General features: G+C 45.5%; 5 protein-coding genes, 1 long non-coding RNA gene and 1 pseudogene across 8 annotated transcripts; 4 read left to right on the forward strand and 3 right to left on the reverse strand.

Moving 5' to 3' along the window:
* Window positions 1–36,989: 36,989 nt before the first annotated feature.
* LOC127326634 (uncharacterized) lies at window positions 36,990–37,961 on the forward strand. The gene has a single exon (XM_051353437.2). The coding sequence runs from the start codon at window positions 36,990–36,992 to the stop codon at window positions 37,959–37,961; it is 972 nt and encodes a 323-aa protein (XP_051209397.1).
* A 622-nt stretch (window positions 37,962–38,583) lies between these two features.
* LOC127326632 (protein PECTIC ARABINOGALACTAN SYNTHESIS-RELATED) lies at window positions 38,584–43,485 on the reverse strand. The gene is made up of 11 exons (XM_051353435.2): window positions 43,106–43,485; window positions 42,948–42,998; window positions 42,756–42,846; window positions 42,029–42,105; window positions 41,722–41,810; window positions 41,507–41,626; window positions 40,132–40,248; window positions 39,792–39,935; window positions 39,579–39,702; window positions 39,271–39,462; window positions 38,584–39,074 (listed from the first exon to the last, which is right to left on the reverse strand). The coding sequence occupies exons 1-11, from the start codon at window positions 43,430–43,432 to the stop codon at window positions 38,712–38,714; spliced, it is 1,695 nt and encodes a 564-aa protein (XP_051209395.1). The 5' UTR covers window positions 43,433–43,485; the 3' UTR covers window positions 38,584–38,711.
* Window positions 43,486–43,690: 205 nt separating this feature from the next.
* LOC127326681 (probable methyltransferase PMT9) lies at window positions 43,691–47,944 on the reverse strand. Its single transcript, XM_051353473.2, has 7 exons — window positions 47,567–47,944; window positions 47,308–47,472; window positions 47,007–47,189; window positions 46,329–46,923; window positions 45,478–45,590; window positions 45,167–45,387; window positions 43,691–44,391 (listed from the first exon to the last, which is right to left on the reverse strand). Exons 1-7 carry the CDS (start codon window positions 47,804–47,806, stop codon window positions 44,073–44,075), a joined length of 1,836 nt encoding a protein of 611 aa, XP_051209433.1. The 5' UTR covers window positions 47,807–47,944; the 3' UTR covers window positions 43,691–44,072.
* A 2,397-nt stretch (window positions 47,945–50,341) lies between these two features.
* On the reverse strand, window positions 50,342–55,332 carry LOC127326678 (uncharacterized). Of its 3 annotated transcripts, XR_007868060.2 has the most exons (4): window positions 54,992–55,332; window positions 54,235–54,379; window positions 51,080–51,698; window positions 50,342–50,827 (listed from the first exon to the last, which is right to left on the reverse strand). It is a non-coding gene; the product is annotated as an uncharacterized lncRNA (long non-coding RNA). The 3 variants fall into 3 exon arrangements; XR_007868061.2 differs by having other exon boundaries at window positions 50,342–51,698; window positions 54,246–54,379; XR_007868059.2 differs by having other exon boundaries at window positions 50,342–51,698.
* A 1,212-nt stretch (window positions 55,333–56,544) lies between these two features.
* LOC127326679 (uncharacterized) lies at window positions 56,545–61,446 on the forward strand. The gene is made up of 10 exons (XM_051353471.2): window positions 56,545–57,025; window positions 57,186–57,248; window positions 57,421–57,505; window positions 57,604–57,663; window positions 57,989–58,064; window positions 58,225–58,261; window positions 59,294–59,400; window positions 59,473–59,542; window positions 60,397–60,479; window positions 60,983–61,446. The coding sequence occupies exons 1-10, from the start codon at window positions 56,729–56,731 to the stop codon at window positions 61,020–61,022; spliced, it is 918 nt and encodes a 305-aa protein (XP_051209431.1). The 5' UTR covers window positions 56,545–56,728; the 3' UTR covers window positions 61,023–61,446.
* A 5,275-nt stretch (window positions 61,447–66,721) lies between these two features.
* LOC127326683 (UDP-arabinopyranose mutase 1) lies at window positions 66,722–68,503 on the forward strand. Its single transcript, XM_051353474.2, has 4 exons — window positions 66,722–67,157; window positions 67,272–67,522; window positions 67,624–67,792; window positions 67,917–68,503. Exons 1-4 carry the CDS (start codon window positions 66,816–66,818, stop codon window positions 68,256–68,258), a joined length of 1,104 nt encoding a protein of 367 aa, XP_051209434.1. The 5' UTR covers window positions 66,722–66,815; the 3' UTR covers window positions 68,259–68,503.
* Window positions 68,504–77,424: 8,921 nt separating this feature from the next.
* LOC139833967 (protein PECTIC ARABINOGALACTAN SYNTHESIS-RELATED-like) lies at window positions 77,425–105,675 on the forward strand (annotated as a pseudogene).
* The last annotated feature ends 16,221 nt before the right edge of the window (window positions 105,676–121,896 follow it).

Consider the following 121,896-nt stretch of genomic DNA (forward strand, 5'->3'; position numbering starts at 1 on the left):
AATGTTCTTCTCTAACAATATGCATGCTTAACCATAAGGTGGTAGATCGCTCTTACTTCAGACAAGACGAACATGCATAGCAACTCACATGAAATTTAACAATGAATAGTTGATGGCGTCCCCAGTGAACATGGTTATCGCGCAACAAGCAACTTAATAAGAGATAAAGTGCATAATTACATATTCAATACCACAATAGTTTTTAAGCTATTTGTCCCATGAGCTATATATTGCAAAGGTGAATGATGGAATTTTAAAGGTAGCACTCAAGCAATATACTTTGGAATGGCGGAAAATACCATGTAGTAGGTAGGTATGGTGGACACAAATGGCATAGTGGTTGGCTCAAATATTTTGGATGCATGAGAAGTATTCCCTCTCGATACAAGGTTTAGGCTAGCAAGGTTTATTTGAAACAAACACAAGGATGAACCGGTGCAGCAAAACTCACATAAAAGACATATTGAAAACATTATAAGACTCTACACCGTCTTCCTTGTTGTTCAAACTCAATACTAGAAATTATCTAGACCTTAGAGAAACCAAATATGCAAACCAAATTTAAGCATGCTCTATGTATTTCTTCATTAATGGGTGCAAAGCATATGATGCAAGAGCTTAATCATGAGCACAACAATTGCCAAGTATCACATTACCCAAGACATTTATAGCAATTACTACATGTATCATTTTCAAATTCCAACCATATAACAATTTAACGAAGGAGAAACTTCGCCATGAATACTATGAGTAGAAACCAAGGACATACTTGTCAATATGCTACAGCGGAGCGTGTCTCTCTCCCATAAAGTGAATGCTAGGATCCATTTTATTTAAACAAAACAAAAACAAAAACAAACCGACGCTCCAAGAAAAAGCACATAAGATGTGATGGAATAAAAATATAGTTTCAGGGGAGGAACCTGATAATGTTGTCGATGAAGAAGGGGATGCCTTGGGCATCCCCAAGCTTAGACGCTTGAGTCTTCTTGATATATGCAGGGGTGAACCACCGGGGCATCCCCAAGCTTAGAGCTTTCACTCTCCTTGATCATGTTGCATCATACTCCTCTCTTGATCCTTGAAAACTTCCTCCACACCAAACTCGAAACAACTCATTAGAGGGTTAGTGCACAATATAAATTGACATATTCAGAGGTGACACAATCATTCTTAACACTTCTGGACATTGCATAATGCTACTGGACATTAGTGGATCAAAGAAATTCATCCAACATAGCAAAAGAGGCAATGCGAAATAAAAGGCAGAATCTGTCAAAACAGAACAGTTCGTATTGACGAATTTTAAAATGGCACCAGACTTGCTCAGATGAAAATGCTCAAATTGAATGAAAGTTGCGTACATATCTGAGGATCTCTCACGTAAATTGGCATAATTTTCTGAGTTACCTACAGAGGGATTTTGCCCAGATTCGTGACAGTAAAGAAATCTGGAACTGCGCAGTAATCCAAATCTAGTACTTACTTTTCTATCAACGGCTTAACTTGGCACAACAAAACACAAAACTAAGATAAGGAGAGGTTGCTACAGTAGTAAACAACTTCCAAGACACAAAATAAAAACAAAGTACTGTAGGTAAAAACATGGGTTGTCTCCCATAAGCGCTTTTCTTTAACGCCTTTCAGCTAGGCGCAGAAAGTGTGTATCAAGTATTATCGAGAGATGAAGTGTTGTTATCATGAGCTCCCCCATCCATAGTGGTACTAAGGGCTTTGTCAATTTTAGGCCTATAATAATACTTCTTTGGTCTAGGCACTTTAGAGACATACATAAACTTTTGCTCCTTACCCACATAAGCTTTCTCCTTATATTTAAGAGAAGAAAATGTTGAACCCAAGGTTCCCATAGCCTTTTCAAGTTCATCAATCCTCTTAATTTGATCATCATGGACAACACAAGTTCCTAGGGCACTAATTCTTTCATCAATTCCTACTAAGGATTTATCAAGTTCATCAGTTTTATCAAGTAACACTTCCACTTTAGCTTCAATACTTGGAAATTTTTTCTCTATGGTTTCCAATTTTTTCATAACATCTTCAAGAGAGATTTCAGTTTTAACTTTATCAACAGGGGGTATTCCAAATAGACTCTCAATAATGCAGCTAGCTTCTAATGCAGGGGTACTTAAGAAGTTACCTCCTACGAGACAATCAAGAACATGCCTATTCCAGCTAGAGATACCAACATAAAAATTCCTGAGTAAAATAGTGGTGGAGTGTTTCTTAGTGCACCTATTATGGGCATTAATAATTCTATACCAAGCATCTCTTAAACATTCTCCCCCTTGTTGCTTAAACGAACGAACTTCAACTTCAGGATTACCCATTTTAGCAGTAGTAAATAAAGCAAACTAGATAAAGTAAATGCAAGTAAACTAATTTTTTGTGTTTTTGATATAGCAAACAAGATAGCAAATAAAGTAAAACTAGCAACTAATTTTTTTGTATTTTGATTTAGTGCAGCAAACAAAGTAGTAAATAAAAATAAGCAAGACAAAAACAAAGTAAAGAGATTGAGAAGTGGAGACTCCCCTTACAGCGTGTCTTGATCTCCCGACAACGGCGCCGTAAAAAGAGCTTGATGGCGTGTAACTCACACGTTCGTTGGGAACCCCAAGAGGAAGGTATGATGCGCACAGCAGCAAGTTTTCCCTCAGAAAGAAACCAAGGTTTATCGAACCAGGAGGAGCCAAGAAGCACGTTGAAGGTTGATGGCGGCGGGATGTAGTGCGGCGCAACACCAGGGATTCCGGCGCCAACGTGGAACCTGCACAACACAACCAAAGTACTTTGCCCCAACGAAACAGTGAGGTTGTCAATCTCACCGGCTTGCTGTAACAAAGGATTAACCGTATTGTGTGGAAGATGATTGTTTGCAGAAAACAGTAGAACAAGTATTGCAGTAGATTGTATTTCAGTAAAGAGAATTGGACCGGGGTCCACAGTTCACTAGAGGTGTCTCTCCCATAAGATAAACAGCATGTTGGGTGAACAAATTACAGTTGGGCAATTGACAAATAAAGAGGGCATGACCATGCACATACATATCATGATGAGTATAGTGAGATTTAATTGGGCATTACGACAAAGTACATAGACCGCCATCCAACTGCATCTATGCCTAAAAATTCCACCTTCAGGTTATCATCCGAACCCCCTCCAGTATTAAGTTGCAAAGCAACAGACAATTGCATTAAGTATGGTGCGTAATGTAATCAACAACTACATCCTTAGACATAGCATCAATGTTTTATCCCTAGTGGCAACAGCACACCACAACCTTAGAACTTTCATCACTGTCCCTGTGTCAATGCAGGCATGAACCCACTATCGAGCATAAGTACTCCCTCTTGGAGTTACAAGCATCTACTTGGCCAGAGCATCTACTAGTAACGGAAAGCATGCAGGATCATAAACAACACGTAGATATAACTTTGATAATCAACATAACAAGTATTCTCTATTCATCGGATCCCAACAAACGCAACATATAGAATTACAGATAGATGATCTTGATCATGTTAGGCAGCTCACAAGATCCGACAATGATAGCACAATGGGGAGAAGACAACCATCTAGCTACAGCTATGGACCCATAGTCCAGGGGTAGACTACTCACTCATCACTCCGGAGGCGACCATGGCGGTGTAGAGTCCTCCGGGAGATGATTCCCCTCTCCGGCAGGGTGCTGGAGGCGATCTCCTGGATCCCCCGAGATGGGATCGGCGGCGGCGGCGTCTCAGTAATGTTTTCCGTATCGTGGCTCTCGGTACTGGGGGTTTCGTCACGGAGGCTATTTGTAGGCGGAAGGGCAGGTCAGGAGGGGGCACAGGGGCCCCACACCATAGGTCGGCGTGGCCAGGGGGTGGGCCGCGCCGCCCTAGGGTTTGGCCCCCTCGTGGCCCCTCTTCGTCTCTCCTTCGGACTTCTGGAAGCTTCGTGGAAAAATAGGCCCCTGGGCTTTGATTTCGTCCAATTCCGAGAATATTTCGTTACTAGGATTTCTGAAACCAAAAACAGCAGAAAACAGCAACTGGCACTTCGGCATCTTGTTAATAGGTTAGTTCCAGAAAATGCACGAATATGACATAAAGTGTGCATAAAACATGTAGATAATATCAATAATGTGGCATGGATCATAAGAAATTATCGATACGTCGGAGACGTATCAACGCCAAAATGAGTTCATGGCTGCAAGAAATAACCATGTTCCTCCTCCTGGACCTGAGATGGAGCCTGTGGTTGCACCAACTTGGGAGATGCCTCCCATTGATGACGAGATGCTCCAAAACTTTGATCTCTCCATGTATGCTCATGGTGGTCTTCCCCCCTAGATCTGCTCAGGATCCTGATACTGCTAGATATGGAGAAGATGATGATGATGAAGACAATGAAGAGTATGATGATGATGATGGTGACGATGATGATGAGGATGGTGATGGCGGCTCTCCACCCGCTGGGACAGAGTTCTACTAATGAGAGCGCTAGCATCCCTACTCTTTTCTTCGCCTTTTTGGTGTTCTGATGCCAAAGGGGGAGAAGAGAGTAGAGTCTAGGATCACGGGGTTCCTTGGTTGCACAAGCCATGCTGATACTTTATTTGCTTCTTATTTGGCTTGTGCTTATTTGCTTGATTTTCATTTCAAGAACCATTTGCTACTTTGAATAATTCGTGTATGGACAAGAATTTGTATGCTTAATCTCTCTGTTAGGATGATTATGCTTTATGATTATATATCTTGATATATACATGTCCATACCATGTTTGTTTCCTAAAGATATTGGGGGAGCTTCTCATATTCCACAAATGGTGCACTTTGCATTCAAACGCAAATTCTCCAAGTGCACACATTATGGGGGAGTTGTCTTAATATCTTATATGGAATCAAGATTTAAGCTTATCATAATATCTATATGTGACTCTAGCTCGGTTTATCATCATATACCAAAAAGGGGGAGATTGTAAGGGTATTTTACCCTTATCCATTATTTTGGTAACAATGACACCGTTGCTAGAGTATTTGGTCTAATACATGTCTATGAGATTATTCCCATGTATTAGCCAAATAGGTATAATGGTGTATCAATGGAACAAGAAGGTAAAGGGAGACCCCCACTTCGACAAAAATAAAGAAGGACTGCTCAGCACCTGCTCGGTCACAGGCCCGGTCAGACCGGCTGTGGCACCAGGTGGCCCGGTGCCGACCGGCCCCAGGACCGGTGCACACTGGGCACATTCCAGTAAGCTTTTCCCTTCGCCCAGTGACGGCCCGGCCTGAGGTTCGGTCTGGACCAGCCTGGCCCGGTGGACCGGATGCCCCGGCGCCAACCGGCTCCTGCTCTGGTGGTGTCCGGAGGCGATGTACTGCGCGACAAGACCTACTCCGGTCAAGGCCCGGTCCCAGCTCCGGTTTGGACCGGACGATCCGGCCCCTGGCCCGGTCTGACCGGCTCCTGTGCCAGACGACTCGGTCCTAGGCCCGGTTGACCGGGTTGCTCGAACAAATGCTTAGGTGGACAAGTCACAACGGCCAGATTTCAAGTGATACTATAAATACCCCTTCTCCTACCTCTGAACAGTTAGGCACTACACTACAAGTTGTTCTTGAGCTCTCTCTCTCTCTCCTACTCCATTGATAGAAACACCAAAAGCCTCAAATCTCCCTCCTCCTCCACCCAAAGTCAAATCCCTTCGGGGAAAAGATAGAGGAGGGCCTGATCTACCGTTCTACCGAGCCAAATTTGTTTCCCCCTTGTATTCATCAAGATACTTGCTCTCTAGGGTTCGTTGGAAACCCTAGGTGGGTAAAAGAGGTTCGGAAGCATCCGGGCTGTGGATTTGCTCCTGACAAAATTGTGAAGGTTCAGAGGCTACCTCAAAGTCTACCACAAGTGAGTGAGGTATTCCTTCGTGGGATAGGCTCCGGAGAATAGGGTGAGCCTTCGTGGTGTTGGGGAATCCGCCGTGGGACCTCCACTCCTTAAACATGACGTACCTTCTTGCAAAGGAAGGGAACACGGGAATAAACCCTCGTCTCCGCGTGCTATCAGTTATCTCTAACCGAATTCCTTACTTGTGATATAATTGTCTATGAGAGTCTTCGTGCTTGAGTTACTTGTATCATCGTATAGGTTGCCTCACCTAGTTTGCATTAGACTCACCTTTATATTCCGCAAAGCCTAATATTGCAAAGAAAGAATTAAAATTTGTAGAAACCTATTCACCCCCTCTAGGTTTACCATCTCTGACTTTCAGCAGCGCTGCAACGATGGCGCGCTCGATAGCAATCAGACCATTGCCGTTGCGGCTGCCACTTGCTATTTAAGCACCCTCAATCGTATTCGCTTGAGCATCTAAGGATAATGCCGCCGTCGTCGTCACTAGAGAATCTGCTGCCTTCGTCGTCACTTGAGCACGCGAGGCTTCTTCCACCGTCGTCTGGATTGCGAAAAAAAAACAGGAAATCCGTATGCGTAGCACCAGATGGATCTGATCGCTTGTCGAACGCTGTTAACATTTAAGAGGGGTAAATACTGCAAAATTTTCACTAAATGGGTAATTTAGATGAAAAATCGTTAAACGGGGTAATTAGTGTCAAGAATGAAAAATTAGAGGGTAAAAAGTGGAATTCACTCTTTTTAATATCACTGATATTTGTCCAATCATTATGTGAACGTATCCCAGTTCAGTGTGTTTCAAGATGTATAATTAGTGTCTTAATAAATTGATACACATTTCAGGGTTCAGGCCAATATACAGCATTACCTAATTCTTTGCAGTTTGTAGCCAACACAAAACGCTAGTTTCGTAGCTGTTTTGAAAGGTTTGCCCGCCCGATAATTCTTTTAACTATTTTCTGTAGTAGTACTGTATTCGAGATAGTAAATGCAGCATCGTTTTGTTCAGCACAGCACCCACCCACCCCAAGCTGACATACTGACAGACCTCAAGCTCCAATTCATGAAGCGACGGGTGAGTGAAGACTGAGGAGGGTCACGGATCCATTTCCATCGCGCACAGACAAACGTCGTCTCACTGCAAAACTCAAGCTAGCTAGTCGCCATGGCCCCTGTTCGCCGCGGCCGAGAGGAGGAGGAGGAGGAGGCCAAGGCCGCCGCGCTGCGTGCCGCCGCGCTGCGGCTGCTCGCCATCGCCAGGGGGGAAGACCCTGGGGATGCTGAGCTGGACACCAGGGTGGATTGCAGAATACTGGTGGTGAAGCCCGACAAGCATCCCTCGCCGGCGCAGCCGCAGGACGAGGGGGGCGAAGAACGGCACACGCCGTTCCACCAGGAGCAGGAACTGGCCATGGACGCGGTGGACGAGCAGTTCGCCCAACTCTGCCGCAACGGGCCGCCGCGTAGGGGCCTCGACGAGGAGACCCAGCAAATCCTCGCCGAGCTGGGCCTGCGCGGCCCGGAAGGATACCATCCCTCGCTGCCGCCGCCGTCGCGCATGGAGCTGCACACCATGGCCCTCTGGGAGGCGATGACGGAGATGAGAGCGCACCCGGACCCGCGGTATGACCTCTACTCTTGGGAGTTCTTCAAGGCCTACCTCCTGTCTCCCAGGCCTGTAGACCCGTCGGCGACGGCGACAGACGCCCCCTTGCCGGAGCTGGCGGCCCGCTATCCTTACCTGGCGGACGAGGTGGCGAGGCTGACGAGGCTGAAGACGGCGGAGCAGCGTGAAGCGGTGGGCAGAGGTTTGCTGCAGGCGGATGCAGCGAAGCTGGCCTCCTTGGAAGAAAGGTTCAGAGAAGCCGTGTGGGCGGGAAAGAACGCCATGGTCGGCAAGCTCTCGGCGGAGGTGCGCTACGCCAAGGCCAGGCTTCAGGCGGAGGCCATGGCCGAGAAGATCAAAGCTGCTTCTTCCAATGGGCATGATTAAGGCCGCGATTGATTCCAGCGACTAATCACTAGTACTACTACCGTACTACGTACTGTACTAGTTCCATATCTGGCTTATTTCGCTACTGTTTGTTTGTTAGTCCTGCATGTCACTGCTGATTAATTAGGAGGTTAAAGCTCATTTTGGTTCATGGCTCTTTCTTATCTGTAAGCTCCTAATTAGACGTATTGATCGAACTCGCCGTAATGTGAACCTTGGATCTGTACTAGTATTGCCTGCTTCTGTGATGGCCAGTTGGTTCCCAGGCCACAAGGTGCCTCGCTATCTACCTGCAAGGCTGCAAGAGACCCAGTGACTTCCCACTAGAAGTTCTGCCTTTTTTGCAATTGCAATGTTATAGTGGCTGAAGATGATAATTTTGCTACAGATTCATGATCAATTGAGTGCTGCGTTGGACTATCCAAATCAATGTCGATTCTTAACATCTTTGAACAACAAACACTTTTTACTCCCTAAAATTCTTGTGACACTACATACTCCTTTTCAATTTATTTAACACCTACCCCATCTTGAATTCTTGATATTCTCCCCCAAATTTGGTCTTACGAAACGGCGAAATATGTTGCTGACTTGGCAGAATACGTGTTCCGTTTGGTCCTGGCATTGCAGTGTGGAAAATAATTTGGAGAAAATGTTGAAAAGGATTGTAGTGCCACATATGTGAAGGGGGTAAATGGATATCACGTAACCAATGTCACCACAAGAGAATCTGGAAAATGATAGTTGTGGACAAAATTATATGATTGCTGAGATACTGCAAACTGAGTGATCTATATATCTTGCTTTCCAGTACATGGCACATCACCGTGTTCTTGCACTCTGCGATCGGTGAGCTCCATGTTGCCAGCCAGCATGAGCTCCACCTCCATGTTCATGCAGTGCCCAACTGGCGGCTCAAACTGAAAGTTGATAGTGCTTCTTCAAGAACAGAAAGCTACAAGAGCATAGAGCATAACATGTGACATCTAAAAATATGCCAACCGAGAGCTGCATGCGGTTGGATTCCATAACTAGAATCAAGTTCACATTGATGCAAATAGGCAAATAGCTTAAACATTGCTAGACATTACCCATGAAGCAGAGTCCTAATCAGCATTTCTTACATCCAACCGAAATAAGCATACGATAACTGTAGATAAGGCAGCAGTTCTACAGGCTGGGAGCTAATTAATTACTACTACTTGATATGACGAGATTACACTGCAATTTGGCACTAAACAGATCAAGAGGACGCTTTGCCACCATGGAGCATCTCGATCATGGCCTCCGCGTCGATCCTGGCCTTGGCGTACTGCACCTCCGACTCGAGCTTGGCCAGCATCGCCTTCTTCCCTTCCCACGTCGCCTCATGGAACTCACCATCCAAGGCGGCCAGCGCGGCGGCGTCCACCTGCTCCAGCAGACCCCTGCTGAGCATCTCGCGCTGCTCCGCCGTGCCGTCGGCGACCCTGGCCACCTCGCTGGCGAGGTAAGAATAGCGCTCCTTGACCGGCCCCAGCCCCGTGGTGGCGGGCTCGGGCAGCCACGACGGGTCGAGCGGCCTGGGCGCCTGGATGTAAGCCTTGAAGAAGTCGTGGAGGTAGGAGCCGTACCGCTCGTCGTAGTCGGGAAGCGCTGCCATGTCCAGCATTGCCTTCAGGACGGCCTTGATGTGCTTGGAAATGTCCGACTCCGCCTCCACTTCAGCTTCTTGCGGCGGCGGCGGCGGCGAGGAGTGCTTGGAGGGATCGGGCTCCACCTCCATCTCAACTTCTTGCGGCGGCGGCGAGGGGAGCTTGGGGATCTCCGGCTCCATGTCCACCTCAACTTCTTGCGGCGGCGGCGGCGGCGGCGAGGGGAGCTTGGAGGTTCCCGGCTCCGCCTCCATCTCAACTTCTTGAAGCAGCGGCGATGGTGGAGGCGGAGGCGGCGTGGTGGCCTCGCCGGCAGGCCCATTCCCCTTTCCGGAGATATCGAGCAGACGCAGCGCGTCTAGACACGTCAGGCTCTGGTCGGCGGCGTCCTTTTTCCGGCGGCGGATGGGAGCCATCTCCTCGACACAAGACCAGGATACTGGACTCGGTAGTGAAGACTGGCCGGTGTGAAGAAAGAGAGAGTGGTGTATTAATTGTGTACTAGCCGGTGTGAAGAAAGAGGGTCGTCACCAATCCTGACTTTGGGCGCTGGGACACGCTCCCTTCACAAGTCACATCCATCTGAGGCCTGTGCTGTGCCTAGTGCTGAGCTAGTGGGTGACCCGAAATATGGGAACCGGCTCCTCTAGCATGCTCAAACATGGGCACTCAGCTACAGTACTAAGAGCATCTCCAGCCGCGTCCCCAAACCGCGCCGGATTAAGCGTTTGGGGGACGTGTTTCGTTTGTGCCGCGTTTGGGGACGTCGCTCCCCAATCACGTCCCCCAAACAAAATTTCGGAAATTTTAAACTTAACGAGATTCGATTAGATTCGTCCAAACTTACATAGATTCAAACAAAATTTGACTAAATTTAAACTAAACCTAATCTAGAACCACTTGCGGCGGCTGAGGCGTCGTAGTACTGCTGGAAGTTGTACATGTCGTCGGTGACGACCTCCTACTTGACGCGCTCGTCGACGGGCTCGTCCTTCACCAAGCCGTTTGGTCCTGCCTCGCCGTCGTCGGTGAGGTCCACCAGCGGCTTGCCGACGTCGCGGATGGACATGGCGATCGCCGCGTCCAGATCGCCCCTCCAGGCGTCCTTGTCGTTCATGGACGCCAAGAACGCCGCCCGCAGCCCTGGGCAGTCCTCGGGGTCGTTGCTGCTGGCGATGAGCCGCTGCTGCCGCTCGTACTCCGCCAGCAGCGCCGCCTGCGACGCTTCCTCCGGCTCCTCCTTCACCTCCGGCTTCGGGATGAGGAGGGCGCCGCCGCGCCTCCCTTGCTGCCGTCGGCTGCCGCTGCCGCCACGCCTCGTGTTGACGGGCGTCGCCGGCTCCTCCTTGACCTCCCGTTTGGGGACGGTGTAGGGCGCCGACCGGTACGACGAGGACGGCGTCGATCGCGCCGGTCCCAAGGAAGAAGAGTGCGAGGAGGACGAGTACGTCGTCCTCCTCGGCTGCCATTGAGGAGACGGCGGCAGCGACGACGGCATCTCCAACCTTGGAGCGCCGTTGCGGATGCCGCGGATGACGTTGTCGAGGGTGCGCCCCGGAACGCCCCAGAACAGGGCGCGGTCGTCCTTGTTCCAGCTGTTGGGGCCGCCGACGAGGTTGTCGGTGCTGTGCATCTCGACGTCGTACTTCACCTTGAAGTACGTCGTCCACCAGGCGTCGTTGTTGTTGACCGCCCACGTTGGATCCAACCGCTCCTCGGCGGTGAGTTGAGCCCGCCGGGCCTTGATGGCGTCCCTCCATTGATCCGTGCCCGGCTTCGGCGGCGGCGGGACGCCAATGCCGTTCACGGCCATCTTCCAGCCGCCGCTGCTTGGCAGCCGCATGTCCGGCGGGACAGGATACCGGGCGTGGTACAGCGCCCACGCCTCCGGCACGGTGAGGCTGCCGCGGCCGAAGCCGTTCGCCGCGGCGTTCTTGCGGGAGGACGAGCTCGACATTTTTGGAGCGGCGAGGAGAAGATCTGGGAGGGGGAGGCGGCGGCGACGAGAAGGATTGTGAGCGGCGAGAACTGCAGGGCGTCTTAAAACAGCGGCGACAGCGGGTGGTTGCACGCAATAACTCCGACGCGGACGGCCACGCGGCCATGCACGACGAGACGCGTCCCTGCGTCGCCTGGGAAAACAGGGACACCATTAACGTCGCTTGACCAAAGGTAGGCGACGGGGTTTTAGCCTTCCATGCCGCTGACGGGTCGTCCCCGCCACTCCTCGCCTCGCTTTTCGTTGTGTCCGGCGTCCCCGGTGCGTCCCCTGTGGGACGGGGACGGGCTCGGGGCGCCGGACACCGTATCGGGCCGCGCCGGACAAAAATGGGCTTTGGGGGACGCGGCTGGAACGCTTTTTTTGTCCGGCGCACCCCAAATCCCTTTGGGGGACGCTTTGGGGGACGCGGCTGGAGATGCTCTAAGGGCATCTCCAGCGGCACGACGCATTTCGGACGTCCAAACGAACGCGTCCATTTGCGTCGGCCCAAATGGTCGAAATCGTCCGGGCATCCGGGGGTGGCTCCAGCGGCACGACGCATAATTTTTTTCCATTCATGAAGCCATAATTTACATTTTAATAAAAAATATAAAAAATTCATAAAAGCGTGGTAAAAGTAGGTGCTGCCTACTGCTCATCGTCGCTGACGAGGTCAATGAACTCCGGCGTCGGCCATGGAAGCTCGTACGCTGGCGGTGGAGGAGGTACCGCCGCATGGGCCGGAGGCTGTGGCCATGGATCCCACGTCGGAGCAGCAGGCGGAGCGCGGTCATTGGGAACGCGTCGGCGTGGCTGGAGGAGTCGCCGGCCTCCCCTGCGCGAGCGCTGACTCGCAGAGCTGGATTGCGAGCCCGTCCCACAAAGCGAGGTCGTTGAGCTCGTCCTGCTCGCTGTTGGTCAGTGCCATGGCAATGGCCTCCTCCTCGGAAATGTCCGGCGGCTGGGTCTCTGTCAACACCCGGATTTTTAAGTCCAGATGCCTATTATGCCATACATCGCAATCCCAGGAATATTGTTGTTGCGAGACATAATAGTTGAATATCATAGAGTCATCATTTATTACAACACATAATCGTCTTACAAAGGTAGATCACATGATCCAATATTACAATAGTAGTTGATCTATCGATCAACGAACATCACAAATAGCGGAAGCGAAGTAGTAGTGGCTATCTAATCCACAGGCCAACGCTTGACGTCAGGAGCGGTCCTAGTTGTCGTAGACGTCCTGCTGTCCATCTTCCTCATCTTCTTGTTCACCTTCATAGTCTGGCCATTTGAATAGCCAGGGACAAAGCCATGAGTACTTTTAAAGTACTCGCAAACTAATACTAGTGTAAGCACTATCAATTTTAGTAAGGGGATACTAAGCTCTAGGTTTATTTGCATAAAGCCAAGTTTATTTCATAAACATTTAGTAAAGACTCTTCATTTGCTAAACTAACTCAAGTGGGAACATTAGTGTCATTCCCACAACTCTGTTGTGATTCAATTCAAAATCACCATTCACCCTTCAAATTTAAGTCACAAGTCATATGTCGCCTTTTTGAAAATGGTCTGATGACGGAACAGTATGGCCTTTCCAACCGTCCATAACCGTGGACACGGCTATTCGAATAGTTCTACACTCTGCAGAGGTCGTACACTTGTGCCACAACATTTGCAATAATCCGTCAGGGTTAACTGGCCCTGATTTATCATACTCCGTATGCGGACTACCAACCATAACCTTTCACTTACATACTCTAGTATGAGCACCTCTCCCCATGAGCTTGGCCTCCCGGTGAAAACCGCATGATCCAACCCGGAATCGCACAGGCTTGGGCCGGACATTCACCTCATATTAACATCATTTCTCATCCGTTCTTTTTGTTGTAGAGGCAGCCTCCAGCCTAACCCCGATGACGCTTGTTTAGAGGGAACCCATACTAAAGCACATAAATTTCTAGTTAAGCCCTTACCCATATTGGGTATTGTGGGGGTACTTTCAAATTGGAATGGTATCGCATCCGAACCCAACCATCAGTTTTCGTAAAATTCACCAAGTCATTCACCAGTCATATTCACCTTCAAAATCTTTCAATAGAATGACTCATCATTCCAAGGTTTTCAAAGTCATTGGTTTTCACAAGTTCCCATCTCTAGTAGTCAATTTTAGTTTAGCACTAGCAACTACTTATGAGGGATGCTAAGTATCTTGGATTGCTCTAGGCTAAGTTTGATACTCTTGCACTACTCCATAACTAGACTAAGTGAGTCAGGAATCAAAAAGATACTTTGATAAACAAAATTTAGTAAAGCTTGTAAAGTAAAAACTTGGGATAGGAGCAATAAGCATAAAATAAAAATAGTGGTGCCTTAATCTTGTAGAGCTTTGCACAAGGGAACCTTGCAAGAGTGTTAGCTTGCCTTGATTGGTGAGGTGATCAAAGTTTTCTGGCTCTTCCTCCTGGTAGAATACCTCCTCCTCTTGATAGTCTCCGGTACTAGTGTCTATAAACGAATACGAGGATACAATCACCAAACAACACTTAGGCAGTCTTTAACTAGCCTTAATGACTCACACAATTGATCTAGCATCATTACTTAACATTTATCCAAAAATTATTCTAGGGTTTATTTAATATTAGGAAAATAATTTCCTCTCATTAAAAATTGGAATTAGGGTTTTTCTTTGGTTTGGGAGAAATAATTTCCTCTCATTGAATCTTCTTAAAATTTAATCTTCTCTAATAACCAGGGATGATCCCATGTTGACCAAGGTCAACACTTCACACTTAGTATTTGAGAAAAGTGATTTAAATGAGATTCATCATCTCATGTGATTTAAATAACTAGTGCAATTTAAATACTATGTTGATTTAAATTCTACAAGTGAGCAAGTATGAGCCTAAGCATTTAAAGGTCAACACCTTACTTCATATCACTTGTGAGAATGATTTAAATGAGGTGCTACACCTCATAGATTTAAATTCCTAAAATTTGAAAATAGTTTAAATGGGCTAGTATTGACTACATAGCCAATATTCTGCTTCTAGCCCATGATCACATACAAAACATATATCATATTTTTACATAATAAATTATAGTTTGTTAAATGTGAATTATTGCAATTGGATTCACTTCAAAATTCAAATTGGTTGATTTTCTAGATTTATTTGAATACTGAAAAGTTTCTGTTTTGTTATTTTTACTATTCAAAACTACACAAGGTATGAGTTTGAATCCAGTAAGGTTTGCTAGATAATTTCATAAGCTTTCTATAGCATTTTGAATCACCAGATTTGGATTGGTAGATTTGAAGCTATTCAAATTTGAAGTGTGCAGCAGTATTGGATTTGAACTAAATGGATTAAACCAAAATTGAATTACTGGGCCACGCGGGAAAACCTAACGGGCCTAAATGAAATAACCAGGGTAGCACGGCCCAGCAACACAGCCCGTGTGCGCGGGCCGCCTGACGAGGTGGGGCCTGCCCGTCAGCGACTAATAACTGCCGAAGCGGTATGCTCTGACCTGGACCGTCGGATTAAGAGATGATCGTGCGGTCGACCGTCGTCGTCGTCGACGGGAGAGGAGGACGTGCTGCGACGGCGAGGTAGGGGGTCGGCGGCGTGACGGAGCTCCGGCGATGGTCGGCGACGATGCAGGAGGGGGTTGTCGAGGATGGGGAGTGCTCTGGTACAGACGGCGGCTCCAGAGGTGGCGGCAATCGTTGGCTTCGTCTGCAGCACCGCCGCGAGCTGCAGCTGTCGATTGGCGGTCTACTGGTGACGATGTGGAGGGGAGAGAGGTCGAGGAGGATCAGAAGGAAGAGTGGAGCGAGTTTGGTGTGGAAGGAGGAGGCTGAGGGGGTCTCTATTTATAGTATGATGGGGTGGCTGTGGCGGAGCGGTTAGTCGTCAATGGCGTCGGCGATTCAGGACGCGAAGGGGCAAGGCGATGGGGGCGTCGTGTAGGCGACGGCTAGGCGATGCTCAAGGCGTAGCTGTTGCGTCCAGGGCGCGATAGGATCGCTAGGGCGCGTGTGGGTTCTGCCACGGCGTGCGCGGCCAAAAGCGGAGGAGGACGGTGATGATGGTGCCTGCGCGGGCTAGGGAGCTTGTCTACGGGGTAGAGGCGAGGGAGGTGGTGCTCGATACAGACGTAGGGATGCAGGAGGAGGACGAGGGCGACGGGTCGCGTGGTTGTACTGCGGCGTCCAGAACGTCGTCTGGGCGCGGTCACCGCGTGCGCTGGCATGCCACGGCATGGTACTGGGCGTGCGCGTTCTGGACCGTAGCGTGTGTCTCCTGGCTTAGGGCTCGTATCAGCAGGTTCATTGAGGAGCAGGCTACCTAGTCGACATGGTACAAGGGGCCAGAGAGGAAAGATAACCATGAGTGGCATGGTGAGGTTCTCATGGCCGGCATGGTGTAAAGGTGATCATGCCAAAGCTTTAATCGACCAAACTGGTACCAGGCTTGATGCAGGGGAGGTACAGGAGCATCAATGATCAAAGAGTAAAGGGGTTTAGGCTTTGGACCAGAGGATAATAGGGTGTGTGCAATTTCTGAAATGATGCCTGCCAAGTGTTTGTATAAATGGCCGCATGAAAATTCTTTTCAAAATTTGAAATTCTTTTTGGTGCACATCATTCATATAAATAAAGAAGTAGAAAGGTGGTGGTGGTGGTCAATTTGGTGAAGATTTGCAAAGTTTCAAAAAGTGGATCATCTTCTCTTTATTTCAAAGTCCTCACTTGTCCATCTTATTCTGGTCAACCTGGTCAACTTCAGCAGAGATGGTCAACATGAAAGTTGTTGACCTTGACATGGTCTTGGATGACATGGCTTTGGTTGACCAAGTTTGGTTGAAGAAAAGTCAAATGCAGGGGTGTAAAGTAGTGAAGATTTTATAAATGGGTCATATGACCATTATCATATGTATGTCGAATTTGAAATCTACCTTGATTTGAATCTGGTTTCTTTTATGCATTTGTGTTTGTTTTTGTTATATAAGAGTTTTAGAAACCATAGATGGAGCTATGGTGGCCTTTGGTGAAGATTTGCAATTTTGGCCTAAGTGTATGTGAGTGAAAATGGGATTTTCTCCCTATTTAATTTCTCCCCATTGAATTTGACTTTTGTTGACTCTAATGTGGTTCTTATTAGTTTAGAAACATTTTCCAACCATTGAAACCAATTTAAAAGGTCTTGGTCAAAGATTTGCAAAAATGGCCATAACACATAAGAGGTGATGTGTCATATTTCATTAAACTTGTAAAATGTTCATCTTGCTTCACTTGGGCATGGGTTAGGGTCAATTTAGTATTATATTAGGTTGAGAGATGGTTTCCCAACATTTGGTCAAGGTTTAAAGTCATAGGGCAAAATTTGGATATTATGGCTATGTGTCACATATGCCTCTATGCATATGTTGCATTTGTGTTTTACTTTGACTTGGCTTGACTCAATTGGTGTTGTTGAGTGTTGAAATGGTATATGGAAGTGATCCAACCATTCACAACAAGTCCTAGGGTCAAGATTCTTAAATTCACAAATTTGCACTTTTCTCTCATATGCCTCTATGGCATTTTTAGTTTCTTTTTATTTTCTTTGGAAACCACTTGGATTTGGTTTGATGAGCCTTAGTTAAGGTGTATGAAGGTTTTCCAAACCTCTAAGCAAAGTAGAAAATCTTAGGGTAAGGTTTTATGAATATAGCCATAGGCACATATGCCTTTTTCTTATTTAACTTCCTTTTATTTTATTTTAACTAGGATGGTGATAAGAGGGGTGAGGTTTAGGGTTTAAGATTATTTCAAACTATTATAACAAGCAATCATGGCAATAGCACAAGGATTAAGCAAGATCACTATGTATCATACTCTATTTAATAAAAGTTTTTGTTGGTTCCAAAATTTGGAACTAGGGAAATTCATTTGTTTTGTTTTGAAATTTTTGGGATGTTACAGTCTCCGGATCCCACGCCGGCCCGTCGTGGTCGTGGTCGTAGTCTGTCATGTCCATGTCCTCGTCCGTGTCCTCGTCCTCGTCCGCGTCCTCCTGGTCGTTCTCTTCTTCTTCTGCGGCGATCTCGCGGTCGAAGTAATCTACGTCGCCGAGGTAGCCAGCGCGGCGGCGCGCGTCGAACTCCCACATCCCGAATGAAATCCAGTTGTAGGAGTTCAGCGCGTACGCCTGATCCTCCTGCAGATCCGGCGGCAAGATCGCTCGGCGGCGGCGCACCTCGTCCCGCCGCTCTCGGCCCTCGCGCGGCACGGGGGGACCGGCAAGCGTCTCGAGTTGAGGTACCAGCCCCTTCCCGGCAAGTTCGCGTCCGGCCATGGTACCGGCCGGTTTTCCTCCCATTGCTGTCGCGTGAAGTCGACGCGGACGTACCGGCCGACCCGTGCCTTCTTGCCGGACAGCGAGCCGCTAGCCTCGTGGTCGTTCTTCGTCTTGCGGAACGGCCAACATTTCTTCCCCATGGCGTCGGTGGGGTGGATACTGTGGGATCTGGCAATGGTTTGGTCGGGGAAATGCCCACCGGTAGCGTCCCTTTAAGAGGCTCGGACGCCATCTCGCCTTCAATGGCCTGCCACTTCAACGCCGCCTAGCTGCGCACGCTCGCGGAAGCCGAGGCGCGCCATTAACGCGACCCTGCAAAGGCTGCAGCGCGCCGCTGATACGTCTCCAACGTATCTATAATTTCTTATGTTCCATGCTAGTTTTATGATATTACCTACATATTTTGTTCACACTTTATATTGTTTTGATGCATTTTCCGGAACTAACCTATTAACGAGATGCCGAAGTGCCAGTTCCTGTTTTGTGCTGTTTTTGGTTTCAGAAATCCTACAAAGGAAATATTCTCGGAATTGGACGAAATCAACGCCCAGTATCTTATTTTTCCCGAAAGCTTCCAGAGCACCGAAGAGGGGCCAGAGGGGAGCCAGGGGGCCCCACCCCACAAGGCGGCGCGACCAAGGGGGGGCGCGCCCCCCTATGGTGTGGCCCCACCAGGACTCCTCCGAGGCTGCCCTTCCGCCTACTTAAAGCCTCCGTCGCGAAAACCCTAAGAGAATAAGCCACGATACGAGAAAAGTTCCAGAGCCGCCGCCATCGTGAAGCCAAGATTCGGGGGACAGAAGTCTCTGTTCCGGCACGCCGCCGGGACGGGGAATTGCCCCCAGAAGGCATCTCCATCGACATCACCGCCATCTTCATCGCCGCTGCTGTCTCCTATGATGAGGAGGGAGTATTTCTCCATCGAGGCTAAGGGCTCTTCCGGTAGCTATGTGGTTAATCTCTCTCTCATGTACCTCAATACAATGATCTCATGAGCTTTGTATCACTATTAATCTATGTGCTACTCTAGTGATGTTATTAAAGTAGTCTATTCCTCCTTCATGATGTAAAGGTGACGGTGTGTGTGCATCATGTAGTACTTGGCGTAGGTTATGATTGTAATCTCTTGTAGATTATGGAGTTAACTATTACTATGATAGTATTGATGTGATCTATTCCCCCTTTCATAGCTTAAAGGTGCTAGTGTGTAGGCTATGTTAGTACTCGGTCTAAATTGCAATGATCTATTATGCTCTAAAGGTTACTTAAATATGAATGCCGAATGTTGTGGAGCTTGTTAACTCCGGCTTGAGGGAGCACAATGAATGGTGTTTGTTATCTAACAAAAGAATGTATGTAGCACAAAGGAAGAGAAGTTATTTATTTATGTGATCATTGTTGAGAGTGTCCACTAGTGAAAGTAGGATCCCTAGGCCTTGTTTCCGAATAGAAAAGTTACACCACGGAGAATTGCCTCCCACGCCAGCAAGCTATTTTCTGGCATTGTTTCCAAATACTGCAAACATCGCTTGTTTACTGTTTTACTGCATCTTTACTTCCTACAATATTACCACCATCTATACCACCTGTGTTTTACTATCTCTTCGCCGAACTAGTGCACCTATACATCTGACAAGTGTATTAGGTGTGTTGGGGACACAAGAGACTTCTTGTATCTTAATTGCAGGGTTGCTTGAGAGGGATATCTTTGTCCTCTACCTCCCTGAGTTCGATAAACCTTGGGTGATTCACTTAAGGGAAACTTGCTGCTGTTCTACAAACCTCTGCTCTTGGAGGCCCAACACTGTCTACAGGAATAGAAGCGTGCGTAGACATCAAGCTATTTTCTGGCGCCGTTGCCGAGGAGGCATAGCTCTACTCATAAGTTCACCTGGGGAGTACACTCCACCTCTCTCTCTGTTTTATTTTATTTTGTTTTACTTAGTTTATTTCTGTCTAGTATTATTTTGCCTAGTTTACATTTGTTTAGTTTGTTTTTGTTTTGTTTTACTTTTCTCATATACCCAAAAATCCATAAAAATTTGAAAAACCTAAAAATTAAAAATTGTTGTTATGGAAGAAGCCACAACCTATTTGGAGCTTATAGAATTATATAATAATTATAGAGAATCAAGAACGGGTAAAGTTATGAGTGCTGTGATAGAAAAATTGAATACAATTGCTAAAATCTTGCTTAAACGCCATGATATAAACTGTTGCTCTAAACAGGATACTAAACATCTGAAATTCCAATGTGGTTTTAGTGAAGAAGTTTTAATTAAGAACTATAATTGGAATAACTATATTCATTTTGGGTTCGAAGAAGTAGAACAATTTGTTTTGTTTATGGGAGCCTCTGAGATAGAATCCTTCATGTCTAAAAATTATGAAACTTGTGCTGTTTGTAAGGACCTTAAAGATTATGTCTCTTCTATCCTTAATTTTTGCATAGAAAGTTACAGCAATAATCCTTATATCATTGATTATAAAGAGAGACTCATTAATGCACAAGAATGCACTCACAATTTGCAGGAACCAGTGGAAGAGGAAATTGATGAACCTGAAAGCTCATTGGATGAAAAAGAAGAGGAGAGTGATGAACAAAAGGAGGAAGAATGGATTAGCTACCCATGCCAACCTTCTAATGAGAGTAACTCTTTATCTCTTACACTATTTGATTGTCCTCCATGCTTACCAAAGGAGGATGAATGTTATGTTCCTGTGGATTCTCTTGAAATATTCCCTATGAGTAAAACTTGTGAGAATAATTATGCTACTGTTATCTATGATAATCCATGCTACTTTGATAAATTTTATGATAATGCTTTGTTTGTGCCTGATGTCGAAATGCATGGTACTAAAGAGTTCTGCTTGGCAAATGTTTATGATAAATCTCTAGATGATGGTCCTATGTTACTTGATAATATTAATTGTACTACTAATGAAAATGGGATTGGAGAGTTCTTGACTTTATCTATGAGTCCCATATCTTTTGAGATTGATCAATCATCTTGTTATATTATTGATAAAAGTGGGTTTGAAAGTTTTGATCCTATTATTTTTGAACTTGATAAAAATTATGTGTTTGTGGATCATGAAAAGCATGCTTTATGTGATAGTTATATTGTTGAGTTTATCCATGAAGCTACTGAAAATTATTATGAAAGAGGAAAATATGGTTGTAGAAATTTTCATGGTACTAAAACACCTCTCTACATGCTGAAAATTTTGAAGTTACTCTTGTTTTATCTTTCTATGATTGTCACTTTGTTCTTCATGAATTTATTTGTGTACAAGATTCCTATGCATAGGAAGTGGGTTAGACTTAAATGTGTTTTGAATTTGCTTCTTGATGCTCTCTTTTGCTTCAACTCTTATTTCTTGCGAGTGCATCATTAAAATTGCTCAGCCCATCTTAATGGCTATAAAGAAAGCACTTCTTGGGAGATAACCCATGTCTTTATTTTGCTACTGTTTTGTTGTGTCTTGGAAATTGTTACTACTGTAGCAACCTCTCCTTATCTTTATTTTATTGCATTGTTGTGCCAAGTAAATTCTCTAATAGGAAGTTGATGCTAGATTTGGATTTCTGCGCAGAAACAGATTTCTATCTGTCACGAATTGATACGTCCAAAACGTATCTACTTTCCCGAACACTTTTGCTATTGTTTTGCCTCTAATTTGTGTATTTTGGATGCAACTAACACGGACTAACGCTGTTTTCAGCAGAACTGTTCTGGTGTCTCGTTTTTGTGCAGAAATCCAACTTTCAGGAAAATCCTCGGAATTTATGCGAAAGGTCCTATCTTCCCAGAATACTGACGGAGCCAGAAGGGCAAGCCAGGTGGGGGCCCGAGGGCCCCACACACTAGGCCGGCGCGGCCCAGGAGGGGCCCGCGCGGCCCTAGTGTGTGGCGGCCTCGGCTGGCCCCCGACGCCCTCTTTCGGACTACTTATTGCCTTCGACCTAAAAACGCACGGAAGGAAGTCGAAATCGCGAGAAGACATCCAGTACGCCGCCACCGTCGCGAAACTCCGTCTCGGGACCAGAAACTCCGTTCTGGCACCTCGCCGGGACGGGGAATTGGAGGAGATCATCGCCATCATCATCACCGACGCCTCTCCATCAACCAGCCATGTTTCCCCCATCCATGCGTGAGTAATTCCCCCGCTGTAGGCTGAAGGGGATGGTAGGGATTGGATGAGATTGGTCATGTAATAGTATAAGATTGTTAGGGCATAGTGCCTAGTGTCCGTAATTGGTACTTTGATGATATTGTTGCAACTTGTTATGCTTAATGCTTGTCACTAGGGCCCGAGTGCCATGATCTCAGATCTGAACATGTTATTATTTCATCATGATATTCATTGTTTATGGTCTTACCTGCAAGTTGTATACACATGTCGCTGTCCGGAACCAATGGCCCCGAAGTGACAGAAATCGGGACAACTGGAGGGGATGGTAGTGATGTGAGGATCACATGTGTTCACGGAGTGTTAATGCTTTGCTCCGGTACTCTATTAAAAGGAGTACCTTAATATCCAGTAAAAAATAATTGGAACACATGCCTATTGATTGCTTTGTACTTAGACACCGTTTTATTATTATCTGCAAATGCCCTGCTTGATTGTTACATGAGTTTCTCTCATCCATGCAACGCCCGTTATCCGTCCCCGTGTCTACAGTATTTTAATCCTGCTGTTTACTATAATCACTACTGCTGTCTCTGTTACTCAGCTGCTGTTATTTCACTACTGCTACTGCTATAAAACTGTTACTACTGATAAACTCTTGCGAGTAAGTCTGTTTCCAGGTGCAGCTGAATTGACAACTCCGTTGTTAAGGCTTTCAAGTATTCTTTGTCTCCCCTTGTGTCGAATCAATAAATTGGGTTTACTACCCACGAAGACTGTTGCGATCCCCTATACTTGTGGGTTATCACGAATTTAGGCAGGGCTCTCTGTAGGTAACTCAGAAAAATCTGCCAATTTACATGCGTGTTCCTCAGATATGTACGCAACTTTCATTAGTTTTGAGTTTTCTGATTTGAGCAACGGAAGTACCTCTTAAAAATTCGTCTTTACTGGCTGTTCTGTTTTGACAGATTCTGTCTCTGTTTTTTGCATTGTCTCTTGTGGACTTTAAGCAAGGCTTTCTAGACGTGGAGATTTGTAGCTAATGTTTTATTGAGTTCTTGCAATATGTCACTACAGGACCAAAGTGGATTAAAGTTTTTGAGTACTAACCCCTCTAATGAAGTTTATGAGAAGTTTGGTGTGAAGGAAGTTTTCAAGGGTCAAGAGAGGAGGATGATATAATGTGATCAAGAAGAGTGAAAAGTCTAAGCTTGGGGATGCCCCCGTGGTTCATCCCTGCATATTTCAAGAAGACCCAAGCGTCTAAGCTTGGGGATGCCCAAGGCATCCCCTTCTTCATCGACAACTTATCAGGTCACCTCTAGTGTTTTTTTATTCCGTCACATCTTATGTGCTTTACTTGGAGCGTCTATTTGCTTTTGTTTTTGTTCTTGTTTGAATAAACTCGGATCCTAGAATTCTTTGTGTGGGAGATAGATACGCTCCGCTGTTTCATATGAACACTGGTGTTCTTAGCTTTACTTTTAATGTTCATGGTGAAGGTTGAAACTGCTTCGTTCATTGTTATTTGGTTGGAAACAGAAAATGCTTCATGTGGTAATTGGTATAATGTCTTGAATAATTTGATACTTGTCAATTGTTGTGCTCATATAGATCATGTTTAAGCTCTTGCATCATGTACTTTGCACCTATTAATGAAGAACTACATAGAGCTTGTTAAAATTTGGTTTGCATGGTTGGTCTCTCTGAGTCTAGATATTTTCTGGTTAAGGTGTTTGAACAACAAGGAAGACCGTGTAGAGTCTTATAATGCTTGCAATATGTTCTTATATAAGTTTTGCTGTACCGGTTTATACTTGAGTTTGCTTCAAACAACCTTGCTAGCCTAAGCCTTGTATTGAGAGGGATTACTTCTCGTGCATCCAAATCCTTGAGCCAAAAACTATGCCATTTGTGTCCACCATACCTACCTACTACATGGTATTTCTCTGCCATTCCAAAGTACATTAATTGAGTGCTACCTTTAAAATTTCATTCCTTGTCTTTGCAATACATAGCTCATGGGAAAATAGCCTTAAAAACTATTGTGGTAAAGAATATGTAGCTTATATATCTTATTTCTTATAAGTTGCTTGTTGAGCGGTAACCATGTTTCTGGGGACGCCATCAACTTTTACACCTTTGTTGAATATCATGTGAGTTGCTATGCATGTTCGTCTTGTCTGAAGTAAGGGCGATTTTCATGATCAAATGGTTTGAGTATGCATATTGTTAGAGAAGAACATTGGGTTGCTAACTAAAGCCATGAATCATGGTGGAAGTTTCAGTTTGGACATCAATCCTCAATCTCTTATGAGAATATTATCTATTGTTGAATGCTTAAGCATTAAAAGAGGAGTCCATTATCTGTTGTCTATGTTGTCCCGGTATGGATGTCCTTGTTGAGATCTATCAAAAACGAGAAATCAAATGCGATCTATCTCCTTCGAGCACTCACACACCGGCAACAGTGCTAGGAAATAGCTTAGTAGTCGGAGGATGTGAATACCTTTTACCTTACCTCCCCGGCAACGGCGCCAGAAAATAGCTTGATGTCTACGCACGCTTCTATTCTTGTAGACAGTGTTGGGCCTCCAAGAGCAGAGGTTTGTAGAACAGCAGCAAGTTTCCCTTAAGTGAATCACCCAAGGTTTATCGAACTCAGGGAGGTAGAGGTCAGAGATATCCCTCTCAAGCAACCCTGCAATTACGATACAAGAAGTCTCTTGTGTCCCCAACACACCTAATACACTTGTCAGATGTATAGGTGCACTAGTTCGGTGAAGAGATAGTGAAATACAAGTAATATGGATGATTGTAAGTAGCAATTGCAATCTTAAATAAAGATGGCAGCAGGCAAACATGTAACAGAACTTGTTGGAAACGGTGTTTCAATGGTTAGAAACAAGGCCTAAGGATCATACTTTCACTAGTGGACACTCTCAACATTGATCACATAACTGAATAAATAAATGCTACTTTCTACACTCTCTTGTTGGATAACAAACACAATTCATTGTGTAGGGCTACAAAAGCACACCTCAAGCCGGAGTAAACAAGCTCCAAAACATCCGGAGTTCATATTAGAGTAACCTCTAGAGTGCATAATAGACCGTTGCAATTTAGACCGAGTACTAACATAGCATACACACTGTCAACAATAGCTATGAAAGGGGGAATAGATCGCATCAATACTATCATAGTAATAGTTAACTTCATAATCTACAAGAGATTACAATCATAACCTATGCCAAGTACTACATGATGCACACACTGTCAACATTACATCATGGAGGAGGAATAAACTACTTTAATAAAATCACTAGAGTAGCACATAGATTAATAGTGATACAAAGCTCATGATCACATAAAGATCACACCATGGGAGAGAGAGATGAACCACATAGCTACCGGTAGAGCCCTTAGCCTCGGGGGAGAACTACTCCCTCCTCATCATGGGAGACAGCAACGGCGATGAAGATGGCGGTGGTGTCGATGGAGATGACTCCGGGGGCAATTCCCCGTCCCGGCGGCGTGCCGGAACAGAGACTTCTATCCCCCGAAACGGAGTTTCGCGATGGCGGCGGCGTCCCTGGAGTCTTTCTGGAGTTTCGTCAATTGTTGTAGGGTTTTCACGTCACGAGAGATTACATAGGCGAAGAGGCGGCGCAAGGGGGTGCCTGGGGGGCCCACCCCATAGGGGGCACGCCCCCCTCCTAGGCCTCGCCCCAGTGTGGTGTGGGGGCCCTGGGCCTCCTCTCCGGCTCCCCTTCGATGTTCTGGTCCATCTCGGTGAATAAGATGTTTGGCTTTTGTTTCGTCGAATTCCGAGAATATTGCCCGAACAGCCTTTCTGGAACCAAAAACAGCAGAAAACATGAACTGGCACCTCGGCATCTTCTTAATAGGTTAGTTCCGGAAAATGCATAAAATCATTATAAAGTGTGAGCAAAACATGTAGGTATTGTCATAAAACTAGCATGGAACATAAGAAATTATAGATACGTTGGAGACGTATCACCAGGCGGACCGTGCGAGGACCGAGCGGACACTTTGCGCGTCCGCGCAGCGTCCGCAGAGACGCAAACCTGGCGCATATTTGGGCCAGGTTTGCGTCTCCGCGGACGGCCCGGTCACTTTGCGTCGCGATGCTGGAGGTGGTGGCACGTCCATTTGCGTCGCGTACCTAGAGCTGCCCTAAGGGCATGGCATCTCCAGCGGGGCGATGCAAACGGACGATGTGCGACCGTTTGCGTCCACGCGGACCGGAAATACGTCTGCACCCAGCTCCAGCGGGGCGACGCATCATATCCGGGGCGTCCGCAGCGACGCAAACGCGGCGCAAATATGCAGGACGTTTGCGTCTCCGCGGACGCTGAGCGGTCGCGCCGAGCGTCCGCTCGCTTCCCCCACGGGCCCGCCTGGCAGTGACCCTGTATCAAGTGCATCGCTTCCACGGCCAGTGCTTCCGCGGTCAGCGCTTCCTCGTCTGCGCTACAGCCTTCGCCTTCAATGTCGCGGCTGCCTGTTCTGCGCGCGCACTGGCGGGCGGCGGCATGGCTTCTGCGCCGCCTTCAATGGCATAGTATCCCGCGCGTGACCGTCCTTAAAAGTCGACTGACACAGTTCTTGCCCTCGCCTACACCTCCACTCCCACCTCCAGCGCCGCGCCACCGCAGCACCATGGGAAAGAAGAATCACGACTTCGAGGCGTCCGGCAACGGCACCAAGAAGAGGGAGAGGACGCAGAGGGTGCCGCTGCCCGTCACGGTGGGGAGGCTGATGCATGGGAACTGGACGCTGTGCGACGCCTGGTCGGACGTGCAATTTCCTGGCGGCTGGCGGCTCAGCTACCGCCGGGTTCCCGTCCCTCCCGTGCCTGCGCGCGAGCCAGATAGGAGCAACGAGATCCGGCGAAGGAGGCGATACCTGCCGCCGGACCTCCGCCTCGATCTAGCGTACGCCATCGACTCCGACAGCTGGCGCATGTATCTCGTGTCCGAGAGGGATCGGAGGAGGAGGGCGGGCTTCATGGGCGACAGGGACTTTCCCTTCGACCGTCCACCGCCGCCTTGTCCTCGAAGACAGCAGGCGCCGACGCTCGCGCAGTACGACGACGACGACGATGATGACGAATACGACGACGATGACGACTACATCGAGGCACTGGCATACCACAACGAGGAGGTCAAGGACGACATCGACGACTACGTCGCGGTCGTCTTCCAGGAATGGCAGCTAGCCATGGCGGAGGGCCGCGAGTTCGAGTTCCCGGACAACATGACGGACGACGAGATGGCGAAGCTCGGCCTCCTCGTCTCCGAGAATGACCGCCCTGTGAAGCCGCAGCTGCCTCGGTATGCCACCGGCTTCATGCTGCCGGGCCCGTCGGAGGATGAAGCCCTACGACTGGCGCTGCAGGACTCGGCCGCGCCACAACCGCTGCCGTACAACCCCTAGGCTCGTCCTCCTCCGCCACATCCCTGGGCGCCTCGACCGCCGCCACAGCCACAACCCTGGGTACCTCCACCGCCGCCACAGCCACAGCACTGTCCGCCTCCACCTCCGCCACAGCCCTGGGCGGCTCCACCTCCAGCATCGCTGGCTCGCCCGGCGTACGTTCCGCCGGTTTCCAACTGGTCGTGGCCGGTACCGGAGCTCATCGTGCTCGACAGCGACGAGGAGAAGCAGTAGGAGCAGGCGTTTAGGGTTTATTTTCTATGTAAATTATGTTTTTATGCTATAAAAAAATGATTCTCGCAAAAATGCGTCGTGCCGCTGGAGCCACCCCCGACGCAAACGGACGCGCGGTCGATTTCGACCATTTCGCCCGACGGAAACGGACGCGCGGGGACATTTTCGGACGTTGAAATGCGTCGCGCCGCTGGAGATGCCCTAAGGGCATATGCTCGCCGAGGTCCAGCCGGCAGCGGGATGACCCATTCGACCCTCTGGCTAGTTAGCCTGCGCACACGAAACAAATAGAAATGCATGAATTGAAAAAGGGCACGCGAAAACTTGATTGAAATTTCATTGATTCAAACATAATTTACATAGTTTTAAAGTAAAACCTAAACTAAAATCATGAGCCGCCGTCTTCTTCGTCGACGGAGACGAGGTCGACGAAGGGCGGGGGCGCCTAGAGCTGTTGCGCCCAAGCTGGCAGTTCCGCTGGTTGCGCGTACTGGGGAGGCGGCGTCGCGTACTGGAGGAGGAGCAAAGTACGGTGGTGGCGGTGGCGGCCGCACTGAAACCTCCTGGCCGTCCCACGCTGCCTGTGGTGGCTCGTGCAACGGCAATGTTGGTGGCGGTGGCAGGGAGGCTACGTGCTCCACCACCATTTGCGAGAGCTAGACGATGTCCTTTGGCCCTGGCCATGACCACTTGGCCTCCTCGTCGGCCAATGATGCGACCATGGCGGCGGCCGTGACCGCATCCTCACCGTAGTTATCCGGGAGGACCGCCTCCAGCTTAACAACGTCTTTCCTACCGCATGTTCTTGCTCTCCGGACGCTCGTGCTCGTTCTCTGGATGCACGTGCCCCTTGCCAACGGAGTCGCTCTCCGTCCGCTCAGCCTCCTCGTCCCTCGGTGTCTCGGAGTTGGGCAGAGGTCGTGTGCCACTCGTCACCGGCTGCAACATCGCCGCTAAGGCCCTCTCTAAGGTGTTGCGAGGAGTTCAAGGTCAACGATAGTTTTGACTCTAACCTGCACTATCAATTTGTCTTGTTGTGCATGGAGCTCGCTCAGTTAGTTAGTTGATTGCTGACCGTGTCGAGGAGGTAACTCACCCCCTTCGCGAAGAGGTGGCAAGTCTCAAGCTCTTGTTGGCACGCGTTAGTGATTCTTTGGAGCTGACGGAGACATGTTCTTCTGGTGGGCAGAAGCTCGCCAGCATGCAAGATTCATTCCCGCTTGGCTCCGCTGAGCAGAATTCATCAGTGGTTGATGAAGGACAACTCTATAGTTGTTTCTCTACCCGTGGTAGTGCCTGCCAGTCGCCGCAACATGTTGGGTCGACATTCTTTCAGATCGAGACATAGACGGGATACTGGTTCCGATAATGCACGTCACGCTAGAGCTACATGCGTTATGTGGGGATTCGTCTGTGGTGCCTGAACTCCTGGAGTTGTGTGTTCGTGTGGTTATGCCTCCTTCCATCGAGGAAGTGAGGTCCGACTCGCACGAGATCTCTGTTGTGGCTTCTCCGCCGAGTCAGTCACATGGCGTTGTAGCTTCGCTCTCGCCTGAATCCGACATACATGTGGTTTCTTTTAGTGATGACGTTGCTAAGTCAGGATTGTTTGCAACGGTATCCGGAGCTGTAGTCGCGAGAGAGGATTGCGATTTTTTTGCCACCTTGACTGCTTCGTATCGTGGATCCGCAGTTGATTGATGGCGCCCCTAATGGAATGGCTTGCCTTTGTTAGTGTGGTGTTAGAGTGTCGGTTCGTTTGTGTCGCTTGTGGTCTCTTTTGTTTGCTAGAGTGGGTGCAACCATGTTGTTTCGGTCTATGTTAGGCGCGGCGTGAGTGTTTGTGGGTGTGCTGTTTGTGTGGGCTTGACACTGTTGTTGTAGGTTTTCTCCAAAAACTAGACACTCTCTCTTCTTAATTAATAGATGATGCAAAGTTTTTTTTCCTCCATTTCAAAAAAAAAAGACTTAGATCATATATCTTTAAAGAAAAAGAAGGAAAGTGAGAGAATTGCTCTTCGCCGGCTTTATTTCACCACGTTAGAGGAGGTGGTTCACGAAATATGACAGGCAACTCAAGGAGAGAGAGCCGAAAGGTAAAATATCCAGTACACACAAAACAAGTGTGTTTGTTTTATCTATATATCCGCATCTAGAAAAGTTAAAATAATTAAAGCCTGAGATAGGTTGCTCGTAGACACTCCTTGCATTTTTGGAGATTTGCACGAGTGAAGAATTGAAGTAGGTGGGAAGCGATTTGAATTTTTGTCAAAAAAGACCACCTGCCCCAGTGAAATGGCAAAAATGACCACCTCTCAGTGTAAATGGCAAAAGTACCACGGCGGCACGATAGCCAGGCGACACGTGGCGGGTGCCGCCGCCGGCTGTGGCGGCAGGCCCTGCCGCCGTCGCGTGTGGCGGCACGTCCGTCCCCAGGTCACCGTCCGTCGCGCCATTAGCGCCGTCGAAGCAAGGTGGGCCCTGCCGCCACAGGGTGGGGCGGCATGCTGGCGTGGTGCCTGCCTCCACCAGCCATGGCGGCAAGCACCCAGGCCGGGAGACACGGCCGGCAGGCCTGCACCTCGTTTTGCGTGCAACTGATTTCCACGCGCACTCATTCCCACGCTTCGCTTTTTGATGATTGCTTCGCTTTTTGCTGATTGCAGTAATTTCTCGCCTAATTCTCCCGCTCGATCTGTCCAGTTCTCTATAAAAACAGCCATCGATGTTATTTGGTACACAAGTGATAAGTCGTTATACCTTAGCCAGCATGAGTGTGCCTTGCTCCGACCAGGATTTTAGGCCGATGAAGGGGAAGAATGCAAGCTTGCCACCGGGGGTTACAGCAGAGAGGTGTTGGTGCGGCCGCCTTGCGAAGGTGAAGGAGGTGGTGGATTTTTCTGATAAGTTCGGCATGAAATATTTCATGTGCGCTTATTACGATCATGATCCACCCGCACGAACAAGTTCATCGTCCTCGAGGCCTGCGGTATGTTCTAAAAGCATGATTAAAAATCCTCGAGGCCTGCGGTATGTTTCATTAAATTTTGTTTATTAACCGTCTTATTGTTGTTGCAGTCTCCCCCGCCCATTTGCAACTGGTTTCGCTGGATAGACCAGGAGCAGCCGGATTGGGCGCGCCGTGAGGTGGAGGAAAAACAGAGGCGTGCATGGGCAATGTTCTATGAGGAGGAGCGTTTCGAAAAGGCTATTGCTAATGATAAAGCAGAAAGAGAGAGAGAGAGATACAAAAATTAAGGGCAGAGCAAGCTCGAAATCGCGAGGTAAATCAGAAGCGGATGGATGATGAGGCTGCACGTAGGTATGCGGAGGAAGAGGTGCGCAGGGAGGCCCGTGAAGCGGAAAGAAAGAGATTAAGAGAAAGGGCTGCTGAGGCGCATGCAGCAGAAGAACGCGGCGACAAGACTGGAAAATGGCCACGCTGGACGCAGGGCAAATAGAGTGATCTGTTTGAGTAACTACGTATTTTAATTTCTATTTTACTTTCTCGTTGTATCTTAAATTCCGTCGTAGCGTTTATTTTAAGTTGTGGTGTTGGCAGTGCCGATGTATCTTCATTTCGGTAGTAACTTAATTTTATGTTGAATTTTTTGCATGTTGATGTATCTTATTTTGAAGTACTTGTTGAATTATTATGCGAAATTATAGAAATATGTCTCATACTTTGGTCATACATAGATAGAAATAATAATAATAATATGTAGCAGTTCTCAACATATCACGCTTGTCGACGACGGTGTGGTGGTCTCTGCTTAGCACCAGAAGGCGACAAACGATGTGGTGGTCGATGTTGGCGCAAACCTCGGCCGTACTCTTCATCCCCATCATCGGTGCTGGCATCATTGTTCTGTGGTGGAGTTTGTAGTACGTGCTGAGATTGTGTCGCTGGAGGAATTAAACTCTCTTGTCCGCTCATAATGTCAGCAACAAAGAATTGATTAAATATCCCTTGATTATCAGGTTGACTATAAGATCCGGCATAATATTCTTGCTGCATATGCTCACGACCCTGTGGTGGGGCCATATTGTGGCCAAAACCAGCTATCATGTTGGGCCAAGCAGGATCAAAAGATTGCTGCGTAAAATTATGAGTTGTCAGTAATAGGCATCAATATTTTTTTATTGGAGAAATTATATATTAAATTTGAAGGAACCTGTGGAGGAGGCATATTGTAGCCGAGTCCAGCTTCCATCTCTGACCAGTTAGTTTCAACAGATTGTTGCGTACGAAAAGGTTCGTAAATAATAGGCGTATTTTTATGTTGTGTAAGTGAATATTTGTAAAATATAAACATACGCGAGTGGTGTTCTCGATGTTTGAAGTCTCCCCTTGGGTGTATGAAAATCTTTCCCAGAACGGATTAGTAGAGAAAATATTCTCCTCCTATTTGTAGTGCATAGAAGATGATATATTTGTAAATTTTGTTCAAGAACATACGACCATTCATAATTTTAGATGTATCTGATAATACCTGTGTGCCACCTTGTGATGGAAAAATGTGAGCTGATTGTAAGCGATCAAGTAGAGATGAGTCGACGCGTGCATATGATGGATTCCGTGTAGGAGGTTGGCTCGTACGCGCCATGCTGCTCGTACGCGCCATACTGCTCGTACGCGCGATACTGGTCGTCCGCGCCATACTTGGTCTGGACGATGGTGCCTCCGGCATGTCGTAAGCTCGTGTAACAACATCATCATCTCGAGCGCAACCAAATCTTTTAAGCCCGCTCATGGCCGTATCAAATATACGCCTAATCAGGGATTTTCCTTCAGGGTCATTCACGTTTCGCAGCCGCAAAGCATCCGATGCAGACCGGACGATCTCCCTATATTCGCGTATCTGAAAATAATAACAAATTGTTGTGAATATTTATTTTAATTGCAATAAAGTAATATTTGTAAACAAATGTAAGTACCGAGGTTTCGCGATGGTATACTGCTGTCCGTTCAGGCCCAAGATCCAGCTGCTCGACCTGTGTGTAATCTTCTGGTGGAGGGCCGGTGAGCAAAGTCCTTGTGCTACTGCGATACCACTGATTGTAGTGGTCATATGTGGCATCATTATACCGATAACATGCATGCAGCTCAGGAGAGAAGAGAGAGTCAGCTTACCTTCATGTACTAATCAAAAGCATGCATGCACTTAACCATCAAGCATGCAGCTTTATCTACACATGGAGGATGCTGGTTCTTTTCTTCTTCTAGTCAGCTCACGAGAGGCGCTGCTCGTCTGGGAAGAGAGGATGCTGGTTTAAAGCATGCAGGTATGTGAGCTCGTCTGCGAAGAGAGGTTGCTGCTTTATAGCATGCTGAGACACAAGCTGAGTGAGCAGCTACTGCTTTAAAGCATGCACAGACCGAAGCTCTTTCGTTGCTGTACTTCCTGTATCAGCGGCGGACGTCGCTTCATGTCTCAGAATCACACTATGCAGGACTAATAATTACGCAAAATTCCTGGGAATCAGCCCAGTTACACCCATACTGATACTGGCAGCTCCATTCACGGGCAAAAGCCAAAAACATAGGGAATCATCACACGTCAAAGCAAAATATTCGTGGGAATCAGTCGCACGCAAAATGAGGTGCAGGCCTGCCGACCGTGTCTCCCGGCCTGGGTGCTTGCCGCCACGGCTGGTGGAGGCAGGCACCACGCCAGCGTGCCGCCGCACGCTGTGGCGGCAGGGCCCACCTGGCTTCGACGGCGCTAACGGCGGGACTGACGGCGACCATGGGGACGGACATGCCGCCACACGCGACGGCGGCAGGGCCTGCCGCCACAGCCGGCGGCGGCACCTGCCATCTGTCGCCTGGCTAGCGGGTTACACTGAGAGGTGGTCTTTTTTGCCATTTCACTGGGGCAGGTGGTCCTTTTTGACAAAAATTCAAGCGATTTGGGCCTGCTTATGCACTTCAATTGGTTCCTAACAAAGTTACATGCAACACTGTGGGAAATATTTACACCGGGCCTGGTTACGTGCAAGTTGGAGAGTGTTGTGATTAAATAAACTAGTTCTATCTTAATCTCCTCCAATCTGTCTAACCATGCATCGATTTGAGAAAAGGTCTACATGAAAAAGATGTGCTGAAGCTGAAAGGCCTCCTTGATGGCACCATGGTTTGGAAGTCGTAGAAGCACCGTTGTTGACAAGAACACCTAAGAACCAGAAATGATGTTGCTAGCAAACTGGATGGGAGTAGTCGACGAGAGAAACCAAGCTGCCACCGATAGAGAGCTCCCAAAAGAATCTTCCGCCCCCCCCCCCCCCCCCCCGCCGAACTAGATCTATCTTTAGCAACTGCCCACGCCTTCTCCCTTCTTCCACCAACTCCTCAACGGCGAGATGGTGGAGATGTCCCCCCCCCCCCCACGTACATATGGTGCTTTGAGGTGATGGAGTGGCTAAAGGACATCGTTCCAAAGTTATGCGATGTCGAGCCATCCATGTTTTCGACGGCACTGATCGACCATCAGCTTATCTTCAAGAGAGGACAAAAGGTCTGCATTAGTTCAAATTGTAAGGTCGACTGCACTGGTCTACCTTTGGAGGGAAAAGGGAGGAGCTAGATTCTGAAGATGGACAAGCAAAAAAGAACCGAAGATATGTTGATTGTATTTCTAGGTGTTCTGTTTTATCCATAAGCGTGCCCTAAGTTCCCATGTAGTTCATTCAACAAGAACCTACAGTGCAACATTATTTTAACTCGCCTTTGATCCAAACCTAGCTTAGTCTCTATTGCATTGTTGTCTAAATCGGTGCGGTGGTGAATGGGTACGATTATACATAGTATGGTCCAGAACGCAATCAGCCTGTCTATGAACACACCAAATTTATAGGCAAATGTATCTACCGGTGTCACATCTACCGTCCATTCTTTGCTTTGAGATTGGTGAGGATTTTGACATTTATCTAATATAAAACTAATAATTAAAACACAAGTGTAACTTTTATGAAACTAAAGTGATACATGAAAAACATTGTGAAGCAGTGTGACAAAAAGTGAAACTGATGACATCATTAATGATGTCACTATGGTTTGTTTCATAAAAATATTCGTATTTCAGTTATGTTTCATAATTTTGTGAAAAAATTGATCAGCACATGGCTGACGTTGCTGGCGTTACTCATGTAGGTGTTGTTGTTGCCTGTAAAAAGAAGTTTTCGGCCTATCTCGCTATTTGGCATGCTCATAGCGTGCACACCGCAACATGCATGGGCCAGGATCGTGGTAGACTTTGTGGATTGTTTTTCCGTCGTTGCTGACGGAGCAAAGTGGTGGGACCCGATGTCGGGAAAACAAACAAATATATTTATCTTCTCTCCAACAGGGATAAAGGGGATGCCCCACATGTAAGAGAAAAAAGTAAAATAGACTTCACGTTGGTCAGACCTAACGGTAGCTAGCGTCAAGTGGGTTGCTGAACTTAGTATCGTCTCGGGAATTCAAGGAAAACTAGTAACACAGTCCGAGTTTTGGCAAGAATTGTGTTGAAACCCAATATGTAAGACCATAATGAATCATTTGAGTACATGTACGTATACAATTCAAAAAGAAATCATAGTACTGTACATGTATATATGCAAGAATAGGGATGAAAGTGGAGGGAAAGTTTCCAATTTTTTCGCAGAAAAATGGAAATGGAATGAAAATATGAAAACGGAAATGGAATTTTACAAAACAGTAGAAGAAATGGGATTGTTCTGGCGGAAATGGAAACAAAAATGGAACAACGTTTTTCCCGCTGAACAAGCGCAGAAATGGAAGTTCCGTTTCCAGCTAATATGGAATTTCCGTCTTAGGGCTTGTTGTGCATCACCCATTCCAACATGCTCATATCATGACCTTGCCAATCCAAACTTCCAAAGCGTCTCTTCCTAAAATCAGCGTTCAAGGTTTGGCCTTCCCTTATTTCATAGTAAATCAAGGACCATGCTAATATTACGGAACAACTTTGCTAGCTTGTTCGAATGCTTTAGATATTATTTTTTTGCATGATTCAAGGGTTTTCTTGGTTCCGGCCAATATCTGGTTTCGTCTTTGTTTTCAGGGTTTCGGTATTAATTTTTTCCTTCCGCAAAAAAAAGGGAAAATAAATGTGGCACCACGTACTCAACTTCGTCCGTATCCGGTTCGTTTTCATCCCTATGCAAGAATGCACGCATAACTTGTGCAAACATATACGGTTTTGCTAGAAATTAGGCGCCTGATTTTTGTTAAGTCTAAGTCGATTTTTTAGCGATCTAATTTGTCTCGTGATCCGTGCTGATATGGGAAGTGCAAGTGGATTTCAACTGGTATTTCTTAGTTGCGCACGAGTTGCAACTCATATTTTCTCAATTACACACGGGTTGCAACTAATAATTTTTTAGTTGCATATAGGTTGCAACTGATATTTTGTCAGTTGCGCATGGGTTGCAACTGATATTTTCCTAGTTGCGCATATATTGCAACTTGTATTTTTTTCGATTGCGCATGGGCTGCAATTGGTATTTTCTCACTTGCGTACTAGTTGCAACTGATATTTTCTCAGTTACGCGTAAGTTGTAACTAATATTTTTGAGTTGTGCATAAGTTGTAAGTAATATTTTTCTCAGTTACATATGCGTTCATATTTTCTCAGTTGCGTATGGGTTGCAACTTGTATTTTCTTAGTTACATATGCAAATTAAATAGCTATGAAATCAACTTAGACTTAATAAAAATCAGTCGCCTGATATCTAGACGCTCCCAAACATATAACGCACAGGTGCGCCGTAACCAGCATCAAATGTAATAATGGGCCACACAGTTCCTAAGAAAAGTAACAAAGCAACCAGCTTCCAACGGAAAATGGAAGTGGCAACTGGCAGTACAACAAGTTTCAACTCAATACGGTAGCACACAAAGTTGCAATCACAATGACAAGCTGTGGATCCATACTTCTCCAGTTTGTGGACCGCGACATTGCGTGTGCATTACTTTATCCAAGCACGTCGGTGGCCGATCGATCGAGTCCGACTCTCAACCCGGCTGGCTGTGTCAGCAACTTCAACTGGGAATCGATTTGGAGTCCGAATGTGTAAGCACTTCACTCTCACACGGCGATATAAGCACAACACCCATGCATGCATGAATCCCTCCCTGTGATAGCAATTAGCAAACGCACCAAACCCTAGCCATCTCCCTCTCTAGCTGCCACACGAGCGCAGGAGAAGATCGACAAGGGGATCCATCGAGCATATCTACAGCGGAGAGGCCCGTCGCGCCGGCGCGCTCCATGGACGACGACGACGGTTTGCGGCTGGAACGGGAGCTTCAGGCAATATGGGACCTGCTGGCGTACCAGGACCAGCACGGACAAGATCAGCATGCGCTTCTTCTTCACGACGACCATGCCGGAGACGCGCCCGGTTATTCGGAAGAGGAAAGCGACGGCGAGTTTGATGAGCTCTGGATGTTACTCCCGCGGTTTCTTCCCCGAGGTTCGGCCCAGCAGCACTTCGTCGCCGCAGGGAGGACGGCCGGCTTCATGCGGGTCGCCGCCGCGGACGCTCCGCACCAAGAAGGAGGCGAGAGGCAGATCCTGGTACACTACCGCTACACCCGCTTCTCGGCCGCATCGTCTTCAGACGGCAGCGTGAAAGCGCGCGGCAGCACGAGGGAGCACCAGCTCCGGTTCATCGCCGCCGCCGGCCACGGGTCCAGGTCGCTGGACTGGGCCGGCGCGTCGCTGGCGCACCTCATATACCCGGACGGCTCCAGCAAGCGGCTCCGGGAGCTGTGGACGAGCCTGACGTCGCAGGTCAGCCTCCCGCCGGGCGCCGCGCGCGTCCAGGTGTTCGTCGACGTCGGCATCCTCCGTAAGGCGGACAGCACGCAGGCGAGCATGGACCAGATGCGCGCCGCCTTGGAGCACATGATGCAGAAGCCGTGGCCCACGCGCTTCACCGGCATGGAGCTCAACCTGCCAGAGCCGGTGCGGTGCGGGTGCGGCGGCCATGATGAAGGCGACAACAACGACGACACGGATAGGGAACAGAGGCCGGCGAAGCGAAGGAGGGTGGTGGCCACCGACGACGAGGAGAGCTGCAGCGTCTGCTTCGAGCTTCTCAAGGGCGACGACCTCGCGGCGTGGCCGGGATGCGGCAAGCCCCACGTCCTCCATGGCGCCTGCATGCAGGCCGTCCTCGAGAGCAACCCGCTCTGCCCTATGTGCAGGCGCGATCTCTACATCAAGCCCAAATTCTAAGTTCCGCCAGTTGTGCAAATGTAACTTGTGTATGAAACTAGCCATTCTTCAGATATTATTTGTTTGCTGAAGCATAGCTTTCTTCACAGGTCAATGAATCGTGTCGATCAGCTGTATTTGTTTGTAACAGTGCCCTCAGGCTTAATGGAATGAAAATTTGTTTGTTCAACACAGATATACATCAATTGAACCTTTCATTGACACATAGTTCTTGGTGAAAAAGCTCTACGCATAAAACTCCAAGTGGTAACAGATAATTATATAAAACTTAAAGCTACAGCCTTTAAAGGATAGATTGTATGAACAAAGGAATCAATCAATAGATTGTACTATGCAACTAGCTATTCTTCAGAAATTATTTGCTGCTGAAGTATAGCGTTCTTTTGGATTGATGGTGTATTCCTCGATGAATGGATCATGTCGATCAGCTGTACTTGATTTGAACAGATTTCTGTAAAGGTGCCCTCGGGCTTCATGGAATAGAAATATGTTTGTTCAACTATGCAATTTTTATGCTCTCGAGGGTATACATCAATTGTTCTATTTTTGGGGGTGAAACGGATATACATCAATTGGACTTTTCATTGACATGTACTTCTAGGTGAAAATAACTCTACAGAGATCACTGAAAGTGGTAACAAATAACTATATAAAACTTACAGTTACAGCCTTAAAAGGATAGATTGTATGAACAAAGGAATCAATCAAGCTATACAGAAATACACATTTTCCTCGCCTCTAGTCTATAGTTTAAGCTCTACACATGCAATCAGTGAGAGGGTTTTCCCAGAGGTCATAGTGCGGGAAGGTGGCTTCAGGGAGGCCAGTTCGTGTCTGGTGAGTGATCATCACATCCTCCACGAAAGTTGCCCATGGCAAGTAGGGATCACCGAAGAACTTCGACATGAGCCCCTTGTCCGGCTTGATAGACTTAAGCCTATGGCGCCCCATGTACCGGCGAAAGCCGATGATCAGCTTGGCGAAATTGCCACCATGGGTCATGACAAACACATCCGACTTCAGGCAAACCAGAAAGTCCAGGGCAGCAAGGCTGGTTACATGCTTCTTGAAATGCTCTATTTCCTCCTTGCTTGCAAGATCTTCTTTCGTGACCTGCAATCAACAAAGAAGGGTCAGTTGTCTCTTCAAATTATCCACCTGCGGGTGGTTTTCCCAGCTACAGGTAATTATCCTTCCTGAAAATTTGACCAACTATTCTAACTATTTTCCTTTTTGAATTTGTAGTTTTGCATTATGTCCATAGAAGGCATACAAAGGCAACAAAAAGGATTTGTGGTAAAACACCTACCAAATTAGGGAACATATTTCTCAGCGGTGCCATTCTGTTGTTTCCACCATACACTTGCCCTGATGCAACATATATCTGAGTCTCCTTCGTATATCCCATTGCATGCAGGATAAAACCTATTTCCCCAGGCTCGAGAGGGCAGCGTCCTTCTTTTCTCTTTTCCAGTGCTAAAGGCCACAAGTGAGATCCATTCTGCATGCAAGAGACGGAAATGTATTTAAGTATAGTACTCTGTGACCTTATTCCTCTTCAGGTTCATATCATTATCTGATTTCCAGTTAAGCAGACAATTCACATTAGAGCATCACCTTGAAGCGTCTTGGCCATTGTTTCTGTCTATATTCAGCCATCATTACTTTCTCCTCTCTGGTTCCAACAAAATCACAAAATGATAAACCCACCATCCCTTTCTCGAATCGAAGATGAAGAGCCCTTCAAAAGTAAGAATAACCGAGTGTGAGATATGTAAAAAAATTGCCAACTTCAGGCAGGTTAATCTGAAAACAATTAGCTAAGCTTACATGTACGGATTTACATTGCCAGTTCGATTCCTCATCCTCGTTGCCAGCTTGTCAGCCATTTCTTCAATGCCAGGTAGAAACTTTAAGGCGTGATAATTAACTCTACATCTGAGCCGGTTAATCTTCATTGGAACATTATCATACCTGAAATGGTGAGCCCATATTACACTATAGCTATAAGTCACAAGAATGTAAGTGACCAAACAGCAAGCTATAAATTCTGTGAAACTTGACCATGAAAGACTCTAATGTGAGGGCAGGGCTATAAAAATATATACAAATCTCAAGACATGTGAACAGAAGAGAACCATGAAAATATCAAAATGCAAATATCACTTACCCCAACCTATCCACAAATGGCTTGATAGACATTATCTTTTTCTCTTTGATCCTTGGAAGCACATTGTCAACATAAAACTGTGCTGATGCATATTTTGGGATATTTTTTACAGTGCGCCTGTTAAAATCACCATAAATAATAAGAAAAGTTACAGTTAAGTATAATAATATGTTTGCGTTGCATGTAAGCAAAATAACATATGCAACAAGCAGAAACACAGATATTTTATCTCACACAACAAAGCACATTAATGTAACCATACAACTAAGCATACAGATTGGCACCATTTTGGACCAGGCACCATTACTCATATTTGCCAAACATTAACAGGTAGTGGTTCAGAAATGAAAAAAATTCCAACCACTACAAAAGATCTTACCCAGTGGACAGGACAGAATAAATGGGTTAAAGGTTTCTTCAGATGATTAATGGATTAATTGTTGATATCAGCCAGTTCGCAAGTGGAAGAAACTAAATGTATCAGCCAACAAACTATCATGCCATAAAATGCACAAGTGACAAGGAATCATTAATAACGCGCATGGCAGCTGCCACTGTAGTTTGTACCAAGGATTTGGCTCCCGACAGGAAAAAAATCCCGGGGGTGCTCGGGATTCCCGGTTACCGCGGTAACCGGGAAATCCCGCCCGGTTACCGGACGAATTCAAAATCGAAAATTTAAATTCAAAGAGAATATTCGCTAAAATTTAATTTTTTCGCGAAAAAACAAAAAAATCGGGATTTTTATCCCGGTTAGACCAATTCCCGCGGGTGGTCGGGATATCCGGTTCCCGGCCGGGAACCAGATTTCCCGGGCGGTAACCAAATCCCTGGTTTGTACTCTATGATAAACTGGGATAACAGTATCAACCAGTTTAGCAACATAATCTAGTCATTGGTACAGATGCCTATTGCAGATGAAGAAATTATAGGAAACAAAGAGAACTTAGGAGAAGCAGGAACCATTGCAATGCCCCAGCAATACGATTTTCTCGCACACGCAAAAATCTCAGCTTCCAATATAGTGATAATTTGAATTGAACAAGCAGACTTGGGGAGCCATTAATGAGGTTTAAAGCACCTACAACTTGAGTTGCATGGACTAGCAAGTTCTTGCATAACAGTATAACATACATGTAAAAGCATATGCAAGTTTGCAAATGACATAACTATACAGATAAACCAAGCAGCAGAAGTCATTTGGTTAGCTTGTTGTTCATGGGCATATTGTCTAGGAGTATTTATTCCGCCTGGCCATGTTAATGTCGATTCTAATATGAAACAAAATAGTGCTCCCAAATAAATATCATTCAAGCATTTATCAAGTTTTAAACTTGACAGAATGTAAGACAGATGAAAAGGTGGAGCAACTAACTTTATACTGGTGAACAGCTCATCTTTTTCTGTGAACCAGTCAGGAATATCTCGAACAATGCGCACATCAAACTTCAAATAATTTATAAAATGATCTACATCAAAGATATCTTCGAATTTCCTGAACAGAATATAAAGGTTGTCAAATATTATAGATACAAACAGGTGTAAACAAGTAGGAGTCGAATAAGAAAAGAAATCTTATTCATCACTTACGTTTGGTCTTTCCATATTTGATCCTGCTTCAGCACAGGCAAAATAAGTGTAGCGTTCATTATCTTAGCAATTGCGACAGCATTACATATCTGCAAATTTATCATGTAGTGCAATTAACTAGTGAAGGTTCGATATAAAGTACTTAAGATATTTTCGATACATAAATAATCTGGCACAGGAAGTAAACAAATCTTCATAAGCCATTAATTTCCATCGAAGTTTAAGCTTGGAAACAAAAATAATAATCATGTGTTATTAAAGGAGAAGAATTCAGCAAGTTGATATTGTGAATAGGGCACATACGTACAGCTATCCGTTGCTGGTTCAATCCACCCTCAGCATGAATAAAAATATACCCAGAAGTTTCATTCTCTGACACAAGATCTGCAGAATAGTAGAGAGAGAAAGACAACCTCAGAATGCAACCATGATTTCAAGTGAATGTTTGCCAAGCTAAGGTTTTGTAAGCATAGATAGAGGATGAACGCCCATATGTTTCTTCTGAGTCGAGTTATGAAGAGAATTGTCGATCCCTTTTCTCAAGGACAAACGACAGGGGTTATGGTTTCATGAACAAAGCTCGTGTACTATGACAAAAAGGCATAGCGAGAACTGAATGAGGTATTGGTTTCTCTACACTTGGAGAAAACGACAGGAATCATGTGTTATGTGCACCCATCCAGGCATACACTAGCTCACGAGCTCATGTGCGTGAATACACTAGACTTTACAGAAACAAATGTGGAGAGAGTATTTCTGATGGCAGAAGTATATTTGTTTCTCCAAGCATCCAACTTGGTGCACGAACTGTGGAATTTTTATTACTGTACAATAATTCTAGCAGGTCTAATCTTTGAGTTACTTACAACACACCAAAGTGATAGGGTACATGACTTTTAGCAAATTTTATCAGCTATCTAGGCAATATCTTGCAGTAGTATCAAGATACATGGAAATGACAAGAGTCTTAAAGTTATGAAACATCTTTCGCAGCAGTTTGCAATTTTTGCAGAGCAATGAAATTCAGTACTTGCCTGAGATCTCATCACTGTGTTGCTCCGCGCACGGCTTCCAGGACGTGGCCGCGGCATGCGGATTCTCCCACAGAGAGCCCCGCCCATTCACCTGAATGGTAATTAACACACCGAGCCAAACAAACAAACGTTAAAAGAGATGGTGTTCACTAGCATTCCTCCAGATGCACGCTGAGATCAAGGTCACTTTACCCCGGGGCACTGGAGCCGAATCCCGTCCTTGCGGCACAGGTAGGGCGCATTCTATGGTCCAACAACGACAGGATTGGAGTGTAAGTATGTAAGTAAGCATCAGGGATCCCGCTGAAATGCAACGGAAATCGATGGGATCAAGTGAGTGAAGGACTCACGAGGTGCGACCAGAGGGAAGGGGCGGAGACGAGCGCGGCGAGGGCGAGGCAGGAGAGGACGGCGATCAGGATCCGGTAGGAGGACGGGGCGGAGGGCGACCTAGGGTCCTCGAGCGCGAGGAGGGCGCGCACGGGGGCAGGGAGGGGGCACCTCTGGTGCAGCGGAGGGGAGGAGCGGGGCGCGCAGTCCTTGCCGCCATCGCCGCCGCGGGAGGAGGGGAGGAACGGGGAGGAGGCTGAGGTGGCCGCCTCCGCGTCGCGCTTCGCAGGCGAGCTGGAGGCGCGGGCCGCCGCCGCCGCTACCGTGGCGTGCCGCAGCTCGGCCATGGCGGGGTCGGTGCGAGGAGTGTCGCGCCGTCGGTGGTAGTGGAAGCCGTTTGGATCGTCAGTGTGACGTGTTCGTTGCCCTCACAGGTTCTCTCTCGTTTCAAATGAAACCTCAACAAATTTTGAAGATTTCAGTACATACTACTCCAAAGCATTTGTAAAAAATTGTACTTCCGTTGGTCGAGACCAGGTTCTCTCTCGTTTCAAACGAAATTTCATCAAATGTTTTACCGGAGATTTCGTCAAATCCATGTGAAATTAGAATGGTCAGGTAAAGTGTAACTATTAGCTTCCGTACGAAAAACATACTCTGTATCAATGTTCAAAGCATCATATCTATTTACAAATGGGATGGAGCAGACCATACACAGCACAGGAGCGAAGCACATCTTGACGATAGTACCAGTGGAGATCAGCATTTTCGACAGCCATGTCATATGTACTCTGAACCACTGAAGTCTACATGTCGCACTCCTAACACTTCTGTGAACATTCCATCACAGCCAAAAGGATAAGGAGAAAGGGTAGTGAAAGCGCTAGTGGAAAAAGGTCCAAAACTATAATACACCTGAGAATTTGGGGGATCACAGTTAACAGCGGCTAACTAAGATCAGAACAACAGCTATGTTTTGCTTGCTTGCTACGAAGGCTGCAGTGCCTGATCCCATAACTTTTTCCTCACGATCAGGACTCTTTCATCGTCACCTGACGAAAGCGCGTCTTCCTTTGGTTTCACCTCAGATGACCAGTCGTCCCATCTCAGCGCCGGTAAAAGCTTCTTGATGTAGTTTACAACAGGAGCGGTGTCTCTGATAATGGCGTATCCGTGAGGCCTCATGATGCGGTCCATCTCGATCAGCAGATCCTCCAGGCTGCAGCCCTGATTCTCCATCTCAGAGAACAACAGCCAGGCGTGAAGGAGGTCATAGGTGCGAGGGTACGTCGAGAATGACTCACACCTTCAGTAAGAAACAACCATTATAAATCAAGCAGGAGCCAATTGTAGAATCTCAAGTATGAAAATGCATAGTTCAAAAAAAAGTATGAAAATGCACAGAACAATGCACACAGAACTTCTTTCAACAATTTTTTAGATTCTCACTTCTTTCAACAATTACCGTGAATCCACAATGTTTGACATTATGCGAAGCAACAACAGAAACTGTTAGACAATACTGGAGCACCAGGCATCTGGTTTTTCATCTTGGTGCAATTCGACTGTACAATTTATCCTGCGGCCATCAGTTAATGGCAGGGTACTGTTTATAACAGCTACGAGGAAAAAACTCCGTGGAGTGAACTCTGGTTCCAATCATGATGGCATGTTTGGAATGTGAGAGGTGGTTAATTTTTTTAAAAAAAGAACATGAGGTCGATAGCTGCCCATTTTATGAGTTCTGATGGAAAATGGCATGCACCTCTAAAAAATGAAACAACAAAAATACTATTACTACAACACACATAGGGAAATAATGCACCGCTTTGGGAAGCACCAAAATGTGATATTCGAATGGATAACCACAACAAAAACAAGTTCCACATATCAATACTCGCCAAACTGTTTGATCTTTTTTCTGTAATTAAAACCTCTGATGCAGTTATCAAATTGTCTCTTGTGTGCCACATAACAACAAAGATTCTAAGAATTTAATTATGCATAGTCAACATTCAAACAATTTAATCGGAAATGAATAGATGAGAAGTAGGCGAGAAGATACTGCACAGGGATCTTACCAATTATGGACTGTGCCTATTAACCCACGATCATATATGATTTTCAGTTTTCCAGATTCCGTGAAAGGGACAACATTCATTACCCAGACGTCCTTTTTCCTCAGTGATGCTGCAAATCCGCCAAGGTTAGCATTCATATCCATAACATTTCGAAAGGAATCCTTCCTTATCTCAGATTTCATAAGTTTCCAATACTGAGCAACTCTAGAATGCCAAATTTCCTGCAAACAGTATTCCATGGTTAGACACTAGAGACCATGATCAAAAAGGGTGTGGATTCGTATCACAAAATCCGGCATCGAAGTACTCACATTGTCGTCAGAAAAATTCTTCGAACTGATTCCAATCTCTTCCAGACGAGGGGGTGGTGCTGTGAGCCTTTGTGGCCAGGGAAGCAGATCACTTCCTTTAACCTTGTGTACTCCTGGTTAAATAAAATAACGTTACAGCATCGGGATACAGGTATGCTAGGAGTATTAAGAGTAATTTATGGAAAAACTACAAGTGAAGTTGAAAATTACTTTACAGAAACTTGTATTGAGAAATTCATAGTTACAGCAACAGGTAAACATACATACATGAACAGATGCACTCAACCAAATACGGCAATATCCTACTACAGTTTAAAACTTAAAATGTTAGTTGCAGAAACCTTGCATATCTAAATAAATACGAAACCAATCACAGCAATATTCTCCTACAGATTTAAACCAGAAGAAATGCAGGTAACAAATGATGGTGGCATGCAGGCATTTGACAGCCAGCAAAACAGCAGTAGAGGGTAATATGTGGAGGCCTAGGGTGTCAAGTGGGATGAAATTGCAGAAGAAGGGCATAGATGATGTCTTAACGGCAAGTGATAGAGCGTGGTTTCATCCAATTAGTGGGCGATAAGGTGAACCAATCATTACAGGGTTGTCATGGGGTAATCCCTTCGGGTAAGAGGTTGACCAAAGTACCCTTCTAATGTTATGGCTAACCAATGCTACAAAGGATGTGGCTACTGTTTATAATCTTGGCCCTTGATCTGCTCTAGCATGTGTGAACTTTTGCCAGGGTAGAGTATATCTGAAGCAAAACTCTAGAAGAAAGCAAGAGACGGTAAAGAATAGACTATGGTATTCAGTTATAATCTTGAGGCAAATCGGAAAAGTGAGATTACTGTTGGAGTAGGGAGTTATGCATGCTTTCATGAGGACATTCCAAGCAGCATCTGGGTCATCATCCTGGCCACACATGGGAGGAAGTGCTCCAGGCTCTCTCTTCACATAACACCAGTTCGTCAATGGTTTGACCCATATCACCGTCTGGCCCTTCCTCGAAGCAATCCTCCAACACATCCCCCGAGCAAGACTGCTCATCTGCTTCCATATCTTCCTGTTCGCCGGATCAGAAGCATAGGCCTCCGGCGACGAGTACACGAAGTACCCTCCAGGCCTCAACACCCTGTCCACCTCCAGCAGCAAGACCCCGTCCCTCTGCAGCCAGTCGATCCGGCAGCGGGAGCAATGCGCCAGCTCGAACGCGCGGCTCGGGTACGGCAGCCTCCGTGTGCCCAGCACGCCGAGGGTCGACGGTATCCCCCTCTCGAGCGCAAACTGGATCTGGTTCTCGTGCACGTCGTTGGGCGCGACCGACACCGCGATCACGTCCAGCGGGAGCAGGTACGCCCCGAAGCTGGCCACCCCGCAGCCCACGTCGAGCACCGTCCTGATGCTGCCCCCGTTGCTCAGCTTGCCGTTCGGGAACTCCAGCATCTGGCGTCAGGCAAGTGGGCATTGGTGTTCGTTAACTAGGTTTCGAAAGGTAACCGGAAGGCGGTGGGTTGAAGGTGGCAAACCTGCGCGAGGTGCACGATGTACTTGTCGGCGCCGGCGTGGAAGTGGGTGCCGCCCCCGGGGAAGTTGATCTTGGCGCCGTTCACCACCATCCACCTCTGGTCCGACTTCTCGGCGGCCAGGTGCGTGTGCGGTATGTTGGCCTTCCACACCGCGTCCCGGCTCCTCGGCCACCTGATTGGCACCTACGAAAATCGCATCGATCGGCATGAGCGAAAACAAACAAGCCATGAAACAGCAACAAGTAATCTGCAACGCAGCACATGATCGATGCCTATGTGATCGATCGATGGTGTGTCTCACCAGGTAGCCAGCGGGTGGGGGGATGAGGCAGTTGAGGCGGCGGGGCGCGGGCGGGCAGTGGCGCTCGTAGTGCTCCATGAGGGAGATGTTGAGCCTGAGGCGGAGCTGGTGGTGCAGGCCCCGGTCCAGGCACGGGATCAGCTCCGAGTGCACCGCGTCGCACACCTGCGCGCGCACACAGCAGCATACCGAGTCAGTCAGCGAATCGAGCCACCCCACCATTAATTAGCACGAGCGGGAAGAGGCTGGGTGTGCGGACCGGGAGGGAGGAGAGCGCGAGGTCGGCGGGGACGGGGGCCTGGGCCTGCTGGACTGATCGGAGAGGGGCGCGAGGGTGCCGGCGGCGGAGGGTGGGCCCGAAGGCGGCGCCGTAGAAGAGGCAGAGGAGCGCGAGCGCGAGGACGGCCCCGGCCAGGGCGCACGCGAAGGCCCGGCGGCGGCCCGGCGCGCCTCCCCACCCCCGGCTGCTCTGCCGCGGCGACGGCGGCGGCGGCTTCATCGTCGCGCCGCGGAGACGCCGAGGCAGTGCGAAGGGGGAGCGGCGCGGGGGTGCACTGCACAGGCACGGCCTCACGGGCACGGCGGCGGAGACCCAGAGTGGACTGCGGTCGGTCGGTCCAGGGACGGGGCGGACCACGCCACGAGCCCACGAGCACTGGGTCGCGAGTTGGGACGGTCGACGAGCAAATGAAGGCCTTTTGGGATTCAAGAGATTTTTTTCAAAAAAAAAAACTTTAATTACGTTTTTTTTCTTATTCCAACATTTCGAAAATTTTGCGTTCCAAAAATCCCATCGTATTTTATCCTCCGAGAACACATACAGTGTCACATAGAACCATTGTTTCCCACTTTTTAGCTGACAAAAAACAAGGAGTAACTCACCTAGTACTTTGTTGGCGCATCCTCTCCAAATCATTGTATCACCTAAATTTGGTTGGTGATGTAACCATCTTTTCCGGCTTAAACAGTTCAAGTTTGCCATGCATGAACAGAAACACAAAGCTTCATGGAGTTATCTATTATATATCATCTCCCACTAAAGAGATTAGCACGATTAAACAGGATACAGGACATAATAATTAGCCACCTAAACAACGATTGATTCCGCTTCATCTAGATACAATGCTAATAGCATAAAATCAAACTATGTATGTAAGATATGCATAATAGCACTTGCATAAGACAATAAGTATATAGCTGCCTCGTAAGTTGTCTATACGAATATTGTAGATTGCATGTACTTATGTGCGATCATGACTGCACTTTTTTCTATTTTCTCCGTGTCAAAAAAAAGCAAATCATAAGAGGGATCTCTTACAAGTTACAAAAAGTTGACATCACACATATTGTCATACTTGGCCTCTACGATTGTCATATGATTTTCGGGTCGCATGTGTGGTGATCATTTCCCTCCTCTATGCATTTACCTTAGCTAAGTGTTTGGCCATGGTGCTATATTATTGGTGTTGACATCCGATTTTTTTTACTCCAAGAGCCTATGGGTTTGTGAGTGCATATTCCATGATGTGATAATCCAATCAAGTATTGGAGTACTCCGTGGATAGTTTGCAGCACGTTTTTTCAACTTTAAGTTGCACTAGGTGATCATGAAAGTCGTGGTCCAAAGTTGAGCCTCATGTTTTGATACGAAAAAGTATGGGCTTTGTTTGGTTCAAAGTTTACTTCCCCAAGTATTGTCTTATATCTAACTAGGACGCGATGGTTAGCTCGAGTTGGTGGCTACCCCGCAACCCGGGTTCGAATCTCCTCGGATGCGGATTTGCGGCTCATTGAGCTTCTTCTATAAGAATAAGCCCTGGGTGCTAGTGCCCATGGGTCTCTTTTTTTTTTTATATATCTAACTAGGACATTGTGAGGTTTTGAAACTTCACCAAGTTCGCATTGAAATTTAAGTTCCCATTTATTCTTGGAAATATTGATTACACCACTTTTTTTACCTTCAAGTAAATGCATTTCTCAATAAATGTGAATGGACAACCTCTGTACTATTTTATCCGACTATAATGTTTCCGATAAGATCTCCATTAGATTCACTGAGGAAAATCCATTCTGATACAATTTTTATACTAGTTTGAAATCATGCATTCCGTGTAGGAAAAGCGAACCAAAGGCTAACTGGTTCGGTCCAATACATAATGGGCATCCGTTCATGGGGTCCGACAAGAAAAGCCGATCCTCCTGTTGGTTGGCTTCTAAGCTTGTAAAGTAGGCATGCATGCGTGGGTTTGGGAGGCTTGGCCCACATGTCATGGAGTAAATAGAAGAGAGAGATTTTTTTGATCCCATAAATGTAGACACGCGTGCATGTATTATCAAGCGATGCTTGCATCACACAAAATCGAGGACGGTTCCAAAACCAACCATTTTTCACTTGAATTAGACCTACATGTCCATGGTCTTAGAATCAAGTAAATCCAACATGAAATGGACCTATATCACTTCTTTGTCCAACAAGCAACTACTATTCCTTGCCCGGACGCTGCCTACCACCCGCATCTATCGTCGTATCATATATAGCTCCGTTCCAAAATGGTTTACATTTTTAAACGGAGCTAGCTAGTACTTTCTAAGTCAAAATCGTCAATGTAGAAAATAATGGCATGTCAAAACCAGGCATCAAAAGTCATCGTTCGATAAATTTTAATAGAGTAAGTAATACCATAATACCAAGTAACATGTGCCCTTCATCCTATCAGAAAGGTACAAATGCCTCTAGAAAAGGAAAGTTCAAATGAAATCTCCCCTTCCACTCAAAAAGAAAAGGAAAGTTCGAATGAATCACAACTTTTTTTAATTTTTTTTCAAATAAACCTCAAGCTTTATTTTGAAATTATTTTCTACAGGGGTTACATGTTTGGTCAGGAATTTCGCGAGTCTCTACCATCTAAAAAGGAAGAACTGGTTCTGTTTCCTCCGGTCCAAAGTTTCGTCCTACATATTTTCATTATGACCATCTTGCCCTTCCACCTAGCCTCAAACAATTTACCACCGCACCATCATTTGACGAAATCAGTATTTGAACCACGCCATCATTCCACAGCAAAGGAAACTCCACTGTTTCAGGGCAACACAAAAGGAAGCCTCAAACAATTTAGCATCTCTACAAAAGGAAACTACACCTTTTCAGGCAACATGAAAAGAAACTCCACAGTAAAATCACCGCACCATAATTTGAGGGCAACAGGAAAGGAAACTATCATTTCCACAGATTTTCATCACCACACCATCAGGAAAGGAAGTCTAAAACAATTTAGCATCTATACCATCAGGAAAGGAAGCCTCAAACAATTTAGCATCTATACGGCACCATAATTTGAGGGCAGCAGGAAAAGAAACTCCACAGCAAAATCACCGCACCATTATTTCACCATCTCTACCGCACCATAATTTGAGGGCAACATGAAAGCAAACTCCATCATTTCCACAGATTTTCATCACCACACCATCAGGAAACAAGGAAAGGAAGCCTCCGACCGTCCATCATTTCCTGATCTCGCACCTACACAGAACAAAGGAAACTTCATCATTTCCTGATCAACCATATCGGTACTTGCCTGAAATCATATAATCCCTTCAGATTGGTACCCTCAAGCATGGCTGGATGATTTCTGGTGCATGCATATAAAAGGTACCCTCAAGCATTGTTATGCGAGAGATCTCCTCGAGAGTATATGCGGATCATCAGGGAAGGTACGTAACCACACCTCTAAGTTGTATATGAAGATTTGTGAGGAGACTTGTTGTTTCATACCTTGGCTGGTATTATCATGCGAATCATCAGGGAGAGTTTACAACCTCTGTTGGGATCAGAGTGGAGGTACGTAATCACACCTCTAAGCTGTGTGCACTTTGTAAATTGGTTGTGTCCCTATTTTTTGGAAGAACTTCCCCATCATGTGAGAATCTGCGGTAATCTGGTGTGTCAGGTCAACATGTTTTAATAGTTCACTAATACCAATCTGATAGGATATTTGAGGTTTCAGGCTTTGATATCTATTTACTTCATAGCATAACATGCAATCTATTTACTTCATAGTATTTCTCACGTGACTGGAGTTATCATGTAGATAGAAAAGATGTACTAGAAAAGATGTACCGGTATTATCTTTCCTCGATCTGTTAACAAAGCTAGGAGGCCGCGTGTGTCAGGTCATAATGCCTCTAGCCTAATCAATGTTTCCTGTTGCATCTAGAGAGTAACATGGGTTATAGAGATAAGTTGATCGCCCCTCTAAATTGGTTTGGCATGATGGTTGTCTCCCCTCTAAATTGGTTCGAAAGTAGATGCCTGAGTATTAAAGATATACCTTTCATGGAATTGCTAAAACTTTATGTTCATCTTATACAATTGTTGCAACTCTTGCATCTCCCTGTACCCAAAGTACATGTTAGTTGCCACAGCCGTAGAGATAGTGTGAACATGAAAGGAAATTCCATGTTAGTTGCCACTGCGGTAGATATAGTGTAACATGTAGGTGAATGCACATAATAAAAATTAGGCTGGATCCTATACACCTACTAAGGCTACGCTAGGCTAGACAGAAAAAAAATTCTGGCATAGTAAAATCTACCGCAACAAATAAAATCTTTGTAAATCTACCACAGCAAGCAAAGTCTTATCCTAAGGTGTATTATTTTCATGGTTATAACATATTCCCAAAGAAAGTATAATCTGGCATCATACTCTGGAAAGGAAGCAACTAAGTATATTGCCTTTTTACATTCACTTAGCTTGCCAATCCTATTGATGGGAAAGTTCGCATACTTGTCCTTTCAATGACTAATTGAATTAATATGATCCGCATGACTATCTTTTTATTTTCTAACAACTCTTGCTTATCTTGATATAGATGAGCACAAATGTTTTGCCCATGGAAGCGATGACCGAAGAGAAATTATAAGAATACATCATGTCTTTGCCTCAAAAGATCAAACTGGTGCAGATACTAGACGCATGCTTGAAGCGCAGTGACCTAGAGTGCTTGTTTTAACACAATGGATGGTTGGATGAGACGTAAGAAAATATTTCCACAATGGATGGTAACATCACAATACTTTCTGATTACATACATATTTAAATCTAAAACTATGGATGCCACTTACTTTCTTTGTTGTCAGCTCTTTGTGCCAGTTAACGCGAATATAAATCATTGGATTTTACTTAACGTCGATGGGCCTAATCGCTGCATACAAATACTGACGTCGATGGGCCTAATCGCTGCATACAAATACTGACAGTTAACTAATTATTGGATTTCTTTGTTGTCAGCTCTTTTGGTTCAAGTATGTGCCAACAATATCAGCTCAGATCTCACTTTCATCTATGTTATCACTTAAAAGGACATCAGACTGACCACTATTGTATAAGGTCCAGGATAATCCTAACTACATAATGGTGTCCAACTTTATCAGCATGTAATGTCAATTCACCATTGGTATATATGTAATGTCGATGCACCAAACCGCCACATACAGGTACTTGACTCGTTCAGCTCTCGGATGAGCCAGCCCGACCTGCAACTTACGGTGAGCGTTTACTACTCCCATACTTACTCAGTTTACATTGTTTGTGAAATAACATTTATTTTACATAGACATGTCATGCTCTTTTCTATTTAACAACTACTGGGTGTTGAGAATCATCTTAAGATTGCTTCTCAGATTAGTGACTTCAACAAAGGTGATAAGTGGCCAGACCTTGAAGTAACTAACTGGCCAATAGAGCAGTGTATTCACGAGTCATTGCAATCAGATGGGTATGTTAGAAGCTTACTACACTTTATGACTATTCAGAAATTCCTTATATTTAACATCCATATAGGCCAATATTATTTTAAAACTCTTGTAGCTCGTCATGCGGCTTGGTTTTGCTAAAACTCATGGAACATTGGACAGGACGAACTAGCTCACGCTGTAACACATGTATCATAAAATTATATTACTGTCAATATTATATTACAATCAATATCCGTGCTGCAACTAATTAATTCGAAAAACTAATTTGCAGAAGGGTATCAAACTATTTAGGAAGCAGTCAGCTATTATTCTGCATGAGTCTGTTTTGAATGATTTAAATGGAACCCCATAATATGAGCAGCCAGATGTCAAGGGAGATAATAGCAACAACTGTAACGACTGCAACACATTAAGAAACCACGGTAGCTGTCGTTAACACCAGAAATTGACGCAGAATCTCCTATCATTTTCGACCATCAGACAGCATCTGACATGAAAGATTTCAAGGAGAAAATAGCATTTCCTAAAGGAAAGTGTCCTGAATTATTAAGGTTATGAGAGATTCAGATTAAAGTGCTATGCCATTGACCATTATTAGTGAACAATTCCAGTTAAGTCAATAGATAAGGTTATCAGCGAGAGCTGACTATGTGTGCATTACGATAATTTTATCACCATTAGCTGCATCTTTAAGGCCATGCTTGCTTAACTATATTGAGTGTGTAGCAACATCCCATATTTTTCTTAAACGATTAGTTAGCTGACAAGAGTAAGAATTTTCATAAAAGAAATCCTAGCCATACCTTTTGCTATCATATATATATGTATGTTGCACAAACAGTTCATTTTATTTAACTATAGTGCGTAATAATAATTGAACTCGACATGTCTGCATAACTAGAAAGTATCAAATGATAAAATTATATCAGGAAAGCGGTGTATCCATTTTCGGAACTAATCAAGTTGATGAGATGTAAAGCATCCAATTCACCGGTAAACTTAACTTTTCTAGGGTGATTCCAGTTCAAAATTTCAGAGTTGAACTGCCAGTGCCATTTGCAGGAAAATTCTCAGGGTAATGTTTTCTGTGTTTTGAAATTTACTCGAAACTCTTACCATCATAAAACATTTTTGTGATTTTGCATTTGGATATCAACAACTGACGGTTACCTGTGTCTCACCGATCCATCTCATGGGGTCGGAGGAGAGGCCAACCATCTGGATGTAGATGTTCTCGTGGTACATCATCCCCGTCTGCCACATCCACAATAGACCTCTGCATTCTGAAGTGCCTGTGGTAGAAGTACGTCCCTGTCTGTAGCCATGAACAAATATTCGTCATCCACAAGTCGAATAACAAACAAGTTGCAGTTTTTGAAACTATCAGGAGAAAAAGGAAATATGTTGGACAACCATACACAGTATCACTGATTCTTTCAGTAGAATATATGTCAATTTTTTTGAACTTGACGTTTGATTAGCTTGGAAGCCAGTACGTGCTCCAGTCTGCTCAATACTATTCATAAGTTGTGCGAAAGAAAATATGACATTCTAAACGTCCCACAGGTAATGTGATAATTAAGATGAGAGCACCTTCCTTATACAAACAGACAGAATAATCACCTTCCCATGCCACCTTCTATAAACTTAATTTTCAATTATTACAAATCGCAAATCACACACGGACCCACTTGCCCAAATTTCGCTCTACTCCTCCGAGACAATCAGCATGGCGAGCAAACCCCGACTTATGCAAATAGCTACGGCGGTGAAAATTGGCAGATCCCCTCGACGTGTCGATTTGATCTCTGGTAAGTTCGATGAATATATGAATTTAACACTCTTACTCCTCCATTTCCACAGATCCATGAGTTTGCAAATTGCAATCTAGGAAAAATTTGACATAAATCATATACTGCATCCATACCGTGCATCTTGAGCAACATCAAGGCAAATTGGCAAAAGCTCTCATGTGAGGTACCCTGCGCGCTGCTCCAATCGGGCCTTCCTAGGGGTCCCCGAGGAGGTGCTCCTGCTCCTCGCCGTGGAGCCGATTGAGTGGCGGGCTGGCGGCGAGGAGCCTGTGGGGTCTCTGGAGGCCGTCGGGGACTGCCGAGGAGCCTCGTCGGGCTGTTTCTTGGACCGCACTGGCGAGGTGGAGCGAAGCAGAGGGCGGGAGGCAGGGGAGTGTGCTAGGTGTGTGCGGTGGAGTGAGGAAGATGAGAGAGGGAGGGAGCTTGAGCGAGGTGGAGTGAGTAAGGTGTGCGGCATGGGTCTGTGTTTTCTTTTCTTATTTTTATTACTCCGTATATAAGGTTACTTGCTTCCTCCCGTTGGGCACATACACCTATCTCGTTCCTTTCCTGATTATTAAGAACAATATACATTGCAAGGAGAGAGGGTGTAACGATATGATAGAAGTAGGATTGTAGGAGACATCCCTAAAAAAAATTTGTACTGAGAGATTGTAAGCTAATGACTGTAATATGATGGTGTGTCTCTCTCTCTTAGCTGTTTGCAGCTACGCCATGATTTTGCAAATTTTGTCTGCCTTTCTATAAAATACGGTACGCACATGTGTAATCTGAAAATCGGTACACTGAATTTCTTTGAAGCGTCTATGCTTCATAAATTTTACATACAGATCGAGACAAAGAGTTGATCCTTGCACTTACACGCTTACTTATGTGTTGATAGTATATGCAATTTGAGAGTATACATACAAAAGGTTCACATCTCATGTGATAAGATTTTGTATAATGTTGCTTCAGTGATTTTTGAATATATTTTTTCTCATTAATTGCTTGAAACTATAATGTTGGCATATGTTATTATATAGGTTTTTTTTCTCGAGTCCACATTGCCGACATCTTTTTTGATAAAATATTTTTAGAATGTGCTTATGTTGTTCCATATCATGGAAGCACCACAAGAGCATAAAACACTCGATATATCGTTGGTCATGATAAAAGGGATGGCCAAGGGTGGAGAAATGTGTTATAAAATAAATCCATCATTTCAATAGATGGATCTCTACATGTGCTTATTGCTTTGTGTCAACCACCTTTTGTTCGGAGTCATTTGGATCTATATGTATTTTGATGTCACCGCTTCGATAAACTACTCCATCTCACGCATAATTCAATACCCCATTTTTAAAAATTATGTATCTGTAGCACGGGCATTTTACTGTTAAGTTAAACACGAGTTGTTGGAATTGCATGTAGGGTCTATCTAAACCATCTTGAATGCATAAAATGACAATCATGACATTGGGACAGCTTCTCTCAAACCGAAACTTGTTGGTTTGTGCGAAACATTGCGATTGAACTAACAAGAACTTACTTTCTAGCCTTCCTGTGACTTCATATTTCTCCACTCCCGTTGCAACGCACGGGCACTTTTACTAGTGATGTAAAAAAAAGGAATTTCGCGAGTCGGGCGGATCACTGGACGCCGTTTAGAGTCCCGGCCTACCACGACGCCGCGGCCAACCCAAATCGGGAACTCCCAAACAATCCCACGGGCACCCCGAAACGCACCGCAAATCCCCCGCCGCCGCCGCCGGCCGCACGGACGACGGCGAGCACCTCAGCACACTAGTCCCCATCGCTCCTCCGCCGACGCGGCATCGCGTCCCGTCCTCTCCCCATTGCCAGCCCGCATGGCCTCCTCCTACTACAACCCGCCGCCCTCCTCCTACGCCGCCCCGCCCGCTCCCCCGCCGGGCGCCTCCGCGTACGCGTACCGCCACCACGCCGCCTACCCGCCCCAGCCCCCGCCCCCGGCCTACGGGGGCTACTTCGACCGCGCGGAGCCCCTGGCGCCGCCGCGCGACGAGCTGCGCACGCTCTTCATCGCCGGCCTCCCCGCCGACGTCAAGCCCCGCGAGGTCTACAACCTCTTCCGCGACTTCCCCGGATACGTCTCCTCCCACCTCCGCTCCGGCAAATCAGCTCAGGTTTCCACCCGTTCTCCCCTTGCCCCGAACGGTCAAACCCCTCCCGTTTTCTAGGGTTTGCTGACCCTTGGCTTGGCATGGGATGGGAGTCTCCCTCCGCCGATCCTTTTTTTTTTTATGAATGCTGTGCTTAACCCAACCTGGTTTTCCTGTGTTGCAGTCGTATGCGTTTGCTGTGTTTGCAGATCAACCTTCTGCGTTAGCTGCAATGAGTGCCACAAATGTAAGATCTCGATTGTCCATGATTAAGCATGACATTCAGTTATTTCTTCTTTGTTATTACTATTGGATCAACTGCTCCCCTGAAACTAATTTTTTACATCACGCTGAAGATAATGCCATGTCAAGTTACCAGCGGCGCTAGTGCTGATTTTCGGAATCACTTCTTTTTGCAGGGATTGACATTTGACCTTGAGAAGAATTGTTCGATTCATGTGGATCTCGCGAAAGCCAATTCAAGACCAAAGCGCCCGAGAACAGGTTGCATACTTTGTTCTTTTATGTTATTGTATTATGTGCCTAACTGCCTGTTCTTTATTCCGCTGTTGCTCACACCCTTCCTTTTTTTTTTTGCTTAGATTACGATTTCCCTACATCTGGGAAAAAATCTAGAAATCCAAGGGACCTTCCTGATTCAGGTATTATTCCAGTAGCTTAGGTTCTGTATTGTGGGGAAAGTACTTATCGATTTTACACTTGCTTGATCTACCCACCACCATGTATTCATGTTGATGGATACTGTAGCTTCATTACACTCACATAGCAATATGTAGACTATTCCAAATCCACGATTCTATAGCAGCTCCTCACTGAGGAGGTCCTATAATTTGTATACTATTGTTTTCTTTGTGTTTATATCAAACTAGCCCTGTTATCTGTGACTTCATATCCTCGGTGAAATTCCACTTCATCTTTGCGAAACACTCACCTTGCACATCTTTGGCACACTTTGCGCCATATCAGGTGCTGGAAGCAATATTCACATGTCCGGAATGGGTAATTCTTCACACAGCTTGAATGCTTATCCTTCTGCACAAAGGTTATGGCACACTACTTGAGCACAGTCTTATTATGTGATTTTGTTAGGAAAGTCAGCTTGAGCTATCCCGCAGCTGCTACTAGAAGACAACAAATACTAAATCGGGCATCTATATTCAGGAAATGTCATAATTCTAACTATTACCATTTCCAACTTGCAGATACGCAAATACTGGCTCCAGTACTGCCTTCAGCAAGGTGAGACGATTCTTGCATCTCGATATGTGTATCTCAATCATGTACGGGGTTTGTTGGATAAAAGTATTAAAACAAGATATTTAAAAAGTGATCCCAATTTTAGGTTATTGTAGTTTCATACGGAGGGGGCTTTCTAATGTTTCTTGATAATTTCTTCTTGGCCAACCTTTGTGAATATGTTGGTCTAGTACTGACATAAGTTTTTAACCATAAGACAGTTGTGAAGAATTGCTGCAAATCTTATTAAGCTTACCATCCTCATAGTAAAGCTTGTTATAATATTGTTAATTCCATTCACAAGTAAATTTCTGAATATAAAGATGGCCACTGCTTTTTTATACTGTCTGTTCCGCAACCTCTGCAATTATAGTATAACAGTAGCGATTTCAATGATATGAAGGCAAGAAGTTCACTAGCCTCTTGTAGTAAGCTATCTGTGCAAGTCATCGACTTCTTGAAGAAAATGCCAGTTATTAACTTAAATAACAAGTATCAGTCCGTTCTGAATTATAAGATGTTTTAGCTTTTTCTGAATTGTATGTATTCAGATGCATTTCAGTGTGTCTGTAAGTCTGTTCACTCATTTGAGTCCGTAGTAGTCCACATTGAAATATCCTAAATATCTTATATTTTGGAACGGAGGGAGTAGTATTTGAACTGGTAGTACAAAGTGAGTTGCTCCATTCAGTATGTTGTTACAATGTTGCATATAGTTTGAAAAATATTTGAAGAAATTCTGTCCCAAATGCAAAAACTGCTCTATGATCGGCAGGGTAACTTTGGGACATGTACTGGTAGAATTATGTAACTGTGTTATCTTTTTAACATGCTGAAACAAAGAAGATGTGGGGTTGAAAGGTAGAATGATGTGAGTTCTGTTGCTATTGTATGCTGACACACTTGTGTGAACTAATATGATTTTACAAGTCTCCTGTGTATTTCTTTGTGCCTGCCAACTTGTATGGCCTACATATTATTATTTTTGGATTAGGCACAAGGCTTACTTGTTTTTGTATGCGCATTTGACTGCAGGATCCATCAATGTTTGCTCCCCAAACCAATCCTCCATGCCCTACCCTTTTTGTTGCAAACCTTGGTCAGTCTGTTTCTGAGCGTGAGCTAACAGATGTTTTCTCAAGGTATTGCCTGTAATCTTATGATATAGGGTAAATAACTATTGTGTTTTTTGACAAGCTCATTTTCGTGATCAGTTGTGAGGGATTCATAAAGCTGAAGATGCAAAACAAGTTTGGAGGACCAGTTGCATTTGTTGATTTCAAGGTATCAAGAACAAAATAATCGCTCCCTTATCGTGATTTATTTTGTCTGTTTTAATTATAATAATAAATGAAGTACATAGTGCTTTTGATAAAGAGCTACTAGTTTATGCATATCTTCGTATAATGGGTGCCAAATCGAGATTTTGTTCTTTGTGCTTGTACCTAGTTATCTTGATTGCACATCTTTCATTAAGACAATCTAACTTGTTATTACAAAAACTTGCCTTCTGTTGTGCTCTATTTTACGATGCCTATTTGTAACTACTGCATATAGACCAAGAAGCACATTCTACTTTTCTTAAATAATCAATAAGGACTATGTCTAAAATAGATCATTTCTGGCGATAAAATTCTGTGAAGACTCCTTTTTTTCCATTTGTTTTGTGTCCAATAAAATGAACCGTGAAGATCCAGTCGTACTCTGTTGTTGAACCTCTATAATTGGGTTATTGGGAGGAAAACACATCATATTTGCCTGACAGTGTTAGCTGTCATGTTAACAAACAAGAGGAGAGTTACTAATTTAGCCAGTGTTACTTCATACAACATGGATGGTTCCAGCTTGACCAAATGACCATTATCTTAGTAGATGTCACTTTCTACCTATATTTTATATTTTAATGTTCATCTCATGTAGAAGTGCTATTGACCGTGTGCTTAAGTGCACTCTGCATGCTTAGGAATCAAAACAATATTATTCTGGTGAAATAGTTAGTACTGACTGTTGGACAGGGAGAACTTGCATTATGTTCTTCTAACATGATACTGCTAAATCCCTTGGCGTTTCTTACTGTTTTTATTGACGTGTTTTAAATTTTCCAGAGTTAATTCCAAAGTGTAATTTTCTTTCTGCAGGATGAGTACAGTTCAACTGAAGCCCTAAATCGTCTCCAAGGAGCTATTCTACATTCTTCACCTGTCGAGGGCATGCGTGTAGAGTATCCTATATTTGGAGATCATTAACTTCCTTGCTGTTATATCTAATTGCAGATCTTTTTCGTAGGATTAATTTGGTAGCTTTACTAAGTGAAAGTATATCATTTGATTGAAGCTGCTGACACTAAATTAGTAAATTTGGCACCCCTGATCGTTCAAGTTCAAATTTAGCTCACTAACTGGAAGTATATCATCTGACGCTAAATTTAGCTCACTGGGGCGAAATGCCCTAGAAAATGGTCGAATCTGATTTTTATTCATGTTGGTTCAGTCACACTCTCACCTCAATGGACGAGCGTCTACAAATTTAGTCTCACTTCCTAGTAGCTATCAGTTGAACAGTTCCCATTTTGACCCATGAGGCCATGACTTGTCTACACAACCATTATGATTAATTGACATGGTAGAGCTTATAAGAGTAATCAAATATGTTATCCATGTTTTGCATTAATTATTCCACACTATGATTTACTGTACTTAATTATATCCCCTTAACATCTGTTAGATATGCTAAATCTCGGATGGGCCTGCGTAGGCGGTCCTAAATGCAGCAGAGTGGTGTTCTTCGTCGACTGGTGTTGAAATGATGTTCAGTCCGATGACATAATTTATGCAGTGAAATGTCTTACTCCTGATGTTAGGTTGCGGAGGTCTTTAGTTTAGTTGCATCACTTATTCTTGTTTTGTGGCTATCATTCGGTTTCTTAGATCATGTTTCTGCGTCCTGTATAATATTCAAGTCATGTGTTTTGCTCAATTCACTGCTGAATCCACGGCGGTAATGTTCAAATATGTGGGTCTGAGGGTTCAGTTGTGTAGTAAACCAAATGCTCTTGTTCATGGATGGCAGAACAGGGAGATATTATTCCGAAAGGTTACAGTGTACCATGGATGGTGTACATCCTTCCACAAATGCTGACTTGTGAGTTTCAGGTTGTGCAATCCAACTGCTGGTGTTCACTTTGTTGATTCGTGAGTTTCTTGCCTACTTCAGGCATAGATGAGAAAGCTGCCTCTTTCCTTCTCTCCTAACGAGTAAATTGTATCAGTTTGAGAAATATTATTTTTATGTTTAAGGCATATATAATACTCCATCCGATTCATATTACTTATGCTAATATAGATGTATCTAGATACATTTTAGTTGTAGATACATTCATTTTAGCATCAAGTAAAATATAGATAGGAGGGAGTAATAAAATTAAACATAGAAGAGTAGACACATAAAAGCATTTTTGTTTAGTACTAAGATTGACTTCTTCCAGATTGTTATGTAAGATCTGTCGACCATCATGTCAGAGGTCAACAATTGATGCTTGTGGCGTCCGATCTTGCGAGTCAAAATGCTGATGCTGCGAGCATCAGTGAGCACTCAGCTGGAGAGATTTCAGTTGACCGCTGGGCTAGAAATAAACCGAAATTTTAACCACCCGAATGCAAACGATCACTTTGCATTCGTTTACATAGGCCATCTAGAGACCGGAAATGGTGAATGGAACCTGGGTGCGCGCTGTACAACCCGAAAGTAAGCAATCAATGACGGTCATGTGCAGTTTCGGAATCACAGCATCAGATCCGATGCCACCGCACTTCCATGCCCGGCTGCAGTGGAGTGGCGTGTGTATACGTGATCTCGATCCGCGCGTACAGGCAGGCCTCCTTTTGCTACGCTGTCTTACAAGTACCTCTGTCTTACAGAGTGGACAAAGTGTAATCGAAGATCTGCATCACTGCATGTAACGGCAGCGTAACCAAAGAAAAGAGGCCGCGCGCACCGCGAACAACATTGATCAATTATTGCTGATCCACCGCCAGATTATTGAACTCTGCTATTTTCTTTTCAACATGCCATCTACTCTGTTTTTTAAACAAACAAGCAAGTATTTTAATTAACAGAAAGTCATGTTACAGGAACACACAAACGTGAAAAAAATGAGAAGAAAACAATTGTTCTGAAAACTTTGCAAATAAAAAGCTAAAAGATAGAAGATGTACATACCATTTGTAGCATTTTATGCACTTGCCGAAGCTAGCAGCCGCCTCCAAACTTCAACGCCGTCTACACGCACCTTGGATAAGATACAGAGCATCTACCATTGCCAGATCCAAAGAAACATTTTCGTAAATAAAATTTTCTGCATCGATCAACGGACCCACTACATGCAGCAACTGTGTCGGCATCCATTTGGGCCAGCCCAGCACTCAGCCCATGTTTTGAACGTTTATGCGCACACGGTCCAACATTCAGCGGAGAGCCCACTCCATCCCAAAAGCCCGGACCGAAGGGAGGAGGGAATCTTTCCCTTATAAGTTGTTTGTGGCCTCCTCTCGTATGCGAGGTGGGACTAAACCTGTGTAGCCTCCATCGGTCAACATTAGCCTAACAAACTGTGGCACATTGATCGAGAGAACATTCCCGTGCTGTCTTCGACCAAGATCCACCCTATCCTACCGACAAAATTGAGGAATAACGACAGATCCACCACCTGCAGACCAACATCCTCCTTGACTCGGCCCCTAGCGCCGTCATGGGTAACGATGAACGCCAATGACACGCCGAAAAACTGATCTCGCCAGATCCTAAAAACGACGAGACGACCAAGTTGTTGATCAGAAGGATCGACAAGCACACGTTGTCATCAACTCCGAGAGTCGCCACCGTGAAGGTCGACACCGGTGCAAGTGTATAGATGAGACATATTTATTCGTCTAGTGCCACTCCCACCACCACAACTAGGCACCACAACTCACAAACCTTAACCCTAACTACTAGGCCAGAACGAACGAACGAGCCCCCTCCTGTCGCCAAAGCGGGAAATGGAGGGAGGGAGGACCAACGCCCTAGCTAGTGGAGATTAGGGGAGTTCGATCGCCTCCCTTCACCTACGAGACAAAGAAGGAGATGAGGTGAAAGCTTTGTTTATTGTCTAAAGTTGTATTTCATGTTCATGTTTGGAGCATTTCTAGACGGATTTTATTTGGTCTCACACGATGGGCCGTGTCGAGTTTCCTCTAGGGAGAAATTTCGTCTCACCATATCTCCCAACTTTTATGCTGTAAGTTTTCCGTATTGACATTTCTAAATGAAAATAGATATGCACTTCTCTAATACATCGTACGAAGATCGAACTCTTCTATGAATGACAGAAACGAAAATCTTACAACGCAAAATTAAGTGGAATAGTGAGATGAAACAACCACTCGAACGAAATTTTAATACTCCCTCTATCAAAACATAGTTGTCTCAACTTTATGTAGAAATACATCAAGATACATCCACATGTAGATAAAAATAAGACACATCTAGCGCGGATAAAATCACAAGGCGCGCTAAATGTAGTATACGCGCTTGGCTGACAGTGACAGGTTGAGCAATTCCACCGGGATGGACGGATCATGGACGCGGTGGACTGGAGCATATGCCAGATTACTTGCGACTGATCGGTAGTGTCGGTGTGGCGGTGTCGGTGGCCCTTGGGACCTACATTACGGACAAACATGTGAAGTAGCGATCTCGAGCAACACGACAAGTTAGCGACCTACTCACAACGTTCTCACGTCGGCGCCAGTTAAGACTCAACGAGTTGAGAAAAATAAACATGAAAAATGGGAACATAACTTGCCAGGCGGCAGTCACCTGCCAGCTAGATCCTCACATGCTGGATCTGGAAAAAAAGAAGGAACTGGCGTCTTGGTGGATCTCTATACACTGATACACAGCCTGGCCGAGAAAAAAGCAGATCAGAAGACGTGAACTGGTGCTGTTGCGTACGGGTTTGACGCTTCAAGTCGGAAAAGGTTTGGCAACGATACCGTGCAGCTGCGGCGAGAAATTCTCAAAGTACAAGTCGTTACGACTGACGGCGAGTGTTCGGCAGCGCGCGGTGGTTGACGGGTTCCACTACTGTTCCACACGGCCATCGCCATCGCAGAGAGCCTAACCGCGTGCCCTCCCCGTGCGACCGTGTGCGACCCGATCGACCAGGTGGGTACATCGGAGCACCGTTTGTTTTGGTCACCACCGAGACGCTGACACGGACTAAAACTTGAAACTTGAAAACCTAAAACTTTCTAGAATGTGGGGTGAACCTAAAACTTGAAGAACCTAACTTGATTGTTTGAGTGTTAAGAACCTTGTGTGATAAACAACTTAAACCTAAATAATACATTTCCCAAGTTTTTGAATTCAAAATTGATGAGGTTTAACTTTGGTCAAACTTGAATTCAAATTGTTTCAATCAAATTTTCTTGGTTCGAATATTCCTAAATAACTATCTCAAACAATAATACACAAAGTCAAACTTGAACTCAATCGTATTCATAAAATGAATAGACAACAGAATTAAAATTTTAAAAATTTGTATTTAAATTATAATATGGGCGAGATTCAAATATTCATTACTAAATAAATAAAAATAGAAAATATAAACCTTGCAACAAAATGCTAATCGAATCCTTTATTCATCTCTAAACCATTACAAAGTCAATTACAAGCTGGATCATCCATTGATAAAAACAAAGGAAAATAATTTAAAATACAATTATAAAACCATAAGTCTAAAATCCCTAGACTAGCCTATCTGCATCTACACTATCACCATGTTTTTTTTCTTTTGAAATATTATCTAAAATTGTGCATCTGGCCACTGGGTTTACCCCGACCCAAACGGACCAAGGGGTGGGCACAACCGCATTTCTGTCCACGGGCCACCAAAAAAAAACACATTTCATGTCCATAATGGGCCGACATGTGGGAGATGCCATTAGGACATCTCCACCGACCCAACCCAAACGGAACCAAGGTTGTCCGTTTTTGTCTAAGCAGACAAGAGGATAGGAAAAACCGACCCAATTGGGACGACGCGCATAGACTGACCTCGTGTACCAAATTTAGGCTAGGAATGCGTCGGAGCGGACGCATCGCAGGCCACCCGCGCAATCATGGGCACACTAGTAATGGTAGGTCGAGATCTACGCCGCCATCAGTGCAGACCGCACGACTTCGGTGCCGACATTAAGGTAGCCTCCTTTGTAAGACAAGTAGCCGCACTACCAGTCCTCACATGCATCACCATTGCCACTGCTAACCCATCTTGCTCCAACATCGACAATAGAGGCCTTCTCTCCCACCATTTGCATGGAGATGTTTTGGCTGGACGGGCACGAAGGCCGGTGAGTTCAGAAAATATGACATACTTGCGCACAATATTCAAGAAATCGTTAATCTTAATTTATCTAGTCTTAAAATGGAGATTAATCGCTTATCGGCCGATTAATCGATTTTATCGACCAAGCATTTATCGGCTTATTTTTTGTACATCCTAATTCATGGCACTAAATTTTCTATATTATTCGAATCTAGGAGCATTGAACATAAGTACTTCCTTGATTCCTTGCATTTAAATAAGTAAAAATGGAAATTTTAAGATAATGCACAGTTTTACAAGACTATAAAATAAAATATCTCTCCCACAGTTTTGTATGGAGATGTTTTGGCTAGAGTGGCGAGAGGCCACCGAGTTCAGCAAATACTACATACTCGCGTGGTCGCGCCGCCAAAAGTGACAATACAGAGGCGCTGGGTCATCAGCTTAGGCGGGGCGCCGGTGCCGCCGGTTCCCATCGGGAAGGACTTTGGGGACAAGATCTTCCACCGCAGGCGAAAGCACGCGATGTGGCTCGACCCACAATACGACGTCGGATAGCCACTTTTGATCGACCCTACTTCGTGAGGAATGAGAGGTGGCGCTGAACCACTTCACCGACGAGCATCCACCACCGGAGAAGACCATCGCCGAGCGGAAGCGGTTCTGGTCAGTGCCCAGCCGCACTATCAAGGACGTCATCGAGAACGCCCGTCGTGTAGCCTTCATTCGGTCGGCTACAGAGGTCGACATCGTCATCCTTGACTCCGAGGAGAAAGCATAGGGGCTGCCCGACCCGAGGGGCGAATTCATATCCGCATAATAGTTTTTTTAAATTCATGTACTGTTCCTTTTATTTTTTACACATGATGAATGGTGTTTTCCATATCAAAACAAAAAAGGAAAAAAATAGTACATGCATCTGTTAGGTCGACATGGCCTAATTTGTGTACGCGGGCTGACCAGTAGGCCGCACCCTCTCTCTCGCGTGCGTCCGCCGACAGGTCTCCCCCGGCCGTATCTGAAAATTCAACCATCACCGATTGAGATCTCGCCGGAGAAGACGGAGAGGAAAAAAATCACCACCATCCTGGAGCCTACATAAACCCCCCTGATTGTCCAAGTCCAACACCACAGCTCCCCATCCTCTGCTTCCACCACCTCCCCGAGCGCGAGATCCAGATCTTGGCAGCAATGGCGGGGACGGTGACTGTGCCCGGCTCATCGGTGCCCTCGACGCCGCTGCTCAAGGACGAGCTGGACATCGTGATCCCGACCATCCGCAACCTCGACTTCCTCGAGATGTGGCGCCCCTTCTTCCAGCCCTACCACCTCATCATCGTGCAGGACGGCGACCCCAGCAAGGTCATCAACGTCCCCGAGGGCTTCGACTACGAGCTCTACAACCGCAACGACATCAACCGCATCCTCGGCCCCAAGGCCTCCTGCATCTCCTTCAAGGACTCCGCATGCCGCTGCTTCGGCTACATGGTCTCCAAGAAGAAGTACGTCTTCACCATCGACGACGACTGCTTCGTAAGTTCCCCCCGCAGATCTGGATCTCGTTTCTTTCTTCGAATTTGACCAGATCTGGCTGGATCTAGCCTAGTAGTAACGCTAGCTTCCTCTCTTGGGAAATCCTGATACTAGGTCGCCAAGGACCCATCTGGCAAGGACATCAACGCTCTTCAGCAGCACATCGAGAATCTGCTCAGCCCGTCCACCCCGTTCTTCTTCAACACCCTGTACGACCCCTACCGCGAAGGCGCCGACTTCGTCCGTGGATACCCCTTCAGCCTCAGGGAGGGCGCCCCCACCGCCGTGTCCCACGGCCTGTGGCTCAACATCCCCGACTATGATGCACCCACCCAGATGGTCAAGCCCCGCGAGAGGAACAGCAGGTAAAGACTGCGTTTTTTTTTTGTTCGTCGCAATGCGCTTCTGCTTGCTAAATTGTGCTATTGCATCACCAATAGTTGCTGATCTCGTGGATCTTGTTCAGGTATGTTGATGCTGTCCTGACTATCCCCAAGGGAACGCTGTTCCCCATGTGTGGCATGAACCTTGCCTTTGACCGTCAGCTCATCGGCCCTGCCATGTACTTTGGCCTCATGGGCGATGGCCAGCCGATCGGCCGCTACGACGACATGTGGGCTGGATGGTGTGTCAAGGTTTGTGTTTCTTGCTGCTACTCAGTGTCATTACGACTGAATTACGGCCTCTCTTAGCATCCACCGTTAGTCTAGTATAATTAAGACCTGAAACTGATGATCCAACTGCATAAACTCTCTTCAGGTCATCTGCGACCACTTGAGCCTGGGAGTCAAGACTGGCCTGCCTTACCTGTGGCACAGCAAGGCCAGCAACCCCTTCGTCAACCTCAAGAAGGAGTACAAGGGCATCTTCTGGCAGGAGGACATCATCCCGTTCTTCCAGAGCGCCACCCTCTCCAAGGAATGTGACACAGTCCAGAAGTGCTACATCTCGCTCTCCGAGCAGGTCAGGGAGAAGCTTGGCAAGATTGACCCCTACTTCGTCAAGCTTGCTGATGCCATGGTCACCTGGATTGAGGCCTGGGATGAGCTCAACCCATCTGCTGCTGCTGATGCTGAGAACGGGAAAGCAGTGGCCAAGTAGGCCGGTTGGCTGATCTTCTGAAGAAGTCAAGAGAATACTGGAGCGGCCAGGTGTATGGTTGGGGCCTCGGCCCTCATAGATATATACTATTAGTTCTTTTTGACAAGGAGAGATCACTGAGGAAGAAGCTTTTATAATTATCTGTTGTTATGCTGGTGGTTCTTTTGTAGCTGGAAAAAGGATTTGTTTTCATTTACATTATACAAGACGAATAATTATAGTTCTGCGTAATTTGTTGGTTGTTATAGCGAGTTCTTTCTGTTGAATAGCAAATCACCCGTGTGTTCTTTGTCTGTTTATAGTACTCCTGAATTTTAGTTTTAATATTTATGAGAATAGAGCTAGGACTTGGCTCCTGCCCAACGGTCTGCTCTTGCTAAGAGTGGCCCAGAATTTGCGCCTGAAAAGATAGTTTTGGAGTATCCCATTGTAGAAGCATGCATAATACTGTACATCGTAGAAAAGAAGGGAAAGGGCAAAAGTCTGTATGTACAGACGGTTGAAAAAAGAGAACAATACAATCGAGTAATCGATTCAGGTCCATTTCTTTTAGGCTTATGCTTAGGGAGAGGCAAGCTTAATTTGGCTTATGCTTATGGAGAGACAAGCTCAATAAAATTAAACTATAGTGGGAAGAGACTCCTAAGAACTGTCGGTTCCTTTTTTTGGTTGGGGGGGGGGGGGGGGGGGGGGGGCTCTTATGAGGTTTTTACTCATGAGACACGTAATGTTTACATTCTCATGTTAAGCTAAGTGACATAGATAAGTGAACCTACCAAGTTTATCAGATGTAGTAACGTCAGATGAGATTAAAGTAAGTCAAAAGAAATTACAATATTAAATGATCTTCAACATTGTCCTCTCACCGCAAGAAGCTGCATGAATTGGCATTCTGAATGCACCATTTTGCCCTGAATCATAATTCAGATGTCCTAGAGAACTTGACCTTCCAAGCTAAGATAATGCCAAGAGTGGTAGACTGAAGTGGAGAAGAAAGAAATCCTTTTCCATTTCTCATGGACAAACTAGAGGGCGCGCAACCTACTAAACGCATCCTAAGAGAATGCCAACGGGTAGTAGATAGCATTATGAAGGCCTTGGTGGTCTCAAGCCTTTAATTATGATCCGCTGGATTTTTGATGTTCTGAATTACATCATTTGCGCCGCATCATTTGCTTCTGGATTCATTCATGGAAATTCTATTCAAAGAGGCCGCATCATTTGCTCTTGGATGTGGCGGCATGTCTTTTGGTGCTTTTCCCATATGGAGACACCACATATAGCCAGCCTTGCCTTTCCGGAGCTGACATATAACCACCGGAACGTCACCGCAAAATATGTGTCACATATCATGCAAGTGTTGGTGGAAAAAGACATCAATGTCAGTGTGAAGACGCTGCAAGAGACTGCAAAAGATCAGATTGGCTTCCATGTCAGCTCCAGAAAGGCAAGGCGTGCGAAGGAGGAGATCTTCCAGAGGCTGTACGGCACATATGACCAAGCGTATGACCTAGCCCCCAGAATGCTCCATCAGATATCGTCAAGTAACCCCGGGACTCAAGTATTCAGAAGACAACGTCAACACCCCAGGGAGCCAAATGAAGAAATACTTGACCGTTTATTCTGGGCATTCCCCCAGGCTATACAGGCATTCCAACACTGTCGTCCGGTGATATCAATAGATGGTACCTTCCTCACTGGAAAGTACAAGGGCACACTCCTGTTGGCGATCGCAGCAGATGCAAACAATCAACTCCTTCCTATTGCATATGCATTGGTGGAGAGCGAGAATAAAGATAGCTGGTTCTGGTTCCTGTGCTGCTTGAAGATTTCAGTTGTCGAAAATCGTCCCGATGTTTGCATCATCTCTGGTCGCAACACGGGGTTATTGAGCGTGCTAGAATTTTTGAAGGTGGCACAAGATCCTGAATGGGGGTGGCCCGATCTAGAGACAAGGTGGTGCATGCGGCATTTGGCAGCCAATTTTTACTTAAAATTCAAGAACAAGGATTGGTTCAAGCTGTTCAAGAGAATGTGCATGCAGAAGACAACAGAGAAGATGAATGCAATTTGGAGTGGAATCAATGCAGAAATTGAGAAAGCTGCATTGCCACAGAGAACAAATCGGAGGGGTCAAACCAGGACAGTTAATTTGTCTACGTGGATTGCCGAGAGTTGCCCCGATTTTAGCAAGTGGGCGCTTGCTTACGACTCTGGGGCTCGGTACGGCATAATGACCACCAACATGTCAGAGGTGTACAATGGCGTGCTGAAAGGTGTGCGCGCCCTCCCTATCACGGCGCTGATTAATGAAACTTGGAACCGGACTTTGTCGTACTTTGCAGACAGAGTTCAGGTTGCCAACGCTCGGGATGCAATGAACAAGCCATGGTCTGAAAAGATGCAGCGACATCTCGACGAGAAAGCCAAAAAAGCACAAAGCCATGGTTTCCGTCAAATTGATGCACTTAGGAATAAGTGGAAAATACATGTACGCGCCAAGTTTGTGAGAGGTCACTACAGAGGCTCAAGAAAGCATGCTGTCACCCTCGGACCTAGCTCATGTGAGTGCAGTTGTAACAAGCCAAAACTTTTGGGATACCCCTGTAGTCATTCCTCAAGACTGCTTCAACACAGAACATCAGCGTGGAGACCTACATATCTCCGTACTTCAACACATACAATCTACTGCACACATGGAACGGTGAGTTCTGGACATGGGGCATTGGGCAGCACTATAGGGATGTATGGCCGGATAAATCCACCATATGGGTTCCGGACCCGACGTTGAAGAGGACCGCGAAGGGTCGACGCCAATATCGCCGTCATAGAAATGACATGGACCATAGTCAGACGGGAGAACCGCGCCGTTATCGCGTTTGCAGATGTCCCGGTCATGCCCGAAGGGAATGCCCTTACCGTAGCAACAACAACCCGGCTTGATGTAATTATAATAATTTGTACTCATGATTTGTTGTAACATATTTATAATTATTTGTACTCATGAGTTGTTGTAATAAATTTATAATAATTTGTACTCATTATTTGTTGCAACATATTTATAATTATTTGTACTCATGAGTTGTTGTAATAAATTTATAATAATTTGTACTCATGATTTGTTGTAACATATTTATAATTATTTGTACTCATGAGTTGTTGTAATAAATTTATAATTATTTGTGCTTATGATTTGTTGTAATACTTGCTAACATATTTGTACTTATTATGTGTGTACAGGTGATGACGACGCAGTTACCAGACCTTTTAGAGGCGTCGTTTGATGCCGATCACCGTTGTCACCAATGGTTGGACCCGGACGCCCACTTCGACCCCCCTCACCCATTCAGGTTATGCGGCATCAAACATAGGTTGAATGTTCACGATCGTTATATGGATCACTTGCGTGCTCACGGACTTCTTGCATATTCCAAGCTTACATCAACCACAGAGAAGTTTATGTTGGACTCGTCTCTTATGTCAGCCCTTGTTGATCGATGGAGACCTGAGACCCACACTTTTCAGTTACGTTGTGGGGAATTGACACCTACCCTAAAAGATGTGTCCATGATTACTGCTCTTCCTATCATTGGTAATCCAGTGGTCCCGCAAGCATATTCTAGTAATTGGTCGGACCAGGTTGAAGCACGGCTTGGTGTTCCATTTCCAGCTAACACACGTAGTGGACATCGTCCTAGGGGTGTGCCTCTGAGCTGGCTAGTCACCCATTTTGCTAACTTACCTGCCCATGCAGATAATGTCACGCTGTCACGACATCTATTTGCATATGTGTTGTATCTCTTAGGTATAATGTTCCCTTCGTCACATGGTGACGTTGTTCTTCCTAGTTTAATTAAAATTGCCCAAGAGATAGTAGAAGACCCCTTACCTCCCGGGCCCGTATACAGCTTTGGTTCAGCCATGCTTGCTCATACATACAGGGGGTTATGTCACGCCACCCAGAAAAAATCTAAGGGCCACATACTTGCCGTCAGCTATGAGTTTCTTCAGCTATGGTCATGGGAATACCTGCCTGTTGGACGTCCCCACCTATCCAACATAATACACCCATACGATTTTGGCCAGGCTATACATGCCCTCTCACATTTGGATCTCGTTGGGTACATGCTAAAAAAAGGTGGTCAACAAATGTGGTACGCGGTTGTTACCCGAAATACCACCAGGAGTTTGAGGGGCTAGAGGATCACATGATCAGATGGAACCCATGGATGGATAATGTCGCCGTATGGGGTGCTCAGCCACCTACACCTGATATGTATACAGGCTCCAACTTGTGGTTGACACGCTGCAACCTCCTATTTCTTTGGATGGTTGAGACATATAACCCAGAGCGTGTTATGCGACAATTTGGTCTCTATCAGCTAGTTCCACCACCAGTACCGAGGCGACTTGATGATGTAGTTCATACGTAAGTGAGCTCATTCTGATATAAAATGTATTGCAACCTCCTATTTTTTTGACTTACATATTTGTTATTAACTATTTTATTTCATTTCAGGCAAGATAATAAAGGCTTGAATTGTGCCGACTGGAGCAGTCGTAATAGACAGTGGATACAGCTGTGGATTAATAATGCGGCATCCGATATTGTGCAGGAACATAGGTACCTTGTGTATTAAATTTCTTCGATTATTTTCATAGATGTGCTAACGACAATTATTTCTTACATTCGTAGACCATATAATGATGCCACATATGACCACTACAATCAGTGGTATCGCAGTAGCACAAGGAATTTGCTCACCGGTCCTCCACCAGAGAGGACGGTAGATTACACACAGGTCGAGCAGCTGGATCTTGGGCCTGAACGGACAGCAGCATACCATCGCGAAACCTCGGTACTTACATTTGTTTACAAATATTACTTTATTGCAATTAAAATAAATATTCACAACATTTTGTTATTATTTTCAGATACGCGAATATAGGGAGATCGCTCGGTCTGCATCGGCTGCTTTGCTGCTGCGAAACGTGAATGGCCCTGAAGGAAAATCCCTGATTAGGCGTATATTTGATACGGCCATGAGCGGGCTTAAAAGATTTGGTTGCGCTCGAGATGATGATGTTGTTACACGAGCTTATGACATGCCGGAGGCACCGTCGTCCAGACCCAGTATGGCGCGTACGAGCAGCATGGCGCGTACGAGCAGCATGGCGCGTACGAGCCAACCTCCTACGCGGAATCCATCATATGCACCCGTCGACACATCTCTACTTGATCGCTCACAATCAGCTCATATTTCTCCACCATATGGTGGCACACAGGTATTATCAGATACATCTAAAATTATGAATGGTCATATGTTCTTGTACAAGATTTACAAATATATCATCTTCTATGCACTACAATTAGGAGGATAATATTTTCTCTACTAATCCGTTCGGGGAAAGATTTTCATACACCCAAGGGGAGACTTCAAACATCGAGAACACCATGTTCATATTTTACAAATATTCACTTACACAACATAAAAATACGGCTATTATTTACGAACATTTTCGTACGCAGCAACATGTTGAATCTAACTGGTCAGAGATGGAAGCTGGACTCGGCTACAATATACCTCCTCCACAGATTCCTTCAATTTCTCCCATCAAAAATATATAATTTCTCCCATCAAAAATATTTCTGCCTATTACTGACAACTCATATTTTTATGCAGCAATCTTTTGATCCTGCTTGGCCCAACATGATAGCCGGTTTTGGCCACAATATGGCCCCACCACAGGGTCGTGAGCATATGCAGCAAGAATATTATGCTGGATATTATAGTCAACCTGACAATCAAGGGATATTTAATCAATTCTTTGTTGCTGACATTATGAGCGGACAAGAAAGTTTAATTCCTCCAGCGACACAAACTCAGCACGTACTACAAACTCAACCACAGAATGATGCCAGCACCGATGATGAGGATGAACAGTACGGTCGTGGTTTGCGCCAACATCGTTCACCACATCGTTTGTCGCTTTCTGGTGCTAAGTAGAGACCACCACGCCGTCGTCGCCAACATTGATATGTTCAGAACTGTTACATGCTATTATTATTTCTATCTATGTATGACCTAAGTATGAGACATATTTCTATAATTTCGCATAATAATTCAACAGGTACTTCAAAATAAGATACATCAACATGCAAAAAATTTAACATAAAATTAAGTTACTACCAAAATGAAGATACATCGGCAATGCCAACACCACAACTTAAAATAAACGCTACGAGTAACATTATAAGCTTCACATTTTTCCCTTCTTCTTGCTCTTCGATGATGAACTAGCCTTGCCCTTCTTATTCGGTGGCATAAAATCATCGTCCGAGTCAACGCAAGCGGATGCAGCGCTTTTTCCCTTGAAATATTCATTGCTCTTAGCCAGGCTCCTCGGCGTGAAGACTTCTTCGTCATCCTCCGTCGAGGAAGCCCATGTATATGGATACCTTAGAAATTCTTCTTGTTCCTTCTCATCCTTCGGTTTCTTCTTCTCAAACCTTGCTTGCAACCTAAGAAGCTCTTGTCGTAATTCCACCGGAGTTCGGCCAGGCATACCTGCGTGCTTACAAAAAAGCTTGCCTACCTCAACGAGGAGGGTCACATTCGTGACCAGATCTTCGACATTGTCTATGTTATTGGCACTCATAACTGAAGTAGCAGAGGAGATAAGAGGAGCAGCCATACGTGCAGTAAAACTACGATCTCCCCGAGGAGCCATCTTGTGGCGACTTCGATTGTGTACAACAAATGAATGCCCGGGGAGGGGTTTTATAGCACGCGGCTCAGAGAAAAGGCGGGAAATCTTGGCGGGAATTCATGGCGCGAAATTTTGGCGGGAAAAAATAAGGCGGGAACTTTAGGCGGGAAAATTTACGCGCGAACTTTTTCCAGGAAATCAACATTTCTTATTAATACATCTGCCGAAATAAAGTTGGAAATATAATTTAAATTAAAATACGGCTAATCACTACAACGAAATTTAAGATACGACGCGAAAGTAAAACATAATTTAAAATACGTAGTTACTACAACAGATCACTCTATTTGCCCTGCGTCCAGCATGGCCATTTTCCAGTCTTGTCGCCGCGTTCTTCTGCTGCCTACGCCTCAGCAGCCCTTTCTCTTAATCTCTTCATTTCCGCTTCACGGGTCTCCCTACGCACCTCTTCCTCTGCATACCTACGTGCAGCCTCATCATCCATCCGCTTCTGATTTACCTCACGATTTCGAGCTTGCTCTGCCCTTAATTTTTGTATTTTCCTCTCTCTTTCTGCTTTATCATTAGCAATAGCCTTTTCGAAACGCTCCTCCTCATGGAACCTTGCCCATGCACGCCTCTGTTTTTCCTCCACCTCACGGCGCGCCCAATCCGGCTGCTCCTGATCTATCCAGTGAAACCAGTTGCAAAGGGGCGGGGGAGACTGCAACAAAAATAATACGGTTAATAAACGAAAATTAATGAAACATACCGCAGGCCTCGAGGATTTTTAATCATGCTTTTAGAACATTACCGCAGGCCTCGAGGACGATGAACTTGTTCGTGCGGGTGGATCATGATCGTAATAAGCGCACATGAAATATTTCATGCCGAACTTATCGGAAAAATCCACCACCTCCTTCACCTTCGCAAGGCGGCCGCACCAACACCTCTCTGCTGTAACCCCCGGTGGCAAGCTTGCATTCTTCCCCTTCATCGGCCTAAAATCCTGGTCGGAGCAAGGCACACTCATGCTGGCTAAGGTATAATGACTTGTGACCTGTGTACCAAATAACATCGATCGCTGCTTTTATAGAGAACTGAACAGATCGAGCGGGAGAATTAGGCGGGAAATTACTGCAATCAGCAAAAAACGAAGCAATCATCACAAAAGGGAAGCAAACAACAAAAAAGCGAATGAATCAGTGCTCCTCGGAACCAGTGCAGCAGGCCTGCTGGGTTTGTCGGGCTGGCAGCTGACTTGCCGCCACATCCTGTGGAGGCAGGGGGCCACGTCAGCATGCCGCCACGGACAAGGGCGGCAGGGCCCACCTCGGTCGACGACGCAAACGGCGCAACGGATGGCGCCCTTGGAGACGGACGTGCTGCCAAAAGCGACGGCGGCAGGGTCTGCCGCCACAGCCGGCGGCGGCACCCGCCACGTGTCACCTCGCTAGCGTGCCGCCGTGGTACTTTTGCCATTTACACTGGGAGGTGGTCCTTTTTGCCATTTCATTGGGGCAGGTGGTCCTTTTTGCAAAAATTCTACCTTAGGATGACATCATCATATTAACTGATAAGCTTTAAATTTTAAAACGGTTTTTTCTAAATAGTTAATCCGTTTTGCGATCTGTTGACACCGCTATATTTGTCTTGATTAAAGTTTTAAAACTAGATCCCACGATTGATATGTTTTGAGGACTATTTTTGGTGTATCAATTACCAGAATAAAATACTCCACTATGGTTGCCTGATTAGCAGCGAATAGTTGCCACTTTAATTCTCAATCATTACTTGATTATTTGATTAGCCAACGTTCTCCGCGGGTGACTACATCCACGATGACCAGGAGGAGGATGCCGTCATGACGCAGGTGGTGGCCATCTCGCAGGCGGAGAAGCGAGCACGCTGGCGCCGGGAGGAGGCCGACGCCGTTCGCCAGGTCTGTGAATACGAGGTGGCTCGGCGGGAGGAGCGCGTCCGCCGCGTCAACCTCGAGATCGTCGAGCTTGACTCGGAGTAGGAGCTCCGCCACCTCCCCTTCCTCTGCCACCCCGCCTTCCTCCGCCACCACCTCCGCCGCCGCACGCAGAGGTCCTTGGGGCTGCATTATGGTCAAAATTAGGTCGCGTTGCGGTCTCTATTAGTTAATTTAGGTTATGAGTACAAATTGTGGAAAGTTTGATGCTCAATCGGAGCATCAACTATCATCTATATGTGATCATCGATGAATTGTTCTGCTAGAATTTAATTTCGTTATTTCAGTTTCGATTTTACGGTATCTGTTCTGCGTGAGTGGCAAAATCAACCTAACACACGATTTTCGAAAAACTGAATTAGAATTTTTTGGTTCCAACTTTTTTAGTGTCTACTAGAGATGCTCTAACTTCTCCGGTTCTGCCTATTCGGGGGTGAACCAAATAAAAGCAACGAGATCCGTTAAGACACAACGAATATGGGGCTTTTCTCTACCCAAATCTGGGTAGTTCTCTGGGCTTTTCGTTGGCGGTGCCTAGCTTCTGGCCCAAAACCTGGCCGCGCCTGGCTCCCGTGCCTTGCAGTATCCGCCTCTATCTGCGTTTCAATGGGCTGGCCGCAGGCTGCAGGAAAATATGCTAGCGAGGAGCCGAGCTGTTCATTGCTTGCTGGCTCACACGGTTTTTATTTCTTGCTGTTTGGAAGGATACAACCAACCACACAACTCGCAAACACATAGCACATGAGCTGCAAAGAGAGATGAACATTGCCGTGATTGTTTTGAACCCTTATTTTTGCAACGGATATTTTTATTCATGTATCAAATCTACTACAGCTGAAATGATTTATACATTGGTTGATGAATAGACATGAATATGAAGAATGCTATATATGTGTAATCTTATGGAACAAATTCTTAGAGCATAACAGTGTCAAGAGTTCCCATTCCTTCTCGTGTGTGCAGAATGAATCTCACTTGTAGCCTTTACCACTGGAAAAGAGAAAAGAAGACCGTTGTTCGCTTGACCATGGGGAAATAGGTTTTATTCTGTGCAATGGGATATACAAAGGAGACTCAGATATATGTTGCTTCAGGGCAAGTTTATGGTGGAAGCAATAGAATGGCGCCGCTGAGGAATATGTTCCCCAATTTGGTAGGCGCTTACTTATCAAATCCCTCTTTGTTACCTTCAAAGTACCCTTATAGGTATATTTTAAAACTACAGAATCAGAAGAAAGTTAATAATAATACACTACAGGAAAATGGCACTGTGCCGACGGTGTGGACCTATGCCGACGGCCAAAGGTCGGGGCCGTCGGCGTAGTCCACGGACGCCGAGGGCTGTCGAAACACCGTCGGCATAGCTCCACCTATGCCGAGGGTCACCGTCGGCATAGCTACAGGTACGACCGTCGGCATAGCTACAGGTACGCTGACGGTCATCGTCGACGCATCTTCCGCCGTCGGGCGTCGTTTGGTCCCAGAGCTACGCCGACGGTTTAACCGTCGGCATAGCTACTGCCGTTAGGGTCCGTCCTAGTCTAGCAACTCCAAGATATGCCGACGGTTATACCGTCGGCGTAGGCTCAGCTTTTTTATTTTGCATAGTTTTGGCTAGTTCAAGGGTTTGGTTTTTTCTTAGTAATTTTTTTATGCATGATACTTAATGGAACTTTTTTGCTTGGTTTTATTTTCTATGTACTTAGTAATGTTTGCATGCACGATTACTATATGTTGTTTTACCCTGAGCACTAGAGTTAATCTAGAGATATGGTTTAACTAGTACACATCATTTTATGTGACCTAGTACCTACAAAAGGCCATTTGGTCAACTATATATCATTGGAGACCGGTCAAAGGGGTTGATCTACAGGGCTCCCGAATTAGGGTTTCGTCTACCGGGGGGAATATTGAGGTAGGATGGCCTAATTATTGGTACTACATATTCTTATGACCCAACACAACACAAAGTAATAGAAAAGTACTTGGTCAAGTATCATTGGAGGTCGGTCAAAGGGGTAGATCTACGAGGCTCCTGTATTTGGGTTTCGTCTACCCGACGTTGATGATTTCCGCATACATGGGCTAGCACTTGGTAAAATCCAGGATCTGTATGTGGAAACTCCTCCTACGGCTCAAACGGAGCCTATTTTATGGTAAATGATTCCCAACCTATGGTTTCCACGTGCATATGTCCTAAACAAACCAAAGCAAATAAAGAAGTCCATTGGTAAACCCTCGCACGGAGAAAGCTATAGGGGTAGATCTGCGGGGTCCCCTCCCTAGGGTTTCCCAAGATACATATCACCGGAGCGTCGGAATCGCTGAAAAACTTGCATCTATCTCTAACATATGTGTTCAAGTGTGATGTAAGGTTTGTCTAACCTTGCATGTACCAGTCGTTGATGATTTTCGCATACATGGGCTAGCACTTGGTAAAATGCAGGATCTGCATATGGAAACTCCTTCTGCAGCTCATCCGGGGCCTATTTTATGGTAAATTATGCCCAACCTATTATCTTCCCTACCCATGCCAGAACGAGGAACTAAAGGGCTGGGAAGTTGTGTTCAAGGTGTCGCCTCATGGTAAACTACCCATGCCCAACGAGGATGATTACAACAACATAAACCCCATCACATACGTGGGAGATTTCTACCAAGAGGAAGAGGACGGTGGGGATTTTGATGTAGAGATGGTTGATCTTGAGGAGCTCGAGGACGATGCACAAATTCAGGGTGATACTGTTGTGAATATAAAGGAAATAGAGATGCTCTCCAAGTTTCTCGACGAAGGTGACAACGATGATGATGATCCTCCACCGTTCGAGGGCCAACCTTACTACTCACATGATACTGATAGCGATAATGAATAGGAGTGATGATTCGTGGTGAGGGTCTTTACGTCTTTCTAGTATATTGCCACCATGCTTATTTATTGCCACCATGCTTATTATTTCCTACCATGCATATTATTTGGTACCATGCTTATTATTTCCTAGCTTTCTTATTTATTGCCACAATGCTTATTATTTCCTACCATGCTTATTATTTGGTACCATGCTTATTATTTCCTAGCTTGCTTATTTATTGCCACCAGGCTTATTATTTGATGATACCATGCTTATTTATTGCCACCATGCTAATTATTTGCTACCATGCTTATTTTTTCCTACCATGCTTATTATGTGCTACTATGCTCATTACTAACTATTTACTTGTTCTCAATGCAGGTGATTGTACAATGATGGGTGGTAGATCCACAATTAGTCATGTGTATGGCTAAGAGAAGCCAAGAATAAGCCATCCTCGAAATAGAAGACCTCCTGGTCGCTTCCTTGATGAGGAAGTAGGAGAGCGCGAGGTTGAGGTGCCACGAGGATGAGGAGGGAGTGCCACAGGGCTGGCACGAGGTCGAGGACGAGGACGATCTCGTACTAGACACGTTCAGGAGCTTGTAGTAGCCACCGAGGAGACTACACACAGACGACGACGATGACGGGTGTCTTCGCCACGCTCCGCTAGTGAGGTGATAATTGCTATCATGCTTATTAGTTGCTATTTTTCATGATTATTGTTATTATGCCTACTAATTGGTACTATGCTTAGATACCCTCCGCTAGTGGCACGACACCTTCAGAGGAGGAGGTTGACGAGGACTTGGATGCCTAGCGGAGCGTGGAGGGTGATGAGGACTTGGACGCCGGTCGGAGCGTGGAGGGTGACGAGGACTTGGACGCCGATCGAGGCATGGAGGGCGAGGAGGATGTAAGTTCATTTCTCCCATTTTACCTGACTTCCTTTCATTCACACACATTTTAATTACCATTATAATTCTGATTGTAATTTTAATTTGCAGGGGTATGAGGAGGGCGCGCGGGGCGAGGAGGGCGAGGAGGGCCAGGACGTGCCCGGGAATGCTCTTTGGACCCGTGGATCAGCTACTCTACCAGATACCAAAAACTGAAGATGGCAAATGGGTTGTGTATCTGGAGAAGCATGAGTAAGTGGCTCTTGGACTTGTTAGTATACTCTTGGATTGTTGGACATATTAGATAATACTAATTTGCTGATTCCTGTGCAGTTCTCTTGGACTTCTTACTACGGACATGGGCCGCAAACCAAGTGGCATTGTCACCGTTCTCCTGAAGAAGTATTGGCCAGGCCTGTACCGCGCTGTCTCTGATGGTCCCAAGAAGTTAGCCCCTCAAATGGGATGACTATCATGCTGCACCTTGCGGGGTCATGACCACCACCACTGAGGATGGGAGACGAGTTGCGCCCACCTGTGCCCAAGTTGTGCTCAGGACTTTTTGGGTAAGACTTCTTTTTCAAAGCACACAAATCAAGATTTTGTGCACTTTAGATTTTGTGCTAACCCACGAGTCTCACCATTGTTGTCTTGTGCATGATTGTAGGAGTTCTACAAATTATCCTCCGACATGGATCATCAGGAGGCTACCGCAGTCTTGGAGAAGATGACCAAGAACAATCTTAGGGATGCCTTATATCATGTTCGCAAGCTGGCCATCACACACTACTTCGCTGAAAAAGGGAAGAGGAGAAACAAGGATAGAGTGATTGCAGAGAATCTTACTATCGAGGATGACACTGGTTGGCAGAGTGTAAGTAAATTCTTCTTGTTGTCCTATGTTCATCACATATTGCATTATATTTATTGAATTGACACGTCTTCATTTATTAGATTTGTCCAACATGGTGCGTGAATAAGAAGGATGGTTGGTGTGCGCTGGTACGCTATTGGACTGATGATGAGGAGTTCAAGGCCAGGAGCATCCAAAACAAGGCCAATCGTGGCAGTGGGGGAACACACAATCAAGGCAACAAACCCTTCCCTCTCTACGAGAAGGATATGGTATATATATGGAACAACCCTCCTTCTATTTGTCTTCATGTTCCTTCTTTTCTACATAACATGCGTTTTCTCCACTTCAGGTGGCCGCTAATGGAGGGACGGAGATTCCTCGTATCCAAGTTTGGCAGGTGGCTCATAAGAAGAAGGAGCTTGTTGAAGGCAAGGTCGTGTACTACAGCAAGACCGACGATTACGTGTATAGTTACAAGAAGGCGTTCAAGTCGTTGCATGGGGAGGATTCTGACCCACTTTCAGAGCCATTCGACGAGATGGCGGCGATGATCTCAGGTCACAGCAAGCCACATGGCCGGACCAGCATTCTTAATGAGGTGCACAAGCCTACCATCACTCTTCCACGAATCCGGAACATGACCTCGAGCTCCGGTGTGTTTATTGAAGGAGATATGCCCTAGAGGCAATAATAAAGTGGTTATTATTTATATCTTTATGTTTATGATAAATGTTTATATATCATGCTATAATTGTATTAACCGAAACATTAGTACATGTGTGATATGTAGACAACAAGTAGTCCCTAGTATGCCTCTTAAACTAGCTTGTTGATTAATGGATGATTAGTTTCATAATCATGAACATTGGATGTTATTAATAACAAGGTTATATCATTATATGAATGATGTAATGGACACACCCAATTAAGCGTAGCATAAGATCTCGTCATTAAGTTATTTGCTATAAGCTTTCGATACATAGTTACCTAGTCCTTATGACCATGAGATCATGTAAATCACTTATACCGGAAAGGTACTTTGATTACACCAAACGCCACTGCGTAAATGGGTGGTTATAAAGGTGGGATTAAGTATCCGGAAATTATGAGTTGAGGCATATGGATCAACAGTGGGATTTGTCCATCCCGATGACGGATAGATATACTCTGGGCCCTCTCGGTGGAATGTCGTCTAATGTCTTGCAAGCATATGAATAAGTTCATAAGAGACCACATACCACGGTACGAGTAAAGAGTACTTGTCAGGAGAAGAGGTTGAACAAGGTATAGAGTGATACCGAAGATCAAACCTCGGACAAGTAAAATATCGCGTGACAAAGGGAATTGGTATTATATGTGAATGGTTCATTCGATCACTAAAGTCATCGTTGAATATGTGGGAGCCATTATGGATCTCCAGATCCCACTATTGGTTATTGGTCGGAGTGAGTACTCAACCATGTCCGCATAGTTCACGAACCGTAGGGTGACACACTTAAAGTTGGATGTTGAAATGGTAGAACTTGAATATGGCACTACTAGGGAAAGGCCCATTGCCGGCGCACCTAAAACCCCCATTGCCGGCGCACCACAAGCCCGCCGGTGCGAACGCGCCGGTGATAAACGGACACTGCCGGCGCACCAGGTTGTGCGCCGGCGATATCTCAGCTACTGCCGGCGCACCACCCTGCTTCGCCGGCAAAGATCTATTTCACCGGCGCACTATCAGGTGCGCCGGCAGTAGTGCTTCCAGCACTGGCGCATGCCACGTGCGCCGGCAATGTGTTATTTAGGTGCGCCGGCAATTAATTCGAAAATTCTTTTTTCCACTTTTTTCCAGCATATTACAATACAATTTTGACAGCAGTATATATTTACAACGCAGTTCATATTTATACAGTATTACATGCAATATGAGAAGCACATAGAGAGCCAAGTTTCATTTCGGTATCAGTACACAAATACGCAAGTCTCGTTTCGGAATGTGTTGATTTCATACAACACATGTGCATATGCAACACCGAACGGCGAAGTTTCACAAAGTTAGAAGTCTTGGTACATAGTCGTCACAAGTATCGTCATACACCTCACAATGTAGGTCCTAACCTAAACTAGAATCACATAGAACATGACCAACATGGTCATGACCATCATCACGAAGGCCATGGTCTTCATCCGGTTCCTCCTCATGTCCCTCATCTCTCCCGCTAGATAACGGGCGTATCTTCCTTCCGCCTCCACCCTAGTGGGGTATCCCTTGTAGCTGTTGCCGCTGAAACGGTGCACCTGTCTCCGACAGTCCTCCCAGTCGTCGTAGACTCCAGGAACCCTCCCCTTGTACACGACATATGTCGTCGGCATCTCCATTCACAAGACAAGTAAAACGTTAGTACCAATGCAATGAACAAGTGCCAACTCAAATAAGAGACAAGTAGTATGAACTAAATAGCATGTGCCTCATACTTTGTTGGTCGAAATAAATAATAACATACAGGGATGGTGTCAGTGAGGCTAGGTAGGATGCACAATAGATTGATATTTGTGGCCTTCACACCAAGCCTCACTGGCCCCACCCCGGAGTGTACAAGTGACCGAACATTTTAATCATCGGCCAATGCAATTAAGAAGTGCGAACTCAAATAGAAGACAAGTAGTACGAATTAAATAGCGTGCCTCATACTTTGTCGGTCGAAACAAATATTAACATCCAGGGATGGAGTCAGTGAGGCTAGGTAGGATGCACAATAGATTGATACTTGTGGCCGTCGCACCAAGGCTCACTGGCTCCACCCCCGAGTGTACGATTGACCGAACATTCTAATCATCGGCGAACTCCAAATACGAGGCAAGTAGTGGTCGAGTAAATGCAAATAATTATTAAGCTATGTACGCCATAATCTTGAAATATATAGCAAAGTAAATGAAACTACAGACACATGTTCACATGCACATTCATACAACTAAATAAAAGCAACTAGTCGATTCTATGGGAATATATAACAATTATTACAGTACGGAAGTTCAAGGACATATCGTTCAAGCTTTAGCAAGTGTTCCCGTCGTAAGATCAGGTTGTACGCCTAGGGGGGAATGGACGGCAGCCCTCAAGCGAGTTGAACGGCCTCTCATCACGCGACATCTCCAAGCGGAGGTCTATCTCGTCATTAGGTGGTAGACCATAGCCGTAGAAGAACTCGCCAGACCTATTGTTGACATCCTGCAGGATTATCGTGCAAATGAACTGCTGGATGCGACCCCAGTTCTTTCTAATCTCTCTATCAGGGACATCCGCCATGTTTGCAAACCTGTTTCTGAGATTATCTGGCAGCAACATGTCATCTGCGTACTTTATGTACTCCTGCATCTGAAGGATGGCGTACCACGCGTCCATCCCATTGTCGGGCGTCGACTGCCTGAGGCAGGGGAAGTTGGTTGTGTGGGTTAAGACGAAGCCTCCTCGGGATTTCCTCTCTACTTTGAGGGGGCCTGCCTTGTTGGCGAAGCCGGTGAGAGCATCATTGAGAAGGGCCCTGATGTGGGAGTAGTCTTTCTTGCGGTCCCTACCCGAGTCGAGATAGACTGCATGCGAGTGTTGCGGGTGCACGACGATGAGGGTGCAGAACTTGTCTCTGCGGAAAACACACGGATTAACCTTTGGAAATGCAAATGGAGATATAGGATAGAATGGTGATGGGGGACTAGCGAGTGATTACTTACTCGGGAAAGTAAGGGATGAGAATGGCGCCCTTCTTAATGTTCGCCAGCATGAAATCCTCGACCTGCTGGGTGGCAATCGCGCGATCCCCGGGGTTGCGATGATGCTCTCCCGCATATAGAAGGGGTCCATGATCGCGATGGTCGGCGTCCCCTCCTTAACAATGCTGGGAAGACATGCTAAGAGCAACTAGGCGAACCACACTAAAGTGGAGCGCTTGCATGCGATAGATGCTGAAGATGTCGTTGAACCGGATGAAGCACAAGTCCGCGGGGTACTTCTCGACGAAGTTCATGCCAGTTGGCACCTTCGCCACGAAGAGAGGGTAACCAGGATCTTTTGATTTGAGAAGAAGGTTCTCCACATGCAAGACAGTCTCATGCAAGCTCCTCATATCCGGGGTGAGTTTCTTCACGACATGCTCCGGCAGCATCGGTTGACCCAAGTGATGCGGAGGTCGCCAATTGTTTGGCAACTTGTCAAGGAGTGGGACCTTGTCCTTGGATTTGGCCGCCGCCGCCTTGTCTTGGGCGTCCTTCTTATTTGCCCTCTTCCTCTTCTTGGGTTGTAGTGCTGGACCATCCATCGCCGTAGTGGCCGTAGCACGGAGTGTGTTTGGGCTCAACATATTTTTGACGGCGGCGGTGGCGACCTCCTCAGATTTTCCTCCTCATCACCGTTTCTTGAGAATCGAACAGCTTCTTGGAGCACACATATTTGAAGCCCGGCGCATCCTCATGGACAACTTGTGAAGACGTAGGAATATCCCATTGGAAGTTGTCACGTTCATATTCCTCGGCCTCTGGCGCAGCTGGCTGTTGTGGTGGGGCGCTGACCTCTGGCGCAGCTGGCCGTTCTGGTGGGGCGATGACCACGGGCGCCGCTGGCTGTCGTGGAGGGACGCTGACATGTGGCGCCGCAAGGTGCTTGTCTTTGCTTGCCGTCGACCCCGAGTAGGTGTTGATCCGAATTAGGGTCTTCGGCCATAGCAGTACCCAACCCTTCAGTGAGGCCAGATTCAACGGGCTATCGTCATCGGCACCATGCGGTTGATTAGGAGGAAACAAATCCTCATAGCCCGGTAACGCCCGATCCACTTCAACCCGGTAAACGTCATCCGCCATATCTCGTGTGTGCCACTTCTTATCCAGGGGCCGAATGATGGACCCCCTCGCGACGTCTTTGATTTCGTCGTTTACTCTCATCAAAAAGGTGCATGGCGTCGAGAGCGCCTGCGAGAACATGTGTATGGCGTTAGAGAGAGGGCAAGGATGACGAAACTAATATATTAACTTGATGTACACATTAGTTAATTACCGTGAGGGCGTTGAGCTCGGCTAATGTCGACGGGCCAGCACATGCGGCGGCGGGCGTGCAAGTGACGGAGGGGCTGCTACCCGGCATGGACGGTGAATCCCTAGCACCAGCGACATTGCCGGCGGCTGGAGGAGTCTCCATTATAACATTGTCATTGCCGGCGGACGGCGGCACCATCGAGTTGCTGCCGTTGAAGCTAACCACTTGCATTTTCGGGGGGGGGGGCCTTGTTTGCCACCCTCATACCACGCTTGCATAGCGTTGAAATCTGCTTGGACTCCAGCGGCGACTTCAGCTTTGACTTCAGGTACGAGTGTAGCTTTGAGTTGCGGTACCAGTTGCGGTACCAAACCAGCTTGGACTTGGGCTAGGATTGACTCCCTCATTTCCTCCGCCTCCCGCTGCTTCCTCTCATTACGCGCATTTTTATCGGCCGCAGACGACAAGCCATAGTGACCATGCTTGTAGCCTGTACCGGCGCCAGCCACACGGCCTCTATGCGGCCTTCTCGTCGGTGAATGCTCATTAACGATGTTTAGCGCCCGTACGAGAGGCTTGTCCCAGGCTACCCTGCCCGTCGACGCCTGGGACGAGGAGCCTTCGTCACCTTGGGAGGATTGAGAAAGTCTTTGTCTTTCTTCTTCCTGCGGAAGAAACGCGAACCATTTAGAAATGTTGCTACTATTATATGAACGATACTTGATCTAATAAAACCGGTAAATTGCTTACCAGTTTTTTCTCCAACGCCAGGACCTTCTGGTCGTTCGTGAACCAAATTATGTCGGTTACGACCTTCGGGTCCGTGACAAGTTCCCCGGTTAGTTTCTTCTTATGGTACCGGACCTGATGAATCTTCTTTCAAGCGGGTCCTTGTACTTGAGCCAGGGGTTCTCAATGCCGGCATTTACATACGCCTCATCCTCCTTCGCCCAATAGGGCTCCTTTCCCTCGTACTCCACGGCTCCCAAGGTTGTGGTTGCCGATGTTAAGCTCCCGCATTTCCTTCCCCCACAACTTGCGATTCTTGGTTGCTTGTAGCTCTTCATTGGCCACAAAAGCATCAAAGTCCGCCTGGGTGACATGCGGAAAGGCGGAGTGGACCTCTTCGAAACCTTTGCCCTCAGCAATCAGCCTCCGCACCATGTACTTATAGCTGCTGAGGTGTTTGGTGAACTTCAGGAGGGCTTGTGAGTTCACAATGTTGTTGGTTTGATGACTGGAGGCGTAGTCGCCTAGGAACTTGTATCGTGCGTGCAACCTCGCAATGAGCTGGGCTCGCAAAGGCGCTTTGCTCTCAGCTCGGAGGTCCGTCTCGTTGAGATTGACGACCTCTCGGAGGATACATGCCAGTTGGTTGCCGTACCCCTTGGCAACATCCTTAGGCAACACCGGCAAACCACTGGCGGGGTCCACCTCTGTGACTGTGTCTCTGCCGGTGCCGACCGTGTTTTGGCGCCTTGCCTTCCGCGGCCTCTTGGCTCCACTTGTCCCGGTGCCACTACTCCCGGCGGCGGCGCTAGGATCGTCGCCGCTTGTCTCGCCGCCACCCCCGGCGGCGCCGGTTGCCTCATCGCCGCTAGGCTCGTAGGTACTACCCCCGGCGGCGGCGCTTGCCTCGTTGCCGCTCGGCTCGTCGGCACTACCCCCAGCGGCATCCTCCATCTCATGGTCCTCGTCGCCGCCAACACCAGCGGCCTCGGCATCCTCCTCCGTCCTAAAGAAGTGCCGATTGTAGTGCTCCTCTAACTCTTCTTGAGACGACATGGTGGCTTGCACTAATAGAAGACGAAAAAGAGTTAGAATTCACGGAAAAATTCGGCATGACCTTTGCTAAAAATTGGTCATGCCGAGTGCTAGAATTGCCGGAACGGAAATGAATCGACATTCCGGCACTCAATAGCAACTCAATCCCTGTAACAGAAATGCAAACATAGAAATGCCATAACCATAACCATAACCATCTCCATAACCATGCCATCACCATAACCATCACCACATAAATTACAGTAGCTAGCTTTTTAGCATATACATTACAGTGGCATTTTACATCAGCATAAAAATAACACTTGACAACCTCCATTTAAAACCAGAGAATGAACATATTGAATAACACTTGACAACCTCCATCAAACTCTGCTTAGCAGCATCATACACTCCACCTAGGCTAATTCCAAATTCAACCGAAGTATGGGAACAATCAAATAAGACCATAAATTGCATAGCTAATCAAATATGTTGGGTGAAACTTCCATGTGCACTTTCTGTGCTACCGAGATAACATCTCTTCCTTTGTACATGCTGAGAATTTTTCAAACTAGAAAACAAAGATGTATATATAGCATCATAGCAAACAGTCAAGTTTCAAATGCAGCAATGTAGCATCAATGCAGCAATGAAACATGCTTTTGCTCTAGGAAACATTTCTCCATTTCTACAGAGGACCATTTTCTCTGGTTAAGGGGACCATTTTCTCTGCAATGGCATTTTCTTTTGTCCAGAGAATGAATTGAACCACCATACCACCATATCTCAAATTCTCAAACAAGCATAAATGAATTGAACCAGAGAATGAATTTAAAAGAATGAATTGAACCAGAATTTTAGCCAGCAAACATCTATAGAATTTATAGAATAGCACTTGTTCTTTTTAAACCAACCAGAGAACAAATTTTATCAACTAAACCAACTAATACTAGCTATTTACATTTTTTCATTTAGTTATTTCTATATCACAATTTCCAACCAGAGAACAATTTCCAACCAGAGCATTCATTTCATTTCCATTTCCATTTTAAATAGTGAAGTAGCAATAGTGAACTAAACCAGAGAACTATTTTAAATGAACCAGTAGCATTTCCATTTCATTTACACTATAATAAAAAACCCCAACTCAATTTCTTTTTTCAACAGCACTTAGTATATAAAGCATTTTCATCTAAACCAACTAAACCAACATATATAAAGTTCATTTTCAACTTTATTGCTATATCATTTAAAGCTACTGCATCATTTTATTTCTAGTTGAAAAATTACAGAGAGCATTTCATATATATAGCATGAACCATTATTAAACCAGAGAATAAATGCAGTAGCATTCTTTTCTCCTATGAACTTTATATGAATTGGCAGTACCATAACCAAAATGCTAGCATTTTTAAACCAGAGAACACCAGTCAAGATGCTAGCATTTTCTGGGCATTTTATAAATGGTTTGGTGAGCTAAACCTGCTGCTTCTTTACCTAGCAAACCAGAGAATGCATTTAATCAAGAACTAACATACTGCTAGCATTCATTTTCCTTTTTCAAACCAGAGAACAAATTAACCTATGAATTTTTGCATATCACTAAATGAATTTTATATATCAACCAATTCTTGGCAGTAGGGATTTAAATGAAGAACCAACATACTGCCTAAGTGTCTAGTTTCTATTTTCATCATAAACCAAATTCTTGAGAACATGTTTAAGATTTAACTAAACCAATTTATCTAGCAAAACATACTGCCTAGTGTGTAATTCAACATACTGCCTAGTGTGTAACCAATTTTCATTTTCATTTAATGAAGAACAAACATACTGCCAAGTGTGTAATTCAACATCTTTATTTGCAACCCTAGTGTGGGTGAAACCCTAGCAGTGACATGGCAGCCAGGGCATTTTCTATGAACTAGTGGCCAACCAGGGCATCAAATTTGCTATGAACCAGAGCATCAAATTCAATTTGCTATGAGTAATACAAGAGTCGGCGCAAGAATTCAACTACTGCAAGAACAAAAATAAGATGCTCCTAGTGGGATTGGGGGCGGAGGAGGAGAAGGAGAAATTACCTGACTAGCAGTAGGGGGTCGACAGCGGCGGGCTAGCGGCAGGTCCGGGGCTCCCCTGCTCCTGCTCCTCCTCTCTGTAGCGGCGGGGTAGCGGCAGGTCGATCTGGGGCTCCCCTGCTCCTGCTCCTCCTCTCTGTAGCGGCGGGCGAGCGGTGGATCCGGGCCTTCCACGCGGCGGCGTACAGGGCAGGTGGTGGGGGCTGGTGGAGGTGGATGGTGGCGGTGCAGAACAGTGGATGTGGCGGTGCAGAACGGCGGGTTAGGGTTCGACGTCGTCGTCTCGGCTCGATTTGGGAAGAAGATGAGGAAGAGGATCGTGCGGTTAAGTCCCAGGTATAGCTGGGCTCACCTTATTGCCGGCGCACCGCATGTTTGGTTCGCCGGGGACAACTATACCCCCGGCGAACCAAACATGTGGTGCGCCGGCAATAAGGTGAGCCCAGCTATACCTGGGACTTGTCCCCCAACCTGGCTGGCCATTTCTTTTTATTCTTTTCTTTATTTCTTTTCACTTTCTTTTTATTCTTTTATTTTTATTCTTTTCTTTATTTCTTTTCACTTTCTTTTATGTTTCTTTTCTTTTCCCACAAATCCTATACTATTTTATTTCCTTCTCTTTTCAAGATAATAACCAAGCAATATGAGTTATGCATTACAAAAAATATGAGTTATATACATGCATGCATAAAATATTGACCAACACAATATTAATTAGTCATACATAAAATATTGGCCATGACCATATGAGTAGTTATGAATTACACAAAATATGAGTTATAGATTGCAAATAAATTTTTACATCATTGATTGAGAAGAGTGTTTCGCTTTCTTCTTGCTTTTCTTGCTCGTCGTTGAATAATTTAGCCCCGTGTCGTGACTTCTTCTTTTGAAGGGTCGACCTGACCTCGGTAGCGTGGTCCTGCTTCTTCTTGTGGTGTATGTTGTGTCTTCGTCCTCGGATTCTTCCATCATTGGGTCTCCGACTTGTCCTTCGAAGTCTTCCTCGTTGGCGACTCCATCCATTCCGACGATGGTCCTCTTGCCTCTCCTCACGATAACACGGCTAGGCCTGGATGGGTCGGTTATGAAGAAGCATTGGTGCACGTGTTCTGCCAGTACCCATGGCTCATTCTGCGCGGTGGCGTTCGTGGACTTTGATTTGTTGGCTTCGGGTAGAAACATGGTGGTGAAATACCGGTCTTCTTTTCTGACGCTCTTAGCCCATCTGATACGGAACATCGGCACTTTCTCCCCAGCGTAGCTAAGCTCCCAGATTTCCTCGATTCTTCCGTAGTATCTAGTCTTTACGTCACCCGTCCAGGAATCCATCGTTACCCCTGAGTTCTGGTAAACACTGTTCTTGTCTTTTTCTTCCGTGTAGAATGTGTACCCGTTGATATCGTACGCTTGGTAAGTCATGATGTTGGGCGCGGGGCCATGTGACAAGGCCAATACTAGTTTATCCTTGTCAGAATCCATTGGTGGGGGATTAGCATCAATGTGGTCTTTGAACCAGCGCGCAAAAGAGGAGTTGTGCTCTCTGTATATTTCTGCTTCCGTCATCATCGGCTTGCCACTGTTCTCTATCATGGTTTTGTGCTCTTTCAACCAAGGATCGATCAAGTCAATGTGTTGTAGCGCTACTAAGTTGGCCCTGTCAAAGTCGGAACTCCGACCAGACATGTGCACGTGCAGTTCCTTCCTTCCATTTTTGTGGCCTACTCCCTCGAACCTACGGAGGTACTTGTTTTGAGGCAAACCAACAGGGTCCTCGATGTCTAGATAATTCGTGCAGAAAGAGATGCACTCTTCGGTGAGCCAGCCCTGTACGATGCTTCCATCTGGATGTGACCTGTTACGAACGTATCCTTTAATGACCCCATTCATTCTTTCAAACGGCATCATGTTGTGTAAGAATGCCGGCCCTAGACTGACGATATCATCCATGATATGGACCAACAGATGGACCATCACGTCAAAGAATGCAGGCGGGAAGTACATCTCCATCTCACATAGGATCACCACGATCTCTTCCTGGAGCCTTGCGAGTTTCTTCACGCTTATCGACTTCCGAGTTATGACGTCGAAGAAGTTACAGAGCCCAGTCAGCGTTGCACGGACATGGTCATCCATTATACCTCGGATTGCAACCGGAAGAATCTGCGTCATCATCACGTGACAGTCATGAGACTTCATGCCGCTGAAGTTTCGTTTCTTGGGGTCCAGGTATCTGCTTATTAGCCCGGAGTAACCGAAGGGCACTCTGACTCCTACAAGGCAATTGAAAAATTGATCGACCTCGGCCGGACTAAAAGTGAAGCAGAGGGGGACAGAATAGTCCAGCTGCTTAATCCTTTTGCGCTTCTGACCGCCGTCCGCCTCCTCCTCCGACTGTCCCTCTTGGGCCGGCGGGATCTGAAGCTCTTCCCTGATGCCCAAAACTTTCAGGTCCTGTCTTGCTTTCGGCCCATCTTTGGTCCGGTCCGGCATGTTGAGAAGAGTGCCAAGCAAGCTCTCGCACACGTTCTTTGTAATATGCATGACATCAAGGCAGTGAGGTGTATCGAGAATTTTCCAGTACGGCAAGTCCCAAAACACGGACCTCCTTTTCCATACACCAATGAGCGGCGTCGTTTCCTTTTTCTTCTTCTTCTCTCCAGGCTTTTGACGAATCTTTCCCGGCGCAGGGCACTCCTTCCAACCTTTCAGTAATGTATCGATCTCTTCGCCGCTCTTCTTACGTGGAGGTCCTCGGCGTTCATTTGTACCATCGAACAGATCTCCACGCTTTCTCCACGGGTCAGTTTTCTGTAGCCACCTTCGATGCCCCATGTAAACTGTTTTCGAAGAGCCATCCTTACCAAGCTGCAAAAACATCGTCTCTTCCATGCACCTGACACATGCCTTGTGTCCATGGCACACCTGGCACGAAATGTAACCGTATCCGAGGTAGTCCTGCACCGTCGTGATCAACGCGGCTCTCAAAGGGAAATATTCTTCCGCGACGGCGTCCCATGTATCTACCCCTTCCTCCGCCCACAACGTTTCAAGCTCCTCCTTTAATAGTTCGAGATACATGTTGATATCGTTTCCTGGCTGTGTCGGCCCTTGAATTAGCATACTCATCTGTATGTACTTCCTCTTCATGCACAGCCAGGGCGGGAGGTTGTAGATCCATACAAACACGGGCCATGTGCTATGTGTGCTGCTCTGGTTTCCGAACGGATTGAATCCGTCCGTGCTCGCACCCAACCTGATGTTTCTGGGATCTGCCCCAAAACTTCCGAATTCATTGTCTAATGCTTTCCACCGGCTTGCATCCGAAGGGTGCGTCAGACCGGGTGCTCAATCCGCTCTTTATCATTCAACACTGCCTCCTTTCTTTCTGCGTGCCAGCGCATGAGCTTTGCTTCCTTGCGGTCCGCGTAGAACCGTTGAAGCCGGGGGGCGAGCGGGAAGTACCACACAACTTTCCGAGGAGCTTTCTTCTTCCCTTTCTTGTACCGTTCAACTTCACACACAGGACATTTGGTCTTGTCCATGTGCTCCTTGCGATACATGATACAGTCGTTGATGCAGGCGTGATACTTTTCGTGGGGTAAGTCGAGAGGGCACGTGATTCTCTTGGCCTCGGCTAGACTACCAGGACACGTGTTCCCGGCAGGAAGGAGATCTTTCACGTATTCCAGGATGTCGTCGACGCTTGTGTCCGTCCATCCGTGTTTCGCCTTCATCTGCAGCACATCGAGAGCTACTCTCAAGCGAGACTCCCGCGACCTGAGTCGTACAACGGAGTATTCGAGTCTATCTCGAGTTGCTCAAGCTTTGATTTCCGCTTGGCGCCTTTCGTCTTTTCGAGAAGCAGATCTTGAAGATGAGGGTCCCGCACGACTGAAGCTAGCGGCACCTCTTCGTCGTCGTCAAGGTTATTGTCGTCGTCAAGGTTATTGTCATCGTCAAGGTTATCGTCATGTGCGACAAACTCTTCATCGTCATCAGTATCATGATGCCCTCCTTCTTGCCGGCCATTTTTACCACCTGCCGCCGTCGCCCCATTGACCTCCGCGCCATCATCACTCATCCATTGAGTGTGTCCATGCATGAAACCATTAGTGAGCAGGTGCCCCTGCAACTTGCCTGAATACGGGTCAAACCATTTCCCTCGTTTGCATCTCCGGCACGGACACAATACCTCCGTGCGGTTATTTTCATACATGTCGATGATCGCGTGTTTCAGATATCTCATCACGATGCTTTCACTCATCTCGATAACCATTATCGCCTGCATGGTAAGATTACATAATTCATTAGAACCATGCATCCGTCGGTAGTTTTCACGGAAAATTTCGGCATGACCTTCCTACACGGTAGGACATAGGAGCGCCAGAAATGTGCCGAAACGGAAACTTGAAGAATCAACATTTCGGCGCAACGTTGGCAACTCATTTTCAACGCCAACACACACACAAGCACAAGCACAACATATATATATGCCACACACGAGAGATTTTCTTCAAATGTCCAACATACATCGATTTCATTCCTTAATTTGTTCATTAATCACCTATTTGTTTGATATATTCGTCGATAAGATCGAGACGACGCGCCGCGACAATGGCGTATGGAAGCCGACTTTCTAGATCTAGATCTAGATTGAGCGGTCAATGCGGGATAGTAGATCTAGATCTACATAGGGGGATGTGGGAGATGCATGTAGGAAGGGAAGATTTGCTCAAAAATTTTGATTTTGTTTGGTCAAATTGGTGAAATTGGGGATAGAAATGGGCAAAAATGAGCTGGGTTGGGAGAAGGCTCGGGTTTGTGTGGAGAAGTGGAGTGTAGTGAGTGTGTGAGTGAGTGGGCTGGTTGGTGGCTGAAATAACTGCCAGGTTATTGCCGGCGCACCTGGACCATGGTGCGCCGGCAACATATACCCCTTTCGGCTATATCACAACCGGGCCAGGCCCAAGAATCATTGCCGGCGCACCGGCCCAGGGGTGCGCCGGCAATAGAAAACTTTCCACCGGCGCACCACTGGGCCGGTGCGCCGGCAATGATTCTTGGGCCTGGCCCGAATCGGCCCGGGCCATGCCAGGAAATAGCGCCGGCGAGCCTTTCCCCGAGGTGCGCCGGCAGTATCCCTTCATCGCCGGCGCGGCTGAAATGTGGTGCGCCGGCAATCCTTTCCACCGGCGCATGCACAAGGTGGTGCGCCGGCACAACTTGCCTCCACCTATAGGCTTTTCCCTAGTAGTGTGGAATGGAGTTCGAATATTTGTTCGGAGTCCCGGATGAGATCCCGGACATCACCAGGAGTTCCGGAATGGTCCGGAGAATAAGATTCATATATAGGAAGTCATATTCCAAGTTTGGAAATGATCCGGTGCATTTATGGCAGGTTCTAGAAGGTTCTAGAAAAGTCCGGAAGAATGGCACTTTAGAAAGTGGAGTCCCGAAGAGACTCCACTTGCATGACCATCCAACCCTAAAGGGGAGGAGTCCAAGGTGGACTCCCCTAGGGTGGCCGGCCAACCCACCTCAAGGAAAGGTGGGAGTCCCACCTTGGGTAGGACTCCCTCCTTGAGTAGGTTTCCCACATATGGGAGGTTTTAGTGTTGGGGTCTTATTCGAAGACTTGGACTAGAACTCTTGGGGCTTCCACCTATATAATGAGGGGCATAGAGAGGGGGCTGATCACTTCAAGCCTCAGCCTTGGCCGCACCCCTTAGAGGGCCGGCGCCCAACCCCCCCTCTCTCCCCAAACCCTAGCGGTCTCTCTCCTCCACCACATCCCGCACGCTTAAGCGAAGCTCCGCCGGATTTCTCCACCACCACCGACACCACGCCGTCGTGCTGTCGGATTCAAGAGGAGCTACTACTTCCGCTGCCCGCTAGAACGGGGAGGTGGACGTCATCTTCATCAACAACCGAACGCGTGACCGAGTACGGAGGTGCTGCCCGTTTGTGGCGCCGGAAGCGATCGTGATCAAAATCTTCTACGCGCTTTTGCAAGCGGCAAGTGATCGTCTACCGCAGCAATAAGAGCCTACTCTTATAGGCTTTGGAATCTCTTCAAGGGTTAGTCTTGATCATCCCCTCGTTGCTACCATCTTCTAGATTGCATCTTGGCTTGGATTGCGTGTTCGCGATAGGAAAATTTTTGTTTTCTATGCAACGTTATCCTACAGTGGTATCAGAGCCGTGTCTATGCATAGATGGTTGCACGAGTAGAACACAATGGTTTTGTGGGCGTTGATGCTCTTGTTATCTTTAGTTTGAGTACTTTGCATCTTTGTGGCATAGTGGGATGAAGCGGCTCGGACTAACTTTACATGACCGCGTTCATGAGACTTGTTCCTCGTTCGACATGCAACTTGTATTGCATAAGAGGCTTTGCGGGTGTCTATCTCTCCTACTATAGTGAAGATTCAACTTACTCTTCTATTGACAACACTAGTATCACCGTTGTGGTTCATGTTCGTAGGTAGATTAGATCTTACTCGAAAACCCTAAACCACGTAAAATATGCAAACCAAATTAGAGACGTCTAACTTGTTTTTGCAGGGTTTGGTGATGTGATATGGTCATAATGTGATGATGAATATGTATGAGATGATCATTATTTTATTGTGGCAACCGGCAGGAGCCTTATGGTTGTCTTTAAATTTCATGTTGAGTAGTATTTCAAAGTAGTTGTAATAGTTGCTACATGAGGTGAACAACCATGAAGCCGGCGCCATGAACCTTGACGCTACGCCGACGATGATGGAGATCATGCCCGTTGATGATGGAGATCATGTCCGTGCTTTGGAGATGAAGATCGAAGGCGCAAAGACTAAAGGGCCATATCATATCACATATGAATTGCATGTGATGTTAATCCTTTATGCATCTTATTTTGCTTAGATCACGACGGTAGCATTATAAGATGATCCCTCACATTAATATCAAGATAATAAAGTGTTCTCCCCTCATATGCACCGTTGCCAAAGTTCGTCGTTTCAAAGCATCTCGTGATGATCGGATGTGATACATTCAACGTTCATATACAACGGGTGTAAGCCATGTTGCACACGCGGAATACTTGGGTTTGCTTGACGAGCCTAGCATGTACAGACATGGCCTCGGGACAACGGAAACCGAAAGGTTGAACACGAGTCATATGGATGATATGATCAACATGTTGATGTTCACCATTGAAGCTACATCATCTCACGTGATGATCGGTTTTGGTGTAGTGGATTTGGATCGTGTACCACTTAACAACTATGAGGGATGTTGTATTAAGTGGGAGTTCATTAGTAATTAGATTAAAACATGAACTAATTATCATAAATATAGTCTGAGTAGTATTTTGAATTAATTTTGTAGTGTTGGCATCCGTTTTCTACCATGCGTTAGTCTTGTTATTGAGATAGAAATACTGTTAAAATCTGACAAGAAACTTTACGGATTGGTACCGTATTGTTAAAGAATCAAGAATTGATTAAGTCCTATTGCAAATTTTTAGTAAACCTCACATTGTTGATTCAAAGAACTATGGTTTCAATTAGTACCTAAAGTTATCTTGTCTCCGTGAAACTTGAAGTTCAAATCTGTTTGAAAAGTAAGGAGCTGAAAATTTAGTTTTTAGAAATAATCAAGGTATGAGATATATGTGATATCTAAGACCTTATTGCAAGATGATAGAATATAAATTTGGTGAGACTACATAAACTCATAAGTTTTATGGGAATGTATGAAGGTTGAAGACGCCAGGCGTCACAATCCTCCAACTATTGGGGCACTAATAATATTCGCATATCCATGAAGTTATCGTCCTTAGTATGCACCGTTGCTAAGACTCGTCGTTTCGAAGCATCACGTGATGATCGGGTGTGATAGATTCTACGTGTGCATACAACGGGTGCAAGCCAGATTTGCACATGCGAATACCAAGGTTAAAACTTTACGAGCCTAACATGTACAGACATGGTCTCGGAAAGTCGTCATGATATAATGGATAAAATCATGAGTGAAATTGTTCATCATATTACAAAGTTACTAATAGTGAAATCTAGAACACTTGTCATATGATGATCAACTTCAAAATAAGAACCTCAAGGTTATTGGTATTAGACCAACAAACCTAGAAGTTTTTAATGTTGAAGTGTTTTTCTGAATAATGAGGAAAGCTAAAAGAGAAACTGCAAAAGATTTTTTGGCAGAAAGAAAGAAAAGACTAGAAAGTCTAGCTCAGGTGTATATAAATGATATACATGTTATGGTTGTATTCCTAGTTAGGTCACACTATGAAATTCTTGGGTATTAGTACTATATTGGTTGGTATGAAGTGTCATACAAAACAACGCAATGCAAGAATACAATGGCCTAAGTGACTGACAAGGAATATGATAGAAATGCATGTCTGGAACAAAATAAAAGTGTTATTATGTTCGTCGTTGGCATTCTATCTAGCCCTTAGAATTTATAATAAAGAACTTAATAATTGTTATTGTGCTCCGGTCAAATGAAAACAATGAGTTGTTCAAATTATGACATTACTCCATGTACGGTGGATAAGTTATTATAAATCTTAATGGTGAAACACACATACATAAAACTGACGCTAAAATGCCATAAGGCAAATGATTTGAATTCCACTTATTTGTGGAACCGCCATTTAGGTCATGTTAGAAAGGAACGCATGAAGGAACTCCATGCAAATGGATTTTTTGGAGTCATTTGATTTTTGAATCATTTGGCGCTTGCAAATCTTTTCTAAAGAGAATGATTAAAATACCGTTCATAGGCCAAGAGTTGAACGGGCAACTAACTTAGTGGAAAAATACATGATGATGTATGTGGTTCACTGGATATAGTTGTGTGCGGGAGATTCTTCTACTTCATGAAAACTCTCAACAATGAATTGAGTATATGTGGATATATTCGATAAGAAAGAAGTTTGAAACATTTGAATGGATTCAAATAAATTTCAACATGAAGTGGAAATCAACGTAATAGAAAAGTCAAATATCTATGATTGGATCATGGTGGAAATATTTGAATTACGATTTTTAGCGAACATCTAAGAGAGTTATGAAATTGTTCTACAACACACATTTCTTGGAGTATCATAATGATGATATAGTATCCGAGATATGTATCCAAACCTTGTTGGATCAATGATGAGATAAAATATTGATGCCATTATATTTTTGTGGATTATGCTTTAGTGACTACCGCTTTTACACTGAATAGAGCATCATCATGATCCGATGAAATGACATCATACAAGTTATGACATGGGTATAAACCCTAATAGTCTTTTCTTTAAATTTTGGTCTAAGAGTTTACAACCAAAATCGGATGAATGTCTTTGTTGGTTATCCCAGAGATTTAATTGGGAATTCTTCCCACAAGACAAAGACAAAAGTGTTTGTCAATGTTTCTTATTTCGAGAAATTGTTTCTAGTGAAGTATTTGAGTGGGAGGACAATATAATTTGATAAGGTTTATGAACCTAAGCATAATGATCAGAGTAGCGCAGCATCGGAAATTGATTCTGGAAGCGGCCACGACAATCATGGCTTCCATGACTACAAAGTGTTTTAGCCATGGAGATCGAAGTACTTATTGAACCTTGTAGGTATGGTTTACTTTGTGATCAAATAAATGATTTGTGAACAAAGGATTGATTTTGAACAATGATAAACCAACTACAAACAAAAGAAGTTATGATGGGCCCTGACTCCGTTAAAATGGCTATACGCCATGAAATCCAAGATAGATGAATACTTTTTGAAAGTAAATGGATCTATAAAATTGATGAACTTGGATAGAATATCCTTGAATAAGCTTGACTTGTCAAAAAGTTGTTTACGACAAAGTTCAAAGAATTGACTACGATAAGATTAGATCTTCCGTAGCAATACTTATAGTCTATGTGGATTATTCTAGTAATCACTACATATTTATTTTATGAGATATGTTAGTAGGATGGCAAAATATATTACTTAGCAGAAGTGTGTATTAAAGGTGTATACAAGATACAACCAAGAGTTTTGCTAGTCCGTAGAATACTAGATAGGAATACAAACTTCAATTGGATGAAGTGAGTATTGCAGAGTTGGAATCTTCACCGGATGAAATGATCAAAGAGTTATGATTTCATCAGAGACGATGAAGAGGCTTGCATTTGCAAGAAATTAAGTGGGAGCGCTGAGACATATTTGTAATACTTTATGTAGATGACATATCGTTGGTTATAAATGATGTAATTATATACTTGATTAAAAGGTTTCATTGAGAAATTAATTTCAATGAAAGGATATGGACTGAAACAAATTTAGTGTCAAAATCTATGAAGATAGATTGAAACACATAAATAAGTTTAAGTCAAAGTACATAGAATAGATATTGAAATAGTTCAATATAGAAATATTAAGAAAATATTCTTGTCATGTTAAAGTTTTAACAAGATTTGAGTGTATCTGACACTCAATGAGTAAAAACACATGAGTGATTTAGATCACAATTAATATGTACACAATCAGATGTCCTGTGTTCTAAAATGTTAGGAGCATATACCAGAATGATTCATGTGATAATCATTGGACAAACAGTAAGAATATCCCTGTGTACTTTAGAAGAACCAAGGATATATAAATAGTTTTGTATGGAGAAATGACAAACAAATCGCTGTAAGGTGTTGCACCGATATTGGTTTTGTCACATATAAAAATAAAATTTCAATCTCAAAATTAGACTAAGTGTTGTTTAAAAGGTAGCACAATGCTAGATTTAGAAGAGTTCTAAATATTGTGACGGATTCTACAAACGAAGGCAGAATATGTCGTTGTTTTGACAATGACAGAAGATGTTAAGTCAAGAGGTTCTTTGAGAACTTGGTGTAGTTCCGATAGTGTCAGAACTTTGAAGCTATATTGTGTATGACAATATTAGTGACATATTTCAGACCGCGGAATTAAGGTTCCACCAGAAGACCAAACATATTTAAATGCCGACTCATTTGGAAAATGAGTGATGCGTGAAGACGCAAATGAATTGTAAAATACATACGTTTCTGAGTGTGTCAGAACCGTTGACTAAAGCTCTCCCTAGGGCAAAGTATGACCAACACCAGAATGCCATGGGTGTTAGGTACATTACAATGTAATCTAGATTATTGACTCTAGTGCAAGTGGGAGACTGAAGGAGATATGCCCTAGAGGCAATAATAAAGTGGTTATTATTTATATCTTTATGTTTATGATAAATGTTTATATATCATGCTATAATTGTATTAACCGAAACATTAGTACATGTGTGATATGTAGACAACAAGTAGTCCCTAGTATGCCTCTTAAACTAGCTTGTTGATTAATGGATGATTAGTTTCATAATCATGAACATTGGATGTTATTAATAACAAGGTTATATCATTATATGAATGATGTAATGGACACACCCAATTAAGCGTAGCATAAGATCTCGTCATTAAGTTATTTGCTATAAGCTTTCGATACATAGTTACCTAGTCCTTATGACCATGAGATCATGTAAATCACTTATACCGGAAAGGTACTTTGATTACACCAAACGCCACTGCGTAAATGGGTGGTTATAAAGGTGGGATTAAGTATCCGGAAATTATGAGTTGAGGCATATGGATCAACAGTGGGATTTGTCCATCCCGATGACGGATAGATATACTCTGGGCCCTCTCGGTGGAATGTCGTCTAATGTCTTGCAAGCATATGAATAAGTTCATAAGAGACCACATACCACGGTACGAGTAAAGAGTACTTGTCAGGAGAAGAGGTTGAACAAGGTATAGAGTGATACCGAAGATCAAACCTCGGACAAGTAAAATATCGCGTGACAAAGGGAATTGGTATTGTATGTGAATGGTTCATTCGATCACTAAAGTCATCGTTGAATATGTGGGAGCCATTATGGATCTCCAGATCCCGCTATTGGTTATTGGTCGGAGTGAGTACTCAACCATGTCCGCATAGTTCACGAACCGTAGGGTGACACACTTAAAGTTGGATGTTGAAATGGTAGAACTTGAATATGGAATGGAGTTCGAATATTTGTTCGGAGTCCCGGATGAGATCCCGGACATCACCAGGAGTTCCGGAATGGTCCGGAGAATAAGATTCATATATAGGAAGTCATATTCCAAGTTTGGAAATGATCCGGTGCATTTATGGCAGGTTCTAGAAGGTTCTAGAAAAGTCCGGAAGAATGGCACTTTGGAAAGTGGAGTCCCGAAGAGACTCCACTTGCATGACCAGCCAACCCTAAAGGGGAGGAGTCCAAGGTGGACTCCCCTAGGGTGGCCGGCCAACCCACCTCAAGGAAAGGTGGGAGTCCCACCTTGGGTAGGACTCCCTCCTTGAGTAGGTTTCCCACATATGGGAGGTTTTAGTGTTGGGGTCTTATTCGAAGACTTGGACTAGAACTCTTGGGGCTTCCACCTATATAATGAGGGGCATAGAGAGGGGGCTGATCACTTCAAGCCTCAGCCTTGGCCGCACCCCTTAGAGGGCCGGCGCCCAACCCCCCCTCTCTCCCCAAACCCTAGCGGTCTCTCTCCTCCACCACATCCCGCACGCTTAAGCGAAGCTCCGCCGGATTTCTCCACCACCACCGACACCACGCCGTCGTGCTGTCGGATTCAAGAGGAGCTACTACTTCCGCTGCCCGCTGGAATGGGGAGGTGGACGTCGTCTTCATCAACAACCGAACGTGTGACCGAGTACGGAGGTGCTGCCCGTTCGTGGCGCCGGAAGCGATCGTGATCAAGATCTTCTACGCGCTTTTGCAAGCGGCAAGTGATCGTCTACCGCAGCAATAAGAGCCTACTCTTATAGGCTTTGGAATCTCTTCAAGGGTTAGTCTTGATCATCCCCTCGTTGCTACCGTCTTCTAGATTGCATCTTGGCTTGGATTGCGTGTTCGCGATAGGAAAATTTTTGTTTTCTATGCAACGTTATCCTACATTTATTCCATCTCATCCACGGCGTTCGACCCAGACTTCTGACGATGTAAGCTTTCTCTCATTTTTGTCCTCATTTCGACTTCCATTTCATGCATCTCCATATTGGCGGGGCTCATTATGTCAAATTGTAGGCCCGCGTGACGTAAGCCTATGAGCAGCTTCAGGAAGAGTTTCAACATAAGATGCATGAATACGAAGTGGCGAATTCTGCCTCAAGAGAACACATGCAAGAACAAACTAAGGTTAACTATTACCCATCATAGCCACTTGTACTATTTTCTAACTTTCTCCACACCTGACATTTAAACTACCTTGCAGGAACTTTTCGCGGATCTGACAGCGGGTGCTCCGCCGCCACAGTATGTGGAACCTTCAGTGGTACCACCGTTGCCAAAGATGCCCACGAAGGCGGAATTCCTCGCACAGTTCCACGGCGGGACTCCGGTTAGTGCTTTGCCATACTACTAAGCTACTACTTATCGTTGCCTTGCACATTGATATTTACACTTAGCCATATTTTGCTCGTGCTATGTAGGGATCCTCGACTCACTCGAACAATCCCTTTGGTCGTGCTGCTGCCTCCTCGCCAGACGCGTCGCCCGCCGAGAGGACTCCGCTTCACTTTGGTGGTCCGAGTCCTGGTCACTCCGTCGACATCTCGCCCTGTCGCGAGAGCCGTGAGTCCCGCCAACACTCGCCGCAGCTGGTGAGTTCCCTACCAAACTATCCACGGATGACTTTGATCATTTCTTCATTCATGGACTTTTACTTGCACAAGTATCCATGCTTAATTGGTGTTGTATTCCATTTTGTAGTGATGATGCTCTCGGCAGCGAAATTTGTGGTGTGCCGGTGATCTAGGATGACCGGTGTATGTGTATCTATGGATATTTGATACATTATGTCTATGTATGGATACGGCGGTGTATGGATGTGCTACATTTCATCGATGTATGGATATGGATATGTATGGATTTGCTACATTTCGTCGATGTATGGATGTGGATATGGATATGTTGGTGTATGATGACATCTATTGTCTATGTATGTGTGATTTTATATGATAGCACCATTATATTTTATATGCTCAATGTATGTATGTCATATTATATGATCTGGAGCTATATTGTACTGCTTTTGAAATGGAAAAAGGGAAAGCAGCAAAAAATTCAAAAAATCTCGGAGCTATGCCGATGGTTAAACCGTCGGCATAGGGTGTTGGGAGGAGGCCGGGGGCACACCAGATAGCGCCACGTGGAGGCTATGCCGGCGGTATAACCGTCGGCACCCTCTGCACTGTGCTGCGCCTCCGCGGGCTCCCAGAAGCCGCCACGTCGCCCCCCTATGCCGACCGTCGGCATAGGACCTGCATCGACGGCGCCATGAGTCGCTAGAAGCCGCCACGTCGCCCCTATGCCGACGGTTACACCGTCGGCGTAGCTTGTCCCCGCCATTATCTGAGCACCGTTAGCGGTGGCGCGCCGACGGCCAGGAAATCCCGTCGGTGTATGGAGCTATGCCGACGGTGAAGCTACGCCGACGGGTTTTCGGCTATGCCGGCGAGCAGCGATGCCGATGACGTCGCGCCGACGGTTTTTGTTTCTACACCGATGGCAATAACCGTCGGGCACCGTACCGTTTTCCTGTAGTGTTGAGATAATTGCGTGTGTGCAACCAGAGGCATATATCTGTTCAAGAGATAGCTGACTTATTTCTGTTGCTCTTTGCAGGTGACCAAAGAAGATCTTGCAAGCAAGGAGGAAATGGAGCATTTCAAGAAGCGTGTAACCAGCCTTGCTGTACTTGATTTTCTGGTACGTCTGAGCGCACAAGGTGCCAACGGCTAAATATTGGAGCTGTCAGCACAGGGCCCGTTTCGGCCAGGCTAGCAGGCAAGCCGTCGGCACAAGAAAATCGTCGGCATAAGAAGTCTGTGCCGACAGCAACCATCGACACAGTTTCGTCCGCTGAGGTAACAGCGTTCGGCATGGCGACCGTCGGCTCCTTGACTGGTTCCTGTAGTGACGGAGGCAATTTCAGCAAGCTAATTACCGGCTTCCGCTGGCATATCGGGTGCTAGAGGCTCAAGTCTATCAAGCCGGACAAGGGGCTCATGTCGAAGTTCTTCGCCGACCCCTACATGCCATGGTCAACCTTTGTGGAGGATGTGATGATTACTCACCAGACACGAACTGGACTCCCTGAAGCCACCTTCCCACACTATGACCTCTGGGAAAATCCACTCACCCATTGCATGTGTAGAGCTTAGATTATAGAGTATAGACTACATGCGAATTGTGCATAGCTTAATTGATTCATTTGTTCGTAGTACAATTTATCCTGCAAGTTACAAGGCTGTAACTGTAAGTTTTATATAATTATTTGTTACCTCGTCCAGGGGGACCTGTGTAGATTTTTTTCTTCACCTAGAACTGCATGTCAATGAAAAGTTTAATTGTTGTATATCCGTTTCACCCAAAAAATAGTTTGAAGATGTTCTAGTTTCCACATAGCAACCCCATCACGAAAAGGGGCTACAAGCATGTTGACTGCAGCGTCAACAACATCACTCTTCTCAGAGCCAAGAGCCTGACTCGACGGACATGCCACAACTGAGATTTTGTGCAAATCATTCTTCACTTCGTTGGCGCAAGGAGGCATAACCACAACACCACACAACTTCTGGAGCTCAGGCATGACCTGCATGACTGGGGCCGTGACCGCCGAGCATGCCCCAACACGAGGAGAGAAACAACCATAGAGGCCCGCTCCGCTAGCGCCCACCTTACCAACATCAGGAAAAACCAAAGGATCGTCAGGCGTCCGGGAGAGCCTACCCAACGCAGCTTCTGCACGCTCCAGAAAGCCTCCAAGTGCAAGCACCCAGCCGTGCAAGGAGTCAACAACGTCGAGAAGAGGACGGACAACCTCCTGCAACAACGCAACTTGCTTCTCCAAAGAGGATTGCATATCCGCCAAGGTCGAAGAGCCAATAGGAGCAGAAACAACTGATGCCCAAGACCGATGATAAGGAGGCACATTGGACGGGAGCGGGACCTCAACCTGGGCACGACGAGGAGCATGTTCTTGGCGGGGCGACGACACGGTAGGGCCTGCCAATGAGCTGAGAGGACGCCAAGCGTTACGGCAGTCACAGGCCCGATGACCGTTCTCAAGGCATCTAGAGTACCTAAAGGGATCACAGCAAACAGCAGCACGGTGACCAAGAACCAGGCATCCGCAACATCTTCCCTTGAGCCAAGCCAATTGATTGGCGTACTAGCTAGTATAGTATGTGATACACATGCAAGCTAAACTAGTATTGAACGATCAGAAGAAAAACAGGGCTCTCACGACCATGGAGTGCTGGGGCGAGCTGCTGCCGCCGCCGGCTTGATCTCCTCCTGCCGGCGCCATCTCCGTTCATCGTGACCAGATCCGGCATCGCATCACCGCCCTCTTTCTTCTCCCCCTCACGGCATGTAGCAGCTCGGCCTGGTGACGCCGCGGTGCCGCTGCTCCCGGAGCCTCCGGTTGTCGGCCTCATGCCCGGGAATGCGGCCAAGCTGACCGCGCCGCCCTCCGCCCCTGCTCCCGCCACCACGCTCGCCGCGGCTGCCCTTGCGGCCCGCAGGTCCGACCAGGCCATTCGTGGCCGGCTCTTGGTGAAGTGCCCCCTCCTCCCAGAGGCGGTCTTCCCTGCCCCGCCTCCTGCCGCCCCGGCTCCTCCCGTCGGCGCCACTTGTGGCCTGCTGCCGACGGCCCTGGCGTCCCTCCTCGCTGGTGCGGGCTCCATGCCTCTGGCGGCTGCGTCAACGACCACCTCGCCCCCTCCGCGCACATGCAGCGTCAACGAGCTCATCCCCGAGGCCATCCCGGTACAGATGGTGCAAGCAGCTGAAAGTGCATGGAGCCCCATGTGTGGTTTTGGTAATTAATGACAATCCCTATGGACTAATGTTTATATTGAGTTATATTTGTAGGAGTTGTCCATAGGCAATTCTTGAACCATATGTTGGCTTCAAGGTTGCAATAAGAAGAATTTGGTGAAGGATATCAAGTGTCAAGTATGTCTTGAAGATGAAGATGAAATGAGCCCTCAAGTTACTTCAAGACATCAACATGATGAAGAATGAAGAAATGAAGTGCAAGTTCAAGATGAGCCAACTCGTGGTGGATTATGGGGGAGCAATCCACATGGTGGTCATGGTTATGTGAAGATGCGCCGAAGAAGAAGCTCTCCCATGGTGGATTATGGGGGAGCAATCCACAAGACTTCGTCAAGCAAGCACAAGCAAGAAAGGCGTTCCATCTTGTTGAGGTCAAGATCGTCGTCATCGAGCTCAAGTGGAATGAGCAAGTATAAGGTTTGCTCTTGATAGGGTTTCTTTCTCACCGGTCTCATAGTGTAGTTGGAGACCGGTTTATAGTTTAGTTGCCGTACTATCAAGAGGGCTCTCGAGTGAGTAACTCGATCGTATCGTTCGAAGAGAGCTCAAACCTTTGCATCCTTGCATTATCTTTCTTGGTTGTTATTTGGACCTTATCCATGTGATGTTTTAGAGCTTGTGCTTATTCTCATGACAAGCTCTAGTTCATCGAAAATGGATTTCGCATAGATCACTTGTTGCGTTTTCGAGTTTGGTTCATCATCTTTCTTGGTTTTATTTGGATCTTATCCATGTTATGTTTTAGAGCTTGTGCTTATTCTCATGACAAGCTCTAGTTCATAGAAAATGGTTTTTGCATGGGCAACTTGTTGCATTTTCAAGATTGGAGGTTTTACCGGTATGTCTTTTTTAGATAGGTCAAACCTACCTTTCATCATTTGTTTCTATCGTCCCTTGTTGTACTATGATGGTTTCCTGCATAATCTTTTAGAGCTTGTTCCTAGCTTTAAAACAAGCCCAAGATCATCAAAATCGGAGTCCGGATGCTAAAGTTATGCCCGTTTCAGTTTGATGTTTCTGCCAGTTTTCAGGGGGGCGGATATTCCGGCCCAAGTTTGGGGCGGATAATCCGCCCCCCCCCCCCCCGAAAAATCCGGTTTTTGGGAAAATCCGGCCAAATATCCGGCCAAATGTCCGGCCCCCTTACTGTGAGCAGTTTTCTCAAGTCCTTAGCCGATTTTCGGGGCCCGGATATTTTGCAAATATCTGGCCCGGAAAATCCGGCCTGAGCTGACCCAAACGGTCATATTTCGATGGGAGGGGGTATTTAAGACCCCCTTCTTCCTCCTTGGGCAGCTACCTCTTCCCCTTTGTGCTCTCCACCATTGTTGACCTTGAGAGCTTGCATTTCCCTCTACTCCTCCTATGCTTTTTGAATCTTTTTGAGGGAAAAGGAAGAGGAGATCTAGATCTACATTCCTACCAATCAAATCTCTCTCTTTGTGAGGGGAATCCACTAGATCTAGATCTTGGAGAAATTTGGTGTTTCTCCTCTTATTTGTTCTTCCTCTCTTATTCCCCCAATAGCTTTTATAGCTTTGTTGGAATTTGAGAGAGAAGGGCTTGAGCATCTTTGTGGTGTTCTTGCCATTGCATTTGGTGCATCGGTTTGAGTTCTCCACGGTGATTCATGGTGGTGAAAGCAAGAAGGTTGTTACTCTTGGGTTCTTGGAACCCTAGATGGATTCTAGGCCTTTGTGGCATCTTAGTGGTGTTCTTGGGGACTCCAATTAAGTTGTGGAGAATCTTCAAGGGCAAGGCCTTTGTGGCATCTTAGTGGTGTTCTTGGGGACTCCAATTAAGTTGTGGAGAATCTTCAAGGGCAAGGCCTTTGTGGCAATTTATTGGGAGCCTCCAATTAAGTTGTGGAGATAGCCCCAAGCTTTGTGCGGGTTCGGTGACCTTCCTAAGGTCCCATAGTGGATCGAGGACATCCCTTTTGGTGGGAATTCTCGAGGAGAATACGGTGGCCCTCGTGCATTTGGAGTGACTTGTCCTCCACACCGCTCCAATGGAGAGTAGCACTTGCAAGAGTGTGAACTTCGGGATACATCGTTGTCTCCGCGTCACTTCGGTTATTTCTATACCCGAGCTCTTTACTTATGCACTTTACTTTGTGATAGCCATCGTGCTTGAAGTTATATATCTTGCTATCACATAGTTGCTTGTATTTTTTAGCATAAGTTGTTGGTGCACATAGGTGAACCATAGTATATAGGCTTTGGGCTTGACAAAGTAAACACTAGTTTTATTCCGCATTTGTTAAGCCCATCTCGTAAAAGTTTTAAACCGCCTATTCACCCCCCTCTAGGCGACATCCGTGTCCTTTCAATTGGTATCAGAGCTAGGTCTCTCATTCTTAGGCTTCACCGCCTTGAGAGTAAAGATGTCGGTTAGGGGATTAGCGCACAATAACTTGTTTATATTTGATGGCACAAATTATGATCTATGGAAAATTTATGTGCTTAAAATTTTACGGGGTATGTCCCCGGACATGGAGCGATTTCTTGGCATGGGCTTTTCTTCTCCTAAGGATCCTCAAAATTTATCTCTTGAGGAGGAGAAAAACTCTTGCCTCGATGCTCTTGCTTCTCATGTGTTTTCCATTGTTGTGAGCAATGTAGTTACTTCGTCAATCATTCCTTTTGGGAGCTCTCATGAATTATGGACAAAGCTTCAAGACAAATATGATGTGTCCAATATTATTGAGGATGATTGTATTGCTTCCACTTCCGGCCGTGATGAGTTCTCATCTTCATCCACTTCACCAAAGTGTGTCAAGACACAAGGTAATGATATGGTGAGTGGTGATGAAAATTGCAATGTTGATATTGAGCTTATTATTGATGATTCTTCATCTCTATCTCATTGCAATGCTTCATCTACGGACTCAAACACATCTAGCACTAGAAATGATTTACATGCTTGTGTTGATAGTCCTTGCATATCATGTGTAAGTTGCTTGAATAAATCTAATGATGATATGCTTGCATTATCTTGTGGCCATGATAAAAATGCTTATATTTCCTCTAGTTGTTGTGTGTCTAACAATGTAGAGGAAACCAAAGATTCTATTGGTCAAGACAAGATCTTGAAAGGAGCCTCAAGTAACTCCTCATCTTTATCTCACGGTCCTCATGTATGCCTTATGGCCAAGGGTTCCACGGTACCTCCTACCATGGAACCTAATATGTCTCGTGGTGATAAGGATGAGGATGAATATGAAGAAGAGGATTGGGTTGTCTCTCTACGCGATAAGGGTAAGAGTGTATTCAAGGTTCTTTGCAAAGATAAAATTGCTAGAACTCACTTCTTTGAAATCTTGACTACCGCTATTGAGAGCCAAAAACTTATTTGGATGCATGAGAACACCATTGATAAAATGGGTGCTCTTGAACGTGAGTACGCCAATGATGTGGCATCTCTAAAGGATGAACTTGAAGAAGAACAAACCACCAAGGAAGCTCTTGAGGAGACCTTTGCTCTAGAATTGTCTAGAGAAAAGGAAAACCATGATAGAGCTCTTGAGATGGCAAATGAACTAAAGCTAAAAAATGATAAGCTTGTGTTTGTTAATGCTAAACTCCATGAGGATTTTGAGCAACTCAAAAAGGGCTCAAGAGTCATTGAGAGTGCACTCACTAAACTCACCGAATCGCATGAGAAACTTAAAGATTCGTATCTAAAAGAGCATGCAAACTTGCCTTCTCCTATTGCTATTAATAATGATGCTTGTGCTACTAACTCTACTTCTTGTGAAGCATCTATCTTGAAGGAGAATGTTGAGCTAAGGGCCCAACTTGATTTGCTAACTAGCAATTATGGGAAATTGGAAGAAAATCATGGAAAGCTTGCTAGCTCCCATGAGGATCTTCTAGCCTCTCATGATAGGATAAAGTTAGCTCATGAGGCTATCATATCTAAGGCAACACCTTGTGAGCCTCATGTGGGTACTAGCACTACTACTCAAAATGTTATATTGCCATGTGCTAGTCCTAGTAATTCATCCACTCATAATATTGCTAAATCTTGTGATGAATTATCTTCCTTGCCTTCTTGCTCTAACAATGAAGGTTCTACTTCCTCTAGTACTTGTGTTGTTACTAACCATGTAGAGGAAATCAAAGAGCTCAAGGCTCAAGTCACTTCTTTGAAGAATGACTTGGTAAATAGTCATGAAGGGAAATGCAAACTTGACACGATGTTAAGTGTGCAACAATCCCCCAATGATAAGAGTGGACTTGGATTCAAATCCAACAACAAGAACAAGTCCAACAACAACAAGAAGAAGAAGAAGGGCCAAGTACAAGTCAAAGACCCGGCCAAGATTGTTTGCTTCAAGTGCAAAATTGAAGGGCATCATGTTAGATCTTGCCCTTTGAAGAAGAAGCAAAAAGGGAAGCGGCCTCAAGCTCAAACTCATATTCAACCTCAATTTGAATAAATGCCACTTCCCAAGAAGAATCAAGCCAATGCTCCCATTGTGGAGAAATCTAGTAAGAAGAAGGAGAAGAAAAGAACTTGCTACATATGCCGTGAGAAGGGCCACATCTCCTCCTTTTGCACTATTGGTACCTCATCCAACTCTATCACCATTGATGATGTTTATTCTCTTCGTAAGGATGAGGGTGGCAATGTGTTTGCCAAATATGTTGGTGCTCAAAGTGGTGTCAAGAAAAGAACCATTTGGGTTGCCAAGCCTATTGTGACTAACCTCTTAGGACCCAACTTAGTTGGGGACCAACAATTCAAAACTTGATCAATAGGTGCTTGTTGGAGGGCATTGGAGACTTGGCTACATCATGAAGAATTAAGGGATCTTCATCATTTATATTATCCCAAGCCAAGTCTTGGTTATCTTGCTTCTATCATATGATCAATGTCCCTCCTTGCGGTAACATGTGCTCAACTCATTCATATTGAAAGTTACTCGCCCCTTTGCATGTGTTAGTTTTTGTTCCTAACATGTGTTTGTATATGTTGTGCTTCCTACTTGCTTTTCTTGAGAAATCAAGTCTAATCATGATGGGTTGCACACCATGTATTTGTGTTTGTGTTGAAGCCACTTTGCATCTTGTTGTATCTTATATGGCTCTTATGAGCGATTAATGGACTATCCCATTTTGGGGGAGTGATATTCCTTTGGGAATTTCACGATCCTAAACAATGTGTGTACATGAGAAATATCACTTAGAATTGATATTGCGAGATTATCTAGTCGCTATGTGATATGTCATCTTCATGAGAAATTCAAATTCTAATGTCTATTAATATCTCTAGTTGGATCTTCTTTGCCTCTTGTGAAAATAAATTCCTTATCACATTGTGGGGGAGTAATAAGCTTTGTGCATATTACAAGCCTAGAAAATGTGAACATTTGAGGTTGTGTCACATGGAATTGATACCGTAATTTATCTCTCTCCTATGCGGCATGTTTGCTCAAACAAGCTCCAATTTGCTTAAAATGGCTTCATTGCTAATATCTTTGTGAATCTTATTTGTGAAAGTTTTTCTTGGCATGGTTTTTCACAACGTGTCCCTCAATACATTTTTTGGAAAACCATGTGCTTCAAGTCATACTATTAATTGCTTTGCCTGTTGGTATGAATACTATTAATTGCTTTGCATGTTGGTATGAATACTATTAATTGCCTTGCATGTTGGTATGACTAAATGAAGCTATCAAGAAACTATCTTTGCATGATGGTTAACTCTTATCTTTTACCATATGCTTTATTCGTTGTAAATATGATCTTATGAATACTTACAAACTACCACCGGGAAATATTTCCTAATACCTCTTGTCCTAGGACAATTGGTAATCCTTATGAGGTAGATTTTTATTGATCATATTTACATTGGCTATTGTGTTTAAATTACCTTATTTATTGCCATGAATTTGTTGTGCTTTGACTCCCATGTGTCTTCCTTGCATCTTATGGATCTAATTTGTCTATTCAAACTTTCTTAGCATTTTTAGTAGATATAGGTAGCGTGATGATCCTAGTTTTGTGCATTTTGTATCCATATTCTAAATCCTAGATAATGCACTATTCTTGGGGGAGCTCTCCTATATTTGTTATAATGCTTAAACTTCTCTTGATCATTATCAAAAAAATTGGTTTTGGGAGACATAAATTTTCTTTTTGGTACTTTGTGCCATCATAAAAAGTGTCGAGGGTTTGGTTTATTTGTTGGAACCTTGCTCTCTTGGGAGTTGGTTATCTCATTCCTTTGTGCTTAGGCTTAATTAGCTTCTTATAATGAGATAAGTCTTTGGAGTCAATCTTGTGTTGATTTGATTCTTGGGATTTCTATTTTCGTGCCCCTGGTTCGTTAGTTGTACTCAGTTTTCCCCAGCCTCTTAACTTTTCCTCAGTTTTCCCCTCCCTCTAGTTTGAAACCCCTCGCAGAGGCTCGGACGGGAGGGTTGCTGTCTGTTCAGAGGCCTTCCGTTACCGGTGACGGCTAGGGAGCCGCGGTGGTTTTGACTTGACCGTTGCTTTTGAAATATGTTGACTATTGACTGGAAGAGCTGACCCAAAGCTTTCCCCTCCGCCTGAGACTGGAGGAGCTCACACACCGCCCCTCCGCCACCACGCCATCCTGCCCACCTACCTTATGGCGTCGTCCGCCGCCGAGCCGGCTCCGCCCCCACCACCACCCCCGGGCTCCGCCTCCACCAGATCTGGATCTACCCCTGTCCTCTTTGTAATTCCGTCTGGTGTGCCGACTATTGCCGCCAACCGTGGAGAAGATTGGGAATCGAAGGGATCTAACGCATGAATTCCATCTGGGTAAGCATCATCTGCCTATGTGAATTAACAGTAGGCAGTTTTTGAGCGCCAATCGTTGTTGCTCAACTAACTGCGTTGCTTTTCGAATAGGATGGATCCAGCGCTGGCTTTTCGGCTGGTGGTTAGGCTGGATTCTAGCTTTACGCGTTATTCTGAACGCTGTAAGACTGGGTTTTACTTCCCTGCGGTGGTTGTAACCACCATCTCGTTAAGGGATTTCAAAGCTAACATCTACGATAAGTACACCTGGAGCTCTTTCGATGCAGTTCATTTCGAATATTTCAACAGCCCGGAGGGAAGATTTGTTCCACTAATTTCCGAAGACGATCTGGGAATTCTTTTTTGCTTTGAATGCTTCTTGCCGGTTCGGTAAAATTCGTATCCATGTGGACAGGGGCCAGGCATCATCTGGTGCTGGGGCATCATCAGGTGGTCGGGCATCATGTCTCTCTACTGCTGCTGCCTCTGCTAGTAGTGTGCGCCGTGGCGCTCCTTGTAGGTCCACAGCAGCACCATCTGTCCCCAATGCTAGTGGTAGCCAGATCGTTCGTACGGTCGATGTGGAGGACGATGCAGACATTGAGGATCAGTGTCCTCAAGATGATGAGGATGAGTTGATGTTTCCTGAATTGGTAGATCGATGCGATGGCGAGGCAATGGAGGATCAATACATGGAAGATATTGCTTTTGGTGCCAGATTTGATGACACTGATGATGAAGAGAAGAATGAGAATGATGACAGCCTCGTTTTAGCCGATTACGAAGGTGAATACTTGCCAACAATTGAGTGGAACAGGGAGAATCCCAAGCTTGCAGAAGGCACCGTGTTTCAAACGATGATGGACTGCCGTAATGCAATTACTACATATCACATTCTCACTAAGAATAATTATGAGGTTATTAAAAGTGAGCCAGGTAGGTTCACAATTAAATTCCCATACCCAAGGTGTAGGTTTAGGCTTCATGCATCCACAATGCACAGAAGCAGCTTGGTTCAGGTACTACGCCAACCAGTTGTGTATTTAGATCACGGTGTAAAATTTGTTATCTATTACTGACATCCCTTATCATTATGTTTCAGATAAAGAAGAATAAGGAGATCCATAGGTGTCCACCTCTAGGGGGAGAGCCAGAGCTGAAAACAAAGCTAGCGAAGACTAGGTGGTTGGCAGATATAATCCTAGATTGGCTGAGAGAAAATCCTTCACTTGGTCCAACAGCACTCGTAAAAAAAGTGGTTGAGAAGTATAAAATGGAAGTACCTTACATGAGGATGTTCTATGCAAAGGAAATGGCTCTTGACAAGATCAATGGTCCATGGAATGAAAGCTTTCAGTTGCTTTACACTTTTAAAGCTGAAGTGGAGATGGCTAGTCCAGGCAGTGTTGTAGCGATAGACAAGCATACAGTTCCCTACAAATTGAAAAGCGGGAAGGTAATGCACAAGGAATGTTTTAGAAGGGCGTTTGTTTGTTTCAAAGCTTGCTGGAAAGGCTTTTTGGACGGTTGCAGGCCTTATTTGGCCGTGGATGCATCAGCTCTTCATGGCAGGTTTAAAGGACCGCTAGTTGCTGCTACTGCAGTTGATGGACATAATTGGATGTTCCCTGTTGCTTATGGGGTTTTGGAGGTTGAGTCACACGAAAGTTGAACTTGGTTTCTGCAGAATTTGCGCGACCTTATAGGTCATCCACCAGGACTTGTTATCCACACAGACGCTTGCAAAGGTTTGGAGACTGCGGTAGAAGCAGTATTCCCTGGAGTGGAGCATAGGGAATGTATGCGACACTTGGTACAGAATTTTACAAAGAAATTCAAGGGTAAAGTTTTTACTGACAACCTATGGCCAGCTTCATACACATGCAGCTCTAGGAAGCATCTGTTTCATTTGGATGTGTTGTATAAACAAAAACCTGGGGTGAAGGAGTACTTGGATGAACATCATGGTAGGGTGTGGTCAAGAAGCCAATTCAGTGAAATTTGCAAGGTAGACTATGTAACAAGTAACCTTGCGGAGAGTTTCAATTCAAAGGTCAAGTCATTGAAAGGGCTTATGCTGTGGCAAATATTTGATAAGATTAGGCAGATGATCATGATAAAGATCGATCTGCGTCAAAGAATTGCATCCACAAATTATGTTGGCCATCTCATGCTCCCATCTTTGATTAAGTCTTTGCATGCCAGGGCAAAACAATTGAGGATGCAATGCGTCAGAAAAGGAATGGAGGCTGAGGTAACCTACACTGACAAAGAAAACAGGCAGTGGAGGTATCCAGTGAGTTTGGTTGATAGGACATGCCATTGTAGGGGATGGCAGATCCGTGGGATACCCTGCATACACGCATTGTTTTTCATGAGTGTTATAGGGGGTGAAGAAGGTGAAGTTGATCAGTATGTGTCATAGTATTTCTCTGTTGCCAAATTTAGGGCTGCATATGCTATGAATGTTCCTACCTTGTTGGGAAAAGACCAATGGATGAAAGTCGATCCAGGCTTCAAATTGTACTCTCCAGTATTGACTAGACTGGCAGGTAGGCCGAGGAAGAATAGGGTCAGAGCTAGTGCAGAGGGTGGTGCACCGATTCGACAACGTAAGTGCAAACGTTGTGGAATCCCTGGACACATTGCTAGGCTTTGTAAAAATGCAGTTGACCCAGCTTTTGGAATGGAAGATCAGGCGGGAGCAGCAAATGCAGAGGAGAATGAAGCAGCAATTCAACTTGAGATTGAAGCAGCAGTTCAACATGAGGTGATTGAAGCAGCAAATGCAGAGGAGATTGAAGCAGCAAATGCAGAGGAGATTGAAGCAGCAAATGCAGAGGAGATTGAAGCAGCAATTGAACATGAGGAGATTGAACCGATGGATCAAGAGCAGAGGGAACATATGGATGTAGAATGGCTTCAACCGATGAGTCCAGAGGAGAGGGAACAGTATAATCGAGAGTGCCTCGAAAGTACTAATGCCATGGTAGAGGCTAACTTCGCAGAGTACATGGCAGAAGAAAAAGCACAAGCTTCGCAGAAGAAGAAGAACAAGAAAGAGGGCAAAAGGAAGGTAGACATCGGTAATATCCGTGGTAGGGTTACCCGGAGTAAGGTGGTGGCCCCGGCTAGTCACACCAGGAGCAAGAGAAAGATTTTATTCTGAACAACTAATTTGAATTTGTATGAACAATTTGTATTGGGGTTCCCTTTGTATTGGGGATCCCTTTGTGTTGAACAATTTGTATTGGGGTTCCCTTTGTATTGGGGATGCCTTTGTGTTGAACAATTTGAATTTCTATGAACAATTTGAATTTGTATGAACAATTTGTATTGGGGATGCCTCTGTGTTCAACAATTTGAATTTGTATGAATAATTTGTATGCCACGTTTAAGCCACATTTATCATTTTCTCTAGGGTTTAGGGTTTTAGGGTTTTAGGGTTTTAGGGTTCAATTCAAAATAATTCAAAACATGGTGGAACCTTCCCATGGAGCCTTGTTATGTTACCTACAACCTAGAGAAATAATAATGGAAAAGGAAATATAGAGATATGAAGTTTTTATGCCAAAAGCTTCAAAACCACTTCCTAGTCCATGAGCTACTAGATATGAAGATGTAGGGCTTTCTGCTCAATACACCTCCCAAATACCCACTATGCTTACAAACTTTGTCCAAATGAGTCCAAATTCGTCACACTTGTGTACCTTTGAATTGCAAACAATATCTAGTCGGCCAAAATGTAATATATTGTTCAAATAACACAATTTTACAATTTTTATGCCAAAAGCTTCAATTTCCCTTAGTCCCTTTATTATTTGGGTGCCCCTGTTTTACTTAGTGTTACTCAGTTTTCCCCCTCCGGGCCCACTTGTTGTACTCAGTCCTACTTAGTTTTGCCCTTCCGATAAAGATTTCCTCACTTTTCCCCCTCTTAGTTCTACTCAGTTTTCCTAACTTGTACTCACTGGCTGATCTCTGATTGATCGAGATGTATGTCACACGGATCTTGGTTGGTTGAAAGCTCAACGAATGCTTGCACCGTACGATCATTTATGATCGGACGGCCTGTATATCTCTCTCTACCACGATGGACGCATACGGAGACAAGAGCAGAGCACATACCTACCAACCCTGGCAGTCGCATATTCCAGTCGCATCTTCCTCTCTCCTCTTTCCTCTCTTACTCCGGCGGTTGCGGCGGCGCGGATCTAACCGTGCGTGCGGTGGCGTGCGGCGGCGCGGATCTAAGAGTGCCGGTGAGGATCTAACCGTCAGAAATAGTTGAAATGTCTCTCTCTGTCTTACTTTCGTTGCCCTCCTCAGATCCGTTGCTGATGAAGGACAACAAGACGGCGGCCGTGCCGACAGTGGTCATCGATGCCACGAACATTGAAGCCATCGCCTACAACATCGCTTCGACGGCGCAGATCCATCATTCAATGTCGGAGGCTGTTGATGTCTCACTTCCGTTGCCCTCCTCAGATCCGTTGCTGATGAAGGACAACAAGACGGCGGCCGTGCCGACAGTGGTCATCGATGCCACGAACATTGAAGCCATCGCCTGCAACCGCGCTGCAAAGCCGCCGATACAGCCCTCCGCAGATCCGTCGCTGATGAAGTACACCAAGACAGCGGCGGTTCCGACAGTGGTCATCGATGCCACGAACATTGAAGCCATCACCTGCAACCGCGCTGCAAAGCCGCCGATCCAGCCCTCCGCAGATCCGTCACTGATGAAGTACACCAAGACAGCGGCGGTTCCGACAGTGGTCATCGATGCCACGAACATTGAAGCCATCGCCGATAACATCGCTTCAACGGCGGATGGCGCAGATGACCACCCTCAACCGCCCGTCGACCCGACCTTTCTTGCCCATCGCTGCACGGCCGTGTTCGACGCCGCAAATTGAGATAAATTATGATAAATTTGTATTTTTCAATTTCCAATTGGGATAAAATTGTTCGAACTACTACCACCGTCTCAAAAAAAGCTTCTCCACGTTCTTGATGTGTCCATGTACATCCGTATGTATGATTTGAATTCTATCCCAACTTGATTGGGAAGATATTGTCCCATATTGATATGTATTTGATCCGGAGGCTGGTACATGCTTTCACTTTTGGGATCCCTTCACTTTTATAAAATGTTCATGCATGCTAAAATTATGGCACGCATTACATAGCACAACTAGGAAATTGTACGCCATAATACAGTGCTTAGAGCCACAACAAAATACAGTGGTTAGAGCCATCTACTGAATAACAATTCTATACAAAATCGTCTACCAGAACCACATAACTGCTACGACAGGGATGACACCTAATAAAACTGCCTAGATGAATCTACTTTTCTCCTCTCCCATCACTTTAAGTTCATGTTCTAGATTTTCTACCACTTGATCAAATACGGCAAGATATGTCTCAACTCTCAACTTCTCCTTGCGAATAAGCTCTGCATTCTTCTTTTCTTCCTCCACAAAACGCTTCAGCTCGAATATCATCAGGTTTTTACGGGCCAATTCATCACCTAAATTGGCCACCTTCTCCTCCAAATCCATCCTCTGGCTACACCACTGGGTTGATTCATCTTGGTATGCAATGTACCATGGATCATCGGCTTGCCTGGCTAACTGTAACAATAGTGGAAAAAAGAACAACTCAAATCACTCCAACAGGCCATGGCGGAACTTTCAACGGTAGTACAGAGAGCTGAAGCTAGATACCTACACTTCCGACGAGGTAGGAGAAGTAGAACGTGGCCACGACATGATCGAATCCCCACCCTCGCCGGTGTACCCGCTACGACCAAACATTGAGGACTATTTCGTACCTGCAAACTCCAATAAATTACGGGAACCGAATCGATTAGGGGGCGGGGAAGGCAGAACCGGAGGTCTTACCAAGCTATACTACCAATTGGTGCGCGGAACAAATCCCGGTCGTCGTGGGCGGTGGATCTGCTTGCGGCGGACTTTCCTGCGGTGGGTACAATGTGTGCGGACGAAACAAGTGCTAGAGCCGTGGTTGATGTGCAGCGCCGCAGTCCGTCTGACGCCGCCGGGGGACAGAGCCGGCGGCGTGACGAGGCGCCGGCGATGGCTGCTCCGTCCGACGGTGGGGAACGAGCTGCCAGCGGTTCTCCGGTCTAGCTTAAGAATAATTAATTAGCGAACTTGTTGCTTCTCTCTATGATATTCTCTAAAGAAATATATCAGAGCGGCAATATGTGTCTTTTCCTGAAAAATAGACAACCCCACTCGTCATTGGCTGCGGAGGCCCCACAGAGCGGCAATATATGATTTTCTCTAAATAAATAGACGACCCCACTGGTCATTGGCTGTGATACGTCTCCGACGTATCGATAATTTCTTATGTTCCATGCCACATTATTGATGTTATCTACATGTTTTATGCACACTTTATGTCATATTCGTGCATTTTCTGGAACTAACCTATTAACAAGATGCCGAAGTGCCAGTTGCTGTTTTCTGCTGTTTTTGGTTTCAGAAATCCTAGTAACGAAATATTCTCAGAATTGGATGAAATCAACGCCCAGGGTCCTATTTTGCCACGAAGCTTCCAGAAGTCCGAAGAGGAGACGAAGAGGGGCCACGAGGGGGCCACACCCTAGGGCGGCGCGGGCCCCCCCTTGGCCGCGCGGCCCTGTGGTGTGGGGCCCTCGTGCCGCCTCCTGACCTGCCCTTCCGCCTACTTAAAGCCTCCATCGCGAAACCCCCAGTACCGAGAGCCACGATACGGAAAACCTTCCAGAGACGCCGCCGCCACCGATCCCATCTCGGGGGATCCAGGAGATCGCCTCCGGCACCCTGCCGGAGAGGGGAATCATCTCCCGGAGGACTCTACGCCGCCATGGTCGCCTCCGGAGTGATGTGTGAGTAGTCTACCCCTGGACTATGGGTCCATAGCAGTAGCTAGATAGTTGTCTTCTCCCCATTGTGCTATCATTGTCGGATCTTGTGAGCTGCCTAACATGATCAAGATCATCTATCTGTAATTCTATATGTTGCGTTTGTTGGGATCCGATGAATAGAGAATACTTGTTATGTTGATTATCAAAGTTATATCTATGTGTTGTTTATGATCTTGCATGCTCTCCGTTACTAGTAGATGCTCTGGCCAAGTAGATGCTTGTAACTCCAAGAGGGAGTATTTATGCTCGATAGTGGGTTCATGCCTGCATTGACACCTGGGACAGTGACAGAAAGTTCTAAGGTTGTGTTGTGCTGTTGCCACTAGGGATAAAACATTGATGCTATGTCTAAGGATGTAGTTGTTGATTACATTACGCACCATACTTAATGCAATTGTCTGTTGCTTTGCAACTTAATACTGGAGGGGGTTCGGATGATAACCTGAAGGTGGACTTTTTAGGCATAGATGCAGTTGGATGGCGGTCTATGTACTTTGTCGTAATGCCCAATTAAATCTCACTATACTCATCATGATATGTATGTGCATGGTCATGCCCTCTTTATTTGTCAATTGCCCAACTGTAATTTGTTCACCCAACATGCTGTTTATCTTATGGGAGAGACACCTCTAGTGAACTGTGGACCCCGGTCCAATTCTCTATACTGAAATACAATCTACTGCAATACTTGTTCTACTGTTTTCTGCAAACAATCATCTTCCACACAATACGGTTAATCCTTTGTTACAGCAAGCCGGTGAGATTGACAACCTCACTGTTTCGTTGGGGCAAAGTACTTTGGTTGTGTTGTGCAGGTTCCACGTTGGCGCCGGAA

Source organism: Lolium perenne, chromosome 7, assembly GCF_019359855.2.
Source record: "Lolium perenne isolate Kyuss_39 chromosome 7, Kyuss_2.0, whole genome shotgun sequence".
NCBI classification, from domain to species: domain Eukaryota; kingdom Viridiplantae; phylum Streptophyta; class Magnoliopsida; order Poales; family Poaceae; genus Lolium; species Lolium perenne.

What these genes read in the sequence shown, in the direction of transcription:
- LOC127326634 (XM_051353437.2), top strand. Translation starts at nt 36,990, where the DNA reads ATGGACGACGACGACGGTTTGCGGCTGGAACGGGAGCTTCAGGCAATA.
- LOC127326632 (XM_051353435.2), bottom strand. Translation starts at nt 43,432, where the DNA reads ATGGCCGAGCTGCGGCACGCCACGGTAGCGGCGGCGGCGGCCCGCGCC. An exon ending in CTTCCCTCTGGTCGCACCTC is followed by an intron (nt 42,999 to 43,105) that starts GTGAGTCCTTCA and finishes GTTGGACCATAG; the next exon opens with AATGCGCCCTACCTGTGCCG. An exon ending in ACACAGTGATGAGATCTCAG is followed by an intron (nt 42,106 to 42,755) that starts GCAAGTACTGAA and finishes ACTATTCTGCAG; the next exon opens with ATCTTGTGTCAGAGAATGAA.
- LOC127326681 (XM_051353473.2), bottom strand. Translation starts at nt 47,806, where the DNA reads ATGAAGCCGCCGCCGCCGTCGCCGCGGCAGAGCAGCCGGGGGTGGGGA. An exon ending in TCGCGCTCTCCTCCCTCCCG is followed by an intron (nt 47,473 to 47,566) that starts GTCCGCACACCC and finishes GTGCGCGCGCAG; the next exon opens with GTGTGCGACGCGGTGCACTC. An exon ending in CATAACTCCCTACTCCAACA is followed by an intron (nt 45,591 to 46,328) that starts GTAATCTCACTT and finishes TTATTTAACCAG; the next exon opens with GAGTACACAAGGTTAAAGGA.
- LOC127326679 (XM_051353471.2), top strand. Translation starts at nt 56,729, where the DNA reads ATGGCCTCCTCCTACTACAACCCGCCGCCCTCCTCCTACGCCGCCCCG. An exon ending in ACCAAAGCGCCCGAGAACAG is followed by an intron (nt 57,506 to 57,603) that starts GTTGCATACTTT and finishes TTTTTTGCTTAG; the next exon opens with ATTACGATTTCCCTACATCT. An exon ending in TTGCATTTGTTGATTTCAAG is followed by an intron (nt 59,543 to 60,396) that starts GTATCAAGAACA and finishes TTCTTTCTGCAG; the next exon opens with GATGAGTACAGTTCAACTGA.
- LOC127326683 (XM_051353474.2), top strand. Translation starts at nt 66,816, where the DNA reads ATGGCGGGGACGGTGACTGTGCCCGGCTCATCGGTGCCCTCGACGCCG. An exon ending in CCATCGACGACGACTGCTTC is followed by an intron (nt 67,158 to 67,271) that starts GTAAGTTCCCCC and finishes TCCTGATACTAG; the next exon opens with GTCGCCAAGGACCCATCTGG. An exon ending in GGGCTGGATGGTGTGTCAAG is followed by an intron (nt 67,793 to 67,916) that starts GTTTGTGTTTCT and finishes AACTCTCTTCAG; the next exon opens with GTCATCTGCGACCACTTGAG.